The sequence below is a fragment of the Haliotis cracherodii genome, unplaced genomic scaffold (assembly GCF_022045235.1).
Source record: "Haliotis cracherodii isolate W230 unplaced genomic scaffold, xgHalCrac1.p SCAF_11, whole genome shotgun sequence".
NCBI lineage: Eukaryota > Metazoa > Mollusca > Gastropoda > Lepetellida > Haliotidae > Haliotis > Haliotis cracherodii.
Window position 1 is genome coordinate 25,646,803 of NW_027266266.1, and position 104,074 is coordinate 25,750,876.

General features: G+C 40.6%; 3 protein-coding genes across 3 annotated transcripts; all 3 read right to left on the reverse strand.

Annotated features, from left to right (window-relative positions):
- Positions 1 to 494: 494 nt before the first annotated feature.
- Positions 495 to 12,203, reverse strand: LOC139455641 (uncharacterized). Its single transcript, XM_071237196.1, has 20 exons — positions 12,018 to 12,203; positions 11,269 to 11,474; positions 10,837 to 11,175; positions 10,577 to 10,634; positions 10,150 to 10,408; positions 9,774 to 9,901; positions 8,791 to 8,999; positions 8,397 to 8,573; positions 7,823 to 8,037; positions 6,570 to 6,920; positions 5,680 to 5,788; positions 5,385 to 5,593; positions 4,468 to 4,549; positions 3,678 to 4,100; positions 3,076 to 3,404; positions 2,749 to 2,848; positions 2,301 to 2,482; positions 1,893 to 2,090; positions 1,374 to 1,564; positions 495 to 1,011 (listed from the first exon to the last, which is right to left on the reverse strand). The coding sequence occupies exons 1-20, from the start codon at positions 12,195 to 12,197 to the stop codon at positions 739 to 741; spliced, it is 4,218 nt and encodes a 1,405-aa protein (XP_071093297.1). The 5' UTR covers positions 12,198 to 12,203; the 3' UTR covers positions 495 to 738.
- Positions 12,204 to 18,826: 6,623 nt separating this feature from the next.
- On the reverse strand, positions 18,827 to 60,863 carry LOC139455642 (uncharacterized). The gene is made up of 53 exons (XM_071237197.1): positions 60,717 to 60,863; positions 58,421 to 58,511; positions 58,185 to 58,221; positions 56,914 to 57,034; positions 56,094 to 56,145; positions 55,873 to 55,973; positions 55,496 to 55,584; positions 54,127 to 54,173; positions 53,834 to 53,888; positions 53,624 to 53,690; positions 53,059 to 53,143; positions 52,060 to 52,343; positions 51,612 to 51,666; positions 50,502 to 50,645; positions 49,971 to 50,194; positions 49,470 to 49,600; positions 48,809 to 48,990; positions 48,230 to 48,375; positions 46,572 to 46,895; positions 46,147 to 46,289; positions 45,806 to 45,876; positions 45,533 to 45,675; positions 45,083 to 45,249; positions 44,575 to 44,743; positions 43,802 to 44,358; positions 43,144 to 43,406; positions 42,573 to 42,770; positions 42,434 to 42,444; positions 42,013 to 42,202; positions 41,195 to 41,334; positions 39,650 to 39,809; positions 39,129 to 39,199; positions 38,716 to 38,873; positions 36,393 to 37,598; positions 35,743 to 35,837; positions 34,884 to 35,417; positions 34,153 to 34,330; positions 33,533 to 33,717; positions 32,512 to 33,209; positions 30,909 to 32,362; positions 27,491 to 30,729; positions 27,007 to 27,297; positions 25,614 to 25,730; positions 25,226 to 25,370; positions 24,954 to 25,093; positions 24,685 to 24,752; positions 23,773 to 24,580; positions 23,245 to 23,327; positions 22,925 to 23,057; positions 22,511 to 22,592; positions 21,932 to 22,065; positions 21,576 to 21,655; positions 18,827 to 20,006 (listed from the first exon to the last, which is right to left on the reverse strand). The coding sequence occupies exons 1-53, from the start codon at positions 60,861 to 60,863 to the stop codon at positions 19,128 to 19,130; spliced, it is 15,372 nt and encodes a 5,123-aa protein (XP_071093298.1). The 3' UTR covers positions 18,827 to 19,127.
- A 3,608-nt stretch (positions 60,864 to 64,471) lies between these two features.
- Positions 64,472 to 83,812, reverse strand: LOC139455643 (spermatogenesis-associated protein 22-like). The gene is made up of 10 exons (XM_071237199.1): positions 83,777 to 83,812; positions 83,226 to 83,373; positions 81,188 to 81,208; positions 80,256 to 80,381; positions 79,519 to 79,687; positions 78,348 to 78,792; positions 74,301 to 74,454; positions 67,068 to 67,168; positions 65,692 to 65,732; positions 64,472 to 64,622 (listed from the first exon to the last, which is right to left on the reverse strand). The coding sequence occupies exons 1-10, from the start codon at positions 83,780 to 83,782 to the stop codon at positions 64,472 to 64,474; spliced, it is 1,362 nt and encodes a 453-aa protein (XP_071093300.1). The 5' UTR covers positions 83,783 to 83,812.
- Between the last annotated feature and the right edge of the window lie 20,262 nt (positions 83,813 to 104,074).

The following is a 104,074-nucleotide window of genomic DNA, read 5'->3' on the forward strand; positions in this document are numbered from 1 at the left end:
TTGGTGTTGTTCTATCGGGTCCACAGTGCGGAGATTGTCTGTCTGGATACGCCAAAGTGCCAGGCCACTTCTTGCTGAGTTGCTCCAGCTTGTAATCTCCCAATGGCGTTTTTCCGTTGAGCTGCATTCAGTCTTGGCATGCTGTCACCGCCTCTACTGCCGTTAGAAGTACTGTATGAACAGCCGTTGATGAGGTGTGTTTTTTATACCCATTCAGCAGGGGGGCTTGCATGCCTAAATGCAGGATCCTGTGCTGTGCGTTTTTTACAGGCGGTTGCGTTTGGATGAAGCTGTAAAATTGATCCCCAAACTCTACGTTTATGTGCTTTGCATGTGTTTTCGCGAATTATAGACACATCATATTTCTGTTTGACTTATTTGGTTCTCATTTAATGTAATTATTTTAGATATTTGGCAAAAAGGGGTTTTACATCTATGTCAAGTTTCTTTTTTTTAACAAAGAAAACACGAAATATTGGTCAATGTCTTTTATTAGTTATTCACGATATATAACAGATATAACCATTCTTTACTGATATCTGAAAGTATTTCATCAGAGTCACTATAGATCATTGGTTAGTGTCAATGTATTCATTAATCTGGTTCAGCGTTGTCACGAACCATGAAGTCTAATTACAAATGCATCACCATAACACTCTAAACATCTAAACGTCCTTCTCTGGATACTGAACGTCGAAGTCATCGGCACATCTCTAATCCGACAATATGTTTGTCAGTTCACATCTTCTTTATCCAGTCCAGCTCCCACTCCTTCATGGCCTTCTTCACCTTATTCCTGCCCCTGCTCCTTTCCAGACTCCTTTTCCTCCTGTGATGGGGGATGTCATGGATGCTGAGCCCAGCCACAGCAAACCGACTCCACTTGGGGCAGGCCGTCCCCGACCAGTACTCCAGCTTCCTCTGCAGGGCGGACATGACGTTGTCCTGGTCCACCGTGTCAGTCAGATGGAACTCCACCTCAGTCACGTCCCTGTTGTAGATCATCAGGATCTAGAGCAAGATGACAATGTACAACAACGTTCGTTTGGGGATTCTAATATTTGTTGTATGTACATGTTTTTCTGTTGTGAAAGATGAGGGATGACAATGGTTCAATTTTTGTAATATGCCTGTCAGTGTCAAATGACAAGGACGAGTTCGTTTTAAAGGATCAGGGAGCCTTGGATATGATATGGCATTGATGGAATGTCAATATTATGTTGAAAGGAACCCCGATTATGAATAATACAATGGAAATCAAATGACAGCTATTTTAAAAATAAATCGGATTTTGTCATTCCTAAACAATCAACATTCCAGCGGATTATTTCCCTCGAATAATTGATTCATTGAGAAGCATTTCTCATGCATACCTTTATAACATCCCTCATACTGGCCATGTCTGCCTCAGACTCTATATACACCCTCACAACGCCAGACACCTGTCTTGCAAACTCTTGTTCAACCAGAGATACTAGCGGCGAGGGGTTGTCATCGCCGCTGTACAACAACTCCTCTCTGCTCTGTTGTGGGTCAGGCTGGTACTTGGAGTTCATCAGAGGCACTGCAAGCCCACATATAGTCCTAATGTACGATGTGGTATGGGTGCTACGGTGAGTTTCATAAAATAGATGTTACACAGAATAGGAAGCCAATCCTTTAACAATAGATCACTTTGGACAAAATGTAAATTATTTTCGTTACAGAGTTATCACGTTTGTAACGAACATTTTATCATCAACAGAACATGTTTAATCAATATCAATTCATAGTAGTGTGGAGCAAAGGTCTTGACAAGATTTCAGTGTCAAGCTGACATTTTGACACACAATACCAGACATCTTTGAAATTATTAAATTCTTAGAAATAAGCAACTAATTTCAATCACTTACTTATTAGAGAATATAGCTGCGTGTTCTCCACACATACATTGCCGTCATGACACGCCAGAGAGTGAACACTTGATTCAGCGTTGTCGATGTTGAAGAAGGCAGCCTTGTCGACTACATCTTTGAACTGGTTTTTGGCAAGCGTCAGAAAAGTGTGAACCATGCCCACGCACCCACTCACTTTCTTATTCCATGTTGTTCCTACGAATTAGACATGTAACGCAAACTGAATTATTGCTTTAAAGATTTCGGACACGGAAGGAGACCAGGTAGCATGATTGAAAGCAGTACTTGTATCAGTAGTAGAAGAGATTGGAACGAGCAACAACAAAACAATGCACTAGTTGTCAAGTTGTGTAAAAGAACCTTGGGCGTTACAGTAGCCGTGCTTTACTTTTACATGTGAGATACCTTTCCCAGGACATCCTCCACAGTTGTCCAGAACACACTTCTGGAGATCCGCCTCTATCGAACTCCTGGTCATTGTGGTCCCTGCAACTTTCATCAGGTCATCTCGAAGTGTGTTGGCCTGTTGTTGTCTGTGTTCCCTGGTCTCGCGACAGAAGGGGCTCTCCCGGTCGTGGAAACAGAACCTGATGTATGTATTAACAGGACAAAGTAGCATAGACCAGTGTTTGTCATGACGATATGACATTTGGAAGTAGGTTCGCCAGAATTGTGCAAAGCTCAGACTTGAGTAGATCACTTCACCACATATAAGCCATTAGTTTCACCACATGTAAACTTTAGTTTCACATTTAGTAAGTTGCAAGATATGAAAAAGAAACCTCATGAATTAAACAATACTATTATTTAAAAAAATACAACTGATGGAACTTATGCCAAGTTCCAAACGTACCCAATTGAATATGTGTTGAAGGAGTAGTATGCGAACTGTTCACCAAGCCGCGGTGTTTTACATGTCCTCCTTTGGTTCAACGGATATATTGCTGGCCCCCCTACAGAAAGAAACAATGTTTATGATACATACATAAACGTGTATCCGCTCCGATTTTACAAGAGTGAATATTACCATTGTTATTTACATTGTGTCATTGACTCTAAAGCAGTTTCATTTAGGTGTTATTTTAATGTCCATTTCTCGAGTGTTTAGAATATCGATATAAAGGTTGTCATAACCTAGTAGGAATGTCATATACTCAAATGTTATGAAAACATTATGTACCTTTTCTGAGTTCGTTCATCGTTTGATGCATGATGTCAAAGAAAGCCTTATTTCCGGCATCCCACACATCAGCTATGTCACGAACATCACCGGAAGTCATCGGTCGAATGTCGAGGTATAATTTATCACTATGACAACCAATGCCAAGGCCACGTGACTGCAGTCGAAGCGTTGGAGAACAGCTTCTCAGAAACGCTTGTCCAATACTTACAAGGACCTCTGTTGATTGGTCTGCGATTGGCGTGACATACATAGCTTGCCCTGTTTCGAATCTGAACTTTTCTTGAGGATGTCTATGGTCAACGTCACGCATGTTGATGGAATGGGACCTGGGTGGTACAATCATGTGTGGAAACAACGTATGACATTGACATGAAAAATATCTCTTCATCTAATATCCAGTAACATATCCCACATGTCACAGTTAGTGGTGATACAAATTCTTTCAAAATGTGCACAGCTTATCTTGTCAATCGATAAAGTGTAAGATTTTTCATCTACAAGAGCAAACTGCTGCTACGTATCCAACAGAAGATTATATGGATATCCGTTATAAAAAAATTAAGCCTTCAATATCTATACATCTTTGTCCATATACACACCTGTAAGCAGAATTTTGAATGACTCTGATTTCTTTTCCAAGATCATTTACCACCATCTCTAGACAGTCAACCAGGGATGTATCGAGTCTGAAGAACCTCCTCTCTGAGTGCTTGAAGTCAGATATCTTAAAGTGTTGCGAGAGTGCTACGTCCTTATTGAAACCATCAAACAGTAAAGACTTTCTAGACTCGTCCTTCAATTCAGTGGGGTAGGCATAGTCTTCGTCCTTGACCCCTACAGCTAACAAAGTAGTAGCCTGGAACGGCACAACAGTTGCCCTGTAGCCGTCTTGCAGCTTGACATAGACGTCAATGGATGAAGACTTGGAAGTGTCTACGAAGTCAAACCCTGCACAGTTTGCCATAGAGCGGAGCTCGGATGTGGGAGGTGTTGTGCCTGATTGTGTAGAAATCTTGAGCTTCCTGTTGATTTGGTATATACACACAATGAATCATTGGTCTCTCATGGGGTAACATATTTATAAACCTCTATTGCTGTTTGATTGTTGTTTTTTGAAAAAAATAATATCATATTCATAGTTACATATGATTGATAAAAAATGGTTATAATAATACATAAAATTAATAAATTCGAATGTTAATATATATGCATGAGTTTGGGTATTCTGTCAAACATGTGTTGTTGTTTGTTGTTTAACGCCGCACTCTGCAATTTTCCAGCTATATCACGGCGGTCTGTAAATAAAGGAGTCTGGGCCAGACAATCCAGTGGTGGGCAACAACGTTTTAGACAGCAATATAGAACGTATATGTATATGTGTAACTTTACCTCCCATTCATTTCAAGCATGATGCCATCAGATGTTCCTTGATGAACTGCAAGGGATGGCTTTGACACACTTAATTTTGTACCTGTAGTGTGATAATAATACAGATATACTTGGATTAACGTCTTAGGAACGATGGAATAGTCAACACAAAGTTGTTAAAGAGTTTGTCTGTCAGCCAAAGACATTGGTTCGATTCCCGAGAAGAAGATCCGGCGTTCGATTCCCGGCCGCATGATACCAATAGACATTAAAATATGGTACTTGTTGTTACCATGTCTGGCGCTCGGCATTGAGGGGCTCAAACAAAGACTGTTCGGCTCGGAGTCAGTATACTGTGTCTGAGTGGGGTATTCATGTTACACTGCAGCATGGTATCTCAATGAGCCAGCACAATAAATCGGCATCAGTCCGGACTAATACAAGCACACACACACACACACACACACACACACACACACACACACACGCGCGCGCGCGCGCGCGTGCGCACGTGTGTCACGTCGCTATATAAGTGCAATAATCTTGGACGCGACGTTAAACCCCATTTCACCTCACCTTGACTACCCTTACAATGATACTGCGATAAGCAACCGTTCACACTGATACTAATTCAATGAAACATAAATAAATGAGGTACACTTCCAAGAATCAATCTCAGTAAAGGAACATGACATCCCAAACAATCAGAGATTCACTGGAGTAACGATTATGCTTCAAATGCATATTATTTGACCTGTGTTTTTGCAATTCGTTCGAACGGATTCAAAAGATAAATATTTTTATTTTCAAGAGAACATTTTTGCTGAGGATTTTAACTAAAAGTATATGTATATTGATATACATTGAAATGTGTAATGGATCGGGAAACAAAGAATAAAAGATTACCCTCATCTCATACTAGTATGAAACAATAATACCTGAATGATGATGGTGAACAATAGCGGCCATTCGTCGTAGGCGTATCGCCATTCTTGGGGTCATGACCCTCGTCTGACACCAATCCCAGGGTTCCGTACTGTCAGACCACTTGCACGTGCTTTTGCATCTCCTGGTCGACTGATAGCATGTTGCCGATGATGATCCCTCGGGCTTGAATATGACGTCTTCATACGGATACTGAATTAGTCTGGGGGAAATGATATTCATCTTTTAAAGATGGCAAAATTTATATGGCTTCGATGCTATATCAACACGGATACTATCAACACATACCTATATTGTAAATCATGTTCTCTCAATGGGGGGTTGATGACGTGGGAAAGCACTTGATCCTGATGATGGTTCGCTCCTTGCTTGCAAACAGTAGAACCTGACTTAAGCCCTGAAAAGAGCAGTCCCCCGTGTGTGCTTTATATGTGTTATAGTGAAGAAATGACACTTTACCTGCAAATACGAAATCAATTGAATTTTGTGATACATTCTTCCTAAAGAATAAAAAATTAAGACAGCTCTAGTTTCGATCTCATGTTTTTTAGACACCAGTGGCATTATGAATTCAATATGGTTGGTTGGTTGGTTTGCTGTTTTACGCCGCACTCAGTAATATTCCAGCTATATGACGGCGGTCTGTGAATAATCGAGTCTGGACCAGACAATCCTGTGATTGACATCACGAGCATCGATCCACGCAATTGGGATTGATGACATGCATCAACCAAGTCAGCGATCCTGACCACCCGATTCCGTTAGTCGCCTCTTACGGCAAGCATAGTCGCCTCTTACGGCAAGCATAGTCGCCTTTTACGGCAAGCATGGGATGCTGAAGACCATTTCTACCCCCGATCTTCACGGGTTTATTCAATAAGGATATGCACAGTTACACACATAACGACAGCGTGCTGGACTACTCATGCCAAATTTAGCTGACACGCCATGATATACTGAAATACGGTTTAAAGTTTCTTAAAGACGTCATACACTCATTCATAGGTGTGCCAACTCATGAAATAACAGCAACATCCGTTGACTCGCTGTATTGACCTATCCTGATTTATCTGAATCTCGTTAAATACATGAAATGCTTCTTACGATCCCACAAATTACCACAATTTCTCTCTATATATATACCTCCTTCAAGCCTTAATAATCTTTGACTTTCTTACCAGTTTCGTTTATTGTTCTTAGAAACGACCCTTTCTCCAAACTGTCTCCAGAAGGTCCGATGGCCGATCGCTTTGATCTTTTTTGAGGCGTTGAACCATCATGAACACAGAATTCCACATGATCGGAAGTGGCATCAAAGAAAGGGAACCCAGCGCAAGCACCTAGTTCCGCCAATCTCTTCAACACTGGGGCTGACTTTTCCAACTGCAGAGGTTTAGATTTACTCGGGTTTTCAGTTGTCAGCGCCACCTGTAAAGCTCTTCCGGAATAGTGAAGTGAGGTAGCGCCATGACTTCCGTGAGGAAGATCCGATGTTGGTTCATCCCATGCTTCAAGCACCACCAGTTTCCCTGTAGTATATGCAAATTGTAATTATTTTTATGATAAATACATATCGTATATGCACAATTGGTATGCTATCTTACCGTGTCCTCTTTTCTCACACATACATAATACTTATACTTTTTTATATTTGTATTTCCGATATTATTATCAATAAATTACATCCACTTTATGAAACTCTCATAGCGACCTATTTATTGTCAACCATTATCTGAATGACCTTAAATTTTAAAGGCAAATCACCATGTAGCCATGCCATATATGTCTTATTTTAAGTATTTTATTATAAGACGCTAGTCCCCATTGTTCTTAACTTCTAGTGACCTCATCCTTTTGTTTTTACCGGGCCTTCATTTTGTTTAAAAGCCTCGAAGGCTTTCCAGCAGAACGAACCTGCAACCTCGCATATTATGTTTAATATTATAACCCACTGTTTTCAATCGGAGCCATCGGCCAGGTGATGAGAAGGGGTTATCTTATATGTGACTGACTTCAGTTGTCTGCATGCTACAGGTGGCCTTTCCTCGCCTACTGTCTTCGAATTTGTTTTATACTACGACTACGGTATTGTTTTACCACTAGGCTTTTCGATGTTTTCTTAATCTTTCTGGTATTTCTTGCATTTCGACGATTTTTAAGTTAGTTAAAACACTCATCCCCAGTTCTGGTTGCACGAATTCCCGAATTCGATTTTTTTCATTTTCAACCAAAACGTCTTCATCACATGATTGTATTGCACATTTACTGTCGGCCAACATCATACAGCAAACATGTATTCAACCCAAAGTCATCGACTAAATATTTTCATTTTCAATCTCACACCTACTCCTTGAATTTACAGCTTATCATCATCAACTTCGCAAACGTCACGAACTCAATGGTGCAGCGCGTCCTTACAACGAATTCTTACGGTTTGGCCATTCCTGTGCGGCAAACTGGCCGAGGGTAGTCAACGCTGCTGCTGCTGCTGAAGTCATCAATCTGTCTGCACAAGCATCAGTCTCGCTGTCGCCATTATCACTCCACACACATTTATGACAGGGCCGCTTTGACGTTCCACACCAGGTGGCACTGTCCTTTTCTTCTGATCGGAATAGGATGAAATCGCCTCCAATCAAGGTTAATCTGAAAGCGAAATGTCGTCATTAATTATCTCAAATCGCCACGTGAGGCCGATATGACCTCAGCGATACTGAGACAGTAGATCGAAGCCTATATGGCAATGTGAACACATACTTTGTAATCATATTAAACGTTAGATTATATTATTAATTGTTTTTCGTAAAATAGTATTATTTCATTTTGATACCACACTTATCATCCAAGTTACAATATATGTTACGCTGAAGCTACTGCCAGTAGTCAAAAGCAAAATGTAAATAAAAAAAATAAAAAAATCCATAACCATGGGAATCTCCGTTGTCCGAATCAGACCATATAAGCATGTGCTTACTTCATGAAACAAAGCCTTCTCGTGACCTTACTTCTTAAAATTGCTATCTCCTCTAACGATCGCGTGGCCTGCTGCACCACAAATGTTTTCCATGGTCTTCCCATGAACATCAGCGACTGGAGGACCACAATTTGCGGAACAGACAGTGGAGAGAGTGTCGTTAACCAATGACTTGCGAATGACGGACGTGTCCACTAAGCCCAGATCCCTAAGAGGAATAAGAAATATGACTATGTCAAATCATTAAGACAATAGTGTTTGATCATGCTTAATTGCATAGGATCATAGATTAATACTATGATTAATCATATAACTATCGGGTGTCCTTGGCATGTTAATAACAATCTGTTGTGCAATGGGTATGATTATTAATGCATGTCAAGGGCAAGCAATAACAAAACGAAAGTGAAAAGTAATTAATTTACCATATGGTTTTATGGAAAGCTTTAGCCACAAAATCTGACTTGTCGAAGGTAAATATCCCGTCAACTGTGAGCGTGGCTGTTTCACAGCGACTGTATTCATCCTCGGTAGTTCGGGCGTACAGGACAGGCCTAAAACTTGCAACTTCCGGGGGCGTGAACACAAGGGAAACATCATGCTGAGACCACTGAACAGAAGCTTGTAAAGTGACCTGGCAGACAAGAGGATAAATATTTTTAAAAAAATCAAATATATTCATGTAAAATAATGATTAGTATCGTTATTACTGTAAGGTGAGGAGACGTGAGATGGTGTTTAGCGTCGCTTTCAAGATTATTTCACTTCTATGCCGACGTGCATGTATCCGTTTTTGTGTGACTGCTTGTGCTAGCCACACTGGACATGTACTAGTGCCGTATTGCTAACCCAAGGCGATACCATGCCGCAGATAACTTGGCTACCCCATTCAGACATATTTGACTGACAGTCATCTTAATGCCGAATGGCAGGCAGTGTAACAAGTACCATCTGTTAACGTCTTTTGATATACCGCGGCCAGGGATCGAACCCCCGACCTTAAGCTCTCCTATTATTGAAAGGACAAAGCCAAATAGATGATACAAGAGTTGATATTGACACCTACGATCAGCGATTTCACGTAAGGTGAGGTAAAATTGGGTTTTACGTCGCTTCCAAGATTATCGCACTTATATAGCGACGTGCATGCACGTGTGTGTGTGTGGCTGCTTGGACTAGTCCGGACTGATGCCGATTTATAGTGCTAGCCCACTGAGATACCATGCCGCAGTTTAACATGAATACCCAACTCAGACACATTATACTGACTCCGAGCCGACAAGTCCCTGTTTAGGACGATCTACCTCTTGACCACGGAGGCGGTCGGTTTCACGTAAACATTAATTTCTGTCACGCTGACACCCATATTGACGATCAATATAATCATCACAACAGTATATGGTCTCACCTCTTGATAAAGGGACATCGAAAAGTTGTACTTGTTTGTGGAATGCCCGCTGAATGAATGGCCTGGTAATGACCAGCCAGTTGTAGTCAACTCCGTTTTCGGAATCTGCCCTGATGCTTCAGATGAGGCTGAATTCAAATATGATTATATATTCAAGTGTTTCTTATTCCAAAGATAGATACAGTACAGTAGTTGAAACTGGTAAATATATATAAAGCGGGCATAAAGATATCACTTTAGCATTACTCAATCACGGTAGACCAATACAAGTACATGGTAACTATTACTTAAAATCTTCATTACTATTTCTCTAAAAAAAATTCTGCACATGAGCTTCAGCAATTATGATACGATAATGACAATTAATACTCCATACTTGCAGTATAATTTCCTTGTACATGATATTTTCCACTGAAGTTGACTGGTCCATCAGATGTTGCGTTGACGTCTAAATATACAGTTTTGTGATATGAGATAACTAGTTGTATGGCTGGTAGTTTCTCATTCACCGTTGCAACTGGAATAGTCCGTAATATCGTTGTGGGAGTCTTGTCTAAGATAAGTTTTTCCTTGACGCCGACGGCTTTTCTGAAGTCCACGTCTAAGGCAACGTTGTAAATTGTACCGACGTCGCCCTGAAACGTTTCTGAAGGTGTTACCGAAAGCACCGCTTTGTGGATTGTCTAATATCTTTTTAATATCGCAAGTGTTAGTTTTAGGTTTGTCCTTCGAGTTTGGTCAAGAATTACTGAAAAGCGATACATTCAAAAAGTTTTAGAACTATTTGAAAAATTGCATACAACCTGCATAAGGAATTTCTTGACAATAGCTGTCTTGTTTCGTCTCTCAATGTCAAGTTCCCTGTAACAGAAGATGATTTGTTTTAAATGTTTTGTCAGTTTGAATGAAACATTTGGAGCAACGGTTGTGCCATTTTTTATTTTTTTTTATTTTCTGAATAGTTTGATTGTGTACATCTGAAATGAAAGATATGATATACATACTTCCCAATGTTCGATGTTTCAATATTGTGTTCTGATATATATTGCATAATAATACTTACATTGTATGCCCAACGTGTCTCACTTCAAAACAATCCTTGCAGGTGAGGCGAAAGTCAACATCTCGAGGAATGGCACTAGTTTTACCTTTGCTGATCTTTTCGACCTTGACCTCCTTGTTACCCTGCTCCTTGTATACATTGTATGTATAGATCGAGTGATTTGTCTTGGCATCAAAGTTAAAGTTGATGGACTCGTCGCCATCGGTGGCATGGAAGTTGATTTTGTCCAAAACGTTAGAGAGAAGATTGGACACGAATCTTTTCTGACGATGACCATGTTTATTGGTTAAGTGGGGATATTTGAGAAACACCTGTGCTTCCTGAAGTAGATCTATGGCGCTGAAAATAGATAAACGGAAACAATAAATGACAATCGACAGAAATCGCAACAATTACATACACTATATGACATTTGTGCAAGGTGTTGGTTACCTGACGTCGATGCCTTCAACCTTGACCTTTGTATGACTGACGATATTTACGCGTTTTATTTTCCTCACAATGGCGACGCGTTTGAACTCTAATCCATGCCTTTGTCGGACATTGGTGCTCATCAAATACCATCCTGTTTGCCACCCGGAAGCAACCGAAGTGTCCCGAAGATTCACGATTATCTGCCCTTTGCTGTTTTCGGCAACCTAAAATGAACAGTAAGAAAATAAGGATCAGTGTTATAAGGCTCATTTAATGTTGCCCGCAGTCATTGAACAATGGGTATACTATCTTATGGCTTCACGACTGGGAAACAACTATTATTACACGCATTGATTTACGCAAAAATGAATGCATGAACATATAACCCTTGAAGATACGGGTTAGAATTAATCGTCAGCAACACATGCTTCTCAGGAGATGCGACTAACGGGATGGGGTGGTTAATCTCGCTGAAGTGGTTCATGCATGCCATCGTATCCAATTTACATAGATCTGTGCTCATGATATCAATCACTGGATTGTCTGATCAAACTCGAGTGTTTACACACCGCTGTCATAGAGCTGGAATATTGCTGAGCGAGGCGTTAAACAGCAAACACACAAAGAAATCATCAGCATATAAACAGTTAATATTTATGTTACGACGTTGAACAATGTGAAACATAAGAAGGTTTCAGGAGCAAAAAAATCATTAATGTGTTCATTATTTTTTGTACGCAATTTATATTCACTGAGACTGTACATACACTGACGTCAGGCAGGACATCGAGATTGACAATGTGTGACAAGAGACCTCTGGAGTTCAGTTCCCATTCAGCATCGTCATCAACGTCTTTACCTCGACTTTGGTGTTTAAATCGACGCCAGCCATTGATAGTGCGAATACAAAATACGCAGAAAACAGCCCATAACACAACAATCTTCATCTTGATCCTTGCTGTGTGAGTAGCCGTTATGGTTTTCAGAAGAAATCAAACCGGTTCTATTTACCGGTTAAGGGTTGTACAGTCCAACCATACTGAGCTGGACACGTTCCTTTCAAATGATAAGCTACCCAAGGGAGACCTTGCAGGCGGCCAAGGGGAGGACAGGTCTTAAACAGAAACGAACTGGAAATGGAAATTATATGACATTCTCTATAAATTGGTACCAAACCTCCATACATAATTATTTCCTCCTTTAGTTACCACACCCGAAAGCAAAACGCATGTGGAAACGAAAACTGTCTGGTAAATGTACTTCAAGAGCATTGCATTGTAATTCGGTGGTAGTCAGAGGACTTACAGCCATGTTTCAGGCCATATTAGGGTCTGCACGTGTTATCAAGGTGACTTTGTTTCGTGAGGAGATAAGAAAACAGGTCAATCACTTTTAAGTCTTTAGGTCTCAAACTGGCTCTCAAATCAAACGTCCTTGACTCATTGGGTTCTAATCCTTTCAGTCAACACAACAACCGGGTTAGGTCGGTAGGGTTTCGGTGACATTTCACTTCGCAATCAATGTTAGTAAAACATTGGGTGAGCCATTCATATACTTTGCACCACAGTGGTATCTGTTTCGGCACATAATCGAGACGATTTATATATACTTCAACTGGGTCGATGTTCCTAATGGTGTACTGAAGTCCCCGAGTTTCCCAGAGATTAGTAGCATTTATCAATTGGACAAAGGAAATGTTTGGCCGAGACATTAGAACCCTCCCCACTGTGTTGCAAAAAGGATAACATTCTTAAACGTTACTCTTTAGTATAAGCTGCAGACGTTATTCAAATTAACATGTCCATGTTCAACAAAACCAGTGTCACTGGAATGCCTGGTCCATCACTCGACCGTCTGGTGTAAACTCGATTGTTTCTGGTCGTCGCCGTATGACGGGAATAGTGCTGTGAGGCGAAAGGCAACAAACAAACACTTTTTTATGCACGTGGGTGCTGCCGGTAGGGTCCATGCTTCCCTTTTTGCGAACACCTGATGACATCACTCATCATCAGTGACCCATTCCGGTAATGTTCCGCTGTTTTGCTTTTTACGAGCAGTGGAATATGTTTCAATCAATCAATCTTTATTCATGGTACTGATGAGGCCAAAGGCCTGTAGTACATTGTCTGGGGCGTGTTACAAATTCATACATTTTCTTAGTTTTATAGCATGAAAAAAAACATTGATAAATTTTTCATAGTTTCTGTACAATTACAAGTAATTGATTTACAAAAATTGTTACCGTTTGGGTTGTGGTAGAAATAAGTATTTAGATATTTTGCTCTTAAATCATTATACACTAGACATACACATAAACAGTGATATTCATCTTCAATACAATCAGTTTTAAAAACCGTACGATGTCTATGTTCTCTTTCAAAACCTTCATATCCGCCTTTTTCAATGAATAGATCATGTGAGCCACAACTAAATCGAGAAAGAGCTGTTCTAAACTTATGTAAATTGACACTTAATAGATAAGCACCTTGTATAATAGTAGTCTGAAATGTAGTAATTTGCTTTTCTAGAACTGGATAAAGAACCATGCCATTTGTGAATGTACATTTCTTTTAAGGTCTGTGCCAAACGGGTGAAGAAATGATGTAGCACATTTACATGTTGCTGTAACCAAATATATCCACATTCGTATAACATGTTTTTAACTTTTGATGCCCAATTTTGTTTCCCATGACTGTCCCAGAGAAGCATCATGTTATAACATTTTCTCGGGTATCTTCAAGATGGCATATTTAATAGCTTGACCCAGTATTTAATAACCCTTAAATAACTATTGATATACATGGGAAACCTTCCGCATTCACCATATACCCTTGCGTTTTCTGTACAAGATTGTACGCCCAAGAGCTTTTTAGATGCATATGGATATGTTTCAAGAGATAGTCGAGACTAATTATCCCCTGATGTTTGTAAACCATTGCTTTTATGATTATGCATATGGAAACAATGAAGCGAAACAATCAAGGAAGCTTTGGGACATTGAAAGACAGAGATAATTTCTTTCTTCCTTAAGTGAGGGGACACGGGTGGCCCAGTCGTCTAAGGCGCCGCAATTCGCTGTGCAGATTTGCGTCCCTTGGGCACGCCAGAAAATGATTGTGGGTTCGAATCCCGGATCGCCCCGATTATGTTTCTAGGTTCGTCAGTACTTTACCCGTGCGCGTGGGTTTCACGGTTGTAAACATATCAGACCTGCATCATTTTGGGCTTTCCTCCCACTATGTGCTGACACGCCGTCATATAACTGGAATACTGTTAAAAGCGGCGTTAAACCCAACTCACTCATTCTTCCTTAAGTGATCGTTCTGTTTACCTACATTCAATATCAAAATTCTTGCATACATTAATCGACGCCCATAATCTGCTGGGTGGTGGTTTTAGAAGGACGTTGTGATAAAATTGTAATTATATAGCCGACAAACGGAGAAAACCCAATATTACCTGGTTTATGCCGAGACCAGCAATATTCCAGCTGAATCACGACGGCCTGTCAATAATCGAATCTGAACTGGGGCTTTCAGTGATTGAAACCATTAATCCATACGGGGTATAACCTTATCAGTTGATACACTATTTATCAAACAGCCGTTCAATGTGACAATAGCTGGGTGATACAATGTCGAAATGTAAACTTGTTTCATGGTGGAAAAGCTATGAGGGCACCAATGTGGGAGGTGCTGTAGACAGAAACGAATGAGTGAAGGGCATTTGCACTGTGATAATAAAGAGCAAGAAAGACGAATGTATTTGTTCGATAATCTATACAAAGACATATATTGAGATCAACCTATCAGTTAAGATTACAATGTTGCGAGGGTCACTTTGCAGACCGTGTCATTCGAAATGATTTTGTAAGCAAAGATTAAAGTTAAACAAACTCTTGAAGTCATAGATATTATCGGGGACATCTAGTGTAGTGTAAATGTAAACAGTAACGCCCTGGTGTTACAAAAGTTGACAGCATCAAGGTTGTTTGGCAGGAACATTACGCTGATTGTGGCTCCCAAGGCACCCAACAGTGCACGCCGAACAACCTTTCTTCAACCTTCACCGACAAATGTTAATTAAAATGTCTTTAATGTCTTTTAGAAATACTAGTACGCTGATTGACCTCTTCTAACCCCTCGTTCACTTCCATGGTTCAACAAATGGTTTTATCAGCAGGGGTATGAAATACATTTTTAGCCATGTAATATTTCTTGTATAGAAGAAATTAAGTTTTTATTGTAACTATATATAACCATGACCGCAAATACAACTGGCAAACAAAACCCTGGCACCGGTGGTCAAGACGTTTAAGGTTCAGCGATTAGCTCATACGAGATGTATCCTTCAGTTTTGCAGGATCCGCTGGAGATAAGGTTCGACCCTAATATAATGCTGTGTTTGTCAGCACCATATCCATCACTGATGTTGCCAAAGTGGTCATCGGGGTACGCGTGGTGCAGTCGGGTGCAGAGTTTCGTCCCACTGGCTCGCCAGATACCAGTGATAATGGGTTCGAATCCCTGTTCGCCAGGATTATGTTCCTATTATTGTCAGCACCATACATACAACATTCATTGGTTCACAATAGCCTACATTGATTTTGCCAAAGTGATCAAGGGCACACTAGTCGTTTGCAGAATTCCGTCTCTTGGTGTGAAGACACTTGGGTTCGAATCACTGTTCGCTCTGATTATGTTCCTATTTTTGTCAATGTCATACCCGTGCTCATTGGCTCATAAAGTGGTCCGAATCTATGACCTGCATCCCTGTGGGCTTTCCTTCCACCTCAAGCTGGCACGCTGTGATGTAACTGAAATACTGTTCAAAGCGGAGTTTAACCCAACTCACTCACTCAAAGTGGTAAACGTCTTCAGCGAGTTATTCTGGACATTCCTTCTGCGTTACGCTGATACGCAGTGGTATACTAATAAAAATCGGTGCGGTGTTATATCGTACTTATTCACTGATTACATCACCTGAGTTCAAAGTTTATGCTGAGTTAACGTCATTCTGATATTTTCAGATGTGTATGGACAATCAGGCAGTGTATGTTGACAAAGATATCGTAACCCTTAAACACTGCGTGCTCCAATAGTTGTACACTTGCAATGATGATTTGTATGATATCAAATCCAAGGGTACGCTCGGATAAGTGCAACACATTAAAGGAGCCACTTTTATTTTCCGTGGAGGATAATGTGCATTTATAATGCGCCAGATTCCACTCACCAAGTGGATACTCATTGCGATACACTATTATAAACCCGGGCAATAGATCAGTGAGCACTCGAGTTTCATTCTCAGCTCCCTGGAATCATACAACCCAAGCCGCTAGTGGGTTAACAGTCATATTACCACATTATCCTTCCGGGTACCCATTTACTACTTGGTGAACAGTTTGCCCTTTTTACAACGTATCACGTCTTCGATCAAATGATGGCGTGTGTTGATTTGACCAATTCACTGGAACGGAGCAATGCACGTGCTAAACAATACGAGTCACGGAAAGTAAATCACGCTGCCGTTAGACGGAGACACGGTGTCGGAATGTGGTGATGAATTGCTTGTGTCTCAGAACGCATTTTGCAATGAGTCTAATTTCGTTGTTAACTCAGATTTTAAAACTATGAAGACGAAATTGTCAGAAATTTTAATTTGGCAGGTAATTTTCTGATGAGAACACTGACACTAAACTTTCAAGTGTAAGGGGGTATTTCACGATAATTCCAACACCGACGTATGCTTGACAGGTCAGGTGAGAGAAAAACCAGGAAATATTATCACACGTGCATCAGAGAAACTATTGGAAATAGTAGATTCATTTAAAGAAAACAAAGTTATGAGAAAGCTGTACAGGTAACGAAGTTAGAAACCAATCTAGACAATGATCTATCATGAAATAATCCACATAATCTGTGAACACCGACAAAATAAGTTGAATAGTTTCAAGAATCGGGTTGTTATAAGACAAAAACGCCGTAATAATGAAATTTCAATAGCATTTCAAAAGATAGTGTCGATTTCAACAGAATATTTATATATTTCTGACGGAGGTTCGAAACCAAGGTGTGGTGCGTACCTCGGTAATACACGTTGTGCACGTGAAAAACTTTTTCAGGCCTTCATTTATAATATTATCACAACCAGTTTAATTGGTTAATAAATAAATACACAAAACAGAATAAGAATACAGGACGTTCTTAGGACGTTATCTGAATGAACTGATGACAATGAACTTTGTTTTGAGACCAATACATGGAAAGTGTGACGCCTTCTGTTTGCGCCCGTTACGATACACTGCAGTCAAAGTTTGGTATGCTGCCGTTGGGAACAGATTATTGCTAAGGGGATGACTCAGGTATCGTCGCAATTCGAATGACAAGGCATAAACATTAATTATTCCTCTGTGTATTTCCCGTAATGTGTTCATCTGACATCTGATAATCTGCTTGTACTTGCAGGGTAATTGGGTTCGAATCCCAAGTGTGAAATATCGGAATAGTGTTGTGCAAGCAAACGAACGTATACAACGTTGTTCTATTTTATTTACTGCAATTTTTTGTAATAGATCAGAAGACGTCCAAGGAAATGGTGGCTACGATATCAGAATTATGTTCTATTAAAAAGTGTTCAGCACAAATATTTGTGACATCGGTTGCTTTTTATTGATTTAGAGCGTCAGTGTTTTCTGCCCCAAACAGAACATAAAACAAAGTTACTCGAGTAATATGAGGTAGGTGCTTTCACATAATACTGTTCAGAACACTGTATTTACATCCGTTTATTGAAAACACGTGACATGTGGTTTCTATCTGGACAAATGTTTTGCAAATGGTCTTAATTAGAAGTCTTAGATGTCATGTTAACTGATACTACCACTCGCAGAGCTTGTGTGTTTTTTTATGTACTGCAAATTATTCAATTATTGTTTATGATATGTAAGTGGTTTTCGCCCAAAGTGGTTAACCTCAAAACTTGCATCAATTCGGACTCTCCTCCAACATCCAGCTGACCCGCCATAATCGAACTGACATCGGTTCAAAGCGGCGTTAACACAAACTCACTACAATAAACATTAACGTTTTCTTCCCGCCCGTTGGGATTCAAGGTAAAATACAAGTACCCATCAGCCTTTGCTTGTCGTAAGGGGTGACCAAATGAATCGCGTGGTCTCAATCATCAACGTGGTGTTGTTTGCGTGTCATCGTGTCCCGATGATATGGATCTGTGTTCACAATATCAATCATTGAATTGCATGGTCAAGACTCATGTAGTTAGAGTCCACCGCTATATAAATGGAAGACCGAGTGTGGCGTTAAACAACAATATAACATGTTCACATCTTCAGATGTAGATCTAGTAGTATACATGTGTCATCCGAGGAACACAAAGTTCTCTTGGTCATTGCGAAAGATTGCATAAATTGCCTGCAAAACATTCAAACCAAAAATTGGGGTATAACAACTGTAAAAACTGTTATACCCATGAAATCTATAAATACAAGCACAAACTAAAAAAAACCCTTTTAGAAGCAGACAAAGCTTTATTCGCATTATTGATTTACCTCCAGTCTGTATACTAATTGACATTTACTTCTGTTCATTCATCATCTTCCTTGCAAAATAGTTGTACTTCGATAATTGAATACATATCACTCTTCATAAAAAAGCGCATACAAAATGTAACATGTTAACACATGCACGAATTCCGTAACGCTCTAAGCCTTGGAGTGATCAGTATCACAAAATACATCTTGTACATTGAAATCATTTCAGTATTACAAATATCACCACATAAAGTTCCGCGTTAAGTGTACACAAATTCTTACAATTAACGTTTACATGGACATTGTAGCCATAAGCATATGTACTCTAAGCATGGCGTTCTTTGTCCAAGGCAGGCAGTTTCTTGGCGCTGACATGATCAACGCAAACAGTTTCAGGCTGACAGAATTTGTAAGAAACCCTGGTATTCAGAACCACTTGAACAACTCCTGCAGTCTTGTCCTTGACCTTGACCTTGTACATCAGGGTACCTTTGAACTCTGACAGGAAGTGCATGGTGATTTTGGAGACCTTCTTCTGTGGAATTTCTCTGATTTCAGCGAATTTGGTGCTCCAAGTCGAATCTGGTAACGCCGCTGGTTTAGCATCAAAGAAATGAAGTGATGTATTTAGGGGCATCAGCTCGAATACTATGTCGTCCGCCGCATTCCAGGAAGCTGCGACAACGTGGCCAAGATCAACAACTGCTGTCTGGTACGGCATTGGTCTTGTAATGTCGAGTTCCACATGGTCATTATTCTCTACACGGAACATATCACTGTCTGGGGGAAGGTAGTAGAGGATAGGCGGGTCGTTCACTGATGTCACAATGATGGTGAGTATATATTTCTGCGAATTTGGCGTGAACCCTTTCACACCAACTTCCACAAGCTCAACCTCAATATGATCAACTCCACTAAAGTGGGGCCCTGGTGTATATTGCAGGGCGCCTGTAGCAACTAGGTGAGCAGTGCCATGTGTAAGTTTGGTATCACCCAGATGGAATGTAAATTTATCGCCTTCAGCATCTTTTGCCTTGATCTGGTGGTTAAGCGTTTGACCCTCCTGGGTGTAAATGACCTCATCCTCTAAAAAGGGTGGGGTGTTCACTGGATTATTTTTCATTGCGACCATAACCAATTTTGGCGACAGGTCACCGCGGTTGCTTTGGGTAAGAGTCATTTTCCTTAAAAGATCTGGACATATCTGAAATAGAACAATACACCATTGTATAAATACGTATAAATGATAAGAAAACATAACTGGAGTTAAATCGTGTTAACTTTGGCCATATAACCCTAATAAACTGACCGGCAAATATAAACCAATCATTAATGGTGGCTAAGATGGAAACGAACAAGAAATAATTGTTCGGTGGTTGATGTTTTTCATATGGGTATCACAGGTAATAGTACATGCATCATGTCAATGAGTACCTCACAACAGAACATGGAACATGGGGGTGGCAGTTTAACAGCACACAGTAATAAACAGAATGAAGCAGATATTGTCTTGATCGGGTTAAGTTGTGTCACAGATACCAGACATTCTCAGTGGCGAATATGACCACCAGGAGCGCAAAGTACGCTCAACTACACCCCCTCATCGATGGCGTCAGGCGCCCGATGACGTCATTGGGAGCCCCTTGCCATTTGTTCCTCAGTACGATCTCCAGCTGTTCTGTGCTGGGAGAGGACGCCTCCTGATCGGACGTTCCAGATAATCCCACTAGAGTTCAAAGGGGTTAAAGTCTGGTGATCGAGCTGGCCATGTAGGAAGGACGACGTTGTTCGCCGCCAAGAGATTCTGGACGACCCTTGCTGTGAGCGGCGTAACGCTGTCGTGCTATAAGAATGTTCCCTGTTATATGAAATGTTAAAAACAAAGGGTTGTCTGGTCTTGCCACAAAATCCTCCTCAAACCATCATCCTATCGTCACCATGGATGCTTACGCTCTACGACAATAAACCCATGCATAACTATCATTATGTATTAATATAAGCAGAATCTGCTTTCATCAGTATAAAGCACCTTCTTTAAGCGTTGTACGACTTTGACAGTCTTTCACGTTGATGTCAAGCTCGTTCAATGGAAGGGGTGGTATATTTAAACGCAGAAGCGTCGAACCACAGACCGTCGACTGATGCGGCGTCCAATCGCTGTTGTTGCCGTTTCAGTTGCTTTGACGAACCTATTACGCAAATGCAAAGTGCGCAAGTACCGGTAATCCCGTGGCTTTGTCATGCGTGGTCTTCATGATCTTGCCCTGTTCTGTGTTCTGCCAGTCTGTCATTAACGTTCTAACAGTCTGACGATGGTTGTACATGTACAGTTCATGTTTCTGGCAATATACATGGGGTTTGTTGGCCTCTCCTTTCTTTTGCCCGGCAGTTTAATCCGTAAATTACGTATAATGTTAATATGACATAGCTTCATAGGTGTCTGAAACAGGGAAGGCCGCTGAAACCCTGATGTTACAGATGGCAACATACCAGGGTTGCAATGACTTTATCAGAGCTTGTGCATAATACCACTTTATGAAATCAAAGCTTAAATTTGCGAAATATTTCTTAATGGTCAAACTTCACATAGTGTCACCTTCGTTCAACTTGTTAACACTCGGACATAATGTCAGTTATCAAAATCGGACAGCCCTCTTCTAACGCTTCATATACACATAAGGTAGGTATCAATATCAATGTTGATGCACAACCTGTCACATGTACTTCGGTTTCTATAGAAAGTCGCCAACAACGGGAAAGGATATATACTTACAGGTACGATGTGCTGGTCATCACTCGTTACAAGTGTCTCAGTTTTGTTACAAATATCCGGCAAATCGTGCCATGCCCCATCTGTGGAACAGGCAAAAAGCAGGATGTAGAGGAACTGAATAAATCAACAGTTTTTAGGATATTTCCAAGACTCTGTAGCCAAATTGATGAAGTACTTCCAAGACGGACATTCCTTATTTTCGATGCTATACGTCACTCCCCAACAACAGGTGCTGGGACCAGGTTACTTGTGTCAAGAACATACATTGTCATGGTTGTTATATTATGTTCTCAAAATGTGTGATTGAGTTGAGTGGCCGAAGTAAGAACGTTTCACGTTATAAGAAATGGACTTACGGCTGTCATTATAAAACAGTTTGATGCTTGTATTGTTGTCGTGAACTGATTTCACTTTAATGTCAACATGCATTCCTTTGAGGTCTTGAGGTTTAACACTGATAGATATAGGTTGGCCGAGTTTTTCCACCAACCTGTAACACAATGAATGAATAATGAACACCTTACAAATGTCAACTGGTGTTTTCGCTGAATAAAATTGCAACCAACATTGCATTTATAAACTGCTCATTCAAATTGCGTAATATGGTCAGTTATCCGCCGACAATAGGAACTGATATGATCCAAATGTTTGCACTTCAATTTCTCAAATGAAAAAAGTGAAACCTTTTATAGTCCCAAGTACTCTCCAAAATATTTAAGAATTGACAATATGTTTGCCTTTTTATGGTTGTATAAACGTCAAATCTGATATGCGCACTTTGTATAACAAATGCTTGGTCAGTCGATCAAATGCCACGGATTGACTTGCAATATTTATTTGCTTAAATGAACGATCAAAATCATGGAGTTTACAAGGTTAACAGTAACATCGACAATCATCAATACAAAGTTGTATTGACCTACGCATTTACCAACCTCCCTCTGTATTGCCTGTCAGATAACAATTTCTCCTGTTCAAAAGCAGTCATCGGTTCACTTGCAGAAATATGTAATTTCCCTGAAAGAAACCAGATAAGGAAGTGGGTGAGTTTGGTTTAATAGTATTTCAGTAACATCATGGTGCCTGCTTGAGGCAAGCCGAAGTTATGAAGTCTTACGTTTACTACATTGGCACGTATTATGGTGCTTACAAAACAAAGAATGTTAATTCGGACGTTGTCATGATTGACATATTATTATAAAATTACACTAGTCACGAAAACACTCAAAAACATTGTCCAAAACTTAGACTGAACATGTGAAGCTGCAAGTATGCACACTGGTCATGTCATCAATAGATTCATGTCAACTTTGACTACAACACTACCCCACATTAGCCAGTTTTCAAACCTGCTGCTGTCAAGATCATGTACTCTTCAGTGGCCTCAGCATTTTCCAAAGTAAGAGAGAAGATCCCCTTTCTGCTTAAAGATATTCTCCTCCCTTCCAAGCCTGAGGCGTTGATAGATCCTTCACCAAGGAACTGTGTAAATTCATTTTCCGATAATTATTTACAAATATATAAGGTGTTATGTGTATTTTTTGTTGATTTGAAACCTTTTAAAGTAAGATGCAAGGGAGAGCTTTTGAAGGATCAGAAATATTTTTAAATGACATTCATAACTCATAACATAATATTTATGACGATGTTCAAATAAGTTACAACTTACGTCGTTCCTGAACAACTGCTCTGGAGGGGCAAACATCGTGTCGTGGTCATGGTGGCCCTTGAACTCTTCATCTGCAGAAGCATCTACAACAGCATGAAGGGATTTCATAACATTAGAGACATTCATGACCATTGTCTATTGCTAATCACCTATCAGCGCCAATCATCTTTTGGCTTCCCTTGTTAGTTTTCTACCCTTTGTATTCTCCTCTTCTGTGATCTTATTACTTTTTTTCTTTACATGTACATATATATGCACTCTGCCTCATGGCATTCATTCACCTGATGAAGGAGTAAGCATATACATGTACTCCGAAACGTTATGTTCCTTATAATAAAGATGTTGACATCCATACATTCTCGTCCTTATGTGTGTCACTTATAAATCCCTTTCAAAGACCTGATTAGTGACCTTGTACACACAAACACCTTCCAGAATCAAATGATTGATCGCTCAGTATCAACAAGTATTGCGTCACGTACGGCAAGGAGGGCGACATGTAATCTGTTATATATGACCATCACTCACCTTTGTCATCTTTTGAAGTCTGTGTTTTGATAGCATGACATCCAGAGCCTTGACATGAACTGTTCACAACAGATATGTTTAAGGATATCATATTACTGTAAACCATGTTGTATTTAGCTCGGAAGTTGATGGTTTTCGTGTGTTGTGCATTTGGAGAATTCACGATCGTCACGTTATACTTTAACTCAGTCCCCGCTTTATGGTCACTGGGCTTGGTCAATTCTTTCAGCTCAAGGTTGATCTCCTTTGCCACTTTGAAATCATACACAAGGTCAAGTTTAACCATGTCAGGATCAACGAGAACAAAGGTCCCAAGGAGAGTTCGGGTGGCGATTTTTGCAGACGACAAGACTTCAATATCGATAGTTTCTGCATCAGAAATGTCATTATCAACAGTGACGAAGGTAAGCTCTGGTGGGTCGTCCCGACAGGTGACCTGGATGTGAATATCCTGGAGTGCATTGTGCGGCTGGGCAATAGTCTGTTCTTTTGCTTCTATGGTAACTGAGTCGTCCCCACAATAGTTTTGTTCTGGGGTATACATCAGGTAGCCATCAGTGGTAATAGATGCATTCCCATGTTTCACTTGGCTCGTGATGGAAAAGGAAATAAGATCACCCTCTTTGTCCGTGACCTCAATATATTCTATCAGTTGCTGGTCTTCAATAGCTGATATGGCCTTCGTCATGACTACTGGTGGTGTATTGTGAATTGTTTTGTCGATTTCAAACAGACTCATCAGAAGGGGTTCTTTCAATCTAATATATTTGGTTCCTTGTATGACTTGACTGTAACCATTAAGGCAGAGCTGAAAAAACCCCAAAGATATTCGCTTTATTTGTAAATATGTGTATCCCATAGACATATGAACCACGTTTCCCAAGATATAAAAATGAATACTGTATCATTTACCTTTCCATTCGCAATATTGGTTGGTAGTGTCTTTGAACAACGGTCAGTGAACTGCCACCTTTGTATACCTGTAGACATATACAAATACATCAAACATTTTTACATATTACTATCGTTTCATGAAATGCCGTTTCAACTGGTTTGTTAATACGATGTACGATATACAGAGTAGCAAACATAGTTCTTTATTTTCATTAATACTGTTCGATAATATGGTATATGGTAGAATCAATATTTGTTGAAATGTGTTGCTGGTAACAAAATCAAACCTTTATTCCATGACAACAGTGAAATGAACTTGTTGTCATCTGTAGGAGTAATTCCATGAGCGCTTATGTTCAGCACCGTTTCCACCAACGCCTCATTGGCTGGCGTCATATAGAATGACAGTCCAACTGGCTTTATCAGTCTGTAGCAACATAGAGACTTAGTTATTACCATTGATAACTAAACTAGAACACGAGCTGCTTGATAGGTTTGTTTAAATATAAGATACAGTTCTGTGGCAAGGCGCCTAATTTATACAACTACAAGTTTTTACCTCCCATATAAAAGTCTTGTTGTAGATTGCAAAGACTCTTCCGGATCATAAATGTAAGGGACATATTCCGCTGATGCTGCACTTCCATAGATCTTCGAGAGGTCGGTTGTGTTTAAGGCACCAATCAGGAGACTTCCACTGTAGCCTATGTAAATGACCCAAAACATATCAGTTGATAGAATTGCGGAGTTAAACGACTGAGGAAAGTCCATTTAACACTACATTTCCTTTCTGTAGTATATATCTATGACCATGGAAAACCAATGCAATAACATAATGCATAACACCAGGGTATATGCAGATACAGTAAATATTATGCCTTCACTTCACATTTAGCAGAAACAATATCTAAAAACCACGAATAACATGTACACTGTTAAATAACTACCTTTAAAGGACAGGGTCAGGGTCTCATTGTGATTGCCCAATGTTGGTACAGGATTAATGACCAGTGTTTTTTTAACGATATTCTTCTCATCAAATTCTACCAGGGTATCACCATTTCCTGAAATGAAAATGAAAATATAATCAATCATACAACTGTTATTTTATTCCCGAACTTATGGAAATATACAAATATGCCATTGGTCTAATGAGTGTTCATACAAAAACTATAAACACTACTTGATTGCAAGTCTTGGGCCACATCATACACCCACCCCCCCCCCACCCCCCCCCCACCCCCACCCCCACCCCCACTCCCAACACACACACCATATTGTGTATGCTGCAGTGCAACATATACAGCTAGGCATCCAATTACCTCAGTAACAAAGTTTTAAGCACTTCTTGTTTAATTACATAAGATCACCATTCAATGAGAACACTTGAGGTACACATTGCCATCTCTGACCTCTGAAACGGAAGTCATGTACACTTGACCTTGACCTTGACCTTCAATCTCAAAATTGCAAATAAATATGATAATACTTTGTACCATGTGTTAAATACAGTCTGAACATGATAGTCATCAGTCTTTCAGTCTTGACGTTGCAACTGAAATGACCACCACGTATTATGAAATTGCATCAAAGCGACTATGTTTTGCATCGAAGTTTTGAATGAAATTATATAACAGTCATATCATAAATATGACATAACAATTTAAAATGGCATGTGTTGACTTTACGGTTTCATGAAACTTGGTTGATGTGTTCAAGTTATCATTTTCCTGGACCTAATACGTAATCCAATACTATATTGAAACCATTCCCCAGGTGAACATCAGATATGAAGCTGAACCGTTTTCTATAGATGAAAATATGTGACCCGCCAGGAGAAGAGGGACCTCATTGGTGCTAAGATACAATTGTGCTGTGACCTAAAGAAAGACGTTTGACGTCAAGTAACTTCCGTAAAAGGTATGAGGATTGTAAAAAAATTAAACTATGGTGATTATCCCTTTTCATTTGGGAGACACATTGCAAGGTAGAAAAAGCTGAGTCGAGGTTTAACTTTTACGTTCACAATTATTTTACTCATAAGCTGACGTGTATGAACCTGTGTTTGTGTGGCTTTTTGTTCTAACACAGATGCATGTTGTTTTCACAGTGCTAAACCATTGAGGTACCATGCATCAGCATATACCATCTCAGTATCAGTCAGTCTTTGTTTTACCCCAATATGCAAAGCGCCAAGCAGAGTAACAACACATGCTATCATTTAACATCGTTTGCTTACGAGTCGACCTGGGAATCAAACAAACTGCGTTTTGACCACCGGATTTAATACTCGCCCATTTTCAGAATGTTATCCAAGTATCAATATTCTGAAATACTTACGTTTTACGCAGACTGGTAGGGTGGGTACAGCAACCGCAACATGGGAATGCCCCACAGCATGAAGATTGTGATAGTAGCACCTGCCTGGCTCCAGCATCAGGTAGGACCCATCTGCTTTGGAGGTATTGTTATCTGTGTCGTTTGTATTGTAGTCACTTAGAGATATGTTTGTAATTTTTCCATCGATCAACAGATGTCCTTGTTCAATAGATATTTTAGAATCTGCTGGCGGTGCCACTTTGATGATGGGGAAGACGTCATCAGTTCCGGGGATGGTGCCAATAGTCCATTCTAAAACAGCAACATAATTTGCAATGAAGTATAAACTACTCTGCTATGTTGTTCTCTTCTATATTTTTTCTAATAATGGTTCAATCATTTCAATGAATATAATTACCTTAAATCATCATTTTGCTCTGAAAACCCAAGTTTGATTTATAACAGTGCCTGATAAAATTACGACAGGGTAAATACAAAATCTCACCATAGTAAAGGGTGCCAGATCCAGCATGCACATGGATACCGATTCTGTGTTGTGATGGTGTCAGTGCCACAGCATGCTTTGTGTACCCTGAGGTAAAGAGACTTTGTGTGTAGACACTAGAAACAGCAGGTGCCCCCATCATTACCGTCACATTGCATCCCATCTGGGTAGATAAGCCTGCTGAATTTATAGCTGTCACAGTGACATAGTAGGTTTTGCCATCGTCCATGGTCGCATGCTCCAGTGTCAAACCAACCTTTCTCTTCAACCCAACAGAGGTTGCATTCAAAACATCGTGACCTCCTTTTCTTCTGCCAATCTGAAGTGTGTATTCAGCTATCTCACTGACATCTTCACTGCACTCCCAGAACGCCCCAACACTGTTATTAGAGCCTATGAAGTCAATCGGTTCGTCCAGAGAGTGTTGAGGATCAACACACATCATGTACTGGAATTTTGGTGGAGTGACGTCAACTTGGAAAGCATTTGACATCACAACCGTTGATTGATCTGCAAAGTTTACAGCCTTAACACTGACAAAGTATGTTGGAGCTTTGTACTCCATCAGCTTTGAAGAGTTGGTATTTGTGTTCCCAGATAGCTTTTCACTGTGTTCTAGGGCGAGATGTTGCAGCTTAAGAGACAGAACAGACAGTTTGTCAAGATTTGAAACAGAGCAATTGGGATCACATACTTCCATACATCTATCATTACAAGGAAGACAAAATGTTGATTCAAGCTTAAATGGGACCACATTGTCTACAAAAGATTCATTTGTTCCAACTCCCATCCATAATTCTTTTATTCCACTTTCTCCATCAAAGAACGGTTTGCCATGTAAACATTCTTTATCAGCTGTATCGGGTACTGAAACGTAACTTATCAGAGCTTGAGAAAAGAATGGATGAAGAGGATCCTGTACAGGAGGTTTGTAATCATTCAGATTGTGTACACGGTAGATGATGCTTGGTTTTCCAGAAAATGCAAAACCCGCAATATCTGCTATGCGATGACCTTCAAAGAAAAGGTTTGTCCGCCATGTGATTTTTACATTGTCCAAATCCTTCTTGAATCCCAGGCAGATTTCATAAACATAGTCTGACGGATCTTCAGGTAAGTCAAACCACGATTCTGTTTCTTTAGTATCATCTCTTAAACAGATACGTCCTTTCCAAGCATGGGTATCATCATCATAGCCATAGAAGAAGACTGCAACTCCTGGTGATGAAAGGCATTGAACTACTTCTTCAGTTTCATTGGAAGTTGCATTGGTTTCTTCAGGCATATCGTTATCATCAAGTTTTGGTATTTCCATCAGAACTGGGGTTTGATATGTTGTAATGTCAGAGAAATCCATGTGTATGGAGGTGATGATGTTCTGTCCCTTGGCACTTACTAACATGAATGTATAGTTTCCTTCCGACAGAGAGTCCTCAAGATCAAGGAAAACACCACCACGTATGATATCTTGCAAGTTCTCATCATACGTGAGGGCAACTCTTGCAAACTGATCAATAAGAGCAGAAGAAGGAGATATGTCTGATCTGACAAGGGTTTGCCAGTGTTCTTTACTAACAGATTTGGGGAATATTTCCTTACTCCGTTTGCATTCTGAAGCTTTCTTGTTTCTTGCGAGTGCTGTTTGAACAACAACAATATCATGTTCACTTTGGAAGGTCCTTGATGTGTGCCAGTCTCTACCAACTTTCACAGTTCCTGATTGCGGCCTTGAGACATCAATGAGGATAGGCAGTGTTGCAGCTGTAGTATTCAGACCAGCTCCGTTGATGGCAGATATTGTGAACATATACATCAGGGAAACAGTTAGATTCAAACTGTACAGAGTAATATGCGTGTTCTTGTAGACATCCATTACTTTCACCAGTTTCTTGTGTTGGTACATACAAGGCTGTTCTGAGTAGAGCCGTAAGTGGTATCTTTGAATACCACTTTCGCTGTCATCAAAGCCATTCCAGTGAAGGGTCATCTCGTCTTTGCTGCTGATGTACACAACCCGTGACATCTGACCTCCTCTTACAGAAATATGACCTTGTGTAGGTGGAGTTGTATCAATGGTCACAGGACCTTCAGACACCCCAATGCATGAATCAACCGTGTCATGAGCAATGACTGTCACATAATAAGAGTGACCTTGTTGAAGTGTAAGATTTTTCAAATTGACCACAGTGTCATATCCAGTAGTAGATGTAAACGTTACATGATAGTGAGAAATAGCTGACAACAGTGACTTACAATTAGTAGTATTAACCGGAAGGGTAATACTATCCTTGCTGACTCCAACAGTGTATTCTGTGAATCCAATATCTGAGTAGAATCCAGTCCATGAGACCTTTAGATCCTCACTACTATCACTGTACTTGTTTAAGTCAATGCTCCCAGGGGATATGTCCAAATCAAATCCAACCTTAATGCCATCTGAGTATGCTTCTTCAAAACTCCCAGCCTTGCTGTATGCACGTACTGTTACGTAATATGTCAACTTAGCATTCAGTTTCAGATTTCTGAATGTGTACGAAGTATGGAGGTGGGCAGTTTCAAAGAAATGGACGTTGTAGCGCGATGCTGGGTTCTTGACATCATCACCTATCGCAACTTCATATCGATCGATCTGCTGTGTGGCATCTTTACTACCTGGTTTACCAAACGCATCCCAGTTGGCTGACAGTTCAACTGTAGACGTCTGGTAATCTATATCTTTCTCTGCCCCATCTCTGACTGCCCCTGGGTGTGGTGGTTCTACGAGAACAGTCACACCATCAGAGTATGCGATGTGAATTCTTCCTATGGCATCAGTTACACGAATCACGTTGATGTAAGTAAATCCTGCTGTGAGATGGAGTTCGTCATTGTAGAAGGTGCCATGAGATGCTGGTATTGGTATGAAGTCTTGGAATACAGTCCAGCTGATTGTCAAAATCTGCCACTCAGCCTTAACCACAGGACAACCACTTGTGTAATGCCAGTGGCCTTCTATCGTGGTTAGATCTGCCTGGAAAGTTTCATCTGTTACTGCTAGGTGTGGGAATGGGCTTATTACTATTGCTTGAGATGTTGCAGATGTTGAGAGACCAGCCCTATTCGAACATTTTGCAGTGGCAAAAACTTTATCTACTCTTTGTAGAGACAGTCCTCCAATGAAAATAATGGTTCCTTGCAAAGCTTCCATCATTCCATGAATATCTGTTGACCCAGGCTGTCGACCAAGACCAACTTCACATCTAAAATGAAATATCAGATATTATAACTCACAAACATAATACATTACACCAAAAATATTAAAGATAAGAGACAATAATTAATATGATATAAAATATCACAAAAACAATAATGCATTGATGGTTAAGTTTCAGCTCGTAGGTTTAGTTAAGCCAAGTATATTATTCTTATATCATTTTACCTAACAATGCCTGTTTCCTCATCTTTAAATCCCATGATCATGACTTCAACAAATGAGTTTGGAACTTGACACTGCATACTTGACACTGTCCTATTTATGTGTAGCAAGTCATCAGTAACAATCAAGACATTACCAGCCGTAGGAACTGTAGTGTCAATGAAGACCTCCCTGGTCAATACGGTGCTCTTTTTCATGACATTTTCAAGGTGTGCTGTGACAAAAATATTATCATCATGAATTCCGTCGATGACTCTAAAGATGTCAGTTTTCCATGATCTCTTTTGGAGCGTTATGTTTTCAAAAGGAGACAAGGAACATGGATTATCAGCCACACCAAGGCAGATACTGATGTATTCTATGTGACTCTCATGTTCCCTTGCTTCATCCCAAACACAAGCTATTCCAGTCCTCATGCTGGAAATTTCTTTTGTACATATGAAGTTAACCAGTTCGGGTGGAGTGGAATCAGGGATCAAGGCAACAGACTCCCATGCAGCACTGTTGTCAGCATTGTCTTTGGCTTCGATTGTTATGAATACTGATGATCCTGGCTGCAGATGTAGTCCCTTGACGCTCTTTTCATTCTGAATACCGCATTTGTGGATGCCATCCTCATACGGGTAGGAACCTAAGCATACATGGCTTGCATTCACTCCAGAGGAATCAGTGATATCAGGAATGACTTCAACTATGTCGGTGTCAGTCTGGAACACCACTCCCCAGGACGTAACATCTGGGATTGTATGTCCTTTTCTGTTGGATGCCTTGATAATAGGTCCCTCCGTGTCCACCATGATACCATCAGATGTTGAAACTATGTGTTCTTCATGACAACTGTGTCCAGTCCTTGCTCGAACTGTTGTGAAGTACTTCACACCTTCAAAGAGTTGGATGTCAATTTGTCCAAAGCCTGATGATTCATTCGTCTTGACAATACCAAAGCCAGTGAATGGCACAATATCTGTCACATAAGGTTCAGTCCCAATGCCCCACTCATAGGCAACAATACCACAGGCAATACTTTTGAAACCAGCAAATGACATCGCAAAGGTTGATTTATCGTGCAGGTAGTCTGCATCAACAAAACGTTTCCTTCCATCATATATTATACCAGGGACATTTCCAGGTAGGACATTTATGGGCATTGAAACGCTTACTGGGGATTCTACATCTGCACCGTTCTTTACTTTAATCTGAAAGTAGTAATAGTTGCCACCTGTTTGAAAATCAATAAGGTTTAGATGTTTCAGTGTCACTTCATTTGTTTGCGTGAAAGTGAGGAACCCTTTGGTTATGGACTGATCATGTTTGGAGGTTCCCACAGCAACATAAACTTTACTTATACCACTCTCAGGATCAACCGCTCTCCAGGAGATTGTCATTTTGGAATGATCTGTGTGGATTAGTGCTTGGTTCTCAATTTCCTCGTCTTCTTTCATTGGTCCAAGGTGAATCTGGAAAATGAAGATGATTAGTATACCATTTGAAACCATTAAATTCCATTCAAAGAAAAGATTTAAAAATGAAAGTGGGTGAATGCATTTGCACATAACAAATATTGACAGGAGTGTAATCGTTTGTGATTGAAATATAGAACATTAACCTGTTTTATCTTTGGTGGAGTTGAGTCTATTGTAATGCCAGGGGAATCAACTGTTTTGGACAGCTTGGCTTTATTGACAGCTATAACTCTGGCTACGTAGCGTTTACCATCCTGAAGAGGAATAGGTACATGATAAGACATCGTTGTGGCTGGTACGTCCTTTGTCTTCTGGGGATCATATGGCGAGGGCCATATTCTCCTCATGATGCCATTTAAGTCCTCAGAAACTGATATCATATACTTCTCGATGCCAGATTCAGCGTCCTCAAACTTCCATGATAGATGAAGTCCTGTCTTATCTAACTGGAACGCTTGTTGCCCATCATGGTCGTGAACAAAGTATGCAACTGGCGGTGTCAGATCCACTGTAAAGCCATTGGTTGAGGCTTCCACATTCCTCCCTGCTCCATTGAAGACCCTGACTTTTGTATATACAACATCGCCTTGCTTTAGTTCCAGCGTTTTCTCGTTCAAGTAGTTCAACTGGCCATTCTGACTAGGCAAGATGATGTTTGTTTTCCTATGTTGATTGTTGGTATATATGTAGACTTCATACTTTACAATCCCACTCTCAGCATCAGAGAAGCCACCCCAAACAGCCTGAATCAGAGCTGGTTCTGAGGCGAAAGTGACATCCTGTGTTTTATTGTCTCCATCTGTGATCCAGCCTTTTACTGGGTCCGTGGTATCCACCAGGACTGTGTAACAGAATAGTAGGATTAAAAAAGTATGAGTAAAAGTATATGTTTGATGAAACATAACATTCTTTCTTTTTCACAGAATCAAAGATATCGAGGGTTTAGTGCCTGAACATCTGGGAGAATTACCGAACTGAGCTTAGAGTTTTCATATGACAACAAGCTAGGGCATACTTTATTAACTGCTGAACTTGTTTTCTCTGCAGTACAGAATAAAGGAATTATGGAATAAAGAAAGGAAATAGGTGGTTCTGGCACTAACCCCTCGATATGTATACTTTCATCACCCTTAACACACATATTTGTCATATTTATTCTAATACCTCCATTAGAAGTAGAGTTGACTCTCATCATGTTCAAGGCCCCATTAAATGCGATGATGGTGGAGTAATATGTCGTGTTATGAGTCAGAGAGACATTGGTACAGTCATCATGGATTATCCGGTCCTCCACTTTGAACTTGACAATGTTGTCTGTGCCAGGCTTGGTACCAACGCCCCACATGTACCTGAACCCAAATATTAGTTCACATCTGTTACAGCATATCAACAGCTTGAAAACCACCAAGGGACATTGTATTAAATGAAACATTTTAGCAGCAGGATCTTGCTCGAAAACATTTTTTCCTTGGTATTAGTAGGGACAAATACCAAGGAAAAATATAGATAGAAATCCACACATAAGTTAAATGTTATTATGCTTACCATTTAAAAAAACATGAACAAAAACAACATGTATTGCATTCAGCAACGTTTTAATGAAGATTCTTCCAGCTTGATAACGGTGTAAGAATCTACATCATAACATCGATATATGCAATATATAAGAAGTTGTTATGCATAAAGTTCAACGTTTTGTTACTTACTCACCAACTTCTAGGATGCCAATCAAACAGTTATTAAACTTTGTTTTACAAATTAAAAACGATTTTATATCAACTTGCTCCTTAATTCCTGACTCCGGGTCGTAGAAATTTTCCCACTGTGCACAAATAGTATTCGCCTTTGCCTGGTAGTCAATATCTATGCTGACCATTCCCCCATCTCTGATTAGGCCTGCTACTGGAGGCGTGTTGTCAACAACGAGGGGTTCATTGGCATGACCACTTGTAGAAAGCCCCACTTTAACACACAAAAAGGAGTGAATCACAGTGTGCAAGAATAAACATTGGGTACGACAAAGTTGAACATGGAAAAGTGGCTATGGATATTTAATGAGATTCTCCCAACCTTGTCACAGTCCAGATGGAGGCCAGTAAATATTTTCGACATACAATTCATTTATTGATGCATTGAAAATGAGCCATGCTGTATCGTACGATGCCATGCTATCAGACAAAAATCAACCAGGCGGACAACCCAATCCATTTGGATGCCTCTTACGACGAGCAAAGGCTGCTGGGGACAAAGTCTAATCTGGAATTCCGCCCAGGGAAGAATGGACAGCTAATACTAGTTACGTGTTCATTACACGTTTATTTTACTTCACTATCATTCCAAGCTGCTCTGTACTCTGGCCTACAGTTTCTTTACAACTGACTAAGCAGGGATAGTCTTACATATATCTGAAGAGCGTTTTATAGTATAACTACAGTTCAAATAAATTGAAAAATACACCCCTATAATTTTTACTACAATATCTTTGGAAACGCAGTATGATACTTGGTCTACAAACCGTTGTTGGTAAGTCGGATTCTTGGCCAGGTAGCAACTCCAGGTTTCAGGACACAATCTTCCACTAACACATATTCTTTTGGGTTAGCAAAGCTTTTATATTCTTCATAGGGTCGCAGGCTGACATCATTCTGTGTTAATCCAAGCCCAACGTGAATATGGGCAATTTTTGATAGAGGATCGGATCCATTGTAGTACAGTCCAAGTAGCTCAAAATCGCCATCAAAGAAGACTTCATTAATGCCATTGAAGATGGGCGGTGTCGTGTCGACTATGATGGGTGTTGAGTGGCACACTGTCGTGACAAGAGCCCCGCCATGAATGATGTTGTTGACAGCTTGAACTGTGACGTAATGAGGCCCATCAGAGAGATGGAGGCCTGAGGTCAAGCCGCTGTAGGTCCACTCATCCCTGCTGGGTATTCCAGCATGTGGGTTGTTGTGGTCCACCACATCGTTTGAACATACAGATGTACCAGCAGCCCAAGTGTAACCATAGATGCCAGTCTCGTTGTCATGAAAGCCATGCCAGTTCCCTGTTTGACATGAAAGATACATGAGCACCAACATGAGTGTGTGAGTACTGGTCTGTTCCACTTTTAGCAATATCCGGACACAATATTTCAGTAAAGTCCGGGGCACCTTACATATGTCAGAAACTACCATGCTACACCACGTTCTGTACCAACAAGACCATGTACACCAATAAGTAAACATCTTGCAAGTATTTATTTCTATGTGCACTAGTCCTAACACGAAGGATTGGATTAATGGAAAAAGTATTAGATCCGGAATGTGTTTGAAGAGTATAAACATTGGTCAAGCTGGTAAACAAACAGTAAAATATGAACAATTTTTTACCTCCGATAAGATTATTAGAGAGGGTGTACTTTTCATCAAACAGACGCTTGTTCCCATTGAAGACAGTATCACCATCAGCTCCATCGATTATTTTCCTAGAATACGAAAGAACCTGAATAAGTTAGCAAGTAAAATGCACCAGAAGTTGAATAAGAAGTTTATGTTTCCAGATTTGTCAGCGCCTTACCCCTGGATTTCATGAAAGTGGGAAACATCAGAGACCTGAATCAATTCGGGATTCCCTGACATATATAATCTGTGATATAACTGGAATACTCGCTCACTCACTCACTCAGAAGTGCCTCATCAAGGTATCTTTAACATCGTGTTGTCAATTTGATGTGGCTGTTCAATGGAGGTTATTATGAAATTGGTAATTGAAAATGTAGGTCTTATAATGAGTGAGTGAGTATGGTTTTACGCCGCTTTTAGCAATATTCCAGGATATCACGTCGGGGGACACCGGTAATGTGCTTGAGACATTGGACCCATGTCATGAATCAAACCCGGGTCTCCAGTGTAATTACCAAATGCTTTAACCACTAGGCTACCCGACCGCCAGGTGTTATAATGAACTTACTGATACCAGTTTTGTCTTCGCCGTGAAGGAAGCCCCCAGAGGTATACCTCATATTCCTGCAAATACACACCTGTGATTAGGAAGTTTTGAGAGCGCCTTACAACGTTGGAGGATGGATGCTGTGCAGTTATCGAATGTGGTTTCATCCCTCGTGGTGTTACCAACAGGTCCAGGACTGGGAGGTGTCAGATCTATGAGCGTTCCATGAGAGGACAGATGGCTTTCATACCCAAGCTCATTTGTAACGTGGGTGTTCATGAAATATGTCTCCTTGTGTGTGAGGTTAAGATTTTTGAAGACCTTATAATGATTCTGACCTACGCCGAGTCTCTCAAAGGATTTATAGTTGCCATTTAGCCGGAGTGCTGCACTGGGTCCTTCACTAACAGAATGAAGGTCACAGGTTTGCAAATTGTATTCAAAGTCAAATGACACACAATTCTGGCCAAAACTAATGCACTGTTTCGCACATTCATAATCAAATCTTGTCGACAGACTCTTTAGTGGTTTGGCAGTCAAACTTCCAGTGTTCGGCAGAGAGAAATATTTTAGATCCGTTGTTTCCTCTGACCTCATGGTTGTTCTCTCGAGAAGTACTGGCCCCCAAGATATGACCTCATAACCCTGCGCTCCAGGGCCAAATCCAAGAGCTATTTCCTGTTGAGGATCGACTATACTGTCATCCAAAACTACCACTGTGCCACCAAGTTCAAATGGATTACTTGATATCCTGAAATCTTCGTCAACTCTACCATCTGGAGGAGTGTTGTCATATGTGTGCAACATGCACTGTGTCAACGCCTCGCCACCCTCACTATTTCTCGCCCTCAAGGTCCAATAAAGGGGTATACCATATGAGAGTTTTACAGGCATTGTAAGTGTGTTTCCAGCCATTTCGGTCCAGTCAACGACATTGGTTCCACCCAAATATGTCCCTATACCATAGTCCATCTTGACATCGCTGACATCATCATAGGACGTAACTTTCAGAAGAAATGCAGTGTCGGATGGTGACCGTCCTTTAAGCTGCCTCACTTCGCAACCTCCAGAATCAGCGGATCTCCTGTTTCTGGTTCCAACGGCGTTTTTGGAAAATGTTGGTGGTGAGGAGTCACTGCCTTTGTATGGATGTGTGAAGATGTTCTTTCTTATTGTGGGTGTTGAATAGTGCCATATATTCCCTCTATATACTGTGACAGTTACAAATATCAGTCTGAGTTTTGCATATGCGGACAGTTGAAGGGTCAGTGGCACCATCTCCATATCCATCCTTGCCCTGAAATAATAGTAGTCTGCATAAGACTGTACAGCAGATTCATCAATATTTCGGAGGACTATGAAGTGAAATACGGAGTTTGGTTGTAACAGAGTTTCTGTATGCAGGACCAATACAAAATTGGGACAGCTTGGGAATCAAGTCATTGCTTTCCTGAAACCATATATATTTGGCACCATGACTTTAGGGATACAGTTTAAGGCTGGAAGTAAGTTATTACTTTTGGGTCATGTTACCCACAATTTGAGAAAAGATAAATCCTTTAAATTTTTCTACACAATGTCGACTCTTATCAGACCTTGTAGCAAACGCTAACCTGCGTTTCGTGTAGGAATATTTCAAAGAATTCGGGTACTTTAATTGAAGTGTGCGAGACTGTGATGTTAAGAGGAGTTATTATTGACTCCCTACACATCTGGTTTCGACGGATGTAGTGTATACTGTCCACCTTCGTTATTGACAGATGTTCAGTACCAATGACAATAATAACATAGAAGTGTAATTATAACATACATGACGATTCGTCACATGTTTAACAGTCTATTCAAGATGCTTTGCTTATGCTTTTCACCCGTTTCATGTTTGACAAGTCTACACATTTTCATAAACAAATGTCAATGAATGGTTACGTTTTAATAAGAAAGTATCCTAATACGTGAAAATCGACTTGTCTTTGCGTAGTTATCCTTTGTTTACATTGGCTGTACGGCTCCACGTGCTGTAATCGAAGCCCAACGGAGAGCTAGCGATATGGTCACTTTGGTGGATAAATATATATTGTCATGCAACTCACTGACGCAGTTGTAGTAGCATATCTATATAATTATGCAAAACAATATGTAAAGTGCCCCCAAATACTTGCATTAGTACATTCTATACTGATTCTGAAAAAGCGGGTTTGTTTTCAAACAAGAGAAAAGTCCGGTCACGTGATATGCAAATTAGCCTGTGGCAGTCGGAGTGTGATACATGCTGTGATGACTCGAAAAGGCTGACATTCGGATTTGTGCATATGTGGAGAAGTTTTCAAATACTGTAGTCCATAATTGGACTTTTTAACTAAACAAACTCTTTGCAGCTTTTGCTAATTCAAGGAAAATAACAAACAACATCTTACGTCACATCCAGAGGGAACTTCGAAAACTTAATACTGCCAGTCACTGGAAACTTGGTCTGCATGATGTAACCTGTCAGTTTAATTCCTCCATAGGCGAATCCTATGTCAATTCCGAGACTGCCCCACACATTCAGGGAAGCACTAGGAGTAACCTTGGCCTAAAATTCAGATGGAATACAGCCCTAAATCATTGATACAAACCCTCTGTTGTGACAACGCATGTACAATATAATTGGCCAATGAAGAGAAAGAAACCAAATGAAACATAAATGGTGTTTGACACAATATCATTATTACTTTTGTGTTACCTTTACCTTCCAGTCTCCAAATCCAAGAATGTCTTTATTTAAAGCATGTGAATTGCGATATACACTAAACGTTTGTAGTTATTAAGAACTATTTAAAACTATTACCTCCAGACTCATGCTAAGGAAGCAAGCACCAAGCTCAATCTCAACTCCAACTGAGCCACCAGCGCCAAAACCTGAAATTATTGACAATAGCATCTTTATCAGTACAGTCATCGCTCCAGTAAATCCACAGAATCTAACTTTGCGGTTCAGTAAACATGAAAAAGCATGTAAATAATATTGTTACTCTGGTAATTCACAGCAATGAACAATAGGGTACGGTGGCAAGACTCGGACTCACCACCCAATTAAAGTTAGTCACTTCATACGACCAACTTAGGGCCTGGTCTAAGCGATTGGTTTTCGGATAGTGGTACTATACAAATGATCGACTTTGAAAGACCTACTTTGATACAAGTAGTGAGCATGCGGTCAGACATGGAAGGAGAGAGTGAAGTAAGTGAAAGTCACCTGCATTATCACGGCACAAGGCCCATTTATCCGTACATGTAACTTTTACGCCAGGAGTAAAGGATGCACTACACATATTCCCATGTAATAATTGGACACATTTATAGACATACCTAGTCTCATCGGAATTGGCCCAACCATGAACAGATTATGCACAGCGAAGAATTGCATATCGATGGATTTTACTGGAATAGTTTTCCGGGCACAGCTGTCTTTCTTTGACTGGAACTCCTCCTGCATTACTTCCATGGCCATCTTTTTTGTGTCAAACAACTAAAAGAAGGAAGAATCACTGGAAGAATTCAACAAGAAAAGAACCGAGCAAAGGCAGCTTTGTGTATTTCGTAAGAGGTGACTCTGCTTGTCATGAGAGGCGACTAACGGGACCGGGTGGTCAGGCTCGCTGACTTGGTGGAAGCATGTCATCGATCCCAAGTGTGTGGATCGATGCTCATGATATCAATCACTGGACTGTCTGGTCCAAACCCGATTATTTACAGACCACCGTCATATAGCTTGATTATTGCTGAGTGCGTCGTAAAACAACAAAGCAACCAACTTTGAACTTTGGAATATGTTATCTGACTATGACACTTCCATATGCATAGTGCACTGTCAGTCCCCATGGTCCCTAGTATGGTGGCCTAACTTTCGTTGCTGGTGATTCTACCGCTCTCATCCTTCGAACACAAGAGATGAGTCAATGTATTTCAACTTAATATATTATCTGACATGGCAAATGTATCGTCCTGAATACATAATATAAAAAAAGTAAATTAATTTGTACGATTATCTCCATTGTACATGTTAGTCACCGAATAAACATGTTCCATATGTGACTGACTAAATCTATCACAACAATATATTATTGTAAGAAAATCAATAATGAGTAAGTGAATGAGAGTGTTTGTTTTCTAGTTTTTGCCATTTGCAATATTCCAGCAATATCCTTTCGTGGGACACCAGAAATGAGATTCACACATTGTACCTATGTCAGGAATTGAACCCGAGTCTTCCGCGTGACGAGCGAAAGCTTTGACAACTAGGCATACCCCACGCGCGTCAGCAACAGTGATCTCACCAATTGACCAACATGTACATTGTAGCGAAAGTTATCAATGGAATTCTTAATGATATGAGGGTATATTTGGAAATATTAATGAATAAATAAGCAAAAGACTAATGTGAATATAAGATAGCAAACGACTGAATTGTACATGTGCCATGAACACGACCAAGACTTCCATTTTAATTTCACTCGGCCTGAGATTAACCAGCTCATTTTGTTGCATACTTGTTTCAAGTGCCTGTCTCATGTTTGTGTGCAAATCATTAGATTAGAGATTGCTACTTCTCTTATGGACAAAACTACACTTTGTTTTGATTAAAAACCGATTTATCAATGATATCAAGGGCACTCTCTCATATTTTATCATATTCGCCAAGTTGACATGTCATGTACATTGAATTTAACGAGCTGAGTGTCAACATGTGCGGTACCCTTTGTCGGCGCGTAACGATGTAGTTCGTACTTAATTTCTGGGATTGAATACAAGAAAAGATGTACAATACAATGATGTTCAATCCTTCTTTATCAAACAATTTACGTATTTTGTTCAATTCATCACATTCAGTAGCTGGGTAAAAGCCGTTCGTACCTCATGAAGGATGCCCTGTCTGATATTGTTGAGCAACGTCACTGCTTTGGGAATGTCCAGGTTACACTGCGACATTTTTGACATCAACATTCGGACAGGCATGGACTCGATTTGATACTCAAAGCTGGTATTTATATTGACTAGGGTAAAAAACAAAAAACCCATATATTTTATCATCTTCAACAAGTGACGACGTTATAGTCGTGTAAATTTACATAACGAGTACCGTAATAATCTAATGATTGCTTATTAAACTCGTTTATATTATTCAGTATAACAAGTGAAGGGAACACAAAGGATATAACAGGGTGTTTTAAAATACTTGTATCACCTTTACAGTTTATCAGAGAAAGGACTACTGAATGAAATGCGTTGGACTGAAAATATTCCCAAATAGAAATGGGTTTCACGTCAGACAATATTCCAGCCATATCACGGTGTGGGCGCTTGGCTTCACACATTGTACCAATATGTGGAATCGAACCCCGGACTTAAACACAGGGCTACCATATCGCCCCATTTCAAATTAATAGATGGTGGAAGTGGTATTAGACATGCATGTAACACTTCGAGTTAGAATTATGTTTCTTGATGTTAATCCCTGCATTCAGCATTGTTTCAGCTAGTTAACGGCCGCCTGTAAATGATCGGATGGAAACGATCCACGCCGTCGCGGTACGATGACACAAAAGAACCCAGTCAACGAGACTGGACAACCTGTGCATAAAGTCGACATGCATCATTTTACGACAAGCACTGGCTCTGGCCGAACATCTCTAATCTGGAATCGTCACGGAGTATTCAGCATTCAGCTTTACCTGGTGAACACAGGGGGTTGTGGAACTTTGCGCCTTTTATAATATCCACAGCAGGCAAACAGGAACCAAAGTCTGTTGAGCATAGACTGCCGGTCAGGTTCACCAACATGTCGGTTCCAATTTCAGCTGTGCTCAGTTGGAAAACAATGTGAATCCCTTCAACTACATCGTCAAGCAGAGGCACATGGATCTCAACGCCACCTTGAACAAAATCGTTAATACATAATTCATTCCAGATGTCAAAGGAGAATTTGGCCTCATTTTTAACACTTTGCCCGAATATGACATATATCTTTTCGTCCTAATAGAGAGACTAATGTAGAAACTGCAACCAAGAAGATGCAAGTAATTATTTATTAGCTTCCCCGCGATCTTACCGCGATCAATGTGATCGTAGTTAGGTCAAAATGATCTTACTTACTAACTGGGAATCTTGAAAATGCACACCTTGAATCAATCAATCAAAAGGGTATTAAACTCGGTCGTGCAACTATTATCGCACCCCTTGCACTTCAAGTCCAACTAGAAATATTGCAAAGTGGATATCGTAAATACCGTACCATGGGTATCCTGTACGTGCTTCATTCCAGGGGCAGTTAGGTTTAAGCTTGACCCACACGTTCTGATATGGACCTTGACAGACTTCACATAGTGAGAGTATGGAAACACAAGGCCACAAGTCAAGCCTTGACAGTCGGGATCAGGGGTACACAGGTGACCGAAGGCAAACGCTAGCCCTTGTTTCAAGTTTGGACAAGCTGTGATGAACAAGAAGCAGTTTATGCTATATTTAGACTATCCAGCAAATCAGTGTGTACAATTCATGACGGGTTCGTTGAGCGTGTATTTTACCAGAACCAAACTTTAAATGTACAAAGCATGACCGTACGTAAAGAGTTTAATATTGATTTCAGCTTTCTCAAAGATTTCAGCAAGCAATATGAACAAAGTGAGTATGATTTTAGTAATATTCCAACAATGTCATGACGGTAGGACACGACTTTAACGTGACAAGTAAGGATTTTAACTATGTCACTCCACTGCACCGGTGAGTAAATATGGAATTAAAATAATTGATGAAAAGCTACAATAGTGGGCGACATGATTACAAATACTGCAAAAGGTAATTACCATTTAGGCTATTTGTTACCAGCGATTCCAACATATCAATCTTGTCTCCAATTGCAGGTATTTTGTTCAGGGACAGAAGCATGTGCATCTTAAAGGTTGAGAAAGAGATTGGTTCCTCCACAGGTTTGGACCGTAGACATTGGGCAACCTGGGACACGAAGTCGTCAATATCCTTCACGATGTCCGACCTAGCTTTCAATATATCTTTGAGCTTTGATACCGTCATGGTGTTGATGTTGAAGACAGACTCAATATTGGGAATCCTATTGTAGGAGAAAAACATTCAGTGTTTGTACCGTTATTTTTTATGTTAAATATATCTGGATATTTCGGATGCTGTCGTTGGAACAGGATAATAATTTGGGTCAAAGGCATCTAGTAGAAACGGATTGAAAACATCTATGACAACTCCTTTTTCCAAAATGAAATAGAGTTACAGACGGTGATGTTTTATCAAATTATGTGTATTTTTGAGTAAATGTCTACTTGAAGATAAACAAGTTTTTAAAATAGCATATTGACTTCAGGTAAACTGATATCTTGTACATAATCTTTCTCTTTTATTTCGTTAGCTCACACAAGAATATGGAAAATGTATATATTTATCATTTGTAATTAAAATTGAGTTACAGTAATGGTCCACACCTTGGATACTTACGAGATAGACTTTAACATAAGACCAAAGTTCTTCAGTGGCGACACAAGCTTGGTGAAGGACGGTGCGAGAGCCTTGGCTTTAGGATGATCTGCTCCTTCAGGTTTGAAAGGAGGAGCTGTATCAGGTTCGACATGAGCTGCAGCAGTCATCTTTGTGTAATGTGAACCCATGTAATGGTCTTCAGTTACCTTGGGGGCGCCATGCGTAATCCCGTTGGCCTCGTATGTCTTTCCTATGTATTTGAAGACGTGTTCATTACATTCTTGTACCCAGTGTGGGAAGGGCAGAAGTCTGTCCAGATACTTAGATGGGTCAGCGTATTCCCCAGTTTCTGTGACACGAAGAGCGACGTGAATGAAATTTGGAACGCATCTAGTGTCTCCTGCATTTCCGATTGCGTCCCCAGCCTCCATGATGGCGCCAGAAACTTTGACGTATCTGTTTGGAATGATGTTGTTGATAACGATCTGGTATTCCATGAAGTTGTCATCTGTCGGTGTGATAGTGATTTCATCATGTCCCGTGGATTTGACGAGGCCTGCTACGGGGTTAACGATCTGGAATATAAACAAACAATATAAAATGGTTAAAGAAAATAATATTATGATACTATGCACACACCAGTTCATAAAAGGCATGAAACATTTACGCTGATGTCAGAAAGATTGCAGCTTTGTCGTATGTGTGTCTATGTGTGCTTTTCAGATGTATGACCCCTAAGTTATGCTATAGGACTGAAGACCACACATTACATATAAATGCATATTACGTACAGCCTGTCCTTTATTAGCACTGACATCAACGCCGATAGTGTGATACTTGTTCCCGCCTGTGGAAGGCCAGACAGCTTCTGTACAGGACCCGGATTCTCTCTCAGCTGGAAATTTACGGTGGAACTTGCTTCCAAATATCTTCTGAACCACTGCTTTTCCTGTGCTAATCCTGTTTGAATATCGGATATGTCAAGGCATTGAAGTCACATCAGTTTAAAGTAAGTTTGAAGCGAATATCGATTATGTCAAGGCATTGAAGTCTCATCCGAATGGTTCATTTCATATATCTGTTACGTGAGGCAAATATAATACATTGTATTTCTTAACACAATGGCATAGAAGAATATCAAGGCTTTGAAATCTGTTACAAGACTAATACATATTTTCAGAATAACACTTCAATTAAAAAAAACCAGTAAATGTTAATGACGAGCATTAAAAACAGGGTAAACAATATTTTAACATTTATACCTACAATATATTATGAAACATTAGAACAAAATCTTACACTCTTTTCACAGTTTCATATGCCTCCTTTACGCCCTTAACGACAGTCATGACATCTGTGTACGCCTTAAAGAAAGGATCTGCCATCGTCCGCACTCCTGATAACCTTTGTGTGACGTTCGATAGCAGCACACGTGACTCGTTGTGAAACCATTCCTTCATCGAGTACTGAAAGAGCGGGTAAGCTGTAAGACAAATTGCTTCACAGACACGTCAGTTCATTCTCCTTACAATGTAGTTCTCCATTGACAAGAAACATATGTATAATCTACTCCTTGATTATAACAGGACATAAACGATATCAATACAAACTTTATGGTTATTAAAATGTGTAACAAAAAGGAGCAAATCACGGATGTGACTCATGGCGATATAACTGTGTCTCTGTAAATGGCGTGTTCTTATCAAACACGATAAAAGCATGTGGCAGAAAGTAAGAGAGTGTACTTACAGGTCCCATTATGCCATCAGGTCCTGAGAACTTGGGGTGAAGTGTCATGTTAATCTTGGCCTCCACCATGTCCACCAGGTCTTTGATGTCATCTGTTATTTCAGTCACCTCTTCATCGACATGCATCCAGAATGGACTTGTTCCTTAAATAGGCAATCACAGCAAAAATCTACTTTCCTTCATTGCAACAAGGCAGGATGAGAATGCAGTTTAAGCACAGCATCATTTACTTATTTGTTGTATGGTTGTGTATGTATTTCATGTCAGCCATACCTTTGACAAATGAACAGGCGTCTACTATCCGATTCTTGGCATCTATTACCATTGTTACAGCAAGCCGAACCCTGAAAAAGACATTTGTTCGAGGATGATGAAATACTTATCACTTTTTTCGTCAATGATTGTAGATATGTTCATTAACATACCAGCAATATCATGAACACTAGGAACACAATGATTGGCATCACGCAGTATACCTATATCAGGAATCAAACGGGGTTCACGCGTGACTGAGCGAATGTTTTCACCACTAGGTACTAGTAATTCCGCGGCCTCTGTACACAAATACAAAATTATCGCAATAATGATACAATAAAGTACAAAGCAATAAATACTTCAAAACAGCTATGCCAAGTTTGGAGAAGGATTGTGCTGGACTCTTGAAGAAGTTCTTGAAGATTGCAACGATGTCATCTCCAGTTTCTTTCAGCATCTTGCCCACTTCGGGCAGCGTTATCACTACAGCGTCAGCTATGCTCTGCAAAAACAAAGAAGTTTGTATCGGGTCATTCGAACAACACTTTACTGGCCTACTTTATGATCTAGTACAATTTTGCAAAAAAACATTTATTCAAACTAGTTACTACATATTATATAGAACCAGTATCTCAATTTGGAAGAAGAATAGACCAAGACTAGCCCAAACATGCTGTGCCAAGCCCCCGCTAAGAAATGTGGTATGTTTATTAAAACTTATTCAATGAGTGATATAAAATATCCTATTCCCTTTCAAATATCTAATCCTGATTCAAGACCTTACGTGATAGAACTCAAGGGCGTCCTGTTTTATCTCCTCAGCAAAAGCCTTGACCCTCTGTGCGATCAATTTAACCTTTTCCATGATGGGATCAGTGTGGTATTTGGCCACCTTTTTCACAAGGATCACAAAGTCGTTCACAAACTGGACAACCAGGTCCGGAAGGCCCTTCACAAAGTTGATGATCTCTGTCAGCATTTCTTTAATGTAGCCTGGCCGGGTGATCTTCTTAAACATGGCGATTGCGTCCTTGATGCCATCTACTATAGAGTGGAATATATTGTCCAGCTTCTGAAGAAGATCCTTGAAGTGGTTGATGTCGAAATCCTGAAAGCAAATGTGTTTTCTTGATTCACATGTATACAAGAACATCTACCATTTACATGTGTGTGTGTGTGTGTGTGTGTGTGTGTGTGTGTGTGTGTGTGTGTGTGAGTGAGTGAGTGACGGCTTGTACCAGTCTAGACTAATGCTGATTTCATAGTTCTTGCCCACTGAGATACCATGCCGCAGTTAACATAAATGAGTCCCCAACTCGGACACAGTATACTGACTCCGAGCCGACCAGTCCTGGTTTTATCCCCTTAATGTCTAGCGCCAGGCAGCAAGTACGATATTTTAATGTATCTTGGTATGGATCGAACCCCCAACCTTCCGCTCTCCGGGTAGACGCTCTACCCCAAGATCATCGAGGTGGTCTCTAACATTTTCGGAATACCAACGAGTTACAAGGAATTATATATTATTGTGAAATTGCGAAATTGTGTAAGTAACTTACAGGCCTCAGTAAAGCCTTTCTCGGTTTCATTAGGCTTCACGGTTTCAAAAGGTTTCATAGTAGGCATGTGGAAGACATTTCCAAATTTGGCACATCAGTGACAAAAATAATGTCCGATGCAGTCCCCTAATTTTCACTTGTACCATATGTTCCCGTTTCTGCTGGAAAACAATTAACTTGCCTTTGAATGTGTTTGTGACGGGAGCCACCAATGGGGCCGAATACATTCAACAAGTAACATATTTTAATGTCTCTTTGTATGGATCGAACCCCCAACCTTCCGCTCTACCCCAAGACCAAACATTATGGGAATACCAACGAGTTATAAGTAACTCTGTTCGCCAGGTATTATCACTGATTGATAGTGATCCATAAACACATGCTCATTCTGTAGTCGGAATCGTACAATCCACTCTGCTTTGGACAGAGATTTCTTATGAATATGGAAAGGGTTATGCCGCTATAGTTTATTTACAGCATTCATGCACGAGGGACAGATAATCCGTAATTCAGAGTTTCGATCAAATTATTCCGTATACTTGTATTACTCGTTGACATTTTAAGATAGAAAATGAAGAAAACAGAATGAAATATCAATCTTTCAGGTAAACTTTACTGGCGGTAGCCTACTGTTCAGATGACTTCACGTAATCAATTTGTGACGTCGTGAACAATTAATGAAGTCATGTAGTATTTTTTTTCAACAATAAGCACTGTGGTGTAGTCTGGCTTCATATGACCAATCAGCATTGAGAACCTCTAAATTGCACATGTGCAAATATCGGAACGTTATCACATCCTTCCATTTGGGTAATGTTACCAAGATATTCGACATCCCTGTCACTATCATCGCATATTCATATCCGACTTTACTAATATGAACCTTTAAGACGTTGAGGTCGTAGTTGATGTGTCCAGCATAACACAGTGACGCCCTGATGATGTCCACGTGTTTGCCAATAATGCCGAGGTTTGCTGTCACCCACGCTGCATTATCCACGTCGATCTTGAAGAAACTGTGCAGTGGATCTACCAAACAAGACGGACAAATATTATAAATTATATATTATAAATGGTGGTTTATGATAAATACATGCCTGTACCATTATTTGCTGGCCGTAGATCGCACTATAGTCAGGGTGCCATTCAGTCGCCTATTTACCGAAAGCTTGCTCATCACTGTTGTAAATAGTTGCAATAAAAAAACATCAAGGCATATTTGAAATGTTTTTACTTCTTACGTAAATGTCATCGTACGCTATGAGTGTATCAAAACCAGTCCTAATCCACTATGTAAATAGGTCATCATTGTGAATATATGGAGTATTTTATACTAATGTGTTTTCACTGTATACGACTTGGACAGTTTTAACTGAAGTTTTTCTGAACATCCCGTCACAGTTGGTAAGAATCCACACGTGTAACTGTGTAAGACTAAGGCCGATATTGGGCCAATACATACGGAGCTTAAGGTCCAGCATGTTGATCATGCGAAGGCCAAGACTCGCGCCGATTTTTTTGCTCCCGTAGGTCTTGTCATACTGAAACCCAGGCACCCTAATGGTCAGACGAATACCGTCGCTGAAGTCGATGTGGAAGATCTCACGGCGTACACGGGACACGGAGTTGAAGGTGTAGTCACGGCTGTTGAAGACAATGGTTACCAGTTTAAAACGTTACCAGTTACCAGTTTCAAACGAATAAAATAACAAAACAAGTGAAATATAATTTCATAACCATAACATTAACTAGTAACGCTACTACCAATACAACCACAATATTACTACTGCTACAAATATAAAAAAAAATATAAAAAATAATTACATCCGTCTGATATAAAAATACAAGATATTGGTCACAATGTACGTATTATATATATAAAATGTACCTATACCCACAGATTCATAACCCTCTACCTCAGAAACCCTGGTTAGAATTGGTCCCCAGCAATATATGCTGGTTGCTGGTTGTGAGAGGTGACTTATGAATCAGGTGGTCATGATCGGTTAATTTACATTTCATCATACCCTGACGGCGTGGATCGTTGCTCAATCACTGAACTGTCAGGTCCAGATTTGCTTTTTGCATGCAGCGTTAACTGGAGGAAGCAAAGTTAACATTACCTCAAAAGAATGTTCTCCTTGTCCTTGACCAGGTGGGGTCTCTGGGGATGTTTCTGGTACACTTCTCTGGCCTCCTTGTGGACCTTCTCATTCTCCTCGTGGGCGAGGATGTCAAACAGCGCCAGTGCACTCTGAGAGATGTTAATTGATTTATTTTGTTAGGATAAATGATTATTATTTTTATTTCTTTACCGGTGCGTATATCATTATTTACTTCCACAACCTGAAAATAACACATGACAACCAAAATGCAAGCTTCTTCATCAACGAAAGAGGATCTCTTCTGCATCTGTTGTAAATACTGTTTTGTGTGTAATATTTTTGTGCCAATGTAAATAAAATAAAGAGTTATATATTATTGAGGTTTTAACAATGGCTTACTAGAACTGGTTTCATATGTGCCCTTCAATCGTTTTTCAATGATGATACTTTATTCAACTTTATATTGTTATAATACTGCTTCATTTATTACACTTCTTTGGGTAGGTTGAAGCTCCCTACCTCGTTACATGTGTACTGACGGAGGCTATTGGCTGCAGCCCTCCGCCATGTTGGGGAGCCTAGGTTAGGTTGGAGATATGACCGGATATGACGTAATGACCTCCGCATTCCGGCATTCCCAAGACTGTGTAGAAGAACCATCTTTGACACGATATGATGGTGCTGCTCGTGGTCAAAGTCGTCCATTGACCGCTTTTTGCGCTCCAATACAGGGGAAGAGAGACCTAGCAAAATATAACATTGCTGATGATCCTTGCACAGGTATATTTTGATCCATTTTATCATCTCCGTCATCTATTACCTTGCCGATCTAACTTTAGTATTACAATGCTAGCATTGGCTTCGGCTGATAATATAATGGTCAAACCATTCACATAACTTACACGCCAGCAAACCTGTAGGACAGTTGGCTTCAATGCTGGACAGGGTTAGGTCAGTGTTATTTTCCACACTGAATCAAAATAAATATTTTAAAAAAAAATAGATATTTTTTAATCATGATCTGAACGTATTATTTGAATAGAAGCTCACTGTGATTGTAAAAGCCCAGTTTATTTTCAAGCTTCTCGAGGACATCCTCAGCGGCTGCGCTGTTGCCCATATCAGATAGGGATCTGGCGAGAGCCCCTAGTGTCAGACAGGCTCGCTTTTGGGTCAAGGTCATCTCAAGTGTAGCTGCAAAAATACGGATTGTTGACACAGCGTATTCGTTTCACGTGATGCTGATATTTACGTATTTCACAAGAAAGGTAAGAACAAAATGTATGTCAGTTTCAAGGTAAATTACTCAAAAAAATTGTTGTGATTATTTATTGATATGCCATGAAGCCTCTTAAGATCCCAGAGACGAATTGTTTGCACACCGTTGTTTACTTTCATACCTCCATAAATGTAAAAACATTTCAAAGACAATAATAATAAATTCACACGTCAAATAATAATTACTTCACGGAAGATTATGTAATTATTAACACAAAACATGTAACAGTGCGAAATTAGTTACATCGTTCAGTTCAATAATACAATCCAAACCCCACCACCCTACTACATGTATCAGCTAATCAGGAAACAGTAGTCCGCAAAATGGCGTTGCCTAATTTTGTTCGGTTTATGGAAACCTAAGCGGAAAAACTAATTGCTTGGTTAAACAATCATATGCCATGGTGTCACTTGTTACTTAATTATTGAAAATGATAATTGGCTTTTATTGTCAAATATCATGTTTATCTCATCGAGTGACATCGAGAGTCAACTTTCTGACGTAATGAAATAAGATAACCAATATATTTCATGTCATATTCTATGTTCTTTGTACTTTTTTATTTATCTTGATAATCTGACTCTGTGATACAGGCTGAAAGTATTGAGGCAGATTGAAAGTCAACCAGCAGAAAGTGTCATATTTTCAGACATGTATTTCATCATAATATACAAAATATAATTACAATTTATCCTTAGATCGAGAAACGAGGAGAGTCGAAATTCTACTACATGTCATTATTTTACATTCAGGGGTCTATTCATCAAGGTGATACCAATGGGACAAAATAACTTTTGGACGAAGGACAATTGCAAAGCAATTTGGACCCACATGCCACCTGTTAAATGACGATTACAAAAAAAGAAGAGTAGTACACTTACGAACGTGGTCATAGTCACCAACAAAGCAGAGCCGTTCAACAGATTTGATAGTTTCCTGTAATGAATCATATAGATTTATATTACTGATGGTATAACATTATAGGCAACATACTGAAATAATACCCCAGTATCACCTTCTGGTTGATAATAGACAATAGAGTCTCAATGTAATGCAAATAGCAAGTGCGTCATCTAGTTGTAACTGTAGTATATCAAAGTGAAATCTTCTTAACCTGTACACCTTATACAGGTGGCCCTGTGGGACGGGCACTGCAACTGACTGTGAAGAAGAGTTCGTACCTTAGCTGCCTGGATCCAATAGTCGTGAATCCAGATTCAAAAACATTTCCATCAAACTCAATGAATCATTTTCGGGATGGGTTTTCAGGATCACGATAATCTTAATATAATGATTCAAAAAGTGTAATAAGAAAAGACCAATGTGTACCGGGATTGGTTCCTTGAGAACGACGTAGTGGAATAGGGGGCGTCTGAGGTCGTCCTCGGTGGCGTCCTGGTCGTTCAGGACATACTGCAACACCAGTTTCTGCGAGTCCTCGTCACCTCTCCGACACAGGATGTCCAGGAACAGGTACCTCTCATCTCTACACACAGTGTCGTTGGTGTCACACTTAGCAAGGTACTGACGGCCGAGGGCGACTCTGTCCGCCTGTGTCAGGTTGTTGAAGAGGCGCATCAGGTCTTGAACGCACACAGTCCTGTTAGTGGTGACTGGAATTTGCAAGCAAGAGATGTTTAACCCGAGTGGCTTTATATGTGCAGTTAATGCCCTGTAAGTAACACTTGATTGAAACGACGCTAAAACAGACAGAAACATGACTCATACGTGAGTGTCTGTATCAGGTCAAAAGTTTGAAAAAACTTCAAAAGATTAGTCATTCTCTGAGATTCTCTGCTATAAGCACTGGAGATTAACGTATAGAGGATTCATCACGAGTGCTTTTTGCATTCGAAATAGAAGCTGACGCACCCTAATTCACCCTATGTTTGTACTTCAGATAATATATTGGCGATTAGCTATAAAACATTGATGCGTCCCGTTCATCCGTGTCTGCTACGTGTATCAGATCAATTGACGGAATGTTTCCACCTATATTTTCCAACTAGAAGCACTGTACTCATTTACTACCTAAACGTTACATCGGATAGAGAAAATACAATATCTGAAGTAATCAAACCTTAACTACCTGGGAATCTGTGTGGAAGGTAACGAGCACGCAGATATATTACAGCCCAGGATGAACACATGTTTCGGTCACATCCCCCAACCACGGTTATTTATGCGAGTAAATATGGTTTCCACCTCTGTTGGCAATAGTGCAGCATTATCACGGAGGTGGTCACAAGAAATATGCTTCACAGACACACATGTGGCGAATCGACCCCGGGCCATCGGTGTAAAAGAATAGTACATTCAATAACTTACATTTGTCGTCGAATGACTGTATGCAGTTCAGCAGATTATGAAACTCTGTTTTTACTTCATTCAGTGCTTGCTCCCTTGGTACTGGCTGCATGGGACACACATGAAAATGAACCAGTACTGGTATTACACCGCTATTCCACCTATAAGCATATACAGAGTTTAAATAATTAATTGTAAATATATTTATGTTTAAACCTAATGCGCATTTATAATCAATAATTTTCTAATGATTAATAACAAAATTCTAATAAATAATAATCTGAAACAGCGTTCATCAATGCCTTAGTAATTTTAAAAATTAGACATCAATTTTGGTTAAAATAACAGTTGGCGAAAGAGTAGTTTTGGCCGAAATAGGCTTAATCAGCATATCCTTAAAATAACCGCATATGGGCCAGACACACAGTGCTTGATAACATGAGCAATGATCTACGATGTCGGCATATCATAAATCACAGTAGGCTTTAACCAAGTTGCACAAGGTGATTGTAGCGTTACAACGTTTTGTGCAAGTGAAGCTGACATAGCGACTCATTCTGACCCTGATTTGATACATGAGACTGACCGTCTTAACTTGGGGGGTGTCCGCCTTGAACTCAGACATCAGTATTCCACTTGCTGGTGTCATTCGCCTGGGTTTGTAGAAAGATAACATTTACATGTACGTGTCAATATTTTCTAGTTGATTTTGTAGTTCAAGTTCTGAATATTTGAATCAGTAGAATGTACAAACAACGAACCTGCCACTACAAGTACGTGCGTCTTGGGAGTTTACCTGCGAGCTGTAAGCTTTACGGTGCTGTTGGCAGTAGAAGACAGGGAAGGAAATGCTACAAGAAAAACAGATATATCACGTTAATATAATTCGTATTTCATTTCTAAATATTCATACTGTTCCTGTGGACATTGAATCACAAAATAAAAATAAATATTTTTTTCTTTCTTCATATTAGTCATGTAAGCTAGTATATATCGTTTGTGTCTCGAATATTAAGGTTAAGCTTGTTGAATGTTAATATAATGAATGAATCATAACATACAGTATGTATTACACATCATTATATTTACCTCCAATGTCTGGTGAAACTATCATGACATCCTCTGTTTGCTCGGAGCTGCAAAATACGACGTACATAACCTGGTAACCATACTTTTACACTGTCCTCGACAAAACCCTGGCTACCACACTTCCACACGGTCCTTTGACGTACCCTAGCTACCATACTTTCCCACCGTCCTTCGTCGTACCCTAGCTACCATACTTCCACACTGTTCTTCGGCGTACCCTGGCTACCATACGTTCACACTGTCCTTCTGCGTGCCTTGGCTACCACACTGTCCTTCGGCGTACCCTAGCTACCACACTTCCACATTGTCCTTTGATGGACCCCAGATACCATACTTCCAGACTGTCCTTCGGCGTACCTTGGCTACCACACTTCCACACTGTCCTTCGGCGTACCCTAGCTACCACACTTCCACACTGTCCTTTGATGGACCCCAGATACCATACTTCCACACTGTCCTTCGGCGTACCTTGGCTACCACACTTCCACACTGTCCTTCGGCGTACCCTAGCTACCACACTTCCACACTGTCCTTCGGCGTACCCTAGCTACCACACTTCCACACTGTCCTTCGGCGTACCTTGGCTACCACACTTCCACACTGTCCTTCGGCGTACCCTAGCTACCATACTTCCACATTGTCCTTTGATGGACCCCAGATACCATACTTCCAGACTGTCCTTCGGCGTACCTTGGCTACCACACTTCCACACTGTCCTTCGGCATACCTTGGCTACCACACTTCAACACTGTCCTTCGGCGTACCTTAGCTACCACACTTCAACACTGTCCTTCGGCGTACCCTAGCTACCACACTTCCACATTGTCCTTTGATGGACCCCAGATACCATACTTCCAGACTGTCCTTCGGCGTACCTTGGCTACCACACTTCCACACTGTCCTTCGGCGTACCCTAGCTACCACACTTCCACACTGTCCTTCGTCGCCCCCTGGCTACCATACTGTCATACTGTAAATCGTCAGACCCTGGCTGATTCAAATACATGAATGTCCCCTATATCACAATGTATTTGTCCATTATTTTCTCTTTGTCAGAAATTGTGAGACAACGTCTGATATATCTATGCCCATATGCTGCGGCCAGAATGCCATGTAGCGTAGCCTAAAAGGGGGAACATGTCGTGACCAGATAATCCAGTGATCGACATCATGAGCATCGATTTACGCAATTGTGATACAATGACATGCATCAAACAAGTCAGCGAGCCTCACCACCTAATCCCTTTTGACGACTCTTACGACGAGCATGGGTTGCTGAAGACCAACTCCAACTAGTGTCCTCACAGGTATCATAAATAAAACGACTGAAGATACACAGATACTCTACAACATAAGCATATTTCTTTACCTTTGAGAAGGGGCAGGCTCGTTTCTAAGCGTAATTGTGTCCGTACACTTGACATGCTGGATGAGGCCTTTGTGGTCATATTCAATCGTCTGTGACAATGGAGAAATATGCATGTTAGTAATAATTCATGACAACCAAAAGGTATACTTATGTACATTTCAACAGCAATGTTGTATTGTTTTGTTTCTTGTCATCACAGAGCCTGATGCCAAAAATTGGCTTTAACCATTGTGTGTAGCGTTGGGAGTCGAACCTGGACCTTCGGTGTAACGAGCGAACACTCATCTAACATCGAACCTCGCCTATATTGATGTAATCAACTGAGGCGTAAATGAACATTCACTCACTCACAAACACAGACAAACACACACACCTACCTTTTCATGATGTCTGTGGGTTTCGGCTGTGCTGTCGTGTCGTCTGCTCACCACACTTCCGGTTGACAATCGTTTGCCGGAATACGAGTGGAGTAGCCTCCCTTTGAATACAACAACGTGAACAGTTCTTTAATAGTCCAATCTCAAATACAATTACGCATGTTTACTTATGTTATTGAACGTTAAGTGAAGGTAATATTAAATAAAACGTTATACATTACCATGTTGATCTGTCTCCCAATCACTGTATTTCCACGTAATCTTCGAGGAATGCTGAAAGAAGAACTGAAATTTTATGCAACAGAATGAAAATAAGTTGGGGGTCTTCACGTGGTATTATTTTAATCTGTACATAATAATATTAAATTTGTATTTGTAATGCGTTACATCCCATCCGTTTACGCAAGCTCAAAGCGCTGACACGGGTATTACTCTGGTCAATGGATCGGTATACATTCAATTTTTCTTTCACATCTCCCTAGGTAGTATACAACTCAAGCTGCCTGTGAGAGGCTAGAGTCACGTTATCATCTTATCTCACGGGGTAGCCATTCACTGCTTGGTGAACAAAGTCACTTGCCTGAGAAGAAACCACATGTGCTACACGTGCTTCTGTGTGGGACTGCCTCAGTCGTCTAAGGCGCCGAGATCTGCTGTGCAGAGTTGCGTACCTTGGGCATGCCAGATGCCTAGTATGATTGTGGGTTCGAATTCCGGTTCGCCCCGATTAGGTTTGTCAGCACCAAACAGGGGATCGTGGGTTTCACAGAAGTGGTAAAAGTCTGTGACCTGCATGACTTCGGGCTTTCCTCCCACATTAAGCTGACACGCCGTGATATAACTGGGATACTGCTCAAAGCGGCGTTAAACCCAACTCACTCACTCATTCACTCAGCGTGGGGCAGGACAAAACCCCTGGAAACTGTCGAGAATCAGGCTGCCGAACATGGTCACCCATCGACCGTCTCTCTGTACTCTTTACGCTTAATTTTTAAAAACTAATTTTGTTCCTGTCATGGCAGCCCCCGTGTGGCACCGCACCTTGTTATACATGGACAGTGTTCCGGCCAGTAGTTTCTTCAGGGTCACCACCTCGTGCACCTCCTCCGGGTGGTGGAAGATCTGTGTCACTGCTCCAGCCCCGCCCACGTGGAACAGGAAGCTGCAACACACATCAGAATGAAGTAATATTTGTGAAAGAACATTTTTTTTAGGTTTTTCACAAAGAAATCCGTATGTTCCACCAGTGAGTCAAGTTTAACGACGGCTTCACCGGTTACCATATCAAAGCATTTATGTTTAACGTGGGAATGAACGAAGCACAGTTTTATTGAGGTGTACCACTTTGCTGAATCTAACTAACATGGCACGGTGCCTTTACACCCGTCTTCCCTAGACAAGAGAGTTAACTGAATATAAAAGTCCAGTTTCCACCCTTGCCGAACTCTGCTAGAATTACTGGGCTCGATCGTAGCGCCACCGGTGGTTATTATGAGTTATGTCCCTTCAGGGAATCACGACTGGGCTACCGTGTCCAACGATACATACACCATGGATCATCATGGGAGTGAATGTAGGATTCGAACCTGCAACTTGCTTATATCAAGACGGCATAATACTGCGTCTGCAAGCACTGAGGCACCCAGGTGTCCCAAGCATTTATTGTTCCAAATATAGTCAATATTTGTGAGTGGTATCCCCAGGTCAATGACCGTTCATCGGGTCGATACCGTGCCAAGTGAAATCATTCTAAACTAGAATTTGTTTTCATTCAAACAAAATCATATGTCTACCCTTCGTTTTTTTGGATACATTAGTTCAAGTTGTTACTGTAAATGTGTTTGCAAATCCGAAAAACAAAAATAGAAAATTATAGACATGAAAGATAATGGTTTCATGAAGAAATGTGCATTAGCTGTAGAGTCTTGGCGGGAAACAAACGCTACTTGTTTGAGACAAGTCCAACTTGTTTCCATTGAAACACAAGAAATTAAAATAATCAAAAATTGAAAAATATGAAAACGCACCAGTTCAGTATGTGTTCCTTTAATATGTTTAGTGTCATGCAAACCTATGTATTAGTTTGAGAGGTTTTTGCTCAAACGAAGCCAATAATTGTTTGAGACTAAATCTAAATTGTTTCCATGGAAACGTAAGAAACAAAGTTTACGAAGAATTCAAGATATAAAAGGCACCAGCTACGCTGATGGGCAATACATATGCCACGTTTCGTTGCAAAATGCTGAAAGTTTTTTTATATATTATATATATTGGTTCTGAACGATGGTTAAACGTGTTTATGGAGAACTTACTTCCGTGTCAGGTCCCAGTGCTTTGGGTTATTGTCCACTGAAAATAACATCATCATGACATTAGCAATCATCGACCGGACGCAGTTTACCAGTTTCGTAATCGATACTGTTACAGGATTAGGATTAGACCTTATGGATAATTCGTCCGTTGTGTTAAAATGGAGGGGAGATCAAAGACCGACGGAAGAACTAAAAACGTTTTACAGGCACTGTTAACAATTGAAAACATATTTCACCATATCCTTGATCGGAATGTTGTACGAAGCTGTCAATCATCAGGAGGTTCATGCTGCCATCGTCTGATTGGTTCACGGGCGTCACGTGGAACTGAATAATATACGATGCTATACAATGTCAGAGTGTGTATTCTACACGCATTAATAAAGCAAGCTTTTAATAGTTTCATAACGCTTCAGCAGATGCTAAGTGATGGTCAAGGGTCAGGATGAGGACTGTTTCATGGAACAGGGCTCAGGGCATCACAGCATTTACCTTTCTCCAGAGTTGTAACAAATGTTTACCACGAGCACTGTTATCTGACAAAATCGGCAACGCCGTAGTCATCTGTGACGTCACAAGCTAAGGGCGTCAGAGTGGGTTCACGTTTATGCATATTCGCGATGGTGGATGGGTTTGTTGAAGCGGTGTGGAAATATCTTCACTCCTTGACTTCTGTCTAATATCGCTTTTAGAAATATTCCTGCAAAATAATGTCGGGGGCGCAATAAATGAAATGTACCCAGGATAGGTTACCGCGACCACGTTGAAGGACTCAAAATAATGTCATAATTCTAAAGCCGCACTCATACCAATTCGGTGGTCTGTACAGCAAATACGTTGTGGACATCACAAAACGAATATTACCTTTTCGTCTACGAACAATAAATTCAGAGATAAATTCAGTGCAGAATTGTATGACTCCGTGAACATATCAGGCTTAGCAATAAGACATTACAACAGCTGCATTACAATAATCATTACTGAGGGGCGGTGGGGTAGCGTTCGCTCGTCACAACAAAGGCCCGTTTCGATTCCTCACATGGATACAATGTCTGATGGCAATTTCTGGAGTCCCTCGCCGTGATCATGCAGGAATATGGCTGACATTCACTCACAGTGACTGAGATTACTGGCTACAACACTGCTATACGTGAGGAATATATGATAGTTTGTTGTTTTACGCCGCAGTCAGAAATATTCCAGCAATGTCACGCCTGCATCGACTCTGGGACAGATACACGAGTGGTCAACATTATGAGCTACGCCCTACGCCGTCGGGATACGATGATAGAGTGGTGAGGGCCTTTTCTAACCCAGGTCACATGGAGCGTTTACAACGGAGTTGGGGATTTACGCTCGTTCAACCTCGATTTAAGCAACAAAATTTATAACAGAGCCTGAATCAGGAAACCATTTGTTGATAGCATGAACAACAATTTACATGTTCGGGTCCGATGCCACAATTCACGCCACATGGGGAAAGCACCCGATATTGATGTAACACAACGTATACGTGGCCCTGTGTATATATAAAATATCCCTAGAAAGGAAAACATTGGCATTTACTGAATTCCAGATCAAGTCGAAGAAAATCAAAAAGACTTTGGTACGGCTTTTGTTCTGAAACACCAAAGGGTTGGTGGTCGGAATAAAACTGAATACAAATATAACTTGTTTTCATCACGTGATCGCTAATAAATAGCGTCGGTTGGATCCTTATTAATAGAATATATTGTATTCCACGCAAGCGAAAGTAGGGTCCGCGGACTCGTGAACCTGAACTTAAAATTAATACAAACACATAAATAATGAAAATATGTTGTTATTCTTGTAACTATTCACAAAACTAAAACATAGAAAGTGGTATTTGTGAGAGGGTGAGTTTGATTTTTCGCCGCTTTGAGAGTATTTCAGTAAGATTAAACAGTGTCAGGTAAATGTGGGAGAAAAGGGAGGTTTTAGATGTTTGCCGCTTTGGTTTAAACACTCAAGCACCGGTGTAGTGCTATAGCGCTGTCAAACCTAGACACGGCATCTAAGCGAGCTGGTATTCGATCCCACAATCATACGTTTCTGGCACGTCTAAAAAAATCAATTTTGCTTTTTGAATTGCGGCGTATTATACTTATGCCCCCACCAAGTCCTGTAGATCACAGATTGCCCTTGTAATGATGTTTGTTGTTTAACGCCGCACTCAGTAATATTCCAGCCATATGACGGCGGTCTGTAAATAATCGAGTCTGGACCAGACAATCCAATGATTGACATCACGAGCATCGATCCACGCAACTGGGATACGATGACATGCATCAACCAAGTCAGCAAGCCTGACCACCCGATCCCGTTAGTCGTCTCTTACGACAAGCATAGTCGCTATTTACGGAAAGCAATGGTTGCTGAAGACCATTTCTAACCCGGATCTTCAATGGTCAATTACTCTTAGAACGGTAACGACCGGTCTGACGGGGTTTCACTGTATCTGACTCGTTCTCTGAATTTTTCATCTTTTGTAAAATGCCCTTGATAATCTACCTTAATGATTGTTGACAAATTGTGAAGGCCGAGAACTTGAGACTTGGAGAAGTAGGTGAAGTAATGCCTGTGTCCATCTTCAAACGGCGAGCCTGCAGCACAGGACACCAACACAAGCAGAACAAGACACAAGTGTGAGTTGACCATTCTGTTGTCTTCAGCGTCTTACATGGCTGCTGGTCAGATGGGAAATGTGGGAACTCAAGAGTGAGTGGGACCAACTTCAAAATGAAGTGTTTGGGTGAATGATTGAAACAAACGAACCCGTTCTCCGCTACAAAAGCAATTTCTTATCAGGGTAAAGCTTTGACCTAAAACGGGTTTTGGAAAACAGCCATTTCAAGGACTGATATATGGGACTGGACATTGGACCTTCGATGGGGTAAACTCCCCAGTCAGCACTCTAAACCAAGGTGACCTCATGCAGTATCGATCATACAAGGGTATACCGGCCTGGTGACAAAGCGGGTGCTCTACCATAAGATTGTTTTAAGGATTATCGGCTCAGATAATGTCAAAGGGGATCCCATGTCCTCAGCCGGAGCTAGGGCCGGGTTCGATCTCAACATGAATGTAGCCTTTGCTTGGTTCCCCCTGTCCTGGTTGGTGGTGTAAAGGCGCAAAAGCTCACTTAAACACGTATTGGACTGCAATAAATAATCAAATCCTGAAGATCCGGGGTAGAGTAGGTCTCCAGCAATCCATGCTTGCCGTAAACGTCGACTATGCTTGTCGTAAGAGGCGAATAACGGGATTGGGTGACTTAGTAGATGCATGTCATCGAATCCCAAATTACGTGGATTGAAAGCTCGTGATATCGATCACTGGATTGTCTGGTCCAGACTCGATTATTTACAGACTGCCGTCACATAGTTCGAATATTGCTGAGCGCAGCGTTAAACAACAAACAAACAATAAGCATCCATAGTGTAATTATACCAACTGACTCGTTTAATATATCGGCACTAAATTTTTCTTTACGTTCTACACACTTCAGGCTTTGTAGGACTACCCATAAACATTCCGTAGGTAACTGCAGACAGTGGTCCATTTCACAAGACAGTGTTACAATCGATCTAGATATACCAACATTAACCTAGGGGCACTGGTGTGCGGCCTGATGAAAGCAGCCTCATGGCGGTATCCCGGGGAAGTATAGGTCTCCATTCTCATTACCTCAATCGACCCGTGAAGATCCGGGGTAGAAAAGATCTTCAGCAACCCATGCTTGCCGTAAAAGGCGACGATGCTTGTCGTAAGAGGCAACTAACGGGATCGGGTGGTCAGGCTCGCTGACTTGGTTGATGCATGCCATCGATCCCAATTGCCTGGATGGATGCTCACGGTGTCAATCACTGGAATGTCTGATCCAGACTCGATTATTTACAGACCGCCGTCATATAACTGGAATATTGCTGAGCGCGGCGTTAAACAACAAACAAACAAACAGTACCCCATTCCTGACATAGAAGTCAGTGATGAGGATCTGACGGTTACACGGTGAATGAACCTCATGATAGCGCACCATCCAATCCGGGCTGCGTGGATAATTGCTCGTTATCTACCACTGGTTTACCTGGCACAGTTTATTCACATGCCGCCATGATATAGCAGGACTTTCGCGGACTTCTTCGCATATTTTCACACTCTGAGAGTTTTATTGTCATTTGTTGCTTGGTCCTATTCTGTGGGAAAGCATACAAGGTATCATGAGTTACGTCCCTTGCACCGCTTACCCTGTTACCTTACGTTCTATGTTCACATTTGCACAAATGGCTGGATATGGTCTTTGCACGAGTTTATATTTTGTACAGATAAGATCATCATACGTTGCTTGTAGATGAGGCTTAAAATGAATTTGGAAAGAATTGCAGTGAATCACACAAAACACTTATCTATTCTTGGCCTTGAGGTGTCTTAAGTAGCTGCTTTTGCATGGTATATAATTTGAATTTTTAAAAAAAACCAAGTAATTTTTCGTTTTCATGCCCTGTATATATACAAGCCATATTATGGTCCTCTACATATTGTCAGAAATGTTTCAGCATTTTTGGTTTGAGAGACAAATATTATTAAAAATTTCAAAGTGTTGCAATGCAGCATATCAAAAGTGTGAAGGCCCAGCCAGTTTCTGATTAGAATCTTCAACATTTCTAAAGTAAGAACAAAAGTTTGTCACATTAGTCATTATGTGGTTCTTTTGCAAATCTGGACTTTACATAAACCATAAATCTTTTAATATATGTACATTTAACATCCCTAAATATATGGTCACATAAGTAAAGCAAAACATTTCCAAACCATTTGGTACAACAAATTTATTATCTGGTGAACAATAAATAACAATAAATAACAATAGGTGATGAGTCACACATAACATGACAATATTTGGTTTTGGCAGAGTAGATCACAGTTTACAAATAAATACCACATATTTCTTTCAAATAACACGGAAATGAAAAATGTAATTAACGAAAATCTGAAGTTGAACACCAGGAGCTGCTTATACACAGAGTGAGTGAGTGAGTAGTTGGGAGAAGTCGGAAGTGATTCAGGTACTGATGTTTATCCCTTTGTGAAACCCCAATGTGTATGATGCTGACAGACCAATGATCACAATCATGGAGAATCTGCAAATGGAACCCTCTAACACAGCAGATCCTGTAGTTACGAAGGGATGCAATTCTGTTCAGTGAACTGTATCACCTTAGACCACAGGGAACCGTTGTACATGCAGTTTGTTCATGTCATGTGACCATTGATGGTTCTACCTTGACTGTCATGGCTTGTCATGGACTTTGACCTCATGACATTTAAATCCTTATATAAATTTGGACAAAACACAATAACTTCTCAAAGTATTGTTCAGGCAGTTCAATAAAGACAACCTTTACACAATAAGCAAACTTAGTTCTTTGAGAATTAGTAGTTCAATGAAGTGATCCTGTCATGGATAAAAGCTAAAGAGGTCGTTGTCAGCATTGGTACAGCTATTTAGCCCATGTACGTACCTGCACACAGATATGAACCCTAGCCAAAATCAGAATACACATAGGTACCTGGTACACTTAACAGCTGGCAAATCAATATTCCTTCAACCGAAACCAAAACATGTTGTAGGTCCAGTTCATCTGATAACAGCTAGATAATGCTGCGCGGAATATTAGAGAAAGTATGTCCGTCACTGTGTATTCCTGTTTTTATAGAACATGCTGGAATGTGTACTGCCATGTTGAGTTTTACCTCAGTTTGGCATTCAAGATGTGTTGCATGAATCGGTCAAGCACTTGGGCAATGCAGTGGAATGGACTCAGCCTAGGCTACCTTTCTGTATTCTGATTTGGGCAATGGTACATTTCTGTATACAGAAACGTACCTGGGGTACATATCTGTAGCACCCGTGCTGACAACGACCCCTCAGATTCCTCATTGAAAGAGTTTGCTTTTCTAACAGGCATTTGAATGTTTTCAAATACAATAACACAGTTTTGCATCAGCTGCCTTGTAGTAGAGTCTTTGTTCAAACTGGAATGTGTGACACGTTCTCTTCTCTGTGGCCCGCCTGTTGCCTGATGCTATCTGTTAGTGTGACACGTTCACTCCTCGGTGGTCCGCCTGTTGCCTGATGCTATCTGTTAGTGTGACACGTTCACTGCTCGGTGGTCCGCCTGTTGCCTGATGCTATCTGTTAGTGTGACACGTTCACTCCTCGGTGGTCCGCCTGTTGCCTGATGCTATCTGTTAGTGTGACACGTTCACTCCTCGGTGGTCCGCCTGTTGCCTGTGGTCATCTGTTGTTCCATGTGATGCTCACCGAGTTTGGCCAGATGTTTTTCTTCAGCTCCAGCTGCCCTGACAGACACACACTTGAGTCTGCCACTCTTGTGTTCCACTGAGCCTACACATCTAGAGTTGATAGAAAAGCAGTGATAGCTTCTTAATTAACATGGCAACAAGGAATGAGATCATTACTGACCTGGACCTCAGTCACGATGTTAGCCTGGTGATGATATATATCTTTTACAGTCCTTGCTACTTCACATCTTGAGTGAACAAACTCTCTATTTTTTTTGAGAATGTGACCTTGAGAACAACTTTGACCAATGATAAACATGATAAGAGTCTAAAAGATACATTTTCACTTAGAGAATATGGACTCATGAAATTATATGACAATAATAGCAAACACAAATGCTGTAGAAAAAAAGGGGTCTATTTCTATTACTGGCTGTAGGTTTTAGGGCAAAATGTGACACTTAGTCCTATATTTCTATTACTGGCCCATCTGTTTCAGGGCAATACGTGACACCTGGTCCAATATTCCATTACTCACAATCTGTTTCAGGGCAATATGTGACACCTGGTCCTATATATCTATCTATTCCTGGCCCATCTGTTCAGGGCAAAACGTGACACCTGGTCCCATATTCTATCACTCACAATCAGTTTCAGGGCAATACATGACACCTGGTCCTATAGCTATCTATTACTGTTCCATCTGTTTCAGGGCAATATGTGACACCTGGTCCTATGTATCTATCTACTCCTGACCCATCTGTTTCAGGGCAATGCATGACACCTGGTCCTATATCTATTCTTGTCCCATCTGTTTCAGGGCAATACGTGACACCTGGTCCAATATATCTATCACTGGCCCATCTGTTTCAGGGCAATATGGGACATCTGGTCCTATAACTCTATTACTGACTGTCAGTTTCTGGACAATAATTGTCACCTACACCTATCTTTCTATTACTGGACCATTCATTTCTGTAAATCCTAATTGGTTTGTGATCCACTGATTGGGTTTAACATGACATAAAATTGCCATTAAGCAATCAACTAACATAACTGCACAATATGTACAAAAGAACATTGGAACATCCTTTCCATGTGCCTGCTTATTGTTTTCTAACAATTGCAGCTACTAGGAGTATAAATGTGATCACATAGTCCAAGCCCATATGTAACATACCTCTGCCATTGTCCCCTTATCAGTCGAGGAAGGCTTCTATCCTGTAAATAAAGCAAGTGAGTGAGTGAGTTTAAGGCCAGGTACAATGTAGGTTTTATCATGTAAATCAGTCCCTTCTGTATTCCGTGATTCCATGGTTGAAGAACATTTTGCAGAACTGCCAACTGGGTGCAAAAATGTACCTGTTTTGTAGAAAATAGCTTTTTATGAAGAAATTTGCATTTATCTGCAGCAGAGGTCGTCAAATACACTGCAGAATTTTAACATGTGAGTCGAAAGCTGGTTTGAAACATGTAAAACCTGCATAGTTTTATTGAAACAAATAGTCATTATTTGAATCAAGCATTGAATAAATTAAATAATTTAAAATAATTATTTGAGGCATTTACGTTATATGGAAAAAAAGAAAAACAAATTGACAAACGATCTTTTTAATATTCTACATTTTGAGAAATGATTAAATGAAATCAAAATCCTGATTTTGTTTTGAAAAGAAGCTGACTTCTGCATCACTGCCTACTGAAGGTGTAGATCTCTTATGTTTACCCTAGCGATCTTCAAATTCACTTCAATAAGATATTCTAGCCATGGATACATTTATTATAAAAATGCCTGCCACAAGTCAAACAAAGTCAAACACTACGAAATGCATGAACAGTAAATGTAAAGTTTGCAGAATTGTGTGCAGAATTATCAAAATTTGGTTGCAGAAAATATGTGTACAGTTGATTGCTATTTCTGGCTTAGTTTACGAGAAACTGCACACGTATTTTCTCAATCATTGCATATATATAACAATGCTTAGCAGTAGGGTACATGCAATCTAATGGTAAATCATCATAGTGCGTGATGTTTTATCGTAAAAATCACATTTTTATTGACCAAGTTTGTTATTAACTCTTCGCACGTATGAAAATCATATGCATTATATAACATGTCTTTTCTGCTCCTGTAAAATTTTGGTATGGGAGGTAACTCTGGTCAGATGACAAGAGGGATTCGGCTATCCAGAAATTTGTTTATCCAGACAATATTTGAGAAGATGCAAGTGTCTGCATAAGCGTGGTTTGACTGTACTACCACTAAAATCTACTGAAATTGTATATGTTAAGACAAGAAGACACAAAAGTTATTTGTCTCAATCAGCTTCTACAATCTGTGACAATGCCCCGCTTTCAGCCAAACACCGATGAATCCAACCAACCAACCTTATAGGAATTCCAAGGCAGAATAGTTCCACTACCTCATGCTTATGCTAGGAACACACAAATGAGGATTGAGTGTTTACCTTGCACACTGATGACATGGGCCAATGCTCATGCCAGCAACATCTAGATTCCCTGGTCAGTGCCGCTTAAACGACATAGAAAACTTACAATTTCATAGAAAATGCAGTGGACTGTATCAGTCTCATCTCTCAGAACAAACTCCTTCCCAGTTCCAGACTTGTCAGTCACGACAGCTGAGTCCAGCACACCTGCAACACCGAAGGAAACATGCCTGAAGGAAACAGACAACAACTATGTCACAGAAGAGAGCAATCTCATAAAAATCAGATCTTAGTTCTCGCTATCGCTAAACAAAGATCTGAGGACATCCCATTAAGGGTCACGTCAGAACGACCTTTCATCCAACCATTCAAAGCATCGCTTACCAGATCATGAAAGTGAATGTATTTTCTAATCATGCAACCTCGAAAACGTTAAGACGGGTTATTCCGAATGACAGTTACAGTGAGTACGACTGATTCCGTTAAAATTATCGTCTATCTCTCGCTTCCATGGGATAAACATTTGAACAGAGGAGGCGTTACACAGTACGTGGGAAGCACTGCCATACAATGTTCGTTCTGTCAGTTTTCAAAATTTTAATCGAGATCGGTGTCAACATATTTTTCAAGAGTAGTCTGAAATGGAAGTCGCCAGGTTGAAATGAGTGCCGTAAAGCTGGAGGAAGCCGCTTTCTAATTGGCTGATGTCGACTTCTTGTTAGTCGTTTCCATGGTCGTCAAAGTTCGCTCTGATGTGACCTGTAATGGGATGTCCTCAGATCTTTGTTTAGCGGCAGCGTGAACCTAGATCTGATTTTAACGAGGTTGCAGGAAAGATGCATGTAACACATGACATGCAATGATAAACGCAAAGCAAAATATATATGTAATGCAATACAGACAAAATGTCTATGTATGTAAAAAATTTAATTTGATCATAAATAACAATAGGTCTCAAAACATACATGTAGCACAAAAAATACAGTATACATTTTGCAGAAAAAAATCCTGCAACAAAGATACAACATTCATGTAGTCCAAATCATACAATGCATGACCAACTCGTGCCATTCAGGGACAAGCCAAATGTAGACTAAATGTGCCCCTCTCGTCGGATTCCATATTGGCTGGTGTGTCAACAGGAAAACCACTTCAAACAAGAAAGATAAACATAATTCTACCCATGTTTAATGATAATCTTTTGTTTGCAAATTATTATTTGTTTAGATAAAGTTAGATGAAAATATGTAAATTATAATACAAACATGTGTGTCATCACAATTTCATAATAATTCCTAAAGATATGCTCATGACATAGTTGGAATTTTACAATCAACTTTGCTTTTAGCAGAGATTTATGTGAATTTTGTATACTGATTTCTTTTTTTCACAACCTAAAACTGGAATATTACAGACAAACAAACTCTTAATTTTCAAAGCTCAGTGAAATTAATGCCACTGCACTATAGAATACACCTTGACAGTTAGTCAGCATCTAAAAAAGAGTTATTCAAATGTTTTCTGTATATATATACTGGGGACAAAACACTTACAAATATGAAACAAGTAACTAAATTTCCATGTTTCTAAATCTGCAAGAATGAATGTACTATTGTATAACACTCCTGCATGTGCACCAGTCTGGTTGGTTCATGTGATACTTTCCACTGTTCTTATGTGTATTCGAATTCGACCCACATAAACTACCTAATTATGCATAGGTATGCATCATTCTTACAGCACTTGTGAAAAAAAATATCAGTGCTGTTGTGACTGATGGTAGACATTTAATTTGTATCCTAGAGTAATATCTGAGCAAGGTATTGTAGTGTTCTTTCAATAACCAAGAGACAACCTGCCAACTTCCCACTTCGTTTATTTCTCAGACCACCAGTGACAATCGGTAGCCAAGCCCGAGCACGCATTGCACGTGCGTTACGTAACGTTTTCCGAACCACTGATTACATTACATGAACGACTTCTGTTTACCATCAGAATATATCAAACAAAACCCTAATATTTTACACTTTTCCCCCTGAAAAATATACAAACATAACGTAACCTGAAATAATAGTACGATCTTACTGCCGTTTCATAAGCAAAGTATCCAAATCAATGTTTATCGTTGAAACACAAATGTCACACTGACCTAAGATGTGGTCAGTAGGTCAATACCTCAATCCAGTGTCAACACACGAATACACTATACGAGGTAACTATGACAGGAATGGTACAAGGTCTGTGACTCAGGTATTTAAGATCCCAGCAGTGTTAAGGTAACACTAACAGTTCAATAAGACAGTCTATCTGGTTTCTTCCTCTCCCTAACAGGATATCTTCGGGTCGCTGTTTCTGTAACAGGTACAATTTCAGCCTCTGGGTGCCTTGTCCCAGGTGGAACACTCTCCACCCTGATTTCCCCAGGAAATGACCCCTTGGTACTTTCAACTGGAATCTTCTCTACCCCAGACATTGGCGCACTTTCAGACCTATCAGGGATTGTTATGTCCTCAGTAGTGGATGTTACTGATAGATCAGGCGTACCTGGCATAGTTATTAGCTGATCAACATGGCGCTTCCACTCAAAGTTCTCTACCTGAACCTTGTAAGTCACAGGACCTAATGCTTTTAGTACAACCCCCTGGAGCCATTGTTCGGTACGTCCCCTGTAGTCCCTCACCAGGACTGGGTCGCCAACTTCGAAACGCCTCCCAGCATCCACTTTCGGAGACACTTTTCTTTGAACTGAAGAAGCAAGATCTGGTCTCAGCAAGTCGAGTCGAGTACGAATACACCTCCCCATGAACAATTCTGTTTTCGTTGTACTGTGAGGTGTGGTTCGGTAGGACAGCAGAAATCTGCACAGTCGCTGTTGAAGAGTAGACGTAGATGCCCTCATGGATTTCATAGTAGTCTTAAACGTTCTCACGAATCGTTCTGCCTCACCATTTGAGCTTGGGTGGTACGTCGAGGACAGAATATGTTTTACTCCATTTTTCTTCAGAAAGGTCTTGAACTCGTGAGAGGTAAACTGTGGTCCATTGTCAGAGATTAGCTGATCGGGAAGGCCATAAGAAGAAAAGAGCTTTCTCAAAACATTTATGGTACTTATTGTTGTTGTTGATTTCATCTGAACTACTTCAGGCCATTTGGACATAGCATCCACCACAATAAGAAAGTTCTCACCCATAAAGGGGCCAGCAAAGTCAACGTGAATCCGTTGATAAGGACGGGAAGGCCAGATCCAGGGATTCTGTCTGGTTGTAGGTGGGACCGTTTGTACACTTTGACAAGATGCACAGTTTCTTACTAGCTGCTCTATGTCCGTATCCAAATTAGGCCACCACACATGAATCCTTGCTCGAGATTTCATGCGAACAATCCCCGGATGAGAGTCATGAAGATTATCCAAAATCTCAACTCGGTACTGAGTGGGTACTACTACTCTCACTCCCCAAAGTAAGCAGCCCTCTTCACATGTCAACTCGTCCTTCCTTCTATAACACGGAAGGAATTCAGGAGAAATATCTCCTACTGAAGGCCAACCACAAACAGTGAAATGTTTCACTCGAGATAGCACTTTGTCTCGTACAGTTGCAGCTGATATGTCTCTGGATGTAACAGGCAGATTATCTAGCTGAGCAATATGCACTGAAGTAGCTTCTCGTGTCCAAAATGTGTGTGAAGTGGATTTCTGACCATCGGTATCTGCTAATGGTAATCTGGAAAGGCAATCTGCATTAGCATTTTGTTTCGTGGATTTATACTTGATCTCGTAAGTGTAAGCTGATAGCTGGATGGCCCACCTCTGCAGTCTTGATGCAGCAAGTACAGGAATTCCTGTTTTAGGTCCAATAATACTTGTTAGTGGCTTGTGGTCCGTAAACAGGGTGAAATGTCTCCCATACAAGTACTTATGGAATTTCTGGATTCCAAAAATGATAGCCAAAGCCTCTTTCTCAATTTGAGAGTAGTTTTTTTCAGCGGCTGTCAGAGTTCGTGAAGCAAACGCTATAGGTCGTTCCCCAGAATTTGTATCATGAGAAATGACTGCACCTAAACCATGCTGAGATGCATCAGCCGCCAAGATCAGAGGCTGTTTTGGGTCATAATGCACTAGTACATCAGATGTAGTCAAATGCTTACACAGTTTCTGAACGGCTTTCTCACACGAGCTGTCCCAATGAAACTTTGTTCCTTTTTGCAGAAGTTTATTTAATGGTGCACACACTGTGGACATATCTGGTATAAACTTCCGGTAATAGTTCACACACCCCAAAAAGGATTGTAGTTCTGTCAGATTTGTTGGTCGCGGTGCATTTCGGATTGCTTCAATCTTGGATTCCGTCGGATGAATACCTTGACTGTCCACCCTGAAACCAAGGTACTCCATAGATGGTTGCAGGAAAGTACACTTCGACTTGTTTAGTTTGATGCCATAAGAATCCAAACGTTCAAACACATTATCAATGTGCTTCAGGTGTTTACTGTCATCTTTACCAGTGACATACAGGTCATCTATGAAATCGCCAGTTGCTGGAAGACCCTGTAATACCTGGTCCATGACATTTTGGAATAAAGCAGGGGCTGAAGCGACCCCAAAGGGTAATCGTGTATAACGATAAAGGCCCTTATGGGTGTTCACAGTCACATATTTCTTAGATTCCTCATCAAGTAACACTTGTTGATAGGCTTGTGATAGGTCTAATTTGGTGAATTTCGTCCCACCATTCAGTTGGTTGAGCAAATCTTCTGGCACAGGCAAAGGATACTGAGACACCTCCAAGTCTCTGTTCACTGTCAGCTTATAATCCCCACATATCCTCACAGCGCCTGAAGGTTTGAGTATCGGTACAATGGGAGCAGCCCATTCAGAATATTCCACTTTCTCAATGACCCCAATCTTCTCTAGTCTATCCAATTCCTCAGCTACCTTATCCTGCAGTGCATATGGCACAGTTCTTGGTTTATAGAACTTTGGTTTTGCTCCGGGTTTTACAGACAGATGAAGCTTAACACCCTTCACAGTTCCCAAACTGCCATCAAATAATGCTGAATACTTTGACAACAACTGTTCCAAGTCCTTCTGGGAATTGTCAACTCGCACGGTATTGACTCTGCCAATGGAATACCAGTCAAGCTGTATCTGAGATAGCCAGTTTCTGCCTAGGAGCGCCGGTCCACTTCCTGTCACCACATATACAGGTAAAGTGATAGACTGTTCATTATAGTCAACATCCACCTGTATTTTTCCCAAAACAGGTAACTTTTCTGCAGTATAAGTCTCCAAGTAAGGCAGGTTGGTGGTTTTCAGCAGAATATGCCTAAAATCTTTCTTGTACTGCTCCTCCGAAATCAAAGTTACTCCAGCTCCAGTATCCAACTCCAATGAAATGTTTGACCCTTCAACACACATAGGAATGTAGATGGGCTTATCACCTGCAATAGATTTTACAGTGAATAAAGTATTACTCAATGTGTCCTCATAAGAGTCTGCATCCTCATCACTGCCATCAGGTAGCTCATGTTCCACTGTTGAATCCATATACCTGACTTTGGATGATTTTTTCTTAAGTTTTTCTGGTTTATGGGCCTTCTCCTGTGGTTTCTCATGGCACCTCCTGCTAATGTGTCCTTGCTTCTGACAGATATGACATATGCTTTTCTTGTAATAGCAATTTTCACTGTTGTGGTTTTTCTTTCCACAGCGCCAACATTCACGGTTATCCCGAGACATCGATCCAACTTGCTTATCTGAATACTTCCGGTTCTTGTCAGACTTCACTAGTACATTCACTTTATGACTAAACTCATTGGTCTCCTTATTCGCAGCTTCCATACTCAAAGATATTTCCATTGATTTCTTTAAGTTCAAATCCTTCTCAGCAAGCAATCTACGCTGCATAGCTGCTGCAGCGAGTCCACACACAAACATGTCTCTCATTGCATCATCAAGAAATCCACCAAAATCGCAATGTTCACTCAGTTTGCGTAGTTCAGCCATAAATGCACTCACTGATTCACCAGAGCGTTGTTTTCGCTGATAAAACTTGAATCTTTCAGCGATAACTAATGGTTTGGGATTCACATGGCTTTTAACGACATCAACCAATTCTGTATATGACTTGTCAGCGGGTTTTGCCGGTGAGACTAAAGTCCTCATGAGGGAGTAGGTTTCCTTACCTACTACGGTAAGCAATATCGCTTTCCTCTTCCCGGCATCTTCAACATCGTTAGCGACGAAATACTGATTAAGTCTTTCAATATACTCAACCCAGTCTGCATTTTCAGACACTGAAAATTCCTCCATTCGACCATATGTCGAGGACGCCATTTTTAACAGCACAGCGCACACTACAACAAGCGCTATCAGTCCCATTAACACAGAGCGAATGTTCGTCACCAACTTACAGATTGGTCTTCTTGGTACCACACATGTAGAATCCCATCCTCGTCGCCAAAATTGTAGTGTTCTTTCAATAACCAAGAGACAACCTGCCAACTTCCCACTTCGTTTATTTCTCAGACCACCAGTGACAATCGGTAGCCAAGCCCGAGCACGCATTGCACGTGCGTTACGTAACAACGTTTTCCGAACCACTGATTACATTACATGAACGACTTCTGTTTACCATCAGAATATATCAAACAAAACCCTAATATTTTACAGGTATATCTATACACAGTGTTATAACACTATCATTTGGTATACATGCCATTAATTTAAAACCTCAGCTCAGCTGACACATACCAGATTACCCATTGAACAATGTGGATATTCAGCCTTCTCTTCTGTCAATAGTTACACGTCCATTTCAACATTTCAGTACACCGTATATTATGTCAAAGTCTATTGAAGTATGAAACTGAATATATTGTTGTGTTGTCAATGAAGCATTAGCTTTCTTGATTTGATAGCAAAAATTGTAAATAGTGAGTGAGTGAGTATGGTTTTACGCCGCTTTTAGCAATATTCCAACAATATCACGGCGGAGGACACCACAAATGGGCTTCACACATTGTACCCATGTCGGGAATCGAATCCGGGTGTTTGGCGTGACAAGCGAATGCTTTAACCACTAGGCTACCCAACAGCCCCTTAAGAGGCGAGAATTTGTCAGACATGGTGACCATGGTTGATAGTGATCCATCGTACCCTGAAGGTTTGGATCATTGTTCAAAACATTGATCACTCGATTGTCTGGTCCAAGTCACTCAGCCTGACCTCCCAAGTTATTAAGTTGCCTAATAAAACCTCCATAGGTTACAGGTGAGCTATTCTAAACTGGAATCCCCATGGGACTTGTCCTGGAAAAATATCCATTTTAGGAAGTCTCACCAAACACTTCCAGCATGTGAGGTCCCAACTGATCAGTGAGCAGGGCAGACCTCTTTACCATGGCCACACTTGAAGACAGCACCCTCAAACCTGCCTGGTGTTTACCCTTTTTGTCAGCCTGCTTTGAAGGCTTGCTGCTTGAGGCCTGATGGAACTGAAATTGATTTGCACAACACACAACAGGGATGAGTACTTCCAGTTACAACATACATTCCAATACAGGTAGAACAATGTTTCCGAGTGTGCCACAGGGCACTAACAACAATGTCCAGGAGTGCACTTTGTAGTAGGAGAGTGTCAACAAGACATTTTACACCTCAGTGAATGCCATTGCACCATTAGGTATAAAATAGGGCATAAACACTATTAACAAGGCTTGAAACTTCCTCATTATCTGCTTTCATATTTGATATAAAATGTCTCATTTCAATCAATACTTTCAACATAAAACTGTGATGACATCATAAGTATTTTCTATTATTAGATAGGTAAACCCTGTTCGTGAAATACCTCAAACATGTGCCTGAAATAAGATAAATGAAATATGAATGAATGGGTCCATGTGTGAAATGACATGTGACTAAAATATGAATCAATACAGGATTAAAGTATGAATTGATACAGGTGTGTATAGTATATTGCATTGTTTGTGAATATTATTGATGCATCATGTATTGGTGACTTGTGACATCTCTAAACTAATACACAGTTTTTCCTTGAATTTAATGACACCCTATTCAATCTATGAATCCTGATTTTACACTGCGCATCAAGCTGGTTCCATAAGTACAGTTTGCATGTTTAGCAAGATTACTTGAGAATTAATTAACACTGGCTATAAATGATGTCCTACAAACTTATTTTAACAGTGCCATTATGGTCGTAACCATGTCACTGGCACACTAACAGAAGGAATTTCACACCCTCCAACATATTGCAATAAGCCGTGTCTACATTGCAACAAGGCAGCAACAATGGTTTCTTGTGATGTCATACATACTTCATTATACATGTACATGTGAACAAGCTACACTTGTCATGTTCATGACTAGTGAGTGTTGGATAGCAGTAGACTTGAGTACATGCAGGAGAAAGTAGTACTTTACAATCAATAAGTTTATTCAGCGCCCAAAACCTTTAATTCTACTAGTACAGACTTGGCTCTTAGAAAACGTTTCTGTAAATTTATGTGTATTATATGGACTTTATTAGTAGAGCTTACTAAACCAAGTATACTTAACAACAAAAGTTCCTGTGACACCAATATTTTAGTGTATTTTTCAAAGAAGTAAAGTTTGGTTTTCAGTATTGTAGAACATGTATGGAATGAAGTCACAAAAACGCAACTGCTACAGAAAAGCATGCATTCCATGCAAAAGTTGACTTTTATGCAAGCCCCATGCATTTCCCTACCCAAGAATGGGTATAAAAACATGTGCGTTAACGGGATTCCATATGCATTGTTTAGCATCGTGCTGACAACAACCACTCAGTAAAACATCAAAATTAAGCAATTATTCAACATTACAAAATGCCATGCCTATCCGAAAATGAGCGTCTGAGAGCCATTGGTATGCTTGATGCAGGATTGAGTCAACGTGATGTTGCAAGACAATTTAACGTCCACAGAAACACCATTTGGTGTTTATGGCAACGTTGGCAACAGACTCCATCCTCGGAGTGGCAGGCCATACGTAACCAATAATCGACAAAACAACTGTATTCGATTCCAGCTAGCAACAGTGACTGCAAGAAGCATCTCTGGCCTTCGACGAATATCTTCACAAACCGTACATCGTTGCCTCAGATGTGCAGGGTTTGTCGCCAGAAGACCCGCCAGACGTCCCATTTTGAGAGGAAACCACTGTCCAGCATGTCTACAGTGGTGCCAACAGGGTCTACGCTGGACGGCCATGCAGTGGGGACAAGTTCTATTCACTGAGGAGTATCGTTTTCACCTCAGCCATAGCAATTGACGGATTCGAGTGTACCAACGTCGAAGTGAACGTTACGTCAATCATTGTGTCATGGAAGAAGATCGGTTTGGGAGCGGCAGCGTAATGGTATGGGTAGGGATTACAGCAAGACAGAGGACCCGTTTGATAGTGGTAGAGGGAAATCTCAATGGACAGGGCTAACGCGACAAGATCATCGGCCCTGTTGTTTTTGCGTTGTCATGGCCCAGACATTACCTTTCAACACGACAACACCCGGCCTCATATTGCTCGACATGTTAGGGATTCTCTTCAACAACAAAACAACGTGAATGTCATCCCCTGGCCAATTCGCTCCCCTGATCTCTCACCAATCGAGCACATGTGGGAGGACATGGATCGGCGCCTTTGACGTCAACCACGTGTTCCACAGACACTCCAGGAACTTCGAAATATGGTCCAGCAGATATGGACAGATATTGCACAGGACTTTGTGCAACACCTGGTCCATTCCATGAGACGAAGATGTGTTGCTTGCATTGTAACCAGAGCTGGACACACACGCTATTGATTTGTAAATTGTCATTTTGGCATGTTCATCTTTTTTATGAAATCACACATTTTCTGAAGTCAGTATGACAAATTAAACCATTTGTACACTTACAGGAGTCTTTTATCTCTTGCAAACCAAAATTATTTCAGATTTGGTAAAAAACAAAACTTTGCATTAAATCTTATTCAATGTCACAGGAACTTTTGTTGTTCTGCATAGAATTTTTCTAGATTCAGGCTCTGGTTTAGTGGCTGACTGCAAATTTACAACCTCATATATCTGTGTATCATTTGAAATTGCTACTTGTCTTCAAGATATATTATTTGTATTGTGGCACAGTGTTACACCCATTGGCCGTATCCTTCAACATATACTTTCTCTTTGTTGTTTAACGCCGCACTCCCAATATTCCAGCTATATGTCGGCGGTCTGTAAATAATCAAATCTGGACCAGACAATCAAGTGATTGACAGCATGAGCATTGATCTGCGCAATTAAGAAACGATAACATGCATCAACCAAGTCAGTGAACCAGACCACCAGGTTCCCGTTAGTCACCTCTTACGACAAGCATGGGTTGCTGAAGACCAATTCTAACCCGGATGTTTATGGGTCTTTAATATAAACAGTGGTACATATCTCTTGATATACACTTTGAATATGTTATTAGGTATAAACCATATAGATCAGAAGATATGTCTTCCCACTATCCCCTACTTTTTTGCCACAATGTTATGGCTTATGATATTAATGAACAATATAGTATATATATTTTTTACCTACTTTGTGTTTTACTTTCTTGACTTAAACATTGTTAAGTTAGTTTGGCACATAATACTGTTTTAACTTATTTCTCTTCCAGTAAATGTATATGTACAGACCCATTCAACAAAGCAATGTTAGCACTGAGATTGACATAATATACCCAATACTTAGACTTAGAATAGTTGTACCATCAACATTGCTTTGTGACATGAGAATGCAGTTCAAAACTAGTACCTACACTCTGCGTATTAATATTAGGGCACATTTTTGTAAAATTTGCTTTCCTACTTGGTTCACTGGAAACTTCCTGTCAGTAGGTGGGACAAAAAAGCCAATTCAATTTATTGTTCACTTTTCTCCGTTACTAGAGGTTGACTGGTGTTGAATGGTTTAATGTGGGAGGAGAGACTACAAAACAGCTGCATTTTTTTACTCTCATGTTTATCATACATCAACTTCAGTGGGACCTTGTTTAGAAAATATTTTTTTGGTACTACATGCTATCAGCTTATCGATAGGATAAACAAATTTGTTTTTTACATTTCAACAAGATTAACAGTCGAATAGCAGATTCGTAAAGCAAGTAAAAAAAAGTTTGGCCTTATCATGAACCTCAACATGCAATTAGCCCTATTTCATTTCAAGAATGATGACAATTTTTTATTTAAAATTACAACTATTCCCATGGAGCTAACTTTCAATAAATCAGAGGTTAATGAAGATATTCTCTTCATGCAAGTTTGCCTGATAAACTATTATTAAGACCACATAAACATTACTTATCAGGGTGTCTACCTTTGAAACATCCTTTGATCTTGAACTTGCACAGGCCAACTCCTGACCAAACCCTGTGTGGACGCCACCTCTTGAATCCATCAACAGACTCCCAGGAGGAGGGGGGGATGCAGCCTGGAGTGCAGTGGGCATGGGTGGCACTCCTCCCCAACCCTTGGAATAACCCATGCTGGCCAAAGCTGCTTGATGGTTGTACTGGTGAGGGCTTTGGTCATAGTTACAGTTGCTTGCTCCTGCATTCCACACACCACCCCCTCTGGGCTGGGGATTGTGCCCTCTTACTGGGTTTGGGTTCCTGTTCTGTTGCTGGTTATAATTGCCTCTGGAGGGCTGCTGGTTATAATTGCCTCTGGATGGCTGCTGGTTAGCCTGGAACTGGAGTTGGCTGTTGGTGGAGTTTTGCTGAGTGTTCCTGGAGAAGGAACTACTTCCACCTCTACCAGTCCTTTCAAAATGATATAATTATGACATTGTAGGCCTTAAACAATATATTTGAATGTAGGTAAGTTTCCAAACTTGGGACAAAGACATATATGGAACATATAGTTGCAATTTGAGAGGTGGGCTAATATTCCTTTTGTATATTTGGTGACTGGTGTTACTAACACTGCAATATAATACACCTAACACAGTTTTAAGATACCCAACTTTCTGCTGGAACACACACAATATATGTTGGTGCCCAAACATATGCCTTATGTACAAACAAAATGTAATGAAGAAACAAAACATTTTTAATATCACACAAGAGATAATACCAGGACAATTTGTAGTTTTATTTTAGTATTGCCTGTACTTTCTAACTGACTTTATTAGACATTAAACATTATGACAATTACACAAAGATGGCCAATCAGTTGACTTAAGGAACGTAACTGCCCATCAAGATTTGTACCTGGACCTTACATGATGCTGGTATCAACATGATAATATGACACAAGTCTGCAAGTCTGAGACTATAAAAATACAGGAAAAGACTAGCTACATTTCCCCATGGACGACCTCTCTTACCATTAGGTAGATGGCAACTCTGTAGCAGATAATGATGTGGACAAGTAAAAAACTATTTTCTAATCCTGTTAAATATGCTTCTGATCATTGCACTCATTCACTCATTGTACATAGTAAACAACACTGTCTAAGAGGGAGTAATAATATCATTCTCATTTACCTGTTTGTCTGATCTTTGGGTGGAACTGCTTGCTGACTGCCTTGGTGTCCCCAACCTACTTTCACAGTGTTGTTTGTGATGTTGTTATTGTTGCTGTAGTTGTTGTTGCTGTGGTAGCTTGGAGTGGGGACTGATGATGGTGCAATACTTCCTCTACCACCACCTGCACCTTGAGGAAAAACAAAATTACCCTTCAAAGTAACATGTACCTTGAAGCAAAATTACAGTTTACTCTTGTTTTTGCATTTAGCTGTAATGAAGGAGATATAAAGTTTTGTTTTATTGCTAAACATATCTATAATGAACCAATGGCTATTGCCATCCACAAATAAAGAAAACATATAACCAGTGTTAGAAACTAATATTTTAAGTACACTAGTCCTATATATGATAATTATTAACATATAACAAATCCCTTAAAAATGACATATTTCTACTAGTCCTTATGATAGGACTACAGGACAAGTGCCAACTTCTAACTCTGATAACGTCTTACTTTTGGCAATATTACAATGGCACCACAAGCAACACAGGAAATGATGAAATGCAGAGATTTTGAACCACCAGAGCACAACCTACTTTTTCAAGGCATTGGGAGTCAGTGAATATTGTCGCAATGTCAGTCAGCAATATCCCAAGTATATCCTGAGAGCCTGTAAAAAATAGTGTGGGCCAGGCAATCCTCCAAAGTAGTTGCAACTTTGTCCCCAATCCTGCTATTCCTGCAATGTTCCTACCTCCAGCACCTGATGAAACACAGTGTCTCTGTTTATGAGCAGGCGAGTAAGAATCACCATAGGCACTTGTTGACGGGGTCTGCAGTCTTCTTCCTTGAGCTTGGAACCCCCCTACAGGCATTAAATCTAGGAGACAAACATGAATGGTGAGTGAGATAGTGTTAGTGTAGCTTGAACAGTATTTCAGCCATGGCACAACATGTCAGCTAAATGAAGGGGATAGCCCAAAGTAATCCAGTATATGATCTGGGATTCTGGGATTCAAACTAACAATCAGCATATTATATCACTACTAAGGGGAACAACTCTGCACAGTAAATTTCAGTGTTGCGTACAACTGGACCAGCCAAATCATAAATAAATATTCAGATTATAGTTGAAGTACTGTCACTGAACAATGACTGACTAAGTATTTCAGCTATGTCATAGAGTCAACTTATTTGGTACCGAACACCTTAAGTTATGAAGGCCTAATATGTTTAACACTTTGGTGAAACCCACAAGCATGGGTATAGTGCTGACAAACCAAGAATCATCTGATAATCAAGACTAATATATGATCTGGACACATGATCATGGGATTTGGGCACATCTGAGGCAAATTTGGAAAACAAATCTTTGGATAACTGGTCCTTTCAATTATCCCAAAGCAATTTAGACTCACGATTTTATCCAGGTTCTTTTTAAAGTAAGACATACTGTAAATCTTGAAATTAAGGCAAGAGTGAATTAATAAGCGAAGAATGCATTATTAAACATCGCATTTATATCAACAATAAGACATTTTGGACAGCAGAAATACCAACTTAAACATACGCTGAAAACAAACAGCTATGTATTCCAGTTCCAGTAGTTTATAAACAATGTCATTTAAACACTAATTACATCCTGTGAATTGTCACTGCTGGAGTCAAGACAAGAGTTCTACTCACTTACGTCATCACTTGTCACACCTGCAACTCCAGACAGACGCCACCCACACAACACAGTGTCTATGTTTTTTGCGACTATGACAAAGGCCAACACGAGCCAGCCCACATGTATTGTTTAAGCAGAAGTACTCTACTCAGGGCTAATAAGCACTGTTATTTGGTGCGTGATTGAATTAATGTAAGGTTGGAATAGTGTGAGGATTCTCCTGTAAACCTGACAGAGGACATTTTCTAATTAGATATAAATACACTGAAGCTGAAGAGGAGGGGGGTGTCGCATTCATATTGAGTCACATTTTTGGCTAGGGGCCAGTGGTCGCATTCTTTTAGAGACGCATTAATTTCACGATTTACAGTAAACAAATGAAGATCATGATAAGTTCACTGCATCTTACAAATTAGACTTTCCTTACTCACAATCGACTCCCAATGGTATCAATGACGTTGCAATGAAGCCAAAAGGAACTTCTTATACAAAATTCTATTTGTCCAGCTCAGGTGATTAAAACCTTTTCGAAGTAAAACCAACATTAATTGAACCCAGAAACTGCAAACAAACACATAACGAAAACTATTCATTGTTACTATTACCTACAGCTTGTATCCAGCAAATCAGTCTCAATGAATATAAGGACATAAATGCAGAAAAGAAGATAAAAAGAAATCCAACCTAAAGGTTGATTTGTGACAGATAAACCTGAGTTGGAGAGAAAAATAAAACACATTGTTTCCTGGTCTGACTAAGATGGGCAGATTATGGTCTCTGATCCATAATAGTTTGCCACAATGCTATTCCAAGCTTCCAAGGTACTCCAAGCCATGCATGTGTGACTTTTTTCCAAAGTGAACAAGTGCTATATAAATTCTGTGTGAATCCCATTTCACAAAAATACCAAAAAGAAAATCAAAAATTTTAAATAATCTTTCCTCATCACACCAATCAACATCTTCTCGAGGCAAGAGAGTTAACTGACAATAAAAGTCCAGTTTCCACCCTTGTCGAACTAGGCTGAAATTCCTGGGCTCGATCGTAGCGCCACCAGCGGCTGTTACGAGTTGAGTCCCTTCTATGCCTCTCCTATGAACAAATCAGATTCCACCTCTCGTATCACTTGTGTTTGCTTCAAACAAAATGGCGGCGCCCAGTAAAGACAACCTAATCGACAATCAAGATCTGTATTGTGAGAAAACGGGTCTTACATCGCGAAATTCATCAAATCACTTGAGCACCTTGATTAAAGACTTAAAAAAATATGGAAAATATCTGTTGACAACGAGTTGGCGGTGCACATGCTGTGCAAATCCTGCATTCGACCGAAATCTGCATGACAGTTTACGAACCGGATTTCGATTTTGAGCGCTATTTTGATTGGACTATGGACTCGAGTAGTCCAGCCAAAATTTAACTCCATAATACCAGCCTAGTTCGGCAAGGGTGGAAACTGGACTTTTATAGTCAGTTAACTCCCTTGCCTCGGGAAGATGACCAATCATATTCTTACAAAAACAGATTTTTTTGGAAGAGGCTCATTTTAATTTCATTTTGACCACTGACAAATTGTTCTAATTGTTTTAATAATTCATAAACAAGCTATATCAAGAAAAGAGGCAAGTAACAGATAGATCAACAACTTCCCACCTATTGTCTTGTGATCAATAAAGCCCTTACAAAGAGAGTGAGAGAGTGAGTGACTGAGTATGGTTTTATGCTGCATTAGCAATGTTCCAGCAATATCACGGTGGGGAACACCAGAAATATGGGCTTCACACATCATACCCATATCGGGATTCAATCCCGGGTCTTTGGCGTGACAAGGGAACGCTTTAACCACAAGCCTACCCGACCAGCCCTCTTACAAATGGATCTAGAAAATGTACGACAGTTATAAAGAAATCTGCTTCGTTAATTCTAGTTATCAGGAATCAAATCTAATAATAATAATAAATGCTTGGCTGAAACTGATGAAAGTATCTCTATTTCCAAAATGACTGAAATTCTGAGTTGTAAATACCACTGAAATGTTTGTCACTGTGCTACCTGGATAGCTTGCCTGGGCTGCTGTAGGCATGGATGGGGTGTTGCTATGGTTACTGATGGGATCAGCAAACATGGCCTGTCTCTGTCTTTTCCTGTGGTTAAAGATGGGGGTTGGCGTAGGCCGGGAGGAGCCACCATGTTGACCTCTCTGAAACATGCAAGGTTTTCCTAGTCTGAGAGTACTTTCTATCTACATAGAATCAAATCTTTTCCTTTAATGGGATCGAAGTTCTGATATAATAATAAAATTGTAATTTGTATGACACTCCATATTTAGAGTGGGCTGTTTGATAGTAAAAAGGCCTACAATTTCATATTATAGAACAGAACTTTCAAGGCTACAAGTAAGACCAGATTTGATTATTTATTATTTATATTCTTTGACGTGGGAGCATTTTCTCATGTCTTATGCTGACAGAAAGACAAAGAGCAATAACAACTCATAACCATAATTTAAAGGGGAGCTTATAGAAACTTCCAAATCTATGCATGCACTTTTAACAAGCTTGTCACAATGTAACATGCTTTAGGAACAATCAGAGTATACTCACTTGCATGTTCCGTGGTGTAAATACCTGAGACAGGTGTCAATAATTAATATGTTGGCCCACTTGACAGATGTTGCTTCACCTACGATAGATATGATCTATTATTTAGAGGAGGGTCCATTTGGGCCAGTTGTTGTGCTTTCTGAAACATGATATGTAATTTAAGTAATTTAATCTTAACATCCAAATCAATGTGGGCATGGTTGGGTTTTTTCATTTAATAATGGGGGATCCCCCACCCCACCCCACCAAGCCAACACACACACACACACACACACACACACACACACACACACCTACCCACCCCCAACACTTAATCCTTATTAAAAGCGCCTTTATGTATACACAGTAAGGCAACTGATAATAATTGTAAATATTCATTTAATGTACTGGACTTATGTTTTGAATTGAGTACCATATTATCTTGAGCATAGTGCACATTTTTTCCCCAAAAAGCATAGCAAATCAGCGGGGCTGCACATAAATACATACCGTAATGGTTTTTGATGTTATTTCCCCAACGCAAAGACACGGGAGCGCGTAACACCAAAGATATATATATTACTGGTGACCAGTATACGTCCCTACGTGACACTGGCCTGGCCATTAGGTACAGACCAATACATTCTTTACGAGTTTTAGGTCTATTTTTCGATATTCGTGAGCGTAAGATCAACAAGCACATCCGCAGCTAGGTACTACACGTATTAGCAGCAGGCCTACTTAAAGAATACCCAATTTCGGGATAGGGTAGACTGCAGTATTTCCCAAAACTGACTTGAGCTGAGTCATGGATCCTTGTGTCCGTGGATAAGTGTTGTCTGTTTATGATGAATCACCAGCTCAGCTGGGGAATCGGACATTCAGTAAGTTCCGTTCAACAGAACAGTTTGGATAAGAAATACATCCACATATTCTGATTTAATTAAACATGTATTCTACTTGGTATGAATTAAAAGAACAAACTTACCGCAACAATCTCTTCTGCCGTACTCGATGAGTTGCCTCCCTTAGAACATTCAGCGTCAATCGGACACTTTCGGAACGTCACTTCAAAACGTTGCATTCGTCACCACTCGCCCATTTCCGTAACCAGCAAGAAGCTTTTCAGCTTCTCTGACACGAGTTGTTCACGAAACAAAACGTTGCGCAGTCGTCATCACTCGCCATTTCCCGTAACACTGTGATGAATATTTCCAAGACGACATCATTGTTTCTGTAAGCCTATTCCCAGCTCTCTATGATCAAGATGAAATGAAAAACCCAGCCACAGACAAAGTTAGGAGTGTATTCCCATGTACAATTAAAGGTCGTTTGCCTTACACTAAACAACCTATATGGTTCAGGATGACACCAGTAGTGATATAACGCGCAAAAACTCCAACCCACATAGCCCCAAAGTGTCAAATTCGTAATGTCAAAGAGAACCCTCCCATGAACTGGAATCAACAAGTATATATATGCCAACCACACATTCATAGTTTTGTTTCATTATGGCTTAAAAACAAAAAAATGATTATTATACATCTAGTCATGCAGATCCGTATATGCCCATGTTGTTGGTATATTGTAATAATTGTTATTTCAATTAAATGTGTTCGTGTGTTTTTTAAATTATGTTCTCTTTGCCATTTTTGTTCAAAAACAGGAGCCATACTGAACCAAACATTTATAATGTCGATTATCTCCTTTCTCAGATATGCATTCACAAAGAGGTATGTATAAAATAAGGTTATAAGCTTGTGTCAAAGGATTTGACCAGATACGTTTGAAAGTGACTTCATTCAGGCACCAAAATCGAACATTTTAAAGGGCTGACATCTCAACATGATGTCATTGTGGTTTGGTTCTATGTGGAGTCGTGGTATTTCACCAAAGGAACTCGGTCGTCACGTGGCAGTTTGTGTAACACGGGATCCCGGGACAGTGGAAGTAAAGTGGCGTCTCCAATACTGTACCGACACCGTATATTACTGTAACGGACTCATATCGAGTTCACGCGCCCTCAGCATACGTTATCTCCTTCTGCTTTCATGGGTGTCATGAGTGTTGTTTACTATGTACAGTGAGTGAATTGGAAGATATTCTTACAAGCAGAAGCATATTTAACAGGATTAGAAAATAGTTTTTCACTTGTCCACATCATTATCTGCTACAGAGTTGCCATCTACCTAATGGTAAGAGAGGTAGTCCATGGGGAAATGTAGCTAGTCTTTTCCTGTATTTTAATACTCTCAGACTTGCAGACTTGTGTCATATAATCATTTCTATGCCAGCATCATGCTTTGTTTTGTTTGTTTGTTTGTTTAACGCCATACTCAGTAACATTCCAACTACATGACGGTAGTCTGTAAATAATCGAGTCTAGACCAGACAATGATTGACATCACGAGCATCGATCTACGCAAATGGGATACGATGACATGTATCAACCAAGTCAGTAAGACTGACCACCCGATCCCGTTAGTCGCCTCTTACGTGCATAAGTCGCTGAATATCAAGAGTGTCAGTGAAAAGATGATGAACAATGACAAATTGGAAGGTGCCGTGCCGTTGATGGTCAAAGGGAAGTAAACTGTAAACCCTGTTCACCATTTGCTTAACAGACTTACCTACCTTTGGGATAAGGGATATAACTCTTGATTTGTTGTTCGCGGTTAGCTACCTTCGGTTGAGGGCACACAAACTCCTTACCAGCCCGTGACACCTGCGTTACACTCTCGGTACCATCACTGCCACCAGTGTGGGCGCGGCCTTTACAAGAATCTTGAACTTTGCCCTCTAACCCCAAATGTAGTCACATTCATACTTTTGTTGATGTGTTTGGGAATGCCATCATAGTTCATTTTGAAAAGGTTGACGACTGACCATGTTTTCCAGATGAATTGACTTTGTTGTTTGTATAAGCAGATTGGTTCGAGATTGCAGACTAACGGAAAATCAACCAACTGTATAGAGAGCTCCGCGAACGGGTTATCGATGTGAGGAGCTTGAACGCACAGGGTGTATTCCAGATGCAGGGAAATACATGAGATTCGGCAGTACAGCCTCATGAATATATCACACCTAAACTGTTTTAATATTACTTTTTGTCTTGCCAGATATATCATGTCTGTAGTCCAGTGTACAACGTACGATTTTCGTTCAGAAAAAACCCCGGAGATTTGTAAATAAATGTTTCATAAATAATAGATCTTACTCAAAACAAAACAACAATGTTTTCAATTGTGTAACTGCCTCTTTTGGAGGTAGCCTGCTCTCAAAGTTGGCAGTCTTATGTCCTATGTCAGTTATGTATACATTATTAGTTGTCGATATCTCCCCTTGTCTCCCACTGACCGACACGGAGTCGGCCTGTTCAAAACATTGGAGGGGCGGTCGGGTAGCCTAGTGGTTAAAGCGTTCGCTGGTCACGCCGAAGACCCGGGTTCGATTCCCGACATGGGTACAATGTGTGAAGCCCATTTCTGGTGTCCCCCGCCGTGATATTGCTGGAATATTGCTAAAAGCGGCGTAAAACCATACTCACTCACTCACTCACTCACTCAAAACATTGGACCTTAAAAATACACAGAGCACATACATAATCAATTACTGAAACTACTTCGAAAGTTTACAGACGCAACTCTATGTCAAAACTATAACATTTGTAATTGCTGTTTTATTAGTATGGATAGAGCAATGCACACAGACTCTGATATTTGTATCCATTTCAATCTCATTAAAATCAAATCTTAGTTTTCGCTCAGCTAAACAAAGATCTGAAGACATCCCATTACCGGTCACGTCAGAACGACGTTTCGCGAATTTTGATCGACCAATGAAATGACTGACAAGAAACCGACATTGGCCAATCAGATGGCAGCTTTCTCGAGCTTTACGACACAAAGTTTCAAACTGGCGACTACGCTTCGAAACATATTTTGAAGTATTCTCGATTAAATTTTTTAAAACTGATAAGAACATTCTGGAATGGCTCATAGATGTCCTAGATTGTATGGATATAATCATAAAACCCGTAACTGTCGTCCGGAATACCCCGTGTTATTTATATCGTTGTTGCATGATTAGAAAACACATTCCCACTGTCACTTTCATGATCTGGTAAGCGACCCTTTGATTGGTTGGATGAAAGGTCGTTCTGACGCGACCCGTAATGGGATGTCCTCAGATCTTTGTTTAGCGATAGCTACTGTGATACTTAATTTACTCAAACAAGCGGAAATAAATCCAATGTTATTTATGATGCCTGGGGCCCATTTTGGGATACCTTCATTTACAAATTGAATATTAAAATCATGTAGTATTGTGGAAGATTTGAATTTGTAATATTATTTTGTCTTTGTCTTTCATTAATATGTGTGATTTTATGGTTTTAGAATTGTTACTCAAATATATACTCCCCACAAGGGCCCCCATATTATTGTTCCTCATATAGCATTTAGCTTTTAATGAACAAACATCAGGTGGAAAATGAGTTAAATATGTCTGTATTGTCCTATTCATGGAAAGAAGAGAAAATGTCATATAATGCACATGTTAATTGTGTCATGGTAGAATGGAGATAAACTAGAGCTACAGACTTAACCGTGCTTCTTTTCCGGGCGACTAGCGAGATCGGGTGGTCAAGGATCGCTGACTTGGTTGATGCATGTCATCGTATCCCAATTGCTTGGATCGATGCTCATGATGTAAATCACTGTATTGTCTGGTCCAGACTCGATTATATACAGACCGCCGTCATAAAGCTGGAATATTGCCGAGTGCGGCGTTAAACAACAAACCAAGCCAAAAACATACTAAGCATAGAGGGGAAACAGTGCACAAAATTATCAAATAAACTTTTGGAGATGTGGTTCCCAAGAACTGTGTAAATAGCTTTAATGCGGAATGCTGAACATTACGCTCAACACTAATGAAGAAATCCTTAGAACTATTCCTGGCATGCGTACCGTAAGCCAAGTGTATTTTCACACGAGTTTCACCAATCCTTTCCCATGATGATGGAACGATGGGCAAGTACCAGAAGTCACAGTTATGAAAATCCCCCCTAGCATTGTCAGCACAGATTCACCCAGTGCTGTGCTGCCATAAATGCAGGGCCAACCTCAGGAACAATCCATGATTTGAGATGAACATAATGATGTTGCCCTTGTTCAACTAAGCGCACAAGGTCACTCTCCTGCTGCTTCTTTTGACACGTATACAACCAGAACAGACACGACACAGACAACAACGATCATCAGTAGCTTCCACCATTAGTGAAGATTGGACATGCATCCAGGGTCCCAATCCAACAAGTACAATAAGCAAACCCACATCTTTCTACATTGCAAACTATTGATAAATGCATGAATTCGTGTTGAACATGCTGGAGATGAGGGAGTCGCAGGCCTTGTCATTGTCAGAAGGGCATCATACTTGGCAGGTGATCACAGTGTCTATGTGTTCTCTGATAACACAGCTGTTCTTGATCTCTTCCTGCAGCCGGTGATGCATTAAATGATCACCAGATCGCTTACGATGCCTGACCACACGATCCATGTGGTTGCTGGGGACCTATTCTAACCAGGGCTCCGCGTGGGGTATGATCCTGGAATGATGTGGGGATGTAGTGGTGGCTTCGATATCATTGTGGTGGATTCTGATTGTGTTGAACGTGATCTATTTTCAGTTGAATCTCTCAACAAACAATTTATTTCAACCACTGTTGTATATCTGTTACATTTATGGATTACAAATACGTTTGCATTACAAAACTCAAGTGTTGACTTGACATAACAAATATCCTGATGAGTAAAATAAGCAATCGGTTGGTCCCCCAGGGCCCAGAAAACCTTGTGGCCTAAGACATTACTTTCATTGGCGATTGGCATCATCAGGTTTCCAGGGCAACTGTATTCCTTTATTGATGGGGAATAAATATGTTCCCGTCAGTTTAAACACAGACATGTTCACCACTGGTGGATAGGAGATTTCACTTGGTTACAGTTTCATTCAGAGACATGAGTTGCAGTCCTTGTATCAAACACAAAAGACAAATTAGATGAAATTCCGAACAAGCACCCATAAAAGGAATGCAAAAACAACTGACCATGAAATGCCCGGTAACGTTGCGGCAGAAAATCTGAATATGAAAAATCTGGCAAGGCGAACATAAAGCTTGCAGTTGGCAAGGCGAACATAAAGCTTGCAGTTAATAAGGATAAGGAGTCAGGGACAATTGTAGCACTAAAGGTTTTGTACAGGATGACAAATGAGGACATAATGCTGTGGGGTCTACTTTCAGAATTAAACCGTTTCTATGTCAGAGGAAAGATTATATTCTGACAAAAGTGCTGTGGTTATGATTCATTCATTAGCCAGTGTTATTGGCATGCAAACTGATACGATCACGTTTGTCAGCCACCCAGCCACCACAGACGTTGGCAAAACGTGTACAATAGGGTAGTAGGTACAGAGGCGGCACTGTAGCTCACATGGATACAGTCAACAGTTTGAACGTTAACAAAAACAGACACTGATAAAACTTTGCTATTCAAATATTTTCTGCATAAGTATGGTGGCCGAAATATCCACAATGTATCCAAACATGCAAGAATGAGTTTACAAAATTTCAACTCCTTCAAAGGAGAATGACAGCGTGAAAATTATTTAATGCTATTCTTAATTCTTTAAAAAATACATACAAATCAAAATGATCTGAACAAAAAACGATGTCATCATAAGAAGAAACATACATACCAAAGTCTCTCAATTTCCGAGATGTTCACGGAGCCAAAAATGCATTTTGAAAGTATTTAAGATCGTTATTTTGATCATAAATGGCTGAGCAGTGGCCATAAATAGGTTCGTAGCTGGCCTGAACCTCTCGAACAAGTTCAGGTGTCATCATTGGTTGGAAGCAGTGTGTGAAGGTTCAGCTTCATTGGTCCAGTGCTTTTTGAGAAGATGATATAAGACGAACCTCAAAACATCATGCGAATGTTACAGCACAGAAGCATGTCCCGCTGTATTTTGCTCTGGAAGCGAACCCCTACATTCATTTGAATGCAAGTCTTTCATGGTGTTTGTGAATCGCAAGACAAAAACAATTCTGACGAACAAGAGGCACCAGTTTAACACTTACCTGATGTGAATTCAAAGTTGCATGAAGAAATCATATTATGTTATTATTTGGGTGTTTTCACACTGTCAGACTGCCCACCGATGGTTGGTTGGTTGGTTGGTTGGTTGGTTGTTTAACAAGCATAGTCGCCTTATACGGCAAGTATGGGTGATCCAATCGGTCGGCGTGTGTTTACAAACTCAAAAATAGACTTAGCGTAATGTCCTTTCAGAGACTATAACATGTACACGAGCTGCTGAAATTTGTCAATACATAATAATTTGTTTATGCCTTTTATTTCGCAAGGCAGGTGTAAAGATGCTTTTCATGCGCACAGTTGGCACCAGCCGCGTCATGTAAATAAGAAGATGAGGATGGTGTTTCTGTTATTCATCTTTAATTTGTAAACAAAAAAGGTATAAATCAATTTGTAAATAATATTGAAATTAAGATTATATATTTTACCATAGAAGTCTGTGTGAAGTTCCGAATTAAATCTTACAGTCAACAACACGCGCCTCTCTATGGAGATATACCATAGGCATAGCTAAATAATCAGATTCAATTCCGTGAACGGAGTTTACAGGGACAATTGTTCTGGTCACATTCACGACATTTCAGCTTTTATATACTTTAGATGAAATGACGAAAATGCAAAATATAGGGAAGGCCCTATATGCGACGTTTATGTTCATGTTTATGTCACGTTCGTGTACCACATAACTATGATTTTGTTTTATTTGATATGTGTCAAACGACAGAGAAATGGACCAAAATGATATTTCGAATAAGGCTGATTAACACCTTTTCTCAAGTAGTTCATTACACTTAATATTGATAATGACAGCAGCGCATTAAGGTTCAGGTGTGCAAACTTCTGCAAATATCTTCATAGCCAGAACTTGTATATGTACTTATGCAGAACAGATATTGTTTCTTGCTGTAAATCAGTTGTCTTCAAAATATCTTACCCTCTTAAAAGAAATGAATTATAAATCTAAATATTCAAAGCTTTAACGTCTAATGATAAGACGTTTACGCTTTGCAACTTTGCAATGTTTGTAAGAAAGAACTGAACTGTAATACAAATCCTTGACAACCACTTCACCACATCACTATTAATACTATGTGGGTCTAATAAGCCAGTCAATATTCTGAAATACAGTGATTAGATGATAAGCGATAACCTTCAAACATTCAGCGATGATGCATGACAGTCGGAGGTTGATGTGGCCTACAGTACACTGTCGCAAAGCTTCACACACAATATTCTAAGGACCTATCAGCAAACGACGACCTCGCAATGGTCAAATAAAAGATTAATTCCCCATATCCATTCCATTGATGCATTTGAATAATTGAATACTAGCGACATTTCAGGTCTCCATTGTGACTCACTGTTTATTTGTCTTCACATGTTCCATATGTCATAGAAGCTGCATTGTGGAGCTGCGATGTTTACATAAACTTTTGTGCATGTAGAAAACTGGTGAACCAGTTGCCCAAGGTACTAAATTCAACTTCAAGAAGTGGTAGTTGTGTCTCTTTGTTAAGCAGAAAACAGTGATTGTAAATACAATTAGGCCTGCTTGAAAGTTGACATATGCAGAGCAATACTCATATTTTTGGCATGTAATCCTGGGAATATGTTTTTTCATTTTAGAATAATACTACTCTACTGAATATTAGATCGTTTAGAAGTTTCTAGATACATTCTGCTGATATGTTTCTGAATATGTCGCCCGAGAACATTGTTCGCAATCGGAGACAATTGATAAATATTTCAGATTAAAGGGCACACAGTAGGCATATGTCTTACAGCCTTTTAGCACACGGTCTCGAAGCCTTAGCTGGTACGATTGTCCTTCAAGCTGAAGACCGTTCCTCAAATAATGGTTACTTTGCTTTGACAAAGAATACGCAGATGATTTAAAATGCAACATGCTATGGAAGTGTTTCGATTTGTTTTGGCATTCAAAAGTTTGATTATCAACGACCTACAACCGCTGCCTTACACAATGTCTACGGTGCGATGCGGACAGTGGTGTCATGAAGACCAGACCTGCATCTCCTTCTTTCATGACGTCAACACCAGGCAATGCTACTCCTACTCTAGTATCCTCAACGAAACCAGCACTATCCTCAAGAAGCTTGATGGCATTATGTATTATCTGAACAGCAAAGGTAGCCCTATTTATTATATTTCGATTCCTCTCCTCAGATCACTTGAACCAATGAAGTTGAAATTGCACATACATGTACTTGTTCTCAACCGTGATGGGATCTCACTTTGTTTGAATCTGTTTTTTAGTATATCCGCTACGACAGTCATATTGGAAAAAACGATGTATGGTCAATACCATGTAAATTTTGAACAAAATGTAATGAAATATGGTACATGTGCAGTCAATGTTTTGTTTTTTAACGCCGCTCTAAGCAATATGCCAGCTAGTTTTTTTTATGGCGATCTATAAATACTCGACCAGACAATCCAGTGATATCGTTTGTTTGTTTGTTTGTTTATTCTCAAACTCTGAGAGGTAACATATGGCATATGCATATAAACGAAACAAATGTGTCTATGGTAAAATTAAAGAATTCCAATTCCACTGAGGGTTTGTTAGAACTTTACTCAGGAACGTGAAGATGAGATTACTGGGGATATATGTAAAACGCCACTTGACTTTGGGGGTTGCTGAGACCTCTTTGTACTTCATAACAAGCAATTCATTACCGTGACATATAAAAAATCTTTATCAACACTGGTTGAAACATTTAGTACAATATCAATAGCACTGTATGTCTAAAATGTCTTTGTTTGCTAAGTTTAGCACAATATCAATAGCATCATAGATCATAACATTTCACAATACCACTCGGGCTTGGCAATTACGAGTAGTATCTTTACCTTGGTCTATGTGGTACTCCATTTAGGGCTGGTCCGTTACTGAGTAGGTGTTGTCTTAATTAATCCTTTTCTGTCCTCCTCCCAAACTGTGTAGCAACTGGGATTATAGAGGTGTGTGATAAATGGGACGTGAAACTAATGGGATATAACCGTGGAGCCAAACAATTTAATTATTTATGACATCAGCGAGTCCAACGAACAGTATTTCTTGAACAAGTGTTGTTTTAGAAATAAATCCGAGGCAATCCCTGACCATCAAATGGTCAGTCCATAAGCACCCATATTACCAGCTGTATTTAGACTAGAGGTGTGTAAATTAGCTGTCTTTTCTTTAAATTGTAGCTAACCTCTGTCGAGATAAAGGATTTACCTACTGGTACCAGGGGGATATCTGTTACCAGAAAATGCCCAAAAAACAACAGCGTCATTATGCAGACAAGGTCTGCCTAAATCTCAGGGGTGGCTTGTTTGATATCAACTCTGAGCAACAACATTTGTTCTTCGTCAAGGTCGTGGCCAAGGAACGTAAGTTATTTTAATGAATTAAAATGTAAACGATTAAAGGTCAAATCGGCAGTGTCCCAGCCATTTCACAAAATCTGCCAATGTATGCAATCTGTTTGTTTGTTTGTTTGTTTGTTTGTTGTTTAACGCCGTGATTAACATCATGAACATCGATCCACGCAATTGGGATCGATGACTTGCTTCAACCAAGTCTTGCTTAGCAAGCCTGACCACCCGATCCCGTTAGTCGCCTCTTACGGCAAGTATGGGTTGGTGAAGACCTTTCCTCCCCGGATCTTCATGAGTCTACCTACAACGAGTACACGTGGGTGTCTGAGGATACCCATGTTAAACTGCGGCTTTCGTATCTCAGCTGGCTAGCACTATAAAACGGCATAAACCCGGACTAGTAGACCCGTGAAGAATCCGGGGTGGAATAGGTCTTCAGCAACCCATACTTGCCGTTAAAGGCGACTATGCTTGTCGTAAAAGGCGACTAACGGGATCGGGTGGTCAGGCTCGCTGACTTGGTTGATGCATGTCATCGATCCCAATTGCGTGGATCAATACTCATGATGTCAATCACTGTATTGTCTGGTCCAGACTCGTTTATTTTACAGACCGCCGTCATATAGCTGGAATATTGCTCAGTGCGGCGTTAAACAACACACAAACAAACAAACACACGGACTAGTTAAAAGCACTCACACATAGGTGCATGTACGCGCTATATAAGTGGAATAATCTTAAACGCGACGTTCCGTGTGCGAAATACGCTGTAGTCGGAAAGCGCACGTTAAATCTTTTATATCAGTCAGTCAAACGCGACGTTAATCCCCATATCACACCCCGTCCCCCTCTTCAATTCATCACTGAGATTAATTAAAGCGGAAATGTGATCAATGGAAATGTTTCGCTGGTATGACACCGACCGGAATTACGATGTTTCATTGCATATTTGTTGTGTTTCCAGTGAACCACGCTAAATGTTACACCAGTGGAATAAGGATCAACTGCGGGATAACTTGCGATGGACCATGGAGTTGGGATAACAAATTTGACATAGAAGATTCAAAGACAAGGTGGCATCCCGGATGTCCATGCTCACGGCTCGCTAAAAACTGCATTGCATACACTTGGAAACACGGGAAGTATTTATGGGAGGAAGTTGCATGTTTTGGCTACCAGCGTTATTACTGCGAAATCTTTCTGGATTGACAGATCACAAGATTGTGAACAGTCAACGTTATTTTATAATTTTTAAGCCTTACAGTTCCGCCTCGTCATTGTTTGCCTGACCCTTATAACATTTCATTTGCTGCAAACATGACACATTCATCTGTATAGACAACTTTATTATTACTGAGGCGACGTTTGGGTGTATATGTTTGTTGTTTAACGCCGGTCTCAGCGATACTACAGCAACATGACGGCGGTCTATCCATGCTCCAGCTACATGACGGCGGTCTATCCATGCTCCAGCTACATGACGGCGGTCTATCCATACTCCAGCACATGACGGCGGTCTATCCATACTCCAGCTACATGACGGCGGTCTATCCATGCTCCAGCTACATGACGGCGGTCTATCCATGCTCCAGCTACATGACGGCGGTCTATCCATACTCCAGCTACATGACGGCGGTCTATCCATGCTCCAGCTACATGACGGCGGTCTATCCATGCTCCAGCTACATGACGGCGGTCTTTCCATATTCCAGCTTCATGACGGCGGTCTATCCATACTCCAGCTACATGACGGCGGTCTATCCATACTCCAGCTACATGGCGGCGGTCTATCCATGGTCCAGCTACATGACGGCGGTCTATCCATGCTCCAGCTACATGACGGCGGTCTATCCATACTCCAGCTACATGACGGCGGTCTATCCATACTCCAGCTACATGACGGCGGTCTATCCATACTCCAGCTACATGACGGCGGTCTATCCATGCTCCAGTACATGACGGCGGCCTATCCATACTCCAGCTACATGACGGCGGTCTATCCATACTCCAGCTACATGACGGCGGTCTATCCATACTCTAGCTACATGACGGCGGTCTATCCATACTCCAGCACATGACGGCGGTCTATCCATGCTCCAGCTACATGACGGCGGTCTATCCATACTCCAGCACATGACGGCGGTCTATCCATACTCCAGCACATGACGGCGGTCTATCCATGGTCCAGCTACATGACGGCGGTCTATCCATACTCCAGCTACATGGCATCGGTCTATCCATGGTCCAGCTACATGACGGCGGTCTATCCATACTCCAGCTACATGGCATCGGTCTATCCATGGTCCAGCTACATGACGGCGGTCTATCCATACTCCAGCTACATGGCATCGGTCTATCCATACTCCAGCTACATGGCATCGGTCTATCCATGGTCCAGCTACATGACGGCGGTCTATCCATACTCCAGCTACATGGCATCGGTCTATCCATGGTCCAGCTACATGACGGCGGTCTATCCATACTCCAGCACATGACGGCGGTCTATCCATACTCCAGCTACATGACGGCGGTCTATCCATACTCCAGCTACAGGACGGCGGTCTATCCATACTCCAGCACATGACGGCGGTCTATCCATACTCCAGCTACATGACGGCGGTCTATCCATACTCCAGCTACATGACGGCGGTCTATCCATGCTCCAGCTACATGACGGCGGTCTATCCATACTCCAGCTACATGACGGCGGTCTATCCATACTCCAGCTACAGGACGGCGGTCTATCCATACTCCAGCACATGACGGCGGTCTATCCATACTCCAGCTACATGACGGCGGTCTATCCATACTCCAGCTACATGGCATCGGTCTATCCATACTCCAGCTACAGGACGGCGGTCTATCCATACTCCAGCACATGACGGCGGTCTATCCATACTCCAGCTACATGACGGCGGTCTATCCATACTCCAGCTACATGGCATCGGTCTATCCATACTCCAGCTACATGACGGCGGTCTATCCATGCTCCAGCTACATGACAGCGGTCTATCCATACTCCAGCTACATGACGGCGGTCTATCCATACTCCAGCTACATGACGGCGGTCTATCCATACTCCAGCACATGACGGCGGTCTATCCATACTCCAGCTACATGAAGGCGGTCTATCCATACTCCAGCACATGACGGCGGTCTATCCATACTCCAGCACATGACGGCGGTCTATCCATGCTCCAGCTACATGACGGCGGTCTATCCATACTCCAGCTACATGGCATCGGTCTATCCATGGTCCAGCTACATGACGGCGGTCTATCCATACTCCAGCTACATGACGGCGGTCTATCCATACTCCAGCACATGACGGCGGTCTATCCATTATCGAGCTACATGACGGCGGTCTATCCATACTCCAGCTACATGGCATCGGTCTATCCATGGTCCAGCTACATGACGGCGGTCTATCCATGCTCCAGCTACATGACGGCGGTCTATCCATGCTCCAGCTACATGACGGCGGTCTATCCATACTCCAGCTACATGACGGCGGTCTATCCATGCTCCAGCTACATGACGGCGGTCTATACATATTCCAGCTACATGACGGCGGTCTATCCATTGTCCAGCTACATGACGGCGGTCTATCCATGCTCCAGCTACATGGCGGCGGTCTTTCCATACTCCAGCTACATGGCATCGGTCTGTTTTGTTTGTTTGTTTGTTGTTTAACGCCGCACTCAGCAATATTCCAGCCGTATGACGGCGGTCTGTAAATAATCGAGTCTCGTCCAGACACACCAGTGATTGACATCATGAGCATCGATCCACGCAATTGGGACTGATGACATGCATCAACCAAGTCAGCGAGCCTGACCAACCGATCCCGTTAGTCGCCTTATATTGCGACAAGCATAATCGCCTTTTTTTACGGCAAGCATGGGTTGCTGAAGACCTATTCTACCCCGGATCTTCACGGGCCGTGTGAAGTAATGGACAGATAGGTGCTTGTTTGTTGCAAATAACCACGTCTGGACCAGACAATCCAGTGATTGACATGAGCACCTATCCGCGCAATTGGGATGCGATTGTACAGAAAGGGGTGGTATTGGGCTATGTACATACGGATGGTGGTTGTTTAAACAATAGATAAGGTTGATTAGTACACAGAGGAACGCTGCACTCAACATTATTCAAGCTTTATGATATGGCGGTCTGTATGTAGTCGAGTATTGGCCAGACAAGCCAGTGATTTATATGCCTCGCCACGTCGTCCTGGTACTATTAACAGCCAAGTCAATGAGCCTGAAAACCCGATCCATTTGGTCGCTTCTCAAGACAATAATAGATTGTTGGGGACCTATTCCGACCCGAAATCTTATCGGGACCCTGGTAACATATGTCATTTGTCACGCTGATCGTTATTTTTGTTACTCTGTGTATGTGTTATCTTAGCTGTATAATATTATCCTGTCACGTTGCTAACACTTGCTTGGTTTTGTTTGTTTATTTGTTGTTTAACGACTCACTCAGCAATATTCCAGTTATATGACGGCGGTCTGCAAATGATCGAGTCTGAACCAGACAATCCAGTTATTGATATTATGAGCATCGGTCAACGCATTTGGGACACGATGATATGCATCAACCAAGTCAGCGGGGCTGACCACCCGATCCCGTTAGTTGCCTCTGACGACAAGCATAGTCGCCTTTTACGGTAAGCATTGGTTGATGCATGAAGACCAGTTCTAACCCAAATCTTTACGAGTGACTGGCATGAAAAAGGTACTAGAACCTGTATCGAAATTAAAGGAAAAGGATGTTGACATCCAGCCTTTCAGTGCTACACAAAGACACCCAAGAACATGTCTGAACATAACTGAAATGCTGATTCTAAAACTAATAGTTTCGGTTCCGCACCATTTCCGTCTTCAATTTATAAATACTTATTGTATGTGACACTGTTGATGAAATAAACGTTTGAAACATGTGCGTTTTATTTTTTTTCAAAGTTAGTTTATCACATTCCCAGCAATTTTATTTCACTTTCATAATGCAGTAATTGCTTTTTCAACATACAGGTATCTGCATTCATGTGGATAGCAATTTAAGCGAAACGTTGGTCCTGCACCATGAATGTGGAATTCGTGTATTTTATGAAAACGAAACCATCTATATTCATATAAGAAGCAAGTCCAGCCAGCTATATTCCACAGCATCAGGAAATATAGTTTGTTTCTAAATTTCCAAAAGGAATTTATTGTGTAATAAAAGATTTCATAGACGATGTTTGTCTACATGTAGATAAACGTCCATACAATAGAATTCGTATTGTCTCGAACTACCGATAACTCAACGTTACGATACCTAAATAGGGTTTGACTGTATGAAGTATAACAAATCATATAAAAAATACATAAATCTAATCCATAAGATAGAGGACAAGAGTAGTAGAATGTCATGGTTGTGAGTTAGTAATTGCGTGCTTGTTTGATACGGGAGATAGATGGGTTGGTCATTGTTACAGAAGATAGAGGACAAGAGTAGTAGAATGTCATGGTTGTGAGTTAGTAATTGCGTGCTTGTTTGATACGGGAGATAGATGGGTTGGTCATTGTTACAGAAGATAGAGGACAAGAGTAGTAGATTGTCATGGTGGTGAGTTAGTAATTGCGTGCTTGGTTGATCCGGGAGATAGATGGGTTGGTCATTGTTACAGAAGATAGAGGACAAGAGTAGTAGAATGTCATGGTTGTGAGTTAGTAACTGCGTGCTTGGTTGATACGGGAGACAGATGGGTTGGTCATTGTTACAGAAGATAGAGGACAAGAGTAGTAGAATGTCATGGTTGTGAGTTAGTAATTGCGTGCTTGTTTGATACGGGAGATAGATGGGTTGGTCATTGTTACAGAAGATAGAGGACAAGAGTAGTAGATTGTCATGGTGGTGAGTTAGTAATTGCGTGCTTGTTTGATACGGGAGATAGATGGGTTGGTCATTGTTACAGAAGATAGAGGACAAGAGTAGTAGATTGTCATGGTGGTGAGTTAGTAATTGCCTGTTTGGTTGATCTCCACGGGTCTCATTGCGTGTAGCAATAGAGCAGGGCATATAACGACGGCCTGTAAATCATCGAGTCTTTTCCCGACAACTGATAGCATCACTGTCCGGTGACACACAATATATCAAGTCACCTATACAGTCCCGAAAACACAGTAGAAGTATTGAAACACTTAGACATGTATTTATAACAGTCATATTTATGTTAAAATCAGTTTTAATACTTATTCTCTCACACCAAACCAAACCCCAAATCAACCCCTGACGAATATATTTTTCACCATATTATTTTTCCGGACAAAGATGGTAGAAAAGGCGAAAATGATTTCTTCGTGATGGCTTTAATCATGTCATTTAACACATAATGGTGGTTATTTACCAGAAATGGCAAACAAAATACCGATTATAATGAAATGAATAATTGTAGTAAGGTCAAGGTCATTTGTCAGACTTCAGTTGTCTCCCCTTTTGGTCTTCTCCGTTCATGCTAGAATTATTGTATCTATTTTATGATTGATTGACAACAGACGTTGGTACATCTCAGCAGAAGACATATGAATTTTTCACCATCTGTAAAATTCACTGCCTTTTTTCCTAACAGCAAATGTAACAGCTTGGTTGCCTTTCTTTACTATGACATCTCCAAAGTCCTTCTCGGTAATGTTGTCTTGAATGGAGTTACCAATTCTGATCAGATTGCCCACGTTGTCTTGATTATCAGCTAATTAGGCCTGTGGCAGTGTTTCTCAGCTGTGAATTGGGTTATGAGTTCTGAGTCCTCGGATAAAATGCATATCGTTGAAGTCTTGACTATATTCATTTTGCGATGCTGATCTGACCATGGGCTGTTGGTTGTTTTCGTCAAGGCTCACAAAAGCCAATATACTAAGCAGTGACATGTGCTGACAACAGCCACTTTGTTCTTGCACCCTCCCTTTGAGTGATGTTGATAAATCCACCTTTGGTCTTTCCAGCCCCCATCAGTGAATGTTCTATAGTTCTAGTTCTATAGTCACTCCACGTGCCACGCCAGAATAGGTTGCTGTTGCGAATGACTGAAGAGGCCATCAAGAAGGGGACGTTCAAGGCAAATCCTGTAAATACAGCCGGCAATACTTTGTATAAGTGTCATGTCCCGTTGCAGAAAACCAAGGTAGCATACCTTGTGATGCTCTTCGATAAAGCTGCCAGTTCCCAGTGCGCACAACTCTGATGAACATACAGAAGACAGACACAAAGTGAAATTCTGCAGTGCTTTATTCTGACTGACTGAACTATCATTGTTGTCTTCCATGTAAAGCTGAATTATCTTCTTCAGCAATAACATCTTCAGGCATCAAAAGATGTACATGCAAAGCAGCACTAGTGAGGAGACATGCACTAAGTGTCTTTGTATAGGCCTTTCCTGCCACCATTTTTGGGGTGAAATTTCGGGCACATACAATACCCCAAGTTTTATCCAGTCCACAGCCTACTTGAAACGGCCATTTGATCATCCATAAATTCTCTAGCTTCAGATACTCTTCTAAAGAACCAACCTCAACTGATTCAAGTTTCTGGAACACTATCTTGGACAAGAAGTTTTTGTTGGATTGCCTATACGGTTGTATTTTACGATCAAAGTCACCAGAAGATGCAATATCATCAGATGTTTTCCTCTTACGCTGAACAGTATTTGTTTGCCTAGAAGCTGGGGTTTGGCAAGCAGTTACACCCGTGACATGAGCTGAATTATGTCCAGTAACAGTGTCCTCATTGTTGTCCAAGTCAGCCACCCACTAACAAAATCTACCAACTTGGACCTGTGTTTCGATTCCACGTGGAAGGTCTTGAAAATACTCGCTAGCTACAGCTGACTTCTCAAAATCCATTACTTGATCATCACACACGGAAAATCTAAGACGAGATAGAACAGTCAGCAGCACTCTTGTTTGGTGAGTGAAAAGGCCAGTGGAGAGCATCAAAGGTGATGGTTAACGGTTTAGAGCTGAAGCTTGCATCAATTCATGACAAACAGACACAACTTCAACTCGTTGTTTTTCCAAGGTAGTTTCTGTGGTGATCTTTCTCGTTAAACGTCTGAAGAATACTAAATAGACATCAGGCACCTAATTTTTATTTGTTTTGCCCAAAATGACAGTGGATCATATCACAGAACGGGGAATTTCCTAAATTTTCTAAACTGTGAAGTGTATGAGTGTCCGTGATGTAGTCTGAATTTAATTGCATTTCTCAGTGCAGGGTTGAAAAGACAAATATGTCCCTGTGGCATCCCAACACTTTAAAACCATAAAGTTCAACACAGATGTCGGTGAATTCGACTCAAGGACTTCGATCAGGAAAGAAGTCTGTCATCATCTGACCTCAGGTCATCACCATGAAGTAGCCAATCACGGGCCTGAAATTCGATCTCAGACATATGTTAGATACTAGTTATCTCAAATGGGTTTCTCATTTATAGGTGTGTGAGAAAAATGTTGCGTCGTTATACGCAGTCACTCTAAGAATGCAGTGGTTAAACGTTAGCACAAGCCAAAGACACGGGTTAGTCTTTAGGAAAAGGTAAAATGTATGAAGGCATTTGTTGAGTGTCCCCAACATATAAATTTGTAATATTCTTTGCAAAAACCTGTGCAAAACCTCACTCCGCACGCATTAACGTCTTGCGACGGAATAATAACCTTGTTGCTACGTGAAGTTCTAAAGTTAGTTCCGTTTTCATTATTATCTGAGCATGAATGATCGCAGTCTGAGTTGAGAGGTTGTAAATATTTAATAATCACGAGAGAGAGTCGATACTTTGATATAGGCGTTATTGATTCAGAAATATGAAACGATTTCAAGGAATTTTCATCTACAAACTCCTCATATATGAAGTATGTTCATGAAAGATACATGTAATTGGTTCTGTGGAATATGTGAGTTCCCCAGCAGCTAGCAAAGGGTCGGTATATTTAGAACACTTTGGTTAGGGAATTGCTCATTTTAAAAACAACAACAGTTTTTGGTGTGGTGTATTGTGCACGTTGTAATTACTGTGTAACGTTTATGGTAAATGACAATACACTTGATTAAAAGTATTCTTTTCATCAAAGAATTCAGCCTTTTCCATCGATTTAAATCTCATTGTGCACACTTGATAAGTGAGGGAATGAGAAAAAGCTAGTTGTCTAACATACGTCATGATACTTTTCATTGTTATGGTAGTCTCGTGACGATTGCGGGTTAGCGATTCCTGCGGCGATTCCGAGTAAGGATATAGAATCCGTGCAACACTTCACGATTGTAGCAAGAGGCAGGTAAATGTATCGTTTGATCAGACTCGTTGATTCAGTTGATTGCATCTCATCGTCTCCCAACTGTGTGGTTCGATGCACATGAGTGCGTGTTTGTTTGTTGTTTAACGCCGCACTCAGCAATATTCCAGCTGTATGACGATGAATAATCGAGTCTCGTCCAGACAAACCAGTGACAAACCACGAAGCGAGATTCGGGACGCAACTCTGCACAGCGAATCGGTGCGCCCAAGACGACTGGGCCACCCGTGACCCCGATGACGTCATCCACTGAATTATCTGTCCAAACTCGATTATTTTCAGGCCGTTTTGTTTGTTCGTTCGTTGTTTTAAGCACTCGTCAATATTCCAGCTTTATGACGGCGGTCTTTCAGCCAACCTGACCACACGATCCCATCGGTTGCCACTTACGACAAGCATGGGTTGCTGAAGATCAATTCTAATCCGGATCTCCT

Excerpts from the sequence above, each read along its gene's own strand:
- LOC139455643 (XM_071237199.1), bottom strand. Across the intron at positions 74,455-78,347 it reads GATCAAAGGATGTTTCAAAG|TTCCATCAGGCCTCAAGCAG; the intron begins GTAGACACCCTG and ends AATCAATTTCAG. Across the intron at positions 64,623-65,691 it reads ATAAGGGGACAATGGCAGAG|ATGTGTAGGCTCAGTGGAAC; the intron begins GTATGTTACATA and ends TATCAACTCTAG.
- LOC139455642 (XM_071237197.1), bottom strand. The coding sequence starts at position 60,863 with ATGGTCAACTCACACTTGTGTCTTGTTCTGCTTGTGTTGGTGTCCTGT. Across the intron at positions 55,974-56,093 it reads TTGGGAGACAGATCAACATG|GGAGGCTACTCCACTCGTAT; the intron begins GTAATGTATAAC and ends TTGTATTCAAAG. Across the intron at positions 38,874-39,128 it reads TCCTTAGCATGAGTCTGGAG|GCCAAGGTTACTCCTAGTGC; the intron begins GTAATAGTTTTA and ends TCTGAATTTTAG.
- LOC139455641 (XM_071237196.1), bottom strand. The coding sequence starts at position 12,197 with ATGAAGATTGTTGTGTTATGGGCTGTTTTCTGCGTATTTTGTATTCGC. Across the intron at positions 5,594-5,679 it reads GAACATGATTTACAATATAG|ACTAATTCAGTATCCGTATG; the intron begins GTATGTGTTGAT and ends CATTTCCCCCAG. Across the intron at positions 2,483-2,748 it reads TTCAACACATATTCAATTGG|GTTCTGTTTCCACGACCGGG; the intron begins GTACGTTTGGAA and ends TACATACATCAG.